This window comes from Amia ocellicauda, chromosome 13 (assembly GCF_036373705.1).
Source record: "Amia ocellicauda isolate fAmiCal2 chromosome 13, fAmiCal2.hap1, whole genome shotgun sequence".
Classification (NCBI taxonomy): domain Eukaryota; kingdom Metazoa; phylum Chordata; class Actinopteri; order Amiiformes; family Amiidae; genus Amia; species Amia ocellicauda.
The window spans coordinates 24,013,268-24,144,127 of NC_089862.1; the positions used below are offsets into that span (position 1 = coordinate 24,013,268).

General features: G+C 37.4%; 2 protein-coding genes across 5 annotated transcripts; one reads left to right on the forward strand and one right to left on the reverse strand.

The window, feature by feature from the left end:
* The first annotated feature begins 62,007 nt into the window (after positions 1–62,007).
* On the forward strand, positions 62,008–101,527 carry gne (glucosamine (UDP-N-acetyl)-2-epimerase/N-acetylmannosamine kinase). 2 transcript variants are annotated; one of them, XM_066720235.1, is made up of 13 exons: positions 62,008–62,312; positions 64,807–64,993; positions 88,327–88,535; positions 88,841–89,295; positions 90,012–90,161; positions 90,721–90,933; positions 91,208–91,295; positions 92,181–92,391; positions 95,259–95,388; positions 95,680–95,901; positions 96,213–96,395; positions 97,158–97,274; positions 98,707–101,527. In XM_066720235.1, exons 3-13 carry the CDS (start codon positions 88,366–88,368, stop codon positions 98,940–98,942), a joined length of 2,175 nt encoding a protein of 724 aa, XP_066576332.1. In that variant the 5' UTR covers positions 62,008–62,312; positions 64,807–64,993; positions 88,327–88,365; the 3' UTR covers positions 98,943–101,527. The 2 variants fall into 2 exon arrangements, with proteins under 2 accessions (XP_066576332.1, XP_066576334.1); XM_066720237.1 differs by lacking the exons at positions 62,008–62,312; positions 64,807–64,993 and adding an exon at positions 86,870–87,027.
* Positions 101,528–103,827: 2,300 nt separating this feature from the next.
* clta (clathrin, light chain A) lies at positions 103,828–120,328 on the reverse strand. 3 transcript variants are annotated; one of them, XM_066720238.1, is made up of 7 exons: positions 119,975–120,328; positions 116,744–116,781; positions 115,628–115,745; positions 112,921–113,032; positions 112,225–112,278; positions 108,385–108,420; positions 103,828–104,417 (listed from the first exon to the last, which is right to left on the reverse strand). In XM_066720238.1, the coding sequence occupies exons 1-7, from the start codon at positions 120,183–120,185 to the stop codon at positions 104,246–104,248; spliced, it is 741 nt and encodes a 246-aa protein (XP_066576335.1). In that variant the 5' UTR covers positions 120,186–120,328; the 3' UTR covers positions 103,828–104,245. The 3 variants fall into 3 exon arrangements, with proteins under 3 accessions (XP_066576335.1, XP_066576336.1, XP_066576337.1); XM_066720239.1 differs by lacking the exon at positions 108,385–108,420; XM_066720240.1 differs by lacking the exons at positions 108,385–108,420; positions 112,225–112,278 and having other exon boundaries at positions 119,975–120,327.
* Between the last annotated feature and the right edge of the window lie 10,532 nt (positions 120,329–130,860).

A 130,860-nucleotide genomic window follows, 5' to 3' on the forward strand; every position in this document is an offset into this window, starting at 1 on the left:
GATTTAAAACAAATGCTGCCCTATGTTTTCCTATGTTTTTGAATGTTTGTACTTCCTTTAAAGCACAGAAGAGCATAGAGGATTGTGAGTGTGTGATTCTTGAGTCAATAAAATCCAGGGTTATCCTACCAGGGCTAGCCTCTTGAGCTCCCAAACAAGAAGAACCTGTGAACGATATTGCATCTGGCCTCCAGGCCTACCAAAAATATTGATTTGGTGGGTAAAAAGCCACGGTAGCACTGGGATTTCATACACGAACTAGTCATACATGAATTTTGTGTTGAAGTCCTCACTTCAACATGCTAAAGTATACAACAAGCTGTTAAATATTCCAAACATACTGCTAGTGTTTCCAAACAGCTACATTTCTGCTGCAGTTGACCACATAACATAATATTATTAATAATATTAATAATAATAATTACATACCGGCATTCATGCCAAAGGCAACTCAAAATGCTTTAAACATGAAGCAATTAATCTTGGCAGTCATTCAGAGGCCAGTTTGCAAATGTCAGCCTTTTTTGGTTACGATGCCATTTCAGGCTTTATTAACAGGTAGGAGATGAATATAATCATCATCCCTTATTCTCAACATACTCCTGTCTATTCCTGATATATATATATATATATATATATTAAAACTCCAAGCTGCTCCTCTGAATACCTTTATTCGTGTATTTCAGATCTCATTTATTCTAATCATTTTATAGCTTTCATATAAAAAATGCCAAACAATTTGTTCAGTTAAATGCTGTGATTAGGATCGATCAAATAATTTTTTAATAGTTTTTTTAATGTATTATTCCTTATGGAAATGCAAAGACTAAAATATATTTTAAAAGGTCAAGGTAAAAATTATGTATTTAATGGATATTCAGTGAAGGGGAATAATAGTAATAATGTCAGGATGTTCATTAGACCAACCTCTGCATTTCATAGTAGAAGAGAGAGTAGCATTAATAGTCTTTGAGTCAAATGTTTTAAAACAGACACATTTATAAAACAACATATAAATATGATTTATGTATGGCACCATATGGACAATAAGCAGGATTATTAGTAATAGTAGTAGTAGTAGTCGTAGTCATAGTAGTATCTGAGTTCTTCTGTTAAACGCATGTATAACAAAGTTAGGGTCACTTTGAGCTAACCATGAATCACAAAGTGCAATTTAATGTATTGTTAGGAACCACTTTCTACAAATGTTATGAGTCAAAAAGCAATAGAATACAACTTTTTAATTTGCAGGTGAGTTAAAGTTTTGATTTGGTCTAGCCCTAGGTTTGGTGTTAGGGCTCATATGGTACATGTGATTTACATTAGAATTCAATTAACGTATATTAGGCATGCATATGTTATTCCTGTGGGATTCATACATGAATTCATGTAGAATGGTGCCCATTATTGTGAAGTGTTACTTAAGAAACAATTATATTTCCTTTAGTGATTAAAACAGATTCTCTGCAGTCTGTCTTTATGCCCATATGCTGCCAATTGTAGTATTCAAATACTATTTATTTTCAGTGTATACCAGCTAAAATCAACTGTTTAAAGGCAGTTTAAGTAAATTATCATAAGCTGCATGAGTTTCCCTTAAAAGATAAATACCGAGACTTCAGTTCCAATCTATCTTAAGTTTAAAAAAATGCAGTCTGAGGAAAGATGAGTCACACCTGCAAAGGTCAAGTCACAATTGTTGCATCCTGACTCCAATTAACATATCCTTTAAAAGCTATGTCTGGTAGTAATTGTTTTTGTTTTGTTTCTTGAGCAAAAGCAAGACCATGTTTTGTGTCAAAGTGTGCCATACAAAAATATATTTTTTTAAATACAGAAGTATACACATTTTGAAATATACATAAAAGTATGCACTAAATAAAGACCTGTTTTAAACATTTAAAATATAATTAGAATTAAAACTTACCTTCTGATCATAGAATCTTAAGCAAAAATCCATTTTTGTTTAACATGCTTTGATTAAAAAAACAAAAACACTTTGTCTTTGAGAAAATGCAAATTCTTATTCTCTTGCAAGTCTTGGGAAAAATAATCCCATACTTTGTTAGGTACATATACAGGTTCAAAAATGTGTTAACAGATATACTTAATGTTTTCTAAAGACATTACACCAGAAATATCCATGTGAAATGATCACCAAGGCAGATCTACCAATTAAGTCGGAAATTAAGTCAACTGCTGCCAGCATTTGTCTTATACATATGACATGTATGACGTGGCTCATTAAGACAGTCAGATGCTTAAGGGTTCGTTTTATGGAAAACCAGTTTTTGCGTCTGCACATTCTTGAACAGACACAATTTGGAAATGTAAATTTTGAAGGCCTCCATAGTCTCAACTGGAGAAAAATGGGCCCTCACACACACCTTCTTCATTCGGACGGTAATGGATTAAGATCTTTGATGTCACCGCCCAGTCTTGCGCATCTTCTTGTCCTTGACTCAAGTGGCAAGGGAACAGATGCTGGTGAGCTTCAGTGCACTTCACTCTTTCAGAGAAGTGGGAAGACACTGTTTCTAGAGAGTATTGTTCCCACTGCCAGCCAGAAGAGGCAAAGAAATGGGCTATAACAAATCTCGACAGATTGACAGCTAGTAATTAGCATCCTCATTTGTTACGGTTGAGGCAACTTCAAGGTGTCAGTGACGGAGGCTTTCCTTTTTTTGTGTTAATGTGTTTTTATCTAATTATACCCAGGAAATACTCTGACTGGAATACTTAACTGTTTCCAATCATGGGTGTCAACATTTTTAAGGCAAGCCACCATGTTGTCATGTATGTTGTTTGTTTAAGGATGCTTCACCAGAAATCTCAATCGATTGTGATAGACAATGCATCTCCATATTTGAATTATATTTCCAAAATGTGAAAGTCCACTATGTCAGCTTACTTTTCCACAAAATGTATAATTACTGTAAGTGTGATTCTGTGTTTTCAGTATGGGAGTTGGAAACTCAATCTAGAATGAATTACCCACACACATTGATAAGATGCCAATCAATTTAGGAATTAGATTTGTGCTTTACATTTTATAGTAAAAACCTATTTTATATCCTAAACTCATAAATACAATTATACTGTCACCTTTAGTCCTACAAAACAGAAATGGAAATCTGAGACATTTTTTTATATGAGCTTTAGTGAAGCCAGGAAATCATGAGAAAAGTGTGTAGCTAGCAAGAAAGTATATTTTGCTAAACCTTCCTTTACATGTTCTACAGCAAATAGGAAGTTCAGCACTTACATAACACACCCATTGTGGTCTCCTTGACAAAACGCTTTCGGGTGTCACTTTGCAGATTCAGCTCATGGTAAATTTCAGAAGATGTCAGTCTGTATTAGATCACTAGTCAGCCTGCAGTCCTTTAAAAAAACCCTGCTTTATGTGAATCCCCAATGTGCCCACAAGACTCATCATGGGTTTGGTTGCAGTGCTTGTCTGGCGTGAGATGCTTCAACTAATTGTACTGGGATGAATATATATTCTGTCTCCCAGAGCCCTCTAGCAATTAAGATTTAAAGAACCAAAAATTGTTAAGGAATCTGGAAAAATATCAAAAGCGTACAAAAGTTGTGATATACATATTTATATGTATTTCTAACTGTCTTGCAACACTGATTCTTCACTATATATATGTTTTATTGCTAGCTCCATCAGTGACATGAAACACTTGTGTAAGATCATGATAAAACAAAGTATTAAAAAATCAGAGTCCAGGCACGAGCCACAGCTTCAGACTGGCTGTATTCAAAATCACATACTACCCTACTACATGCTACATACTGATTTTTACAGTACGCACTATGAAGATGAATGATTCAGTGTACTATTAATGTCATGTGACCAAAGTGAATGGAACATCGGCTGAACGTGACGCATGATGGGATGCAGTATTCCTTGTATTGAGCTCTGGTTTTATACTGCATATTTTGGTGAATGTAGCAAGCCATCCGGGTACATTTACCTTATTACATTACTCACTACAAATTCATATAACACCTGACACTCCTTAAGGTGGATCATGCCATCCTGCTGGACCATCTCAAGTGAGGGGTTGGCATTCAGGGCACTACCCTAAAGTGGTTTACTTCTCACCTAAACGACAAAACATTTTCTGTTGTTTCTTTCTGTTTTTTTTTCTTTTCTTTTCTTTATATGTGCTCCCTCTGGGTTCTGTTTTTCAGAAACATAATTTTTTTTGTCACTGTTACGCTGATGATACACAGTTGTACCTTGTACCGTTGAAACCTGGTGATGATCATTCCTTGAAGTCCATCTTTGATTGCCTTAAATGTTGGATGGCTAAAAAACTTTCTCCAGCTAAATGAGAGTAAGACTAAAGTTATAGTATTTGGCCCTCTAATTATATTAATTTTATCTGTATAATTTTATCACCTGCAGCTAGTCCAAAACACAGCTGCTAGGCTCCTGACTGACACCATGAAGAGGGACAACATTTCCCCTATATTGGCCTCTTAAATATATGCATCTTAAATATTAGCACCACATTATATTTCTGACCTCCTCAGTATCCATTATACCTTTTAGCCTCTTAGATCCTCAAACCAAATGCTTTTGTCTACCCCACAGCCCCGGTTAAATTTTCAATCCCGTCTTAAGACCCATCTTTTCTTCTTGGCCTATGAGTCTGCATAAGTGCAACGGTGTTACAATATCTGTCATGTTGTGTGTTATGTCATGTGTATAGAGTTATGTCTTTTTTGAATGTGTTGCTTTATGTAATTATTTTTTGATTTGATCTATTGTACAGCACTTAACATTTGATGTTTTTAAATGTGCTCTATAAATAAATGTAATTGATTGATATACTATGTCCAATATGCATACTACATACTACTGAAATGTTGGTATGTAGTACGTGTAGTATGGGTAGTAGGCAATTTCGATTACAGACATTGTTAAATTTGAACACGTTGTCACATGATATCCATGGATTCCGTGATGTAAGTGTCTCGAGTACTGTTCTCCACACATGTAAAACCATACTTTCTGTCATTTTCCTGCAAAAACAGCATACGCTTGCCTCGTAATATTAATTATAATTAATTCACTCATTTGCCCTTAATTTGTATAACGTTGGGTAAACAGCAGCTCATCCCAAATGTAAACCCTGAGAGGGAGAGGGTAATTTCATTTTTGAGCATATTGTCTTGAGTAAGGTCAAAACATAGATGTAAACTCCGCCATTGAAAGGGTCTCTGATTTTTTAGGTTTGTGAAGTAGTGTGAATGTGTACAGCTTTCAGCACAATAGTATATACACTTGATAATGTGTATGTCATTGTTTGTATACATAAGGAAATCGCTGTTTACTTATTTGCATAGCGAGTTCCATTCAAGATTTGTGGTTAAAAAACAAAAACAACATAAGAAAAGTAGTAAAAATAAATTAAGTTTTTAATTAACTACACTTACCTGTATGAAGATGGGGTGAACTATTTGCATCTGTTTGTCCCTGGTGGTAAGGAAAAAATATCCCAAGGCAAAATATGAGCTCTTTGAACTTCGTCTCACTCAAGACTAATTTATAAACATGTTATTATTTTGCCTTGGAATATTTTTTCCTTACCACCAGGGACAAACAGACGCTACACAAATAGTGTAGTTCACGATGCTTTTTGTACACTGTACACGCACTCTCATTGCCTATGGCGGGAACCTTATTGCAGTTTTAAGCCACTGGGCAGTAATGGCTGGGATGGTTACAAAATTAGGATCAGAATACAGCAAAACTATACTATGTGAGCATGTTTGTTATTGAACATAGTGGTAGGTAAATAATAGTTTGTTTTCTTTTCTGTTCCATTGATTCAATTGATTCACACAGGGTAGGAGTTAAAAACACTAGGTAAAAACACTATAAAAGCTGTATAGGTCCTCATTCAAGGGAAAGATGACAACATAGCTGAGTATGTTGCCTGCTAGTGGGATGTTAGCTGTGCAATAATGTGTTAAATTCTGGTAATGATTCCAAATTGCAAATGTTTAGGAAAAACAAGTTATTTTGTTCTTACTTTTTTTGTTGCTACATTTTTTGTCACCTTCAACAGAGTCAGCATGTGGGTGCCACAATAAACCTCCACATTTTCACACTTTATCTTGGCTGTGGTGTACCTCCTTCTACACCACTCGCCCACATACCTTTACAGACGTACGTATTGTTTTATTGTGATTTGCAATGTTACACACAGTGTTTTCTCTGAGTGTGTAATTCTTACGAATGGAATATCATGAAATGTCTCTTTTCAGTTTTCGTGCTTTGCAGTTTCTCCCCACTTCTCGTATGCAATCTACACATGGAAAAGATTAGCTTTTAGAGACTTGAAATGGTTGCAACCTTTCATCTGGGAAGAAATTACTGTTTGTAAATCTCTCTCTCTTAAACACCAGCTCATTTCGTCCAGCACTGATATGTGCATGAGTCACAGACTCTGTGAAGATCTCTGATCAGTGGTTATAACAGGGACTAAGTTCCACCTTTTTCTTTTTCTGGAAATGTGTGCTGTGATCCCTGTTGGTGAGAAATTCTGCACTATATCCTGTAGCTTTAGAAGAGATCAATCCTAAACCTTAGACATTAAAATATCTAATAAAATATAAATGTGATGTATATTTAAAGTTAACAATATGAGGTATATTTACTGGTGTTTTTTAACAAAATCAACAAAATGCTTCCTGTTCCATAACTTGTAAGTGTTCAAATAATACTAGTAATATATGTATACAGTAATCCATCACCAACCATGTGGGTTACGTTCTTGAAAACCCACGTAGTTGGCAACCCAGTTGGTACATACTAGAGCTAATGTGGAAATAGGGGGTTAGGTTCTCCACCGGCTGTAGTTACACTTATCAAAGCTTTAAGTTGCATTTTCCTTCACTAAACAATACTGAAAAACACATAAAACAATGCAAATACTATAACATACTGGGTATTGTATAAAGTAATAAGAATAACATTAACATTTTTATTTACTCATCTCACGTTTAGAGGCCATGGTTTATACAATATCATGTTTTTTTATATATATATATATATATATACAACAAACATCACTTATTTCACTGAATACAAAAACAAATGAGCAATTACATTAAACTATCAACTAAGTATAACTACACCATTCCCCAGTAGATAAGACATATCATACTTAATAAAGTGTATTGTTGTAAAGGTCACTTGATTTGAATTGCAACTGTTCATCTGTTGGCTTCATCCACCTCCACAGGATACTCCTTTGGATACACAAACAACACTGGTTGCCTGTCAAAAGCATTGACTTAATTGGCTTAACTAATATGTCAACATTATTTAAGTAGTGTAAGAGAGGTATAAATGTATACATCTTAAATATCAATAAACCCTTACAAATTCTACTGTGTTGTTATCAACTGGATTGCAAATCCTTTTACATCTTGGATAAGACAATCTACCAGTGGCAGTTAAATGGTTAGTAAACAATTTCCATATTTGTATATCTTTATCCTGTTTGATTTATGAGTCCTTAATAATGTCCCAAACAAAGAGTGGTCTCTACTCTTACTGTACAACAGTAAGATTACAGCATACAAATTGTGACAAGAGATTAGTAGAAACGTACCTACACTGAACAATATAAAGGAAACACTGACCAATGGAATGACAGCGAAATATGATTAGTCACCTAATCTGAGAAAACAAATTTGGACTAGATGAGGAGATAGACTCCATATAATAGATGCAGACCAGAGAAGCGTCTCTTTGATCAGTAAGGATCAAGCTAGATAATTACCCAAAGCTGCTAATTTCATCTGTCTAAACTAATCACCATCGACAACCTTGCCTTAAGAGAAAGCATTGTCATACCCCATCTCTGTCTTCTGATGAAATGCATTAATCTCAGTTCGTCCAGTTTAGGTCCTTAGTCTTGCACCCGCTGTTGTGTGTGTCCAATTTGCTGACTGTGCTCCTGACCTGCTGTGACCTTGTTGCGTCACCGAGTCGGCATCCCTGTGGGGCCTGAACATGCTCCAGAAACTCCCCTGCTAGTATGTTCTGCCTGTTACCCATATAGTTGTTAAACACGAGGCAGAAAACATGTAATAAAGCTTGAATAGCTCCAATTTGAAATGATGAGGTCTGCCACGCTGAAAAAAACCTTGACATGCAAGTTCCACTCTGTAACTCTGAGTAGACCTAACCGTAAGTCCAGTCTTGCGTTTGTAATTTGTTGAACTCCCTGATATATCAGCTTTTTGGAGGCATGTATGGCTTTGTAAATGCTCTTGTAAATATTTATGTGATCTAACAATATTTTGAAATAGGGAAATTCTAGCTTCATTTATATAGAGCAAATGTGCTTGGAGATGACAAATTGTATTATGGATACAATTATTATCCATGAATAATCAATCAATTCAATCAATTTTTATTTGTATAGCGCCCTTCACAGGGTAGCCACAGAGCACTTTACAGACTGGTAAACATACAATAAACATACAGCAACATAAAGTAATACATAAATAATAGAATAAAGTAAAGATCAGAAAGTTCTTATTGGTGCTACTGGCTGTGGTCTTCCCTCTGGTGGGGGCCTCTCACCAGCCCTCAGGGGTGGGGGGTTGGACCATCAACAGCTGTTGGGTGGCAATGGCTTGTCAGATCTTGGGGTGTGGCTGCCTCGTTAGCCTTCCGTAGTGGGGTGCCTCATCGGACCGTTAGAGGGGGCTGTTGCTGGACGACAAAAAAGCCAAATGTGCTCAGATACTGGTCATGCAATGCAGGACATTTCCAAAAACAATTGTGCATTGCATGTTCATGGCACACCGGCGGCACTATGGGAGCAACCGAGACTAAACAGATGAGTCTTCAGCCGTGATTTAAAGGCTAAGACAGACGATCTCTTACATCTGCAGTTTTCTTGTGTATTTTAGGGACCACTAAGTAATTTCTGACCTGGAGTGTATTCAATCAAGAGATTTTTTAGTGCTTTAAATGCTAGTGAGAGAACTTTGAAATCTATCCTGTAGTGCACGGGCAGCCAGTGAAGAGAAGCCAATACTGGAGTGATGTGTTCATGTTTTTTTGTTTTAGTTAGAATTCTTGCAGCAGAATTGTGAACTAACTGAAGTGCAGAAATAGCTCTGTTTGTGCTGCCTGACAGAATGGCATTACAGTAATCCAATCTAGATGTAACAAATGTGTGTATGAATTTCTCAGTGTCATGTAACGAGAGGAATTGTCTCAGTCTAGCAATGTTTCTAAGCTGGAAGAAGGAAGATCTCAAAGGATAGATTAAGGTCACAGATGACACCCAGGTGTCGTTCCATCTCGTTAGGGGATAAATTAAAGTTATCATTACTGATTATCATTATCATTTTTTCAGTGTATGATGAACAGGTCGATTTTTGTCCCCTAAAATTAGGACATCCATTTTATCAAAAGAAGGCATAAGAAAATGACTTGTCATCCATGTTTTAATCTCAGACAGACAGCAGATTAGTGTTTCTATGGCTATGGTATTGTTAGGATTTATTGACAAATATAATTGTATGTTGTCTGCGTAACTGTGAAAGTTAATATTATGTTGTTGAATGATATCGCCTAAAGGGAGCATGTACAATGAAAAAAGTATAGGTCCAAGGATTGAACCCTGTGGTACTTCTTAACATATTGGAGTCTGTTTGACAGATCAGGATAGAACATTGTGAGACAGGCCAACAAGGTTTTCTGCGTATCAAGATTTGGTGGTCAATTGTGTCAAAAGCTGCACTAAAGATGATTATCAGTTTAAAATGCTTCAAAATGGTTTGCAACTACTTTTTCTAGAACCTTAGAAAGGAAGGGAAGGTTTGAAATAGGTTGGTAGTGCTTAAGTGAGTTAGGGTCGGCACTGGAAGTGGTTTAATTACAGCTATTTCAAAATGATTCGGGAACAGATCCTGAGGATAAAAAGGCATTAATAATATTGTGTATTAGGTGAATAATTAATGGCAGAGATTATTTTAGTAGTTTAGTGGGTATGGGGTCTAGTGCGCAGGTTGTAGTTTTCATTTTATGAATTAAGGAGACTAATTGCTGATGATTTACTGTGTTAAACAAGTCAAAGGTAGGCCGGGACTGTGAAGGACTACATGCATCGGCTATAGTATTTGTGTATGTTTCCAGTTCTATCTGTTTTCTAATGCTGTTAAGTTGCTATTGAAATGATCCATAAAGTCATTGCAGGTGATATAGGGGGGTGGGGGAACCTCTGAAGGATTTACCTGCTGATTAGTAAGTGTCGCTATTGTGTTAAAAAGAAAACGTGGGTTATTCTTAAGCATCTATTAAATTAGAGTTGTAGGCAGACCTAGCAGAGGACTTGCTTGTATCTTATTATAATGTCATTCCATGCCATGTGAAGACCTCTAATTTTGTTGCTCTCCATTTACGTTCATATCTAGGGCAATCTGTTTTAAGTGAGCGAGTGTGCTCGTTAAACCATGGTGAGCGTTTAGTTTCTGAAGAGTCACGAGTACAATATTTGTACTTTTTTTATATATATTCAATGTCATGATATGTTTTGTAATTTATGTTCTACAAACTAAGAAATCATGTTTTTTTAAAACAATGTTATATACCACAGATTACAGTACCAGTATTTTATATTGGTAGAATCTGCTTTTTACCTTATTCCTTATTCCTTCTACTTCAGAATAGTTTTGCAAACATTTTTTTTGTATTCACTATCACTCTGCTATTCTATTTGTATATCATCATCATAATCAATCTATACCCTCCCCTATTCACATCATGCCTGCAAAATGTATTATCTATCTTCCCACCTTTTATATGGTTGTCTTCTAGGTCTTTTCTCAGCTCTTGTGAGCAATTCGATAGCTTCCTGTGCCCATCTTTGAGCTGTTCTCTTTGCAGTGTGTACATCCCGTTGCCATTTGAACATATTCACTCTTTCAATTATGTCACATATTTTTGTTTGGTCTTGGATCCATGCATTTATTTTTCTATCCCTCATTGATATTCCAAGCATACATCCTTCCATGCTCCTTTGTCTTGTCTTTAGTTTCTAAAACATTTTAGCTTTTAGATATGTGTATATATTCTGACATGGTGTATATATGGCCCCATGTCTGGCGAACACTTGCAACAATAATGTGAGAGTAAAGTGATCTCAAGGTCAGGCTCTGTTCCAGGTCTGGTCTTTCAAGGGAGATTCTCAACAGTCAGGGGTCAAAGCAAGGAAGTCAGAGGTGATTCAGTCAGGATTCGGTTTGTAATTAACACTCAAAATGTTGATACTATCCGTACGGGCTCCACATATTTCCCCTCAGGTACTTTGTGATGTGTTCTTATTGCCAGATATTTAAACAGCCGTGCCAGAAATGAGGCACAGCTATGTACAGCTGATCGTGAGTTCCGTGTGTGGTGCCATTTTTCATGTCATATCAGTGGAGGAAGAGCAACAAAGGGAGACATCCTTGCCCTGATATATTTTCCATTGTGTGTGTGTGTGTGTGTGTGTGTGTCTTCCCCTTCATTAACCATGTGAATTTCCTGCTCCAAGTTGGTAACTGGAACTGGTTATTAAGAGCTCTTCTGCAGATATGACCAGAGGTGCCTGTGGGTTGTTTATAACAGACTGTTGAAGTTAGGTTTTGTCATAAAGAAATGTTGCATTGATTTACCAAAAAGTGAACCAGGTGAGACAGTCTCTGTTGAAAAAGAGGTTCATTTTTCTGAGATCACCAGACTCCATGGCCATTGAAAAGACTGTACCAGTAAACTGCAGCACATACAAGGTTACCCTCCAGGAATCAGATACCAGACACTTTTCTTACAACCTACTTGATGCTGAAAACTAACACTGTGTCATTAAACATAAAAATAAAAAGCATTATAGAATCCGTGTGACTTCCTGTTATGCTGAGTATAAACTAATTTAAATCTCATTCTTGAGTGCCAAAAAGCTATGACTTATACTAAGCTTTCTATTATAAAAACAAAGGTCTATGTATTAGTAGGAAGCATGGGTTGAACGTTTTTATCAGCAGTTTCATATAAAATTATATATAACCTCACTGGACTGCAAGTTTATTAACAACAGTGGAGGCTTTCCTGGTGAATACTTGTTGCAAGGAGGTTTCTGGATTTAGATTAGTCTCTGCTGGTGACTAACTGTGTTGCTCTAAGCAAAGTACCAAACTTACTTTCACTTTGTCATGTAGAAATATATAAGGGCTCATTCTAGGTGACTCATCCTTAGAACTTCTTGATGCATCGTCCCCTAGTCTATGTAAGGAGCTTTGGAAAATAAAAATAAACTATTAAAATTTACAATTACTAATTAAAAGACTAATTAAAATGACTAAGGACAATGTGATTTCCTGGTTAGTGTCTAATCCTACTATCATCATCCAGTCACTTTAATTTAAGAAAAAACAAATCACAGACATTTGGTTTCTAATTTGAATAATTTTGTAGGCTGGAAATTAGAAAAATATGGATTGTACATAGTAGAAATTCAGCAATTAGATTAATGCTTTGGTTTGCTTTCATTAAGCAGCATTTTAGTTAATGAAGCCCTTGGAAGGAAAATAGCAACAATTATTCTAATTAAAGACTCTTTGTTTCTTTATTTAATTTATTTTTGTTGCATTAATTACATCACACAGTTCAACATGTAGATCAATTAGCTCTTTTTTTTTTAATCCACCCAAGAACTTAAGTGAACAGGTGGTAAATAAAGATTGTGTATTTTGGTTGTGTACACCTACTTGGATAATAATGTGAGAAAAGAATGTGAAAAACAAACATTGCTAAATATTTTTATTTTAGAAATGTCATGCCTTGTAAGGTAGGTCTCACTATTTAACATGCCCTCTAAATGTATGACCTACGTTAAGTTTATGGTTGTCTCTGTATGCATCTATATTTAATAATTATATTTAATTTAGTCTCTCTCTCTCTCTCTCTCTCTCTCTCTCTCTCTCTCTCTCTCTCTCTCTCTCCATGCCATTACCCTCCCACAGCACACCTGCCAGATCACTATGTGTTTTCCAGTCTACCAGGCTCTTTCATGGTCCACCATTATGACGCAAATATTTATTCCTGAGGGTTAGCAACATCTGTGCATCGTTACACACAAACACATTCATCTTTCTTTTCTCTTGTGTTCTTCAACAGACCAGATACGATTATTATATATAAGTATAATTCTGCCAATAACATTCAACTCTGAATGGAGATGAGGAAAAAATAATACAAATGTTCTTTGGAATTACCTAGCTTTATCTGTTTTCCTATGTCTCTTGACGGGCATCAGATGCAAGTTCTTGACAAGACAAAACAACTGAAATGCCAATTCGTCTGCTCTGAATCGTTGTGTTCTTCCTGACATTCTGGTTGTACTCTGTAATAGCAAGGCATCTTTGCTCAGTGAGCTAACCCATTTATAGAAGGGTTTTTGTGCTCTAAGGCTTTCAGGAAAATGTCATTCGTTATGTGCTCCTGTGATGAGCTGTGCAAAGTTACACTTCTTGACAATTTTTTTTCTATTCCAGTCACACTAACTTTCACTGGCCCAAATACATTTTTCAGGAGTATAATTTGTTGCTCAAAACTGCCTGTCATATATGTAAATCTTACTAAAACATCTCAGCTTTTTAAGTGGAGAGCAAAAATCTGTCAAATGTCCCAGAGAACACCTCTTTCTTCGAAGTTAATGTCAGTCTCAGCATTACGGTTATCCAAAAAAGACTCTCATCTTGCATAAAATGTTCTTTTGTATGAAAATTAAGATAAAATATTATGGCACAGACTCCAAATAAGACCCTTCTTCCTAACAGATTGGTGTCTCATAAAGCAGTGAGTACTACAGCATTTCTCCTACACACGGACTGCAGGGTTTGATTAATTGCCACAGTAACAAGATAGGTTTGTGTCTCATGTAGCACTTCATTCTTTTCAGCTCTATGGCAATGCACTTTTGCCACTGGGGAGAGTGAGGTGACTTTTAAGTAAAGTCCTACTTCATCTATACACGCTAAGCTCTATTTTGTTGTATATTTATCAATTGATTAAAAAAAAGAATACGCAAATTATATGCTTCAGCCTGTGGACATTTTTAGTAGAGCCACATCTCAGTCACTGAATTTGATGAGCTGCCTACAGACCAACCATAGAGATCTGTCCAAGAAAGGTACCTGGAAAAAACTGAAAGCCTTCCCAGACTTGAAAATATATGACACTTTCTTTAGACAGGGGCAAAATATATACAGCAGCGTAAATCTCTATGTGATTCTTGCAAAATCTAATTTAACTGAGTACTCTGAACCTGGAACAGATAAGTGGTCATGTGGCTTCCACCTGCATGTAACTTTAATTGTATTTTCTTCTAAAAAGCATTTCAGGAAAAGCTTGTTATGTCATGCTTTCAATGACAATATTATGTTAATATATTTCTTAAAAAGTTTCTAACAGTGTTCATGTTTTTTGCATTTAATGGCAGAATTATCTGGTTGTGGCTTGGCAGATATCTTGTAAAATAAACAGACTCAGTGGTAAGTTAAAAGTGGGTGTTCCAAAGCAGATTTGTGTTGCATGCTGAGTCAATTGCAATACATTATTCTCTGCTAATCCAAGTAGTTCAGGCACAGCTGAAAACACAGATATTGACCACATAGTGTTTGATTTCCCTCTGATACTCTGGGCCACTCTTGTCTTTTCAATGTATCTAATGAAAGCCTATTGCAAAGGATATCAATCATTTTGTCCAAGTGTAATGTGCTATGACTGTGTGTATCAAACCAATTTAAGCTGGGGGGTTATTTTTCTTATGCACTGTTTGTGCATTTTGTGCATTCAAGCAGGAATTACTCATTTTTTACAGCCTAGGCCTGCAAGACCAACAAAAACTTTATAATTGTCTTTTAGTTAGACATGAAAACTGCTCTGTGCACCTTTAATATTAGAGTGCTCATTTGAAAATACATCTATATATTAATATTATATTCTCAATCTTTATAATTAGTAGATTTTAAAAGTACAGTTCCAGTTAAAAAGGATGTCAACATCAAATTACAAAAGATTATCCAGCAAATAGTTCTATGGTGTCATACCAGAATAATATTTTTTGGTGCAGGAATTACTGACTATCACTTAAACAGTGTCTATTCTCAAAAATGAATATACTTACATAAAAATGTTTTTAAACACTTACAATTATTATTTAATTCTAACAAAATATCAAGAAACATTCAAATTCAATATATACATGATGAAGCTGGACACTTGTATTTTAAAATAAAGACTAGAAGACCTGCATCTACTGCTGAATTGACTATTACCTTTTCATGATTTGAGATTTTGAATCGACACCAATCTTAAAAACATTGTCTTATAAATAATTGTCTCCAAAACCAGTACATCATTATTGGGTTGAAAACCATGAATTCAATGGGCCGATCATAGGTCCTTTTCAAAACTGTAGGAGTTCTTTTCAGTCAGATGTAGAATATGACGAAAAATAAATTAAATCTGTGAACTCTGTTTTGGTAGATTTAGTAGAGTTGCAAAGAAAAGTCTATTAATCTATAAAACAAAATGTTTTTCATTAAGTTAAGACTTGTTTTCCTTTGTTGTATGGGTTTTGAATTGGGGGCTTTTATGTTATGGTGATATTATGTTAATATGATTCACAAAAGGAATGGAGAAATAAGTTCATTAGCTTCAGAGAATCATGAACAGCTCATCACAAGGTTGCGGACATTATTATCAATCAGTTTTGCTAATTTAAAAGATGTCAGATCTTCCACACACTCAGAATTACCAGACAAGTAATTATTGTAATTGATCTTGACTTCTAGCAACAAAAGATAGGAATGTTGTATTCCTTTTAAAATTATGAGTTCAGGCAATGAAAATCTATCCCCTAAAAAGCCTTCTTGTTTTGCAGAAAAATATACATCATGGGATGGACATTTCAACATTTGCACTGAATTGCACACCACAGAAATAACCTGTGTCAGCTCCTATCACTTTCTTATGCAGACGCTGCATCTGTTGTCCCAGATGTCTAGGGATAACTTAGCCTCTCTGCCTTGGATGCAAATAATATTTTTCCTGCGAGAATAGCACTAATGGGGGATAACTCTTACAGGCATTTTTTTATCTTACATTATCTGAGCTACACATCTGTTCTTGTTTGCTCTCAGAATTTTATGTGAATTTAAATACATTTGAAAAAATAAATAAAAGCATCAGCACATTTCAATACAGTGATATGACTTTAAATATATATCCATTTTGTACATGTTTTATAAGGAGGAATGTTTGGATTGTTTTAAGATTAATGTAATTCTATCTCACTGCTGGTGTTATGACTTGCCTGTCCTACTAAATTAGGCAAATACAATGCCATGGGACCCTGTTTTTAAAATGTGTGGTTCCATACAAATAGCAGATCGTTAATCTGCCATGAAGATGCTCATTCTATTTTGGGAAAATAAAGTAAATAAACATAACTAAAACAAATAATCTATCACGTCTTCCTTTCTGGGTAGCAGGACATAACTGTGAAAATACAGCCCAGAGTCTGAACTGTTTCTTTTCAAAGCCAAACTCCTTCTCAAGTGACAGAAGTGAAAGGTGACAGAGGGGAAATGGACAGCATCTCTTATGTAAAGGAGATTTAAGCAGTCTTAATTCACACAACCTCAACTGACACACACAAACATATGGAGTCAGTTCAGAGAGGTAACCTGGGATGATTTTGATGAGGGCTCGGTAGGAAAGATGGAAGGTCTTGGATGCAATTCCAAACCTGATCTGTATCCAGTGTAGATGGCACAGATGTGGAGTTATGTGCTCATGCCACTTGGCAGCACTTACATTTCTAGCTGCTGCCCTGTGAACCAGCTGGGGCCGGTTGATGGAGCATGGAGGTCAACAAAGCATCACTATAAAATATGACCAGTGTTGTTGTAGATGCCATGCCACCAAATTTGTGAATAAAAGTGTGTGTGTGCTATGGTCACAAAGGTATTTTTCCTTTTTCTTTTTCACAGCACACACATTTATGTTGTTGTGTTACACAGTCCTATCAAGAGGACAAATTGCCTCATCAAAGACGATGATGCTATCTGCTATATTGGTGGATTGTTGTTCTTCCTTTCACTTCATCACTTTTGTGTCCAGCAACTGATAACACTTGCTCAGAGACAAATCACTACACATGAAACTTGTAGCAATGAAAAATACTTCCAATGCTGAAGACTGGTTTGTATGAGCCTTCTGATAGTATAGTAATATATATATATATTTATATACATATATATATATAAATATATATATATATATATATATATATATATATATATATATATATATATATATATATATATATATATAACTTTATACAAGTTTAAATTCACAGTTGCAGTCCCCAGAAGAATGACTGTAGCTTTATGGGTGGACATTTATGACCTTAGAGAGCTCTGCCTTTTACAGCATTCTTTCTTTCAAAAGCTGGAGCTTCAATAACACTGTGATGTCCATCTTGAGAAGAAAGTAGCTCAGTATGCTCTCCAAGTGTAAGCTTTGATATTCTTAATATGTGACCTTCTGCTAGAGTTGTGACATACTTCCAGTCTCATTATACTGCGGCCACTGTGCAAAATGCCTTTGTCTGTCATCATTCAGCAATCCTATAGTTTTCGTAGTGCTCTGGCAATGCTGCACAAATAAATAATCACTATTTACACATGCAGATAAATGTATTTTACCTGAGAGACTTTGGAAAAAGTTTTCTGAGCAGCCCTTCTAAACATATTTAGCCACAATTTGGGCTTAGACTACGTGTTGTTGTTTTAACACTGCCTACACTGGTGTCCGATTTGGCAGTCTGGTGTCAGTCAGTTTAACACGCAAGATGCAAGTTTCTGTGTATTTGGTGTGGTGAACTTGCGACTGCCTTGGTAGGTAAATTAGCTGACTCACAAAGATAAGATGTATATTTTTAATGCTACACTGACTTCTACTAACTGGTTAACTAACTATGTTTCCTGTGAAAGACCAGAACGTTATCTTCAGTTTATCAGAATACTTGTATCTGTCAAGACAGCATTGATTTAATTTGAGACTAAAAATAATAATACATTTCATTGTGTTCTGCTTCTTCTATGTGAAGAAGTCTATTTGCTGGCTTAAATCTCCTCTTTTCACCTGATAATAAAGATAACCTTTTGTCTCAGCTTCTTTCTCCAGTGTCTCCTTTACTGCAAGACTTCCTGTTGTGTGTTTTTTCTTTTAGTGTCTAAATTTTTGGCACCCTTGTTTTCAATACTTTGTACTCTGTCCCCTTGCAAGGAAGCAGCATTGAGCCTTTGACTTTTTCCACATATACAGAATCTTTCCTGATCCTTGATATCGTTTGGTCCTTTGCCCTCTTCAAGTACATATAGGATAATAACTCAAATGTATCAGATAGTCATGTCTGTGAGATACTGATCACGTTCCTGTTTCACAAATTGCTGCAATTCTGCTCAGATGTGCACAGATCACAAGGTCACAAATACTAATGTAAATGACCGTTCTTTACGACTGCCTCTTTATTAGAGAAGGGAGAATGACGTGTGATTAGCCATTTTAAATAAAACAAAGTAAAACAAGTATATTCTGCTGAGTTCTAAAAAAAAAAAAAACATGTAATGTAGATTTACATTACTATTCATAATTGTCTTGTTAGATGCCCTCATCCAGGGTGACTTACATTAAAAAATAAAAGAATACTTATAAAGATTTTATGAACTGATATCATGGTCAATGTTCATCGTTACTCTAATGGCTGCTCAAACTGATCCCAGCCTACTCCAAGTGTCATGATTATGGCTTATCTAAATCCTGGCTCCTCATTATCCTCAGGATTGAGCAGACTCCAGAAAAACCTGATGGAAACATTATGAACTCCTCATTATCAGGATCTCTTTTCTTCTGTATGGTCCAAGGAGTGAATAATAATTCTCATTTAAAATTTAGAAAAATACTAATTTCAAAGGTCAGAAGACCTTTTTTTAAAAAGAACCCAATGACAGCGGAGTCTCTCAACACATAATTTGTCTTATTAGTGCTGTGACTGCTTATGAGCAGGATTGTATTTTTCCTCCCTCTAAAGGTCACAGACTTCCAGACATTTTCATCGGGGAGTCACAACATAGGAAAATGGTATAACAAGTTTCAGTTTGTGACAAGCAACCTTTATTAAAATGCGACGGGTTAGTAAACTATTTACTCTTCACTGGAATGATGAATAATTGTGTCAAAACACCTCTTAAGAGAGCCCAAGGAAAATAAAACAAGTGCTCTTTACTGCGGATTATTGCTCTCGTTGTCCATTAGCAAAAAATAAACTGAATAGTGGGTTGACTATCTGTAACAAGGCTGTTTCCCACCAAGATGTCAAGCCAGGATGGACACCTTGAGAGTGAAACTTCAGAAGCACATGTAACAGCTTTACATGCACTCCCACACATGAAGAACTGTTATGACCTTTTCCACCGCACATCAATAACAACACGATTGTACTGACAGAGAGTACAATATGATCTGCACAGAAATTGTCACATAATATCTGTCAATGCACTAGTGAGTTGTTGCTCATAAAGGTGGAGGAATATATATATATTTTTAATGATCATACATAACTTAAGAAGCTACTGACATACATCCTTGGATACAAGAAATTCACCTGACAACTAAAATAACATCTTCTGATGACCAAGCTAGGCTTAAACATACATAAATGAGGAGATAGAAAGATAGAAAACATGCAAAATTATAATTTCTGATTTTTTCATTGGCAAAATGCAGTACTCTGCTGGGAAAAAAAAATGATGCAGGATGGACATCAGAGATTCGAATGTCAGGAAACAGGATACAAAACTGCTTTAGCCCTGTCAGGACTGACATGAATACGATCAGCTGGGTGGTCCAATGTTCCTGTCTGGATGTCCTGCTGGTTTTAACACTATAGTGGGAGCTGCGTCTGTCTTCCATTTGACACATACATGTTGCAGTTTCCCTTTTGAAGCTACATTGTGTGAAAACAATCATTTGCTCTATCAGTACACCTCTCCAAGGGCATCTGCATCTGTCTACAGACCTTCAAGGTGTGTGCACAGATGCAACAGCAAATTGGGTTTGTTAGAAGGTTAGAATTCCAGCTCTGAATATAAAAAGACCAATCTTAAAATAAGGAATGTGGTGGAATTTCTCGTTTTGTCTGGTCCTGCTACCAAAATAAGACATAGAGGGTGTAATTAACTCACCCTGACAGAATTAGGAAATCTGTCTCTTGGATCAACGATCCTTTCCTCTAATGCATATGCGAACAAAGTATTTGCCTTGGGACCCGATCATCCTGAATCAATAATGTCTCACTCTCTTAAATACAAACTTAAGTGTGTTGTGTCTGCCATTCCAGCAGTTCTTCTCAGTGCAAGGAATAATTACATTGAATTTTACTCTGTAATAACATTTTTCGGCCCTCACCAAGATAAGTGGTTTTGAAAATGGATGGATGGATGGAATAACATTTTTTCTTTCTATTAACACATAACTGGCCTTCAGACGTCATCATTTGCTCCACTTTCATAGACCTATATGGCTCTAAATGATTGAGCAGATGCCTCCACATTCAGAGATTCATAGTTAATTAATTATGTAATGCATAAATATGCACTTTAACTGCTCCCAATGGGCACTTCTTTAAAACTGAATTTATCACAAACAATTTTATGTCAGACTTTTAAAGTCTCAAGTTAGTATTGAATTCATGTAATTCATGGCAGTGTGGTCTGGCTATCTCAATCCCACACCTTATCCTTAAACATCCTGAATACATCCCCAATTATTTATCTTAGGAGACCACTCAACCATACAAAGGATCAAGAAAGGCAGATTAAGCTCACTTGTATCTGTAAGAAAGTAAGAAAAAACCTTCCCAAGGTGACTCAGAGATTATTTTACAGTAATCAGCCCTACTCTTCACACATATTGCTTCACGAAAGGATTGAAAGGACTGTATGATTTAATTTGCTATTTATAGGGTTGCTATTAAATCAATGAGCCTGCTCCTGTTCCTGGATTTGCAGCACTGTGATGTGCACTCTGTGCCCTAACTAAATGCAAATTCACACATAATTGGTAAAGATTTGATTTTTGTTTTGCAGGAGGGCATGATTCAAATGATAAATATGTCAGATATGCCCATCTATCATGTCGGTAATCAATGTTAGTCGTTAGTCAAAGTTCCAAAATACGATTTGCATAATTCATCTGCCCCAAATCATGATCCGTTTTTTTATTTTTTTTTATGAACAAGGATACTGGTTCCACCTCAAGTGAGGTCACAGACAGATAGATTTTAACTCTTCCGTCTATAGAAGCAAACTCTAGTGTTTCACAGTCTATTTCTTGGAAAGCTTCTAATGGAGACCCCTGCTGGTTGTCAAGGCAGTGCCTACAAAGCCGCTAATGGGAAACTTCTTAAGCAGCATTTCTAATTTACAAAAATGCAGTTAGGCGATCAAATCCCCAGTCTGGAAGCCTTGTATTGTAATAATTACAACCAAAACAAAATATTTGACTGCCTTTGAAGCAAAATCATTCTCCCATTAGGGCAACTATTTTAAGCTATGACTGAATTTTCCTATGGGATGAGGCAATTGGATGAGTGTTGCCTGGGTAAGGGTGCACATAGTAGGCCAGGGCTTCCTTGGTGTGCGTCACTGTGGTGACCCCTTTGGCTGACTGGGCACGTGCCAGCCAACAGTGTTATCTGTGAGAGTAATATTCAACTTCCCGGAGATGCTGTACAGCTGAGTGAAAAGAACCAGATGGCTTGATGGCACATGTGTTTGTCCTTATCTCTCCTTTGTGCTATACGTCGTGCTATATAGGTAAATCCAAACTGAGAGGGTATGAACATATACATATTACTATAAATATAACAGTTTTCACAGTTCATACTATAACCACTGTAATTTCAGTAAACGGTGAAACAGCACAGAAATTATCCTACAGTACCTGCTGGCAGTGTTACTTTAATTTCAGATCATTTAAACAGCAACTGTCTGGAAATCACACATTATGAAGGTAATGATTAAGTGATTCTTCTTCTGACTGGCCCATGTCTTCCCAATGTATTCTTTCATTACCATGCTTTAGAACAATATTTAACTTTTTTTACACAATGTTAGTGAGATGATGCCACAAATCTAGAAAAACATTTTTTTTTAAATCCCACCAATGCATACAAGTATGATAGCATTTACTGATACAACACTGATACATGGAGTCATGTTTCCTAACAGTGACACTTTGATTTCTTGTGCATCAGTAAAAAATATATCAATAAACAAAAGATTAAATAAACACAAAAATCACTGCTCTAAGAAAGCTATTCTCCCCTGAACTCAGACAGGGAGCTGTAGATCTATAACTGTCCTGATGTTTGAGAGCAAAGCGGATTGTTATCTTGCTCAGTGTGTGATTCTGCTCAGTGTGACCCTTTTAATTTATTATTCAAATCTGTTTGAATCCACTGCCTATATACTCCATTTTAGAGGATGAATAGAACATACAGTCAAATAGCCAAACAAAAGCCAGGTGATACATTACAGTTCTGCAGATTTATTTCGCTGATCGATTGGTATTGTCTATTTCCCAACAAGAGGTTTGTATCTTTAATTCAATTGATACCCATCCACAGCCAGTCTGAGTTGAAGCAAGCACTAAATTAAATTTACGAGAAAATGTCTGCATTGCATCACTGTTATTTCTGTTGTCATGTTTTTATAATCCAATTCCTTCTGGTTAATAAGAAGAAGACCTGCCTGGGTTTTATTTTAACTGCAGTATCATTACTAGCAGATCTCGTTTTTAAACATCATTGTAATTATCTGGATTTTGTTTCTTGATTTTGTTTTCTTCTGCTTAATTCTCACCAAGTCTTCCATTAAAAATCAAAATCTTCTTAAAAGTAATAACAAAGAAAAGCTTAGGTGCTGAATGAGCTGCAAATCCTATAGCAGTGTTGATATTTAAAAAGTAAAATAAGCACAGAGGATGATTCATCATAATAGTTTTCTAATTTTGTGCATGTTAATTATAGAAAGATTTATTCATAAGCAAATGTCAAGTCTGAGTGGTATACCGTTAGTTATAATTTGGATTTACAGTCAGATATGGAAATGAAAAGATTAATTCCGTAACCTATGGTTAGGATTTAGTTTAGTCTGAGCCAACTAATATGATAGTGGGTGGTATATATGCAGCATGATAATTAGTTAGTCTTTTTTAACTGAATGACTGATTAAGGAGGGATTATTTTAACAAGTTGGAAGTGAAGATGAAGCATTAGGTTAGTCTTGGATATTTATAGGACACTATGAAGTCTTAAGAAACAATGTTATCTACAGGATTCACTGAATTTGTTGAGTAGAGGAGAGAAGAAAGTTTCACCTTATCTATTTTCTATTCCTTTTCTCTACCACGGCCATATTATTGACCTAAAATGGAATTGGCTAGTCATGGATTTGTTTGCTCTTTGACTTTCTCCCTTTTTCAAGCATATTGACAGTTACTAGTAGCCCTGTTGAATAGCTGCCACAGGTCGCCCTGTTTAATCCTCTTTTTTTTGTCTTTTAAAAAGAGCTTTGTGTTTCATTTGCTTTGATTAATCCATAATGGCAAAATACTCTGAATTTTAGTCATCTTTCACAGCATGTTAAAATATCCTCAGCAGGTATGTAGGGTTTAGTTGAAGACTCTCAGATTGGTGCTGGAATCCATTAACAGTCACTATCTTCTCACTTATTAGGTCTGCTAGGAGCTTTCAATACTCAGCCAACATTCATATGTGTCTCTCTATGGCCACTTTCTGCTCTCTCTATGAGCATATATTGCTCTATACTTTCTTCAAAATTCTTGTTCCAAATCTCATCCTTCAAACATGTCCATTAATTACAAGAACTCATCAATATTTTTTTCTCATTTACATGAAGCAGCCTTTATTCTACTGCGCTCCTCGGAGCATGACTTCCTGCCAGATCTCTCTTATTAACTGCTCTATATCTCCACTATTGGTTAAACAGTACAATTACAGATTGAATAGATTGATTCTGATTCCTAGATTGAATCCTTTCAGTTTATTCCTTGTTTTTATGGTTTTTTTTTTTGTAATTTATAATACCTTATTAATTTACCATGGGTCCCAATGAAGCAAAACCAGTGTAAGGTAGTTCTTCTCTACACCCTGGCAATAATTCAATAATCAGCCTTGTGACCCAATGTGACATATATGACACAAATATTGAACAGACTTGAAAAAATATGTTTCCAATTTACAAGGCGTTAAATATAACACTGGATTCTTAAAGCTTAAAGGTGTCCTGTGAAATGCTGGAAATTGTTTTGTCGTTAACTGCACTTTAATTAAGAAATAAAAAAACAGACTACATAAATTATATCTTCAGTGAAAGATCAGTGCTTCAGTCAGAGGTGAACACAAGAAAAGCAGTTCTACCACTATGAGATGCAACCTCTTCAAATACAGTATCTATTGTTGCATGAACCCCTGTAAGCGAAGTTGAAAATCCCTAGAGAGCATATAGGGAAGACTGCCTACATCGTAATTTAAAATTATACAGCTTAGTTTTCCCTTTTTCTTTCTTTTCTTCCCAGCTTCCCTCCTGCCCCCTCTGGCTTACTACCAAATCACTATAGTTTTTCTTTTTTTCAGTCTGGCTAACAGCCAAGTCACGAGACAGTAACCTAGGAAACAGCCGTGGTATCTGTACTAGGATAGTGGGCTACTGCACTCGAAGTTTTACTTCTGCTTTCTCACATTTGCAACACATTTGCATTTCTTTTCTTAATTTATCTAGCAAAGCAGAAGGACCTTTTAACTAACTGTAGTCAAGGTCTAACATCATATTGTAAGACACAAATGTTAATCTTCTATTTAATTTACTCCAGGACCTCTACAGAAAGGTAAGTAGGTATTTGTTCTGCAGTGTCAGCAGAGATGGGTTGTCTTTTGCATTACCTGCTCCTAATTGGACATAAAAACATTCACTTTTGTCAAAATGACTATGATAAAAAAGTATTTCTATTCTATTTTTAGAGTATTTCTGATCTGACCCTTATGGTCTGAAAAGGTTGAAAGAATACAGGATCCTGAAGGTTTGCATCCCAAATTCAGGTAAAACAATTGCCTTGAATATTATTGAATCTGAACAGGCAGACAGCCTTAGTGTGCAAAAAAAACTAATTCTGAATAACAGATCAATTACAAGAATAATTAGTAATATAAAAAACCTGCCCAATTAGAAAAATAGTGTAGCCACTTGGAGATGTGAGGATCTTCAATCAGTCTCCATCCCACCCTTTTTGTTTTTCTCTCTTGGATTTGTTCAAAGCTGTGTTTATTTCTGTAATACAATGTTACTTTTCATACATTTAATTATTATTATTATCTAAATGAAATTGAATTAAACACAAAGCAGTCCAAGTTTCATCCAACAGATCCTTAATCCTCTGATCTGCATTCTGCAGCACTGCAAACCTCGTTCACCTCTTTAATTTCCCTCTCCCTGCTGGTCATGGTGAGCAATTAATCAATATAAATCTCAAAAACAAATTAATTCACAAATGAATGTAATGCGTACAAACTTGTCTATTCCCACGGAGCAGATTGCTTTGTACAACAGTGATGTACCCATATACACATACAGATGTGCCTTTGTTTACTACAATACATTATTCAGCGTCTCTGGGAAAAAAGATAAAGATGACAGGTACACTTTTATTCACAGCAACTTTTAACAGTACCCATTCATTCAGTTGTGCTGTTGTTTAGATTTGTACTTTATGTTTTATGTACAGTGACCTGGGAAAAGACTCAAAGGTACAGCGGTGCCTCAGCTGGGATTTGTGGATGTAGGATGACCTCCACTTACATGCCCAGAGACCCTGTTTCTTCTTCTGACTGCTGCCCCACTCACTCAATGGAACTACAGTGAGGGAAAAAAGTATTTGATCCCCTGCTGACTTTGTACGTTTGCCCACTGACAAAGAAATGATCAGTCTATAATTTTAATGGTAGGTGTATTTTAACAGTGAGAGACAGAATAACAACAAAAAAATCCAGAAAAACACATTTCAAAAAAGTTATAAATTGATTTGCATGTTAATGAGGGAAATAAGTATTTGATCCCCTATCAATCAGCAAGATTTCTGGCTCCCAGGTGTCTTTTATAATCTCAGCTCGTTACCTGTATAAAAGACACCTGTCCACAGAAGCAATCAATCAATCAGATTCCAAACTCTCCACCATGGCCAAGACCAAAGAGCTGTCCAAGGATGTCAGGGACAAGATTGTAGACCTACACAAGGCTGGAATGGGCTACAAGACCATCGCCAAGCAGCTTGGTGAGAAGGTGACAACAGTTGGGGCGATTATTCGCAAATGGAAGAAACACAAAATAACTGTCAGTCTCCCTCGGTCTGGGGCTCCATGCAAGATCTCACCTCGTGGAGTTTCAATGATCATGAGAACGGTGAGGAATCAGCCCAGAACTACACGGGAGGATCTTGTTAATGATCTAAAGGCAGGTGGGACCATAGTCACCAAGAAAACAATTGGTAACACACTACACCGTGAAGGACTGAAATCCTGCAGCGCCCGCAAGGTCCCCCTGCTCAAGAAAGCACATGTACAGGCCTGTCTGAAGTTTGCCAATGAACATCTGAATGATTCAGAGGAGAACTGGGTGAAAGTCTTGTGGTCAGAGGAGGAGGAATGCTGCCTATGACCCCAAGAACACCATCCCCACCGTCAAACATGGAGGTGGAAACATTATGCTTTGGGGGTGTTTTTCTGCTAAGGGGACAGGACAACTGCACCGCATCAAAGGGACGATGGACGGGGCCATGTACCGTCAAATCTTGGGTGAGAACCTTCTTCCCTCAGCCAGGGCATTGAAAATGGGTCGTGGATGTGTATTCCAGCATGACAATAACCCAAAACACACAGCCAAGGCAACAAAGGAGTGGCTCAAGAAGAAGCACATTAAGGTCCTGGAGTGGCCTAGCCAGTCTCCAGACCTTAATCCCATAGAAAATCTGTGGAGGGAGCTGAAGGTTCGAGTTGCCAAACGTCAGCCTCGAAACCTTAATGACTTGGAGAGGATCTGCAAAGAGGAGTGGGACAAAATCCCTCCTGAGATGTGTGCAAACCTGGTGGCCAACTACAAGAAACGTCTGACCTCTGTGATTGCCAACAAGGGTTTTGCCACCAAGTACTAAGTCGAAGGGGTCAAATACTTATTTCCCTCATTAACATGCAAATCAATTTATAACTTTTTTGAAATGCGTTTTTCTGGATCTGTTTGTTGTTATTCTGTCTCTCACTGTTAAAATACACCTACCATTAAAATTATAGACTGATCATTTCTTTGTCAGTGGGCAAACGTACAAAATCAGCAGGGGATCAAATACTTTTTTCCCTCACTGTATATTCAAAAGCAGCTGGGTTTTCAGAATGACAATGCACTTTAATCTGTAAGTTGTGACATAGCAGCCAGCTCCCCAATCCTTAATAAGTTTATTGGTTGGAGTGCTGTCTCCTTTGAGTTGTCTGAGTGAGCAGCTCATGAGTGCGGTGGAATCCCTCTTTCTCTTTGCACAGGCAATCAGCTAATCAGATGCCTGACACAGACGTTTGCTGCAGTTAGTTTAGTGCTTGGTAGAGACTGTTGGGGTCAATTGTAATGGAAACGTGGTCGGAATGCATCCAGTATGCTTAGTTGTGAATTTGATAATGAAGTATAGTCCTAAAGATCGTCCCTAGCTATGAATTCATTTGGTCTCAGTTGCAGTAAACAATAGTTTGGGGTCAGCTGATTATCAGGGTTGGAACTAAAGATCAAGACTTTCTGCAAATTATTCCAGCTTGTTATTATTCAACGATTTATGTGGTTAGGCATGAATACACGATAGCTATACTGTAATCTTATTAGCTGAATATATACTGTAATATTATTAGTCAATAACCTTAGTATGCATCATCATGTTTATGGTCTGAGAGTTCTCCAAATACTGCAGTCATTGGACTCTACCAATGTTGGGCAATGGCTATAAAAGAGTCCGTGCCAGGAAGAGGACACAAGTGTTCTTTGCCAATGGGTCCTGGAGCCCTTGTTAAGATAGATGGAATAATTAACTCCAACACGTACTAGGACATTTTGGCCAAAAATGGACATCCCAGCATGACAATGATCCAAAGCATACATCAAAATCTACAGAGAAAGGGTTAACTGCACACAAAATAAATGTTCTCCACTGGCAATCTCAACCTCCAGACCTCAACCCAATAGAACATTTGTGGTTCAAATTCAAGAAGGCAGTTTACAAACAGAAACCAATGGGTCGGAAAGACCTAGAGCAATTCTGCCTGGAGGAATGGTCATAAATATCCTCTCAGAAGTGTCAGTGTAATCCAGCCAGAGGAAGAGGGCACGGTATGGTAATATATATTTAAATATTCAATACATAACAATACATTTTTGTATTTTAATATAAGTAATATTAAAGCAACATTTTACAAGATCCATTTCATAGTCTCAGACCCAAATATTGTGCATTATATATATGACAGAATGCCGTCATATCAAGTTCTGTTTCATATGGGCAATCGGTTCTCTAAATAAATTAAAATCTAATATGATATTATAAAAAACAGGCCAAAGGTACTTATCATTCATAACCTGTCTGTGAACACATTTGGGGATAAGAATTCTTAGTTCCTTTTCAATAGACGGAAATTAAAAAAGGCTTTATTCATAGACAATTCATTATGCACCATGAACAGTACACAATATGCTTTCTGTATCATCAGATAATTAAGACTGAGCTTTCTTATCTAGAATTTTTTTGTTATTATTGGGAATGGTTCTATTAAAATTCCTTTCATGCTGCAACTATGTTATTTTAGAAAGCTCGTTTATGAGTTCACCTACACCTGTGCACAAAATGAAAGTGGAAGCCTGAGGCAAATTCTTGTTGGAGGTCTGCCAGTGTTCACCGCGATTTTAAACACACTGCACACCTGATCATGGATCCCCCAACATCCAATCCCCCTGTGGCTTTCTGTTCTTAACAAAAGCAATAAGAAACAACAGCACACAAAAGAGCAAATATTGTCTTAGTGCCAGAGAGAGGCATATAATACTCCGCAGTCCAACTTGAGCATTGTGTTTAGAGGCTGGCTGCTATGTTGAATTAATTAATCACAAATTACTTGTAGGGTTTTGATTCCTAAGCTGCCTCTGATCTAAACTAAAAAACAAGAGGCCTGAACACTGTAGCAAAAACAGGCAAACTGTAGATAAGGAAAGTATAGCTCCTTCCTTTTTACATGTCATCCTTAATAATAATGCAGGAAAGGAAAATAAATCTACCTATTTGCCTAAAAATAAACATATCTGATCAATGTATACTACCAGTGCACACTTATGGTTGTGAAACCTGGTCAGTAAATGCAAATACAATGTTAAAGAAACTGCGGATGACATGTAGAAGCATGGAAAGATGTATGCTTGGAATAACAAGAAGAGCTAGAAAAAGAAATGAAAAAGCAATATGTGTGACATCATTGACTATGAAAATTGTGAAATAGCTATGGGTTGGACACATTGCAAGAAGAACAGATCAAAGATGGACAAAGGAAGCTATATAAAGGATTCCTACAGATGAAGAAAGACCTAGAAGACGGTCACATAAAAGATAGGAAGATTAAATAATACACTTTGACATGAAAAAGACAAGCTACAGATTGAAGCAAGTGGAAACATCTTGGAGAGGCCTTCATTCAGCAGTGGATCGATATAGGCTGAGGGTGATGGTGATGACTTACTAAATATCATACTGAAGATAACATGTAAGTTTGGATATTTATGCTAAACAGCCATCAAAATCTTTAATTGTAGTTTATGTTCCCATGTCCCTGAGCATCCATCTCACTGAAAAATGTATATTATGTCAAAGTGTGGGATATCAGATGCCTGTCTCACTGTATATCCTTATCTATGCATTTGCGGGGGCGTATGTTTGTGCCAGTGCCTAAAACACAATTCACCACAAATAAGGCTGAGCTTACCTGAGTCAAGAATACTTCAGAATCACCCAGGCAACTGCAGGGCTTAATATTTAGCCTTCAATCCAGAGGTCAGGGATTTAATATCGGACACTCTTGACCATGCATCATCACTACCCCACTTGAAATCGAAGTTCAGTAATTGGCCCCATTGCAATGATTGTGCGGGAAAGGTTCACCAACAAAAAAAGAAGCGTGTTCAAACACCAAGTACACTCATCTGAGGCTCCTGTCAGACACAGAAGCGCAGAGCATGAAATGCTTCATACACCTAAAATCCCATTGATGTGAACTCATTTCAAAGACCAGAACACTACCGTTTCTGGGGATTCGTATTAATCTGTTTCAGTCTCATCCACAGGTAGGCAGAACTAGATTCATAATGACAGCGAGCTAACTTATTCAAAAGTCTAATCCTAGGCAGCTGCTTTAATATCAAACTGGCAGATACTCGCAGTTCTATTTTGAGATTAAAGCAGATTTGTGCTTTTGAAATGTATCTGGAAACCTTAGTTACATTATAATCCAATTTATGCTTGTATATATCCTGGACTGAGTTAAATAGGAGACTAATTTCCAGCAAAGAAAAATCCATAATTGATCCATAATTCAAACCAGTTTCAACCATATTATTTTAATTAACAAATAAGGTATGTCGGGATTGAATTGTTTGTATTGTTGTAGGTCATGCATTTGGTACTCTCTATGAATTTAAATTGAACACTTGTCAATTAGTGTACTCTTAAGGCAGAACTGATCATTCCTCTCTAATGTTCAGATGATGTCCCCTCTGCCAATTATAAATTGTTTTCTGGGGGACTCTACTGGGTCTTTGACATCTTTGAGAAACAGAAGGCTACCATCAATAAACATGTTTGAAATGTGCTGCATAGATTTACTGGTTGAGTTACAGTAAATATGCAGTCTGACTGGGATCTACAAAAAGTGCCATTTAGATTGAAACCAGTACGTTTTACATACAGTACATGTTTCCATATCAGAACCACTTACTTTAATTGATATTTAGATAGCACTTACAAAGTTCTACATTATGTATTATTCTTAGATACTTAATCATAAGTACGTGGGCATCTACATCAACTATCTCTCTAATACATATTCTGTGACGAACTAATTTGATTACAAGAGCCACAAAATAATAAAATCAAGGCAATAAGACATTGAAACACATCTTTTGTTTTATTTCTATGTCTTGAAATCAGACAGCACATTTTGCTACAGTGTAGTGGATCTATTGTTAGCCCTACACTCCAGAGCAATGTTCCTTTCACCAAAGTGTATTTGTTAATAACAGAAAAAACACTTGACACACTTTTTTAAAACCTCCTTTGTGTAAAAACGTCATATTATGTTGCAAATCAATTACAAGTAAAATGTTTGCCTAAATATTTTACCTTAAAGCGGCAGAATAGTGTGTTCATAAAGAAATCGAAGAATAGTTGTCAGCCTCTTTTAAAAAATAGTCCATATTTTTCTCAAAGATAGAAAAAAGAGCTAACAACAGCTCTGGGAAAATCATTATCTGACAGAAATGGAATTATTTTTTCAAACCACGGGAGTACAGAATTAGCCATCAGTGTAAATTTCCTTCCTGTGGTGACTGGTGATTACTATAGCAACATGGCTATGATTGTCATGGAGTGTGACATTATAGAAGTAAACCCAGAACTTGTTAAGAACTCATTATGCACCTAGTGGGAAAAAAGTTATAATGGAAGGGTAAAATGGAGAAAATCATTCTAGTTATAACAAGACAAGCTATTCCTCCAAATTTCTCAGTATCAAAAGAATTGAGCACTTACTGTTGCTGAATTTGGGAATGCATAGTAATCATTCAAGTCAAGACTAACACCCAAAGGGGACTATGGGATATATTGTGCTTATGTAATGGATTTGGTGAAATCATTTCCTAACAAAGCTGCCAATAGGTTACCCAGACAACCTTCACTTTTGCCTCCTTTATCCACCTCAGTGCACAGAAAAACTGCCTCTTTTTATCTTTCACGGGATTGGTGTGATCACTGGTTTATGAGTAAAAATAACTCTTTTAAAGTTAAAAACTATTCAGCATTAGGTTTTATATAAATACACTCTAATTAATTGCTGAGCTAAAATTGTTAATAATATCCTTATCATTAATATTGTAGTTGTTTTAATGATGCATAGCTCCATGCTTGTTTTCATGTGAGACGTTAAAATAATATATATATAAATTTCTGTTATATATTATTAGAGTGCTGTACTGTTTTGATTTTACTGCTCGGGATTAGGCTTGAGTGAGGTGCAACAAAATGTTTCCAAAGCCCTGGGCTCTAGCAATATCACAGCCGGGTTTTCCTCCTCTGCCTGTCATTTACATTTGTCTATGACTGTGCAAAAATACACGTATTGCTCCCTGGTGCTGTTCTGCACACTCCAGTGAATTTTGAATCCTCCTTCCCTTCTTCCCACATCTCTTCTGCTACACCTTAAGCTCAGCCTGTTTCAACTGGCTTCCTCTGGCATAGTGCCCGGTGCCAGTGCATGCGTGCACTTGACATCATTGTCCCCAGTGCACCTCGACCTGGGAGACCTGCAGTGCCGGTATAAACTGTGGTGTCATTAGATGCTCGGTGCAGACAAGAAGGTGCCATGATGTCATCAGTTGGTGATTGGTGCAGTCTGTAGGTGTCTCAGCTCAGTCTGACACTTTGAGGGTTAATATGTTGGCCATTGTTCCCAGTGCTGCTATTGATTTTGATTTCTGTGGGCTCCTTATTGCGCCTTATTATTATTGTCATTTCCAGTCAACCAGGGCTTTTGTGACTCTTTTTCCCAGCATTGTTATAAAATGTGTGAATACAAATCTTGAGTATGAGCTATGTGGCCCTTATTCTCAATGTTGTTATTGCATGGTTGTGGAGCCCCTACTGGTTCTCACGGCTGTCTATTCATATAATTTCTGGTACAACATTGCCTAGGTGCATGGCCAAAGGATCATTCCTGACATTATTTGATTGTGTACATGGCCCCTATTGGTTCCCTGCTCCTAATTCAGATAAGAAGAAGTAATGCATGAGAAAGACCTTGGAGTTTATGTGGACTCATCACTTTCCTCATAAGTTAATGGCCTATTGCTATTTCATGCTCTTTTTTTATATATATAGCAACATACTCAAGCTTCTCCTTTACAAAATTACAAAAGTGCATAAGAGAAATATACAGTTCATACAAGTCCTACATCCTAGATTAAAACAATAAAACCTTTTTTCTTAATAGTCTCATTCATATGTCTACCTGCAACATTTTTCGTGGTCTAACAGTTTTACTATAAAGCATTTATATTTCAAAATGAGTATCACCTTGAGTATTCTTGAATATGAAAATTGTACCCAAGTAAAAATAAACCGAGGAGAACACCCATCCAAACACAGTATAATGAGATCTGGGCAAGATGTTTTATTTTTTATGTTGTCCATTCAAGCGTATCTCCTAGTCCCCAACCCTGCAGCAGGCATTTGGGATACCGACCTTGACTGTGCAACAAATGAAGACAATAAAGCATGTTGGCATTTCAAAGTTCATGGCCCATTGCTATGTCATGCTCTTTTTTTATATAGTGACGTACTCAAGCTTCTCCCTTCACTGAATAATTGGTTATGTGATCCCAAGCCTAATGTATTGGACTAACTATTGGATGCAAACAACGCAGTGTTAAGGTGGCACACAGCTCATTATTCAAATTATATATTTTAAACAGTTCAAAGAATTTCTAAAATAGCTGTGCTTGATAAGCAGAATGCATTGTGGGATTCCAGAGAGAGGACTGACCTTTGAAAGAGAGGTATTGAAAGGCGCACGTATTTAGGTGCATGCAAGTATGTGAATGCATTGTTAAAATTGGTATTCATCTATCTTATAAATATTAAAATCTGGGTATTTGCCTCATTCAAGCATATTGTTGTTCCTAACAATGACAATATGCTCAGCCTATAATAAAACTCTGACTTACAGTTAGGTCCATAAATATTTGGACAGTGACACAATTGTCATCATTTTGGCTCTGTACACCACCACAATGGATTTGCAAGGAAACAAGCAAGATGACATTCATCTTTAATTTGAGGGTAGTTACGTCCAAATTGGGTGAACAGTGTAGGAATTACACTCATTTTTATATGTGGTCCCCACAATTTTAGGGGCTCAAACGTATTTGGACAAACTAACATAATCATGAATTAAATTGTGTTTCAATACTTGGTTGCAAATCTTTTACAGTAAATGACTGCCTGGAGTCTGGAACCCATAGACATCACCAGATGTTGAGTTTCTTCCCTGGTGATGCTCTGCCAGGCCTGCACTGCAGCTGTCTTTTGTTCCTGCATGTTCTTGGGGCATTTTGATTATTTCATTTCAAATCCATTGTGGTGGCGTACAGAGACAAAATGATGACAATTGTGTCACTGTCCAAATATTTATGGACCTAACTGTATGTCTCAGGATTCGCCAAACAAAATACCATATTACCTAAATCAAACATCATACACACACAGGTCGTTTTTAATTAAAATTTCATACAGTGAAGTCATAGTTCAAGTCAGTAAGAACATTTAGTCATATGCTTAATTGCTTCCAGGGTAACAGATAAAAAGATTAATGATAAAATGTAGCTACAGACTGATTGGCATTACCTTTCTCTGGCAATATATATCAAATCCCTACATGCCAGTGCCATGAAAATTATAACATTCAAAAGTTTAAGCTGGGGGTGATGGGATTGGAGGGCTTAAAACTGTTCATTTGACAGTCCTTCAGTGAGCTGTGAAGATAATATGTTTTTTTTTATGATTTGCTGCACCATTTTGGCTACTGAAATTGCTTTTGCTTTGCTTATTTCCTCTCTGCACTTTACTATTCTTAAAGTTCTATGTTGTATTCAACTAAATTCTTCTGCATCACAAAACAGAGAAATGGTAAAAAGTCTAAGAAATAAAAAAACATGTTTGTTTGGTTCAAAAAAGCTAACAATTTAATTTCTGTCTGCTCCAACATTCAATTAAACATTTCTTCATGTTGCATTCTAGAGTTGCAATCACAACTTTGTAGTAGATTTGGAAGATAGTTTCAGCTGATCAGTGCAATGAGAATATCAAGCATTCATTTTATCTGTGTTGAAATTAATGAGTGCTAAATGTTTGTTTTGTGGAAGCAAGGATGTGTAACTTGAAGGGTAGTGTCTAATGCTTTCATTATCGCAAAAGCAAAATGTGTTATGCTAATTAATGGTGGTCCTTCATATATTAATAGTATGGAAGAGATTATGTGTTTATATACAAAAAAATCATATACAAATAAAGATATACAAATATCTTATCATATTTAATTATTATATATAATCTTATTATATATAAGTAGCACTTCTATTTATTTCTGAATTTGGGCTTTACACATTTTAGAGCAGATTTGTATGTGGTTTCTAGATGTATCAGTCTAATTCTCAACAGCTTGTATTTGGAGTTGAACTGTCTAATCCATTTTTAAATTTAAGACAAAAGACTTAAATGAGTTTCCTGCAGACTACTGACATATCTTCTTGTGGAACAATGCCAAGGTTTTAAGCATACTTCTGTATTGAGATGCTGTATATAAAAGGACAATACATTACAATAGGAACTTATGCTGCATATTTGATTACAGAACAACTAATTATAAAGGTCGTTAACCCATAAATTGAAGTTTGAAGTTTAAATAATAAAAATTATTACTACTACTGCTACTAATAATAATCATAATAATATACATTCCTGAAGTTGAAATGTAAAGTAAATCTATGAATCTCTTCCTATGTGTCAATGGGGTACCTCTGACTCTTTATCTGCATAATACTTTGAAACTGTCATTTTGATGTTGACTAGTTCTTAACAGCATTGATTACAATGTTTAAGTAATACCTACCAGCTAAATGATTTGTCTTATTGCATTATTATTCAGAGTGACGATATGTTTCTGCCTTAAAACAATGCAAAACATTCCACACATCATATGAGAAGAAGCAAGTAACAGTAACATCAGGGATTACATATTCTTGCATTTTAAAAGAGGCTCTTCAGCTGAGAGCAACTATGCCAGGATTTGGTTTTGTTTTGTCCACTCTGCTGCCATTAGTTATCCATTATTTCGTGACTCCATAGTCAAATTGGGGATATCTTTAATGGAAACACACACCTACAGACCCCTCAGCAGAGGATTTTTCACATGCAAATCGAAAATGTAGCATAGTGAAAGATAATTGTCAAAAGTTTTGAGATAAAAGAGTCTTTATTTTATTTTTTTAATCCACATTGTTAAGAGGTAAAAGTTAGCTAATGTATCCTTCAACTACATTAATTGAAAAAGTCAATTCACTTAGACTGTCAAAAGAACCTTTAGTTCTTTTATTTGTTCTCAAAACATATATATGCATTTTAAATAATCAAAATAATAATACACTGCAGAAATGTAACCTTTTAGCACATTTTGTTTGATGTTTTCTGGAAAGAAAGTGAAGTGAACTGTCATAAATGTTAAAAAAGACATCGGGGGCAGTACATGTGTGGGTGTGTGTGGTAGATTATGCAAGCAATGTTTCAAACTGCACACCTACAGGGCCTTTTATTGCATAAGCAGAAGAGACAAACTAATAACTTAGCTGTTTAATTAAAAGGCTTGTAAAACTGTACTTCTACACATCGCAGAGGACATGCCTGTTTTGTGCCCTTCTCGCTTAAAGTACCAAGCTCGATTACAGAGTACATTTTTTTTCTCATTAAACATGGTGTTACGTTATGTACTGGGGAGATGTTTGACTAATGCAGCCATATCCCTCAAAGCAGTAATTAAATCAGTTAATTAGTGGTTTGAAAGTTAGAACTGTGCTTGTTAAATAGTGGTAATGACTGCTTTGAAGGTTAAAGCTATTACTGTCCCGCAAAAGAATCCTCATTGCATTTAACATCCATTTCCTAACTCCCTCTCTGAGAAAGGACCATGAAAGCTGCAAGGTGCAGACATGCCTAAATGAAGAAATATTGGGTCGTTCAAGACCTGAGCCTGACTTAATAAAATTGATTTTGCTTGTGACAGCTTCCCAGAGCTTTAGCACTTGGCTATCTAAGTGAAGCCAATTACTCTCGAAAAATTCGTATAAGTCTAGGTAATAATAATATCCTACTTTCACTGATTATAAAACCCCATTGAGATTGCAGTCTCCTTAACGAGATTGGACTGGACCAGGGCAAGAATCTGAATTAGACATTTTGGTTTCTTTGTTAGGGCCTTTAGCATAAGATCTTCAGAGGTCAACAGCATGCTTTTCTCAGGAGTTTAAGCAGAATTATAATCTGCCTCTTTTCAAATCGCATTTAAATAAAAAAGCTGTAAATAAAACACCATTAAGATTAGTGTCAATATTTGTAACACGTTCATTATATTATATTAGCAGGGAGACCATTCAATGAAACATTTCTAGTTGTGTGTAGAAGGTGCTTGTCATACTGGGAGTAGACATCAATGCTCATTGTGTATAACATTGTGAGCCAGTATGAGTACTGATGAAAGGAGTTGAGGTCTTAGAGAGATGTGGAAATGCCTTGGGGATAATCTGGTCTAATGAGGATTTATTGGTAGAGCACATACCTCTACACTATGTGTGTTATGGGAAAGGGATCTAACTCTGACTGGATTTGTTACAACTATACAACTAAAATAGTTATATGCACCCTCATTTGTGTGGTTTCTTTACCTTCAGTCTGTGATCCACACTGACAGCAGACCACCCATCATTACAGATGACACCCAAACAGATTGAAGGCTTTGTTCAAGTGAATTTTAAGGGTTTTTTTTTGGCATTCTATCTATGCCATATATCTTTCCCTCCTCAGAGGTCAGTTAACTAGTCTTTGCTAATGTTGTACCATTTAAGTACATGTTTCTTCTGACTGGAGGGAAATATAATGAATGCTGTGCAGTGCCAAGCATGTATCTACCACCCCACGAAGAAATACTATTTTAGCATATTAGCATATTAGTTTTGGACATTTTAAACATCACAGTTTGAATAGCTCCTAGCACTCATAGCAGAAACCTAACTGTAGCCCCTGTAGACTGAAGAAAATATGAATTAGCTTTGTGGATTTCTCATATACATTTACCTTGGGTTTCAAGCAAAGAATTGTCATTTTCTAGTGATAAATTAAAATCAAATCTTATTGAAACCTTGCTGCAGGTTGTTATTAACTAGTTCCTTGGTTATCAATTTTTTTTTTCATGTCATCCTTTTTTTCAAAGTAGGGCACACTGCATAAAAAAACATTATGTCATAGACCTTTTTTTCCTGAAGACCACAGGAATCTGGCAATATTATCTCTATGGACAGGAGGCAGGATGTTTAAGAAACAGTGTGATGGCCCTGCTGCTCTCATTATTTATTAAAGCTGTAAAAGTGCAGCCTCCTGGGGGAAATTTTGTTTTCAAGGGAATTCAGAGATGTCAGCTTACTCTATTCAGAGGTTCAGAACAGAGTGCTGGGCTTTCAAGTGAAGAATACATTGTGAGAAAGAAAGATGCCAGACAAAAACATGAGACATAAATTTATCTATTTGTAACAATTTACAAATAAATGACATACATATATGTAAATGTTGACTATATAGCATCTGACACACATACCTGGGGAGATTGTAGGACTGTTGCTTATGAACTGTTTTTAGATAATTCTAGAAAATATTTTATTAGACTAAGAGACTGTGGAGACTTTGTCAACAAATCAGGAAGAGTTATTTTATTCCCCCCTCTAAATGTTATGCAAGGTGTTGCAGTCACACATAATATGGTATTTTACATAAGCCACATTACATAGGAATACATTTGGAGGTTACTATATATGTATCCCACTTTTCTAAAACGTTCATTTGACTTTTCATTATTCACCATTTTCACCAGTTTTTTTTTTTCAGTAACAGTAAATCCTCATGAATTTATATATGAATACGACAAGATTAAAACATCAATAGCTCCTGTACATCATCTGAGTTCTGATGTTGAGCACATGAACCGTAACCCTGTTATACATGTGATTAACATCAGAGCTCATATGCAGGGCATGAGCTATTGATGTTATAATAATGTGGTATTCAGAAATTAATGAATGAGGAATCACACCTTATTTTAAAGTGTGATTATTTTTCTTCTTTAGTGGTTTTAAACACATAAATAAGTCAAAGTCAAAAACAATTTATAAGGTTTCAGTTTATTTCACAGTGTTCACAAGTCATCGGACTCCTGGGAGTTGACATTTTGACTGGTGTTCTCCAAGCAGTGAATTCAATATTTTTCTCATTTTTAAGGTGAGGTGTAGTTTGTAATCATACTTATATCTACAAATGTTTAAACCCTACTTTATTTAAGGTATGCTCTGTAAAATGTTCAACAGTTTTCATGGAGCTATACTGTATTGTTACAGAGTGATGTATCTTATGATGTATCGAATTCCACTTTGTGAATGTATTTAATTATTATTTAAAAATAAAACCAGATCATTTTATATAAACATTTTGGTTGTTAAATGTGAAATACTTTTAAATACCGTGATGATTTATTAATCTTTATTGTTGGGAGACTGTTACTGAAGAAGTTTTCTGCTTAGTAAAACACATTCCTGCAGGGAATCATTTAAAAAAATGTATTTCATGATTGTAATCTATATTACAATAATAATAAGAAGAACCATGTAAATAGCCCCAAAGAGTAATTTAAACATATTTACATTATAATCCATTTAATATGTCAAAATGGGCCCAGGAAGGAAAAGTTGCAAATTTATTTTAATGTACATATAGGTATAAGAGTACAGATGATCTGCTGAGATAACAGTAATTCAGATAGGTAACAGCAAAGTGGAGAGGGAAAATGTATATTATTGGTATTAATTACAGAGCTTTTATGTTAGCTGTGCTTAAATTATTACATAGAGAAAAATCTGTCCAGGTAGCAGTCATTTAGAGAGGAACACAGGTTTAAGGTGTAAGAGCCTTTCTAAATACCAGATCAGTTTCTTTTTTATTTCCATGTTATGCTGTCTTATCTTAATAAAAGTGCCAACTTACTGACTTCACTGCTGTTACAATTCTCATGAAAACATCAATCAAGCAGTATTCCCCCTTCAGTAAAAAGGGAAACAGTTTTGTGGTTTACAGTGCCTATAGGAAGTTTTAAACCCCCTTGGACTTTTTCACATTTTGTTTGTGTTACAATATTACATTTTGATGCATTTAAATGGGATTTAAATAATCTAGTCAATACTTTGAAGCCACAAGAAAATGTGTATTGTTAAACAACAGTTAATGAATAATTAAAAACATTGAAATGCCTTAGCTAAGTGTTCACCCCCCTGAGTCAATACTTGGTAGAACCATCTTTGGAAGTGATTACTGCTCTGAGTCTTTAGGGATAAGTTTTGCACATCTGGATTATGCAATGTTCAACCATTCTTCTTGGCAAAATTGTTCAAGCTGTCATTGGATGGGGATCATTGGACAACAATTTTTAAGTCTTCCCACAGATTTTTAATTTGATTAAAGTCTGGGCTTTGAATGGGCCACTAATGCATTCACTTTCTTGTTTCTAAGCCACACCAGTGCCACTTTGACTCTGTGCTTGGGGTCAGTTTAGGAGGACAGCCTACTCTAAGCAAATTCTGGGTGGTGCCGTATACCTTCCACTTCTTCTTTATTTGACTTGACTGTGCTCCAAGGGATATTCAATGCCTTTGACATCTTTTTATATCCCTCCCCTGAGCTGTGCTTTTCAGGATTACATTTTTAAGGGATTTGTCTTCAGCCCCCCACATTTTTCCCCACATTGAAAGATTTAAAGTACAGATTATGTTGTTGTAACACAAAATGTGAAAAAAATCCAAGGGGGCTGAACACTTCCTATAGGAACAGACCCTGATCAAACTGACGTATTACCTGTATACTGACAAAATTAGCACCTATTATTCTAATAAAGTGGTGTGTTTGTCTCCAATCACATAGTTGATTCTCTTTCCTTCCTTTTGTGGGATTAGCTTGCACTCTTCTCTCAGGGCACTGACCAGCTGTTGAGTGGTTCCATAAGGGATGCAGCATATCTTCCAAGATCATTCCAGACATGTTCAATGGAGCTGAGAGGAGGCATACTGGCAGGACAGTCCATCCTTGTATTCCCATTGTTTCCCAGGAAGACACTGAAGTCAGGGAGTCTTATTGTTCATTAAACCAAAATCTGGAGCAACAGCTGCTACCTCTAATGAGTCATAAACTCCAATGCAGTCATCCACAACCATCTATTTTAATAACCAAGGGTCTCCACCACTGTTGTCTCTTTCAGGGGGCTCCAAGTAAACAGATGCATTATTAATTACTTTTCTTTTTAGGTCTTTACTCATGAAGAGGACAAAGTTCCAGTGTGTCACAGACTAAACTGCATCTATACACCACCCTCAAAATATTTTCCATTGATCTGGTGTGAGATATAAATTAGGCTGATTCATGTTTTTTGAATGTCTATTCATTACGTGTTTGCACATTATTGAGAAAATCAAGGACCATTTTTAAGAAAACTGTTTCAAAACATACTTCCTAAGTTAATATCAAAAAGTTATTCAACTATGTACACATTTAACACAGATAGTGTTTTTGTTTCTTTCATTTGTAATGTCAAGCATCACTATGTACTGACAGACATCTTGAAGTAACATTTTAATTAGAAAGTTTACAAACCACAGGAGGCCATGCGACCCATCATGCTCGTTTGGTGTCCGTTAGTAACTAAGTGATCCAAGGATCCTATCCAGTCTGTTTTTTAATGTTCCCAAATTTTCAGCTTCACCCACATCGCTGGGGAGTTTGTTCCAGATTGTGGAAGTGTCTCCTGTTTTCCATTTGAATGCCTTGAAGCCCAATTTCCATTTGTGTCCCCGGGTGCGTGTGTCCCTGCTGATGTGGTCATGATTTTGAAGACAGGGCCGGCCCGTGGCATAGGCAGAATAGGCAAATGCTAGGGGCACCATCCATCCATAGGGGCGCCCAAATGAGTGAAGATTTTTTATTCTTCCTGTTACTATTTTTTACAAATACTATTTTAATACTATTAATTCGAAATATAACAAAAAAGCGAAAGCCCCCACAACAACATAACTACATAGCTTATTAGGACATATTTTCTGTGTTGCCCGCAACGTCACCCCGGCCCGGCACATCAATCGCCCCCCCCCCCCTCCCAGTCTCATAGTCAGACTGACACTGATCAGAAACATGATCAATTAGTATCAGTAGCCACTTCAAACCATGTCAAAAAGACCAAAGCCCTCTGGTGCCCAGGAAAGAGAAAGAAGAGAAGAGGAGGGAAAATGGGATAAGGACAGAGGTGAGGTGATGTGATGAATGAATAGTTGATCTAATTGCATAGTTACCATTGGAGCAGTGTTACTACTAGCCAGCTTACTTTGGACAATACTAGTTATGTTCGCTAATTAAGAGCTAGCTAGCTAGAGTTAATGTCAGTTACTTTTACCTTAAATTCATTAGGGAATGTTGGAAAGACTATTCAGGTGTTTGGGGGATAACCTAACCTATAACATCATTTTGAGAAATACACTTTTACTTTCAAGTGTGCTGCACGAACCATCCACTTATCTATAATTCGTTTTATGTCATTGTTTACTGCAAGAAAGGCAAGGCTGTAGAACAATGCTACATTATGCATATTACACTAAGGTGTCTGTAATATCGTTTTTTCATGCAATACTCTTATTTATATTGTATTTATAATTCGTTTTATGTCACTTGTTTCTTTAATACTGTTTTTATACTGTTTGTGTGGGTTTTTTGATTCTAAAATAAAGAAAATCTCAAAGACATAAAGCTATGCAGTTTCTGTGTGAGTGTTTGAACACAATGATTGGTGGTGGCTGCGATGCAAGGGGCATCAGCTAAAATCTTGCCTAGGGCACCAAATTGGTCAGGGCCGGCCCTGTTTGAAGACTTGAATCAAGTCCTCACAACTGTGGTTGAAGCTGAAAAATTGGGAATATTTAAAAATAGAATGGATAGGATTCTTGGATTAATGGACACCAAACGAGCAGAATGGGTTGAATGGCCTCCTCTCGTTTGTAAACTGTCTTATGTTTCAAGTTCTATTCCTCCCATAGTGTAATTATAGTGGACATTTGTGTTACCTGCATACCTGCACTTGTGCACATTAAATTTCATCTGCCAGGTGTTGGCCCACAAATGAATATTATCTAAGTCCCTTTGAATAACCTGTGCTTCCGAGATTATATCTGCTGAGCCACCTATTTTACTATCATCTGCAAATTTGACATGTTTGCTAACTATCCCAGAGTCCAGATCATTAATATACATTAGAAAAAGCAAAGGCCCTAATACTGATCCCTGTGGAACTCCACTAACAACCTCTCTTTGCAGTTCAACACATTCTTTGTATTTTGTTTTGTCTATCCCTTTTGTATGCGCTATACAACATTTTCATTCTCTTGATATTTTTTGGCATACCTCTATTAAACCATTTTGGCTAATGTTATTTGGTCCTCAATTTGCTAAGTTTTGGTGCAAATTTCTCCTGAGCCTCAGGTAGTATATTCTTAAAATATAACCATCCATTTTCAGCTGAATCTGTATCCAGTGTACTCCAGTCTACCTGCTGCCTCATACCATCAAGGCTTGCTTTTCTAAAATTGTAGATCATTGTTTTAGACTTGGTCCTTGTTTTTTGAAAGAATGCCTCAAAGCTAACCATGTTGTGATCACAGTTTGCCATTGGTTCTCTAACTAGTGTCCCTCTGACTCTATCTTGGTCAGTCTATGTTTGGGAAATTGAAATCCCCCATTATAACAGCCACATCCTTGCTACATACAGTCCTGATTACATTGTACAATGCAACATCTTTCTGAATATCTGAATTGGCTGGTCCGTAACACACTCCTACCACTAATCTTCTGAATCTTATATTCAAAAGTTTAACCAACAAAGATTCTGTATCATTACTAGATTTTAAATTGAGTTCTTCTGCCTCAATGTCATTTCTGACATATAATGCTACCCCACCACCCTTTTTGATTTTGCCTGTCCCTCCTAAACTGTATGTAGCCTTTCAACTTCTATTCATCCCCATCATTTTCTGTAGGCCATGTTTCTGTCACTCCTACAAACATCATAATCACACACCAGCACTGTGGCTTCTAGGTTTAACATCTTGTTCCTTAGACTCCTGGCATTGAGGTACAAACATTTCAGGAATTTCCTACTAGCAGTTTCCCTTTGTTTTCTTTCCTTAGTGGAACATCTCCCATTGTCAGAGCTCCCTGTTCCCCCTGGTCCCTAGTTTAAAAGATTCTCAATTACTCAGTTTACGTCTTGGTCTCAACATCAGTTTTAAGTACCCTTTTGTCTACCTGCCCCCCATTTAAACCTAACTGGCTCCAACTGGCTCCACCTGGCACAACTCACTTAACTGAAATCATGCTAGTCCTAGCAGTTGTACTGAATTGACTTAAATTAAGGCAAACTACAGACGAGATTAATTTAAATTAAGGCAGTTAAATCAGAAATGCTAAGACTGTCTGAAACTAGGAACACAACAAGATGGCTGCCTCTCACCTGTAATATGTAATATGTCTGTCTTCAAAATAATTACCAACAGAATAAAATAAAAATCCTGCTAACATTCTGGCTACATACACCAGGAAGTATTTTTTATCATTTGTAAAATACTGAATAACAAAGTTATCTGTTAATGATTTAATCCACTGTTTAGGAATACAAGTTGAATATTACAATTTAAACTGCAGTTACACACTGTGAAATCTGTATGTGAAGCCCAGGAGAGTTAAGAAGCGACACCCTGGTGATTTTAAATGACATATTTTTCAGCATTTCATGTTTGCTATCCTTTGACAACTACAAAGCCTACAAACCCTGCATTTCAGGATCAGAAAGTAGGCAGCAATTACTGCAACGAATCACAGACAACCAGGATGTTTTCTGCATGGCAAAGTACAACAGACTACTAGCCTAATAAAGCCATTGCTTGATAAAGATACATCAGAAAATGGGAGAATCCCTCTTAAGGCCAGTGGTTTGTTCATGTGAATTCCAATGTGCTGCAGTCCCATGATATATGCCACCAGTGTTTAGTTGTATGATCAAAACATTTTGCAACAGGTGAGAATGTCTAAAGTGTGCATTAGTCTATTAAAATGCATATTTCATTCAATAATTTTTCAGATTATGCTAGTTTCAATTTCATAGTTCAGTCCAGGTTTCCAATTTGTCCCATTAGTTCCATGTGAAAACAATTAGTATGGGAACTCCTCATACTTTTATTGGAGGTTAAAACAAACATGTAGGGAAGAAGACAACCCCCATCAACTGCATGTCCACCTCAGCATAAACACAAAAGGTCAAAAAGGAGGTGAATACTCCCCTTCCCAGCATCAATTGCATTGCACCTCCTCCATTCCACCCTAACCACCCTTATGGAAGCTCCTTGGCTCATTGCACTTAGTAAAGGGGTTTTGAAAGCCTCGTCCTCCTTGCCAGGTTGTCTCCGCCAAGTGGATTACTGTAAAACAAATTCCAGTTGCCAATCCACTTAAACACGATGGGGTTATCTATTGCTCTTGAATCCTAGGTGCAATTTGTTAAAGATGGAATCACTTATGATTAACTGACTAACTTCCCATTACATCAATGTTTTATTCTACAATATTTTAATTTTCCTCCTCCTCCTTTTTTTTCTAATATTTGTATCCCTCTCTTCAACTTTACATTGGTCTCCTCTGCTGTGGTTCACTTCCTCAAACCCTTTGGTATGTAGTCCCACCTCTTTTCCTATCCTTTGTAGGGAGCCTGAGGGAGCAGCCACTTCCAGGTATGGCCTCACCCCGATTGGAGATGCTTTTCAGCAAGGCATCTTGCACAGCTCCAGCTCCCACTCTATAAAACATCTAGTCAGCATTGCTTTCCCTAAAAGCCTAAATATGTTTACTATGCACTATCTGACTTTTTCATTCTGAGTTCTGGGTTCTCTCTTGGCAAGCATCCACAAAAAGTCGAGAGTCTGTGGAAAGATCCGTTACCCAGGGGGCTCTGAAGCTCACGTGTCATATCTTACAGCATTAAGCGTTCTGTCTGCACTGTGCACTGTGCTGTGGGTATAAGCCAGAGATAATCATTCATGGCACTGTGCTGACATTTAAAGCCCTTCAAAAAATGTGCCTTAAGAACATCTAGAACTGTCTAACCCATCACAATAAAAATCAGCATCTCAGTGATTAATGAAGTGAAATACTACTGAAAAATAGAAATTCACATTACACTACCATGCACACTGCGGCTATATTTCTTGTGGATGTAGTTGTTTATTGTACCCATTGAAATGTATATAATTTAACTAGCCATGCTTTACAAGTTGTATAAAAATAAATAAATGGAATCCTCAGATGAAAAGCTTTCAAATTAAGTGGAAAAACAAATAAATAAAATATATCAATCGAGACAAATTGTCCTAAAATAATGTAATTTGTTGCAACAGGGAAATATTTTTTATCTGTAATTTATTTATTAGTTAAACATACTAATAAATTAAATCATTCAAGTTTCACTGTGTGTAGCTCTTTTGCATATATATTAGTTATGGGAAAATAGTTGAAAAAGTGATGTAAAACTCGCAAACTGTTTGCCTCTCTTTTGCTTATTATATTTGATTACAATCAAATGCAATGTTCCAAAGCTGTAATTCTCAGACACATACATAATTTTTACTCATGTCAGTAACTCATTCAAATGTTGTTTCATCATCTTGAGTTCTAGGAGAATTCAGGCTAACACAAGTCAGCCATCAATGGAAATGATTGATATTTGTCTATGCATTCCGTCATTGCCACTGCAAAATCTTCTCATCAGTCATTTCTCATCCAAAAAAAGTTTTCATGTTACACCTCCTCCATTATACCAGCTTCTAAAAGTGTCTCTTTATGTTTCCTTTTATATGGAGAGGCCTGAGGTGAATCAGAACTCAGCACAAAGTTAAATGCTTGTTAGGAAATTATTATCCTTGGAAAATCATATACAGTAGAGTTCTCGTCTTGTCTTTTTCAAGTTCTGTTTAAAATAACTTGGTAATGAGCTGGTGACTCGTTCTAAATTTCACAGTTCAGGTTATGAACTCTCCCTGCAATCTTCTAACTGAGAAATGATGCATAATATGCTACAATGAGTAATAATTACTTGGGAATAACAGGTAAAATTGTAGTAAAAGATCAAATGACATAGATAGATAGATAACATTTCTGAGATAAGACTTTATATTTTTCTTTACTTACAGTGATCACTATAACTTTTAGTGTGAACTCGCCATATTGCAATGCCTATGCTCTCTTTGTTGCTGTTGGAATCACATACTTTGGAATCACATACTTTTCATTTAAAAATTAAAGTAATTTAACAAAGTAGTATTTTCTTTAGTCAACATATGGTTTCTTTTTGTTTTTTTTCTTTTTGATTAAAATAATACTCTGGAGCTCTGTTGACTTATAAGGACCCAAACTAATCCTTTGAGATGAATGCTACCTCTTTGATACTGCTTAATATATTCCATAGAGCAAACAGTTCTTCCTTCAGTAATTGTGACTGTAATTTATTATGTCAATCAAAATCTATTCTAAGAAATAAGAATTAATGTTTGTAATGCTTTTGGTAAGAGACTTCCATTGTTCTCCTGTCTGCATGGGTTTTTAACGGAGAAACAAATTATCTACACACTGTGATTTTCTGAACATACCAATTAAAGTATCTCTGTATTAGTTCAGCCAGTGCTTAGCACAGCGAGACACCCCCTCTAGGATAAACCTAAAATATAACATTAATGATGTATTAACCACAAATGTATCCGCAGAAGTTGTGTATGTACTACTAAGTTGTGCAAGGCTACAGACAGAGAAGACGTGTAGAAGAAGTGTATAATTAAAACTTAATGTAACTTTGGCTGATAAATAATAAATTAATCTGATATTTTTATACACTTACTTGCAAAGGTATGCAAAGAATATGGAATTAAAAGACATCTTCCATATAGACGATACAGAAATTTTTGGGAGCTGATTGCAAAACATCTCATGATACTTTTTAGACTTTAAGATAAAACATACTTTCAGTTAGAAATGTCTTTTAGCACATTGGGGCAGGAACACTTTTAATTCAAATAAATTAGAAATCCTGTTTATTTATTTGCTTTATTTTTCTTTTGTGTGACTTTTCCAAGAGTCTACAGCACTTATCTGATGGCACACCAATCTATGTCAGCTGGGAAACAGCTCTAGAGAGTAGCTTTACTATCATTCTCTATGTGATCAGGGACAGAAAAAAAGCAGTATCATAAATCTGCAAAAAGCTTCATCCATGGACTTCAATTCCAATTGCTAATGGAAGTGTCCCGGTGACTAATGTTTGGAGCCAGCCCAGAAAATAAAATCTTTACAGTGTGTTGCATGAATTGCAGTGTGCAGTGCTGGAAATTATATGCTTTTGTTCAAACTGATGTTTTTTTATAGAGTTTATTGCTTCACTTCTTGTGTTACCTGATTAAATTCACTTGTTTCTGTTTACATTAGGCTGGCATTCAACGCAGTCAAATGATACATTTAACAAACAATAATAAACATCAATTATTCTGCACAGAATATCTCTGGCTTCCAATGGCAATTCCTTGTGCATCGTTACAATGTATTATCCAGATTATAACACAGATTTTATTTGTCTGTAAACAATGGAGTGAGTCTATCCAAGTCATTGCAGTAGATATTATACTTTTCAGCTGTCCGCTTCAGAGTTACTGTTTCAGTAAAATGTAAAAATGTGTGCAGGCATCATCACATCAACAGTGGGTTATCTACATTGTTTCCAAAAGAGAAATGAAATACTGTGCAGGAATACCTAAAATAACTGCTATAACCAAATGAGAATATATCACATAGGAATTACATTCTCACTGATTGTTACACGGGTCATGACAAACCCTCTTTTAAATTGCTCAACCCTCTTTTTACTACCTGGGTAATTAAAAATAATAAGTGTGAGGCTCTGGAAACATAATAAGGGAATATTGGAGCAGCAATATTTAATTTGTAATCATGTAGATCAACACACTACTGTGGATTAAATATCAGAACAGTTAAAATCTTCCAATGTGTGTGTGTGTGTGTGTGTGTTATATTAAACCTAAGGATGAACCAGGTATGTGTTTATTTGTTGCTCAGGGGAACCAGGTTCCACATATGCTAGTCTACCATCTTCTTTCACACTGTATTATTATTATTGATATTAGTGGTATATTTATTTATTATTGGCATGTATTAGGGAGCTGTATGGCAGGGGTAGGCCTTGAAAAAAATCGTATGCATGTTAGTAAATGGTTGGATGGTTAGATTGCAACATGTTTTAATACCTTTTTGATGGTTTAATTTCATACATCAGTGTACATTTTTAAATGACAATTTACACTACCACATATGTGACAGTCAATAGCTTTAACATTTTGAAAGTGAGAATTTGTCTTGGCTGTTAAATAATTATATATATATTTTAAATGGGTTTATTTTCTTAATGTTTCTGGCTTCCCCCAACAAAGGGACTCCAGTTATTATTCTCTCAGGTTGCCCTTGTCCTGTGCAAATACAGAACTGTTTAACAACTTCACTGACCTTGCAAATAGCTTAGACGCTGATGTAAGGCTCTATTGATTAGCAGCCTTAGATCAATAGTGCATGCCGGGCTCTCGGGGGGTTGATGAATCTTTTGCCTTCTTGTTTTATCTCCAGCATTGCTCTTTTCCTTTACCTCTCATAGTGCACAATTCTGCTGAGCAAGCACACAGACAAATGCAGACAAATGAATCAAGGCAGATGGACGTGCCTTCATTCAGCTGAACATTGCAAATAGTTTTGCTGGTAACACTTAGCTCAAAAGATTAGGTTCACGTTGCCTCTTTGTCAGCTTGAGGCAGGAGTTTTCAAAGGATATGATACACAAGAAATGAATCACCTCATGTGTAAATATATTATCCAAAGACATTTCTTGCTTTTCCACAGGTTTGGGGAGTTAGGCTTTTGAAAGCAGTTGTTATAACTACATTTAGTACAACAATTCTTTCTATTATTGGTTTATTAAAAGGCATAGATCCTGTTATGTTGTCTCCTGTAAGAAGGTGTATATTTCTATAAAAGAGTTACACATATTGTGTACTTCTTCTTAGTTACAATAAAATACACAAAGTATTGTGGGATACACTGCATGGGCATCTTGCTTTTTTATTGTTTTTATTTTAAGTTGCTGAAGAATGATTATTATACCATAAGCGCAATTTTAAAAGAAGTCTACACAAGCACATGCATAGTCACCAGATTTCCAAATCATCAAATACAATTGCAAAACTGACCACACATCAAATGTTATTTACAAATTACGCAATTTACTAATATTTACATAAGTTATCCATATGCTTATGAGGTTGAACCTTTTTAAAATAGAATAAAACTTTAAACTGTTAAAATGCACATTGTCAAAACATTTGCACAGAATGTAAGTCATTCATTTATGTAAAAATGTAAAACTAATACTACTACAGGAACAATTAATGTGTTTTAATCTTGACAGGTGCTCTAGGCTGAGTCATTGACAGTCTTATCAAGAGGCTTGCAAACCCATGATTCACCTGACAGGTCCAGCAGACAAGTGCATTTTATAGCATTCGTGAAATCAGAGTTCTTTAAAACAATATCACTGAACTGAAATATCATACTTGGAAAAATCTCTACCCCGCACCGGAATAAATACTTGATGTAAGCACCTTCAAACTCTGTCAAGTTCGTTGGGGAGCACTGATGGACAGTAATCTTTAAGTCATGTCTAAAACATGTTATTGGATTTAGGTTGGGCCACTCAAGGACATTTATCTTTTTGGTCATCAGCCACTCCAGTGTAGTCTTGGCTGTGTGCTTCAGGTTGTTGTCATGCTGAAAGTTAAACGTCCATCCCAGGTTTAACTTTCTTGCAGAGGGTGGCAGATTTTCCTCAAGGGCTTTTCTATAATTTACTCCATTCATTGTCACTTCTATTCTGACAAGTGCCCCAGATCCTGCCGATGACAAATATCCCAATAACATGATGCTGCCACCACCATGCTTCACAGTAGGGATGGTGTTCAATGCACTGTGTTGTGCAAAACATAATGCTTTGCCTTTAGGCCAAAATGTTCCATTTTAAATGTGTAAGATCACAAAACTTTTTGACACATGGCAGAATCAGAACAAAATCCCCTGAGTGTTTTTTGCATACTTTCAAACATGAATCAAGGTGGGATTTCTTGTGTACCAAATAGGCCAGAGTGCTTGGGATATTATTGTCACATGCACACTTTGACCAGTCTTGACCATGAAAGCCTCTAGCTCTTGCAAAGTCGACAGAGGTCTCTGGGTAGCCTCTCTGATCACTCTCCTTCTTGCTTGATCATCCAGTTTCAAGGGATGCCCTGATCTAGTCAGGGGCTGGTGGTGTCATACACCTTCCACTTCTTAAAAGTTATTAAACATAAACATAAATCCCTATCTATACTCATAACTAAATATGAGCGCACACTAGCAACCAATCCAGACAAGAGCTAAATCCATATTTAAAGTCATAAACATAATCAACTGCTGTTCTCTCACTCACACACTTCTCCCAGGCTCTCCTCCAAGCCTTTCCGCACCAGGAAGCCTGGCACTTCCTGTTTAACAGACAGTCACCTGAGGAACAGCTGTCATATTTCCCCTCCAGGGTCCGAGGAGGTACAGGGCAGTTCAGGGTGGTCTCTCACCACCCCAATTATATATATATATGATTATATTCAATTAGATATAATTGTTTCATAAGCTGATAATGGCAATTCTGAAATGGACAAAAAATATCACTGAGGTTTTCTTTCGCTCTCGCTCTCTCTTTCTCCCAGTCTCATTTTTTATAAAGTTTGTCACCAGAGAAAAAATCTGCATTTCTCCAAAGAATATAAAAATTCAGGTAATTGCAAACTATTTTAATGCATTTTAAATCCAGGCTATAAGGCAACAAAAGGTTAAACATTTGAAAGGGGGTGTATGCTTTCTATAGGCACTGTACATACAGAATAATAAAGTTAAAACCACAGTTTGTGATGGAATAATAAAAAAGAACCATCTATATGGAAATGGTTTGAAATTTACATAAACTCCGTATGGTCTTCTAAAACCACTTGCTGTCAAATAAATGATTTCTTAAATGCATTTATTTTCATGCAAACAACTGCAGATGTAATCCCAGCCTTGCAAATGATCAAATCACTTTCAGTCTCTCTTCATCATTGAGGTAACTGTGTTTAGGAAAAGGGGGAATGAAAATGACCGTGGGAACAACTGACCCAGTGTTCCCTCCGTGACTGGCTCCCCCCTTGATAAAACAGGGAAGCAATCTGCATATTGGTGTGGAGGGGCACGTAGGAGAGCCTAGGAGAGTGTGTGAGCGAGAGAACAGCATTTAATATAACGGATTATGGTAAAGAACTTTGGACTCGACGTTGGCTTTTGCATACGGATTACGGACTTGATTGTTTGTGAGCGTTTGTCTTTATCATTAGTTACATGTGTGGATAGGGCTCTGTGTTTGTTTAGTTTAGGCTCGAGAGGAGCTATGTTTTGATTTTGAGTTTTTGTCTGTCTGTTTTGGTGTTGAGCACCCACGCACTGTTAAATAAAATAAAGCACTTATTTCCCACAACCTCTGTTTATTATTTCCTAAACCCTGCCTGAGAGCCACAGACACTGTGTCCTACCCCCAACAGTGTCACTACTAGATTAACTACTAATATACTTTCCTCATAATATATTTATTTTTATCTGAGGCAATGACTTTTGGCCATCAATGGGAAGCTAAACCTTGTGTCAATTGCTCTCTCACTGCTTCAGTTTAAGAAATGCAGGTTAAAAAGCGGTTGAGAATTTTTATTGTAAACAGCAGACTTGGCTGTTCCCACATTGAGAGATTGCAGTAGTTTTCCTGTCTTTAAATTTTCCGACTTTTACTTTAATGGCTCTTCACTTAATTGTGGCAAATCCACGAATCTGACAATGGAGCACTCAGAACCAACCTAAAGGATGTATTGTAACCTCTGCAATGACTAAGACCCTTAGAAATTCAAGGGTGAATTGAAACAACCACTCCCTCATTCAATAGGTAATGTCAAGATGTCAGTCAAGCCACTTCAGTGATACTGATCTGAATAATGGAAAGTACTCAACACATTAACTACTTGCTAATGATAAAACCTTCCTTTATTAATGAGGGACAATTATTAATAATGATCAGTAGAGTTAGAGTAAGACGTGAAATAGATGTACATACTAACACATGTAACCCTATCATAGTAAGTGCCAATAATTGGTCATCTTTATCTAATCTGCATAATTCTAGACTAAAGTCTATTTCACAGTGTATTTTTTCTCATTAGCAGATTAATCAGTTACTTACGATATAGGTTATCTTTTTGAGTAGTTAATATTTAAAATGTACATCAGGCTAAGTGAGAAAGGGCTTGCTCCTGGTGAAGTGACAAACTGCAATAACGGGAAGTGCAAAGTAAAAATGTGAAAATGAATGGGACATTATAAAGTAATTGTTATATTCCAATTTTAAAAAGATGTAGACACCCTGCATCATATTTTATTTAAGAGGTGTTATTCCACTAAGGTTAGCAGGGGGGACTTTTGGCCAGACTATCATATGTCAGAGCCACCATCTTGAGAAATAGAAAGGAAATCACTTGTGCAGAAAGTTCAATGGGCAGGGAAATATTTTACACCATCATTTACTATTGTTTGCTTCTCCTGCATATAGCCCTGCTCTGTGACTAAATATTACAATAAATCCCAAGATAAAAAGCTTCAGTGCAGCACTCTAGCCCTGGGAAGATGGATTTTGTAATCATCTATGCTCTGCATTGCAATAAGAAAGACTCAATGATGAAATCAATGATTTCTTGGGAAAACTGCAGTGTGTGTTCGGATTACAAATACAAAAAAAAAAAGTAAACATACATGTGTACACACTTACATACATACATACATACATACATACATACATACATACATTATTTAACAAACCGTATATAAAACAATGCTTTCTCTTGAGCATTTGTAAGAGTCAGTGATTGTGTGGTTAAATATTATGTTGTGCACCAAGATATCAGTAGCCCACTTTTTGTTTTACTTACCTCAGTGTCCCTTTAGGGTCCAATGCAAGCCATACAATTTATAAGGAAACAGCTTTTTTCCTTTCTCTGAAAAAACATGAATCCCATAATTTGACAGATGAGCTGCTCTACTGCAACATGTAAAGCATTTCTGTAAGTAATACTACAGGGGTCACAGCTGCAAAGACAGTTATGTACATAGGTTGCCTCCAGACATCAGTCAGTCATACATCACTTATCAGAGTATATCAGTTATCTGGCAGCTTTGGGATACATTTGAATACTGCATTTATGATGAAGAATATGTCCCAGCTCTATGCCAACTTGATCTGATTGTAATGACTTAATGGATTAACTTCCTTAAAATCAAATATAGGGTCCATGTCATATCAAAGTTATAAACAAGTGGTCAAACAGTTTAGTTCTTAAGATGTGCAATTCTATTTTCTATATGTTTTACTAGAGGTGTTAAGCTTCAAGTGGGTATGTTCTGCAATTGTAATTGAAGATTCTGAAATTGCCCTTTGTGTTGGGTGTAACTTGAACTGGTATGTTTCTGCTTTTGTTTCTCCCTGAAACTCGTTATTTTAAATGGAAGAAAGTGTTCTCATAGATCCTGTTATAAACTCACCACAGAGCTTTCAAACGGGAGCCCCCAGTCTAATACACATGATCCCATACTCAATTACAGAAAGCAGAAACTGCTGAGTATCTCTGCAGTGTCCAGATCCGCCAGAAATCTATGAATAGCCGTGTCTAAATTTAGAATTGGCTTACAAATGCTTGACTACAAAGAAGAATCTTAATCGTGGCTTTTGCACCTCGTTTACCTCATCAAATATTTACTCTGTTACAGATTTTTTTAAATACACACTACATACTAACTACATACTACAAAACATTATAGTTTTTTTGTTGGTTAGCAAAGCAGATTCAAATTAATTTGCAAAGCACACCAATAAATAACTGAGAGGGAAGGAAGATCAATCAATGTCTTCCAATCTTTTAATGAAACTACTGAACTAGTGGTGTATATCAGGCATGAGCTCAATTAGTGTTATTCTGCTATGGCAATCATGCACTTAGATTTATGTCTCCAAGTCAGGGGAATACTGTATGAGAACACCATTAAAGACTGGTAACAAGATAGTGTTCGGCCTTCAACAAACAGCCTCACAATACACCTTACAAATAATTCAATTTATTATTACACCTGTGTAGTTTTATAATAAAGAAGCACTTTTATTTGATAAGTGTAACCATAAGACTTCATTTTGAGCCTAATTCAATGCTTTCCTGCAGTGGAGCAGTGCTTTGGTATTTTTCAGTGTTAATGTATTGACCCAATTATAACCAACAAACAAACAAATACATGAATAATAAATTGATCTGTCTTACAGTGCTTTTATTTATACTTTTAATTTCAATGGTAAGCCACAGTGTTTTATTTTATTTGTTTAATTTACAAACCCCCAGTAGAAAGAAAGAAAGAAAAAAGCTTTGGCTTGATTTGTGAAAGATTTGCTGAGAGATCCTTAATTTGAATCACAGCCTAATGAGATTCCAGCCCAGAACTGAAGCCAGCCATCAGAGGGGATTTACTAAAAATGGGAGTGGGACTGCTAATAAAAGTGGTCAATGTTTTCCATCAAGAGCAGCACTCCATCTATTGCCTATAAACTACACTTTGGGGAGACTACTGAATCAATATATATCTTTATTTGACCTTGAAAAATAAATCTCTTCATGTCAGAAGTAAAGGAGAGCAAATTGGGATATTTTCCATAACGTTACTTTATAATCTTACATTATTATTATTATTATTATTATTATTATTATTATTATTATTATTAATAATAATAATAATAATAATAATAATAATAATAATAATAATAATAATAATGATAATTAAGCATACCACTTTTTTTTCAAAACACTGAATTTTGGATAACATAAACTGAATCCATATTCCCTTTGTTGGCATCTCTGCATGTGGGGCATTTTGAAAAATATTAACCTTTTGAATGATTACTTTTTTCGAATAGACCACTGATATAGTCATACTATAGATTCTTGACATTATCTCCGTTATGTTATTCATAAAAAATATCTAATGGAATCCTAAAATCAATATTGCATGTTACAGCACTTCAATAATTGTAATGTAGATGTATAACCTTTAAAAAATATAACAAAAATAAAATTATAATTCAATTGATTGTTGGCCTACAACCATCTGAAATATGATGTTTTGGATACTGATGCAGCATTTTAGATGCTAGTGTCAGCTTTTACTTTACAATGTTTGGTCATTTTAAACAAGAGGGCCTTCCAGGTTGCGTAGTATTCTTTTTTATCTAAATGTTTTAGTAACTCTACATTTAGAGTAGTATTGTATTGTTAGGATATAATATTGAAGTAGAAACAGCCCTACTGTGTACATCCATGGATCCTTAAACAAATTCTCTGTTTTTCTCTATCAGCTATCACACACACTTTTTAAATCTGACCATTCTGTTCTGATTCTGATTCAGGGACACTGCAATACAATACAATATTTCACATCCGGCCAATATGTTGCATTGGGTCATAGCAGTCCTTCTAGCTTGGTTTGACCCTAGATAAAGCAGTCAGTTGGAGACAGCATAAACTGTTATGGCACATCTTATTTAAAGCTATACTTTATAGCTTTATAGACTGCCAGAACTTAAGATCAACCATGGAACTCTTGTAATTATACACAATAAAAATTAATTTAAAATGATATTTCTAATCAGGTGTGTATTTCACATACACTCACCTAAAGGATTATTAGGAACACCATACTAATACTGTGTTTTACCCCCTTTCACCTTCAGAACTGCCTTAATTCTATGTGGCATTGATTCAACAAGGTGCTGAAAGCATTCTTTAGAAATGTTGGCCCATATTGATAGGATAGCATCTTGCAGTTGATGGAGATCTGTGGGATGCACATCCAGGGCACGAAGCTCCCGTTCCACCACATCCCAAAGATGCTCTATTGGGTTGAGATCTGGTGACTGTGGGGGCCAGTTTAGTACAGTGAACTCATTGTCATGTTCAAGAAACCAATTTGAAATGATTGGACCTTTGTGACATGGTGCATTATCCTGCTGGAAGTAGCCATCAGAGGATGGGTACATGGTGGTCATAAAGGGATGGACATGGTCAGAAACAATGCTCAGGTAGGCCATGGCATTTAAACAATGCCCAATTGGCACTAAGGGGCCTAAAGTGTGCCAAGAAAACATCCCCCACACAATTACACCACCACCACCAGCCTGCACAGTGGTAACAAGGCATGATGGATCCATGTTCTCATTCTGTTTACGCCAAATTCTGACTCTACCATCTGAATGTCTCAACAGAAATCGAGACTCATCAGACCAGGCAACATTTTTCCAGTCTTCAACTGTCCAATTTTGGTGAGCTTGTGCAAATTGTAGCCTCTTTTTCCTATTTGTAGTGGAGATGAGTGGTACCCGGTGGGGTCTTCTGCTGTTGTAGCCCATCCGCCTCAAGGTTGTACGTGTTGTGGTTTCACAAATGCTTTGCTGCATACCTCGGTTGTAACGAGTGGTTATTTCAGTCAAAGTTGCTCTTCGATCAGCTTGAATCAGTCGGCCCATTCTCCTCTGACCTCTAGCATCAACAAGGCATTTTCGCCCACAGGACTGCCGCATACTGGATGTTTTTCCCTTTTCACACCATTCTTTGTAAACCCTAGAAATGGTTGTGCGTGAAAATCCCAGTAACTGAGCAGATTGTGAAATACTCAGACCGGCCCGTCTGGCACCAACAACCATGCCAAGCTCAAAATTGCTTAAATCACTTTTCTTTCCCATTCAGACATTCAGTTTGGAGTTCAGGAGATTGTCTTGACCAGGACCACACCCCTAAATGCATTGAAGCAACTGCCATGTGATTGGTTGGTTAGATAATTGCATTAATGAGAAATTGAACAGGTGTTCCTAATAATCCTTAAGGTGAGTGTATATCAGCACAATCTTACAAAATCATGAAGCCTCCATAAAAATGCAGAATGGCATAAACCATAAATCTTATAGCAGCTCCAATTCTGTAGATGCAAAGCCTTTAAAACCCCCTGTTTACCCCTAAAGGAAGAGAAACTAACGCAGACTTATTTTTCTGGTACATTTCAGAATGTCTTACGGCTTTCGTGGTCTCTTTTCTCTACAAGTTCTTTCATGTCTGTACATCGCTAATTACAATTCCATGGCCGTGTCTACATTAGGGAAAGAAGGTTTTAGAATATTAAGAAAGTCCATTCATTGACACTGGTAGTCATGCTTCAGAGAAGTCAGTCTTTCTCTGTGTAGAACGTGAATGTAAATTACATCTCTTCAGTGGATGGTCTGGACAGTTTGTTTTTTGTTTTTTTAATTAGTGAGGTCTAGTGGTAAGTTTCATTCTTAGGACATACTAACATAGACTTAGGATAGTGTGACCTTGGCTTTTAACAACAAATGTTAGAAAACATGGCTACCTGTCAGTATCATTCCAGCTACATACTCATAGGTGGCGCTGTGGCTGCTGTTTCCCCAAAGTACTCCTCTTTGTAAAGTGTGCTGGTAGTGCAGACTGAACAGTTAAACTGTAAAAATAGCCCAAATTCTGGGATAAGGTACATTGTAAATCATTGTGAGTGTTGCTGTAACATATATATTTGCTATCTGTGAATCTTAACCTGCATGTACTTCTCTATCTACCAGTAGTACAGCTGTAAATGGAAATACTGTATGGGCAAAAGATGAGGTAGTGATGGTATTGTCCCATACAACACTTTTGACCCATTTTGTGTGTAGAATTTCTGTGGTTAAGTCTTTGTGCCTAGGATTTTAGTAGACATTTCTCACTTTATTGAGAGATCAGTATATTCACAGTATTGAAATCACTGAAGTCTCAATAAACTGGCATTCGAACATTTCACTTCTGAATATGTAGCTTCCACAACTCTGAAAAACACATTACAGTATAACATCACCAGCATAAACACAATACAATCATGCTCAACTCAATAAAAGTGATAAGGATAATTGTATGTTTTCATCAAGGACTAATAAAGGACTAGTAAGATGTTTATTCTGGTTAAATATGGCCACCAGCCTACAGAAGCAGTACAAAACCGGCCAGCTTGTGAACACAATAAAATAAATTTTAATGTAAGAACAATACTTTTTTCTGTGTACTTATTTTCTATATCTGAAAGTATGATAAACAGACAGACGTTTTACATAGCAAGTTGCAACTTTCACAATTCAGTATTTTGGCAAGCAATTACTGTTGATAAATTGGACATATTATATAAAAATAAAGGCCATCTTTCATAACAGAATCACTATATGGGACACACCTTTACAAAATCTATAGAAAAGACCAAACCTGCACCTCTGAAAATGTCGTACATTTTCAAGAATTGCATGCATAGTTCATATGTGCTCATTTCTCTGAATGGCAGCCCTTGTAAGGAGGGAGTAGTTGCCTATGCTCATAGTGTCTATGAGTGCTTCCGTTTCAGAGCAAAACTGTTACAATACATTGTACCCAAGCTTGCAATCAGATAGCCTTGACAACAACCTTTCATATCAGAGAAGTTCATTTAATTGAATTAAAATCAGTGACTGTGTGTTGATGTTTTCAATTGTGTTCAAGAAGCTAGTTAAATAACGCCTTGTGGCTTCCTTTCTTAATTCCCTTCCTAATACAGACATTTAAGCGTGCGGGTTCTCATTCAGTGTGACAGGAACTTAGGTCACTCGCTTTTAGGCACAATTTAGACAAACTGAACCTGACAACCCCAACTACCAAAGTTAGTTCATCTTAAAATAAGTTTGCTGGATTATGGAAATGTACTGAGAGGAACAGTAAAACTCAGTATAATAAACAGCATCCGGATTGGGATTGCACCCAGTGCTACAATGTACCGAAAATTGGGTGAAATCATAGGTTTTGTCTTTTTCAGTGTTGAATTCTGAAATGTTTGGTAGTAACTAAGAGGCCTTTGTTTTCTGCCAGAACAGAAAGCAAAGTAAGAATACGGTAAGCCTCAGTAACCTGGAATACCTCTTTCTTTAATGAACATAGGCTATACACTTTTATGAAATGGTCTCTGCAGACAAAGTTTTGCCTGCATTATCTGTTCTTCTGTTTCCTGAGGTTTATCACTACAGCCTTTCTTTTTCATTGCTTACTTTACTCCAAATTCACTTCTATAGGGTATGTTGACATATGGAAGTCAGAACATGATTTAATCATGCCATTCAGGCTTCTCTCCCATCCAAGCACTCAACCTTGCAAACCAATGAAGAAAGCAAAGTAAGATGAGTCCACACTGGCCAGAGACAGGGAAGCTTTATCTTTTGAGTATTCTTTCTGATGAAACACCATTAGTTAATTTCAAAAACCTTGATTAGCATTAGTCTTGGACTACCTAAAATAGCATTGGGTATTTCAAGACTTGTGCTAATGTGGATCTTTAAAACCAGCCCCAAATGTATTTCATATAAATATTTGATTAATTATCATCAGAACAGAACATTAGCTATCACAAATATTCAGAAAATAAAAATCTAATTAAAGGCATTCATCTTATTTTATTTTTACGTATAATGGAATTACTAAGTTGAGTTCATGTTTTCGAAGAAAGAACATGTATTGGGGGAAAGGGTGGTTTGAGTTATGTAATGAATACTGATGTGGTCCTATTAACAGAAACATTGGTTTACTGTAGTGATTTTGTCGCAGCTCAATGTTCAATGTGAATGAATGTCCTTGACAGTCCTTCACCGGCAAGCAGGGAATTGTGGACGCAGTCTTATTTCACACATGTACCTCTATTGCCCCCTTTTGACCAAATCACAGAACATCAGTTCAATTCCAAGATGGAGTTAAAAAAATAAATTAAAAAAATGTTTTCTTGGTCTTAAAACAGTTCATTTCCAAAAGAGGCAACTCCTGCAAATGAATGTCAAACTGAATGCGGTGAAAAATGTAATAGATTAGCCATGCTTTATTGTGTAGTATTATTTGTAATAGCATTACACTGGTTGAACATTGATTTAAAAGCCAATTGTGAAGTATCAAACATGTAAAAAAGGAAAAACAGGAATAATCTGAAAAAGTCAGAATTGGGTATACCGCGTTAGTAGCGTTAGCCCGCTACTGTAATAATATTACTTGTCTTAATAACGAGTTAATATAACGAATATAATATAGAGAGTTTTAATTGCAGTGATATTACAGTTACTTTCCGTATATAATAAACGATACGTTTCTCGTTAATGAGGTGGTGTTTAAATTGGAAACAAATAGCAATGCATTCCACAAGACTGACTCATGTGCGCCACATCAAAACGCAGAGCAGTCCGCACAGCACAGTAAAGGCAATGCAGCGGCGCCGGTCTCTGATCTCAAGTCAATTATTAAGTGCTGTTAGTTTTATAATGGTTATAACGAAGCTAGTGAACTGAAATATGCGTTTGATTTTACAGTGTTGTTGAGTGCACAGCGAGCTCTACTGAGCTGCCACTATTTATTGTTTTAATAGTTACCCAGTCAATAGCAGATTGTTTTCTTTTATTGCTGAGCCTTTGTAATGAAGATGCTGATTAATAAAACTCGTGTGGAAGTAAGATAACATGGTGCAGACGGATTTATTCGCTACTGACCAAAGAACTATGGTAATCAACAGTTTTAAGTTTATTTGTTTGGCACACTATGGAGATTAGTCACATTCATTGTTTTGCGGGGCAAAGGGAAGGAATGTAACGTGTAATATAACGATCTACAATTGTAGATCTACAATGAACTAATATGTAATAGTAATATTATAACTTTTTTCTCAAGAAACAAATACCGATTAATATATTATGTTTTTGTCAGTAACGACCCCAATACTGAAAATAGTATAAAAGCAAAATCTAGGGAGAACTTACTTAGTAATCACTCTGTTGATAAATGAGCCGAGCATTAAGTCTTTGGAAGAGGGAGTAAATGTAGATATATATAAATAAAACCAGTAAAAACCCGAAGTTGAGAAACAGTACCGATGCAAGAGTTGGTTTGTACATTAGTTATCAAACCAGTTATTCTGCGCAATGTACTGAAGCATATCAAAGCTGTGACATTTTCTAAAACATGAGCCGAAAAATAATAATATATATGTATGTATATGTATATCCATATACACACACACACCCTTTAGACTAGAGCTTTATTTGGAAAAGAAAAAATCTAAATATCAAACATCTGCATTCATTCATATATGATTTTGATAGATTTTGTATTGTTTAAATAAAGCTCTAGTCTAAAGGGTGTGTGTACACAAGGCTATCAATGTAAATAAGATGACCACTTTTGTTACTCCCTTGTGCATTTCATCATAATGGGACTTTTTTTTTCACTGCTTTTGCAAATTAATGATTTATTTCAGGATTTACTGAATATACACAGAACACCTTTGAATAACACATGGTGGAGTATCAGTCACAGGCTTAACTCATAGAAATACAAGTTCATTATTTTCTCTTTACCCAGTTAATATTAGCTTTGTAGCCATTTCAACTTGTCTTAAATGTTTTAACCTCTTCTGTTGAAGGTTTGGAAGACATGAGGTTAGGCTATTTAAACAAATGCCAGATGCACCTACGTGTATGCTTTCTGTCAATGAACAGTGCCTGCCTTGTATGTAAACTACAAATAAGCAAAGCCAAATGACAGTCATGTGATTGTGCCTAAGAAGACAGCTTAACAGAAATTAGGGGAATTTATGGACTCACAAGCACAAATGCCAGCATATGATACATGAAACACAAGATACTTCAAATAGCTGAGACAAATACTAGTATTCTTGTAGTCTAGAAAACACACAAAATCAGATTAAATTCTTAAATATTTTGAGCATATAATAGCAACATAATTATGTTGAAAAGTGAAAGGTACATGTAAGTACATAACATAAACTGATTAAAGCAAAGCGGAAATGGAAGTCAACAGCCATTGCTCCTGTGAGATCTAATACATGTGATTTAAAAAACCCAAACTCATTACATTGAATATATGCTTTTTTAAATCAGTCCCTAATTATGTTATGTGGTTTAAATTGTTCTATTACAGACCTAAGAGTAAGACAGGCAAACAAATAGATCAAAACTGAACAGCAGCAAAAACAGCACTCAACGATTACTGCAAAATAGTTAGTATTGTGTTACTTTTTCTGCATTTACGTGACTCATTATCAGTGTGCCAAATATGCACTATTATTAAGACATTATTAAGCAGCAAGGTACATTTTCCTCTTTGTGCTGAACATCATCAGCTTGCACAGCCTCAATTTCTTTCTGGTTCAGCATGCTGACATTAATCTTCCATAAATGTGTGACAACCTAGCATTTCTTGGAAACAGATTTGTATAAAGTAATCCCCTGATTTTCATTGCATGAGATCTATTTCCACTGCTGAGACCATAACCCTTACAAAAAAAATTATATGGCATTATGAAATAAGGACTTTCATTATTGCAACATCACATAGGTTTTATTTTTACAGGGATTCTGAACACTTAAGAAAGACTAGTGAGGATAAAACATGACTCAATAGTAACTTCAGAGCCACAAGCTGATAGTGCTCAGTCCTTTCATGCAAGAATAAAGCATTAAAACAGTTATAAAACAATTGAAACAAAGCTGTTCTCACTCACAGTGGGAGGGAATTTGAGTGCATGTGGGAGTTTAATACATGGGTGATACAATTATTAACAATTTATTTACAGTTACATTAACAGTAAAACAAATCATAATAAAAACTTGAATGGATGTTAAAAAGACAAATACAATAACTCCACACCCTACACATAATTTAACCAGTTCTTTAAAATATAGGAAACAAATCTTAATAAAAAAACATAATAATACATAGTAATAATACATACTCGAGGAATAATCAGTGTAAACGTGGTCATTTAATCTAAAAATGAGTTCTAAATTACACTGAATTTAAGTACATGAAAGCAAGGTCATTGCAAAGCTCAAACCTGAGACAGAGATATTAGACTTCACGCGTGCACACACGCACACAATATTGGCAAAGTGACAGTGAGATAGACGGGAAAGAGTGCACTTTTGGTATGTTGTTGTTCTGATCTTTTTTTTTTTTACTTCTTCTTCTTCTTCATAGTTATGTGCCATTTCACAGAGGCAGAACCGGATTATGGTTCAGTCAGTCCCTACTAGGAACTAAAGAGCAGCGCGCCTGGGTCCCCCGGAGGGCCGCATTCGGTGCAGCACCACGGCAGTGTGAAGCGGACTGGAAGGAGGGGAAATAAAGTGAACAAGAACCGTACCGCCTGGCTTTTCCATATCAGGTAGTAAAACCCTCATATCTGGGTAATTGTGTTTGTCTTGATATGACCTGACATGTTCTAGTAAAGTGTCCGCCTTCCCCCCCCAAGCAACTACACTGTGTAAACGGCAATGTTGATATGATATGAGCTTTACACGAAGAGCTGTTGTATTGTAAAAGCTAGCAAGAATCAATAAAAGGAAAACTGGATGGGAAATATGCTTAGTTCAATGACTTCTCTATTTAGTAAGTCGTGACTAACTCCGATTAGTGTTTTGTTGTTGTTTGTTTATTTATGTATACATGATATAGCTTAGCTGATTAATACTACCGTTACTTAATGTATGTATGCGTTTCCTTTTGTCAAGCCCAATCTCACTCGACAACCCGGCGAAAAATGTTTATGATAATAACGATTTTAACACCGACGATTCGTTTATCTAGTATTAGCAGGCTATTGATCTCACATCCTAGTGGATATATACAAATATACACATTCAAATAAATAACCCTCCGAATATAACTGTGAAAAAATCCCTTCAAATAACTGTATACATACAAATGCGGACCATTTAAGATGAGGATGTTTGCCACGTATTCAAAGACAATTAAGTGCCACAGTCTTGTTTTTCAGATTAGTTTCCTGTTTGCTTAATGTTTGCTGTCAATTCGGTCAAAGGAGGTTCACTTCAACAGTGTATGTGAAGCTCTGTGTAATCACTGGATCGGGAAATTGTGAAGCAAATCAATGTCATAGAAATACGTTTTGATTACTTTAGGCATCCCACCACTGACAGGGAAAGTGGCAAATCCCCCAAATCTGTGTTGAATGACTGAATAACAAGTCAGCAGTGTAACGAGGAGCAAACAAAACCGGCAAGCATACATGCAAATAAGCTCAGGGAAATAGGCTGGATTACATGCATGTGGTTATGACAGTACTGCATCCGTGTTTACATGTGAGTTTTATTGAAAGAGTGCCAATTCCAAATACAAATGACCTAATTATATGTTAACACTAAACTATCTGAGTCTTTATTTTAAAACAATCACAGAACAAACTGCAACTAGTTCAAATTCCATACAAAAAGTGCATTCATTGATTAGAAGCGTTTATATTATCATTAATTTCAGTGGAGTAGATCATATTAAGTCGAAATTAAGTACCCATAATTACCAAACTGTGGCATGACTTAATACTTCAGAAGGTTGGCGAAGTGAAATGTAAGTGTAAAGAGTTGAATATATGGGAGTTAATAGAAGTGCAGGCTGCAGTTTTCGTCTTGATGAACATGGATCAGACACATGATTATAGCCTGCAAATTATTAAATACTATTATTTGAAATAGACTACATTTTGAAATATGAATACAAACACACACACACAAACACACACATATATATATATATATATATATATATATATATATATATATATATATATATATACACTCACCTAAAGGATTATTAGGAACACCATACTAATACTGTGTTTGACCCCCTTTCGCCTTCAGAACTGCCTTAATTCTACGTGGCATTGATTCAACAAGGTGCTGAAAGCATTCTTTAGAAATGTTGGCCCATATTGATAGGATAGCATCTTGCAGTTGATGGAGATTTGTGGGATGCACATCCAGGGCACGAAGCTCCCGTTCCACCACATCCCAAAGATGCTCTATTGGGTTGAGATCTGGTGACTGTGGAGGCCAGTTTAGTACAGTGAACTCATTGTCATGTTCAAGAAACCAATTTGAAATGATTCGACCTTTGTGACATGGTGCATTATCCTGCTGGAAGTAGCCATCAGAGGATGGGTACATGGTGGTCATAAAGGGATGGACATGGTCAGAAACAATGCTCAGGTAGGCCGTGGCATTTAAACGATGCCCAATTGGCACTGAGGGGCCTAAAGTGTGCCAAGAAAACATCCCCCACATCATTACACCACCACCACCAGCCTGCACAGTGGTAACAAGGCATGATGGATCCATGTTCTCATTCTGTTTATGCCAAATTCTGACTCTACCATCTGAATGTCTCAACAGAAATCGAGACTCATCAGACCAGGCAACATTTTTCCAGTCTTCAACTGTCCAATTTTGGTGAGCTTGTGCAAATTGTAGCCTCTTTTTCCTATTTGTAGTGGAGATGAGTGGTACCTGGTGGGGTCTTCTGCTGTTGTAGCCCATCCGCCTCAAGGTTGTACTGCATACCTGGGTTGTAACGAGTGGTTATTTCAGTCAAAGTTGCTCTTCTATCAGCTTGAATCAGTCGGCCCATTCTCCTCTGACCTCTAGCATCAACAAGGCATTTTCGCCCACAGGACTGCCGCATACTGGATGTTTTTCCCTTTTCACACCATTCTTTGTAAACCCTAGAAATGGGTGTGCATGAAAATCCCAGTAACTGAGCAGATTGTGAAATACTCAGACCGGCCCGTCTGGCACCAACAACCATGCCACGCTCAAAATTGCTTAAATCACCTTTCGTTCCCATTCAGACATTCAGTTTGGAGTTCAGGAGATTGTCTTGACCAGGACCACAACCCTAAATGCATTGAAGCAACTGCCATGTGATTGGTTGGTTAGATAATTGCATTAATGAGAAATTGAACAGGTGTTCCTAATAATCCTTTAGGTGAGTGTATATATATAATCAGATGAAATGCAAAATAAACGTTTATATTCTGTATATGTTTTCTAAGCATGCCAATTTTTAAACAAACAACATACTAAAATGCATGCAAATTCACTTTTTTGTTTTGCCTGAAAAAGTGTTAAAAGGTAGGTAAAAACACAAATGCAGAACACGATTTGAGTTCAGACAAAGTAGCTTCTTATAAACATGATGAAATTGAATGTGCAATTTCCGAATTATAGCCTAATAGTAAAACAACAACAAAAAGTTATATATAACAAACTTGAAAACAAGTTAATTAGTTGATACATCTGAAATGCACTTTAATGCACAGATTTAATACACTTTAATACACAGGTTTTAAACACATACATCTCATACAAAGTGTATTGCAATTTCCTGTCAATTTAACAGTTACATGGAACACAAAGACACCTTTTGTTTTTTTACTAGTTACAGTTTCAATAGGTAAAATCCTGCTTTTGATATGAAGGTCCTTAGTCATATTTTAAGTCTTGATGGGAGATTGTACTGTGCAACTAGTTCACTAAGCATGCCAAGATAGACAAACAAGTTTCTCAGTGTTCCCTGGCAGTGGTGAATTCTGTGCTGGCCATACTTACTTGCGACTCAGATGATATATAGGGTTTTGATTTTATGTGTTTCTGCCAAACTTTTCCCCTCTTCTTTCTAAATTCAGTTAATTATCATCAACCAATGCATCATGTGCACTGTACACTGTGCTTACCTTTTTGAACATCAAGTACAAGAAAAAATCTTATCAGTACAGTTTTTATGTTTATAGCCCAATGAGAATAGTGTAGACATTGACCTTTGCTATAGTTACACAAGCATGAATGAAATAAATATACAAACAAAGTTTGTTGCTTTGCATCTGTAGAATAATAAGGTAGGTTAATTTATCAAACTTGATCAAAGCCTATAGTCATTATTAATTGATTAAGACCCCTAACAATTAGCATTCAATTTCTTTAACAATAAATGGTTTGGTTATGGTTGTCATCCTGTAATTTTGCATCCCCTTTGCTTTATACCTGCATTACAACCTTTGACCTGGTTATTTTTCATTCTGTAATCTTCCAAACATTCACAGGTTGAAGTGAACCCTTTGTATTAATTTTTAATTATTTTATGTGATCTACATTTGATTACATCAAAGGTCTTGAGTTTTCAAAGGTGGGAAAAATAAAGTGCAGAAAAACTGTTAATCTCATATTTTTCCTGTATTCTGTCAGGAATACATTGATTTACAATTAATTTATGAAATATTGCTTTTATTGTAACTATTAGTAGTTTTACTGGTGGTGGTTGGGGCAGAAGTAGTAGTAGTATTTGACTCCACCCTGTTTAAACAAATAATACACGTATTAAAATTGAGACCAGATACTAGTGAAATAAAACTGCATAATAGAGATGTTTGCAGTGTAGGCATATGACTATAGTAGCCTTCAAAAGATATATTGTACTATGAGTTATTTATACTTTGGCGTATACACAGCAGGGCTGGCAGGTACACAAAACTCAGAAGCAGGAATGTTTACAAAGTTTACATCACCATGGTCACAGTTTCTTTCATTAATAGAATTTATACATTTTTGTTGTTGTCATCTCTTACTTTTATAACTATTACTTATTCGTTGTGTGGTGTCTTGTATGTAGTTGCCGTAAGATGTTAAGTTGACAGGAAATTAAAAGCTTGGATGCTTCTGAATACATATTTTTTTGTGTTTTGCTTTACAGTTCTGGTGTGTCTCAATACTTATAATATTGCTCACTCTGTTTTCTGCCCTTGGTCAGTTGATCTGAAAGAGGTGTAATATAATTAATCTGTTACTCTGGTATGGTGACTATTGTCATGATTCTGTCCTGTCAATACTTTTTTTTGTTCCATTTTACAATCGGTTACCTCAGACTATGTCTCTCCTGTGTTAATAACTGACAGTATCCACCCCTGCTTGCTTACCTTCATAATTCCTGTGTTCTTCAGAATAGTGTCAACTTTAAAAATATCTTCAGAAAAAAGACCGGTCCAAGTGTTGTTCTTTGAAGCTCCAAGTCTTGCTTAAGAGTAGTTGGAATACAAACATATTTGGCATAGCATTATGTACATTTTTGTCAACATATGATGTAAAAAGGAAACAATGTACAGCAATTATCTTTTTTTTTAAATAGCTGGATTTCCAGCAACAAAGACTGGCACTTCTTAGCTTGGGTTTCTGTGCACGTGGCTATGAGGACAAACATTTGCTTTATATTCTGGTTTCCTGCATATTTGATTATGAAGACAAACAGATACTGCTATAGTGATGACGCATGTATTGCAAACTTTTTACATGCACATTACAATAGCTTGAGAAGGTTATGAGCAGGTGACTGCAGCTCACCCGGGGCTGACAGGGATTTCTCCGGTATGAGCGGGGGGGCGGTTGGGGGTTGGGGTGGGGGTGCTGACGGTGATGTCTCCGGTACGAACGGGGGGCGGGTCAAAAGATCCAGGGCTTAAGCCACGGAAGCCCGGGTCTAACGACACGCCGATGTGTGACTGGAGGGCATTTCGTGGAGGTGTATTTTTCTGGTCTATTCTTCATTAATAGTGTTTACACACAGGTACATTCAATTATCACAACATTTATTTGAACAGGATTTTTTTTGTTCAGGTTTTCCCATTAGCTAAATATAAATGCATGTTATGCTAGTTCAGCAGATTAAATTAGCTGTACAACTAAAGATCTATATGCATTTAAACACAAATGCCTCGAAACCATGTTTTTTTTTTTTTCTGTTTCGTGTAATCAAGCCCCATTCCTTTTATCTGCCCTGTTCTTTGTGACTTTTTTGAACATCTCTGTGAATGACAGGTTTTCCTTTTGTATTGAAACAGTCTTAAATTTCAGTATGCTTGTTGCAGCATAAGTATCTTAAAAGCCAATATTTAAACTCAGACAAATGTAGCGTAAGGTACACTTATAAAATTCAATTAAAGAAGTGAATTTATAGTATCACCTTCTCACGAATCCTGGAATCTTGTAGAACTCAATTTCTGTAATAATTGGACGCAGACACCAATTCCAAAGATATAAATTGTCAAGTTTATTCAAAACAAAGACTAAATGTAGCACTACCCTAATTATACAAAAGAGAAAAACTAATTAAAATTCAACTCTAGATCAACAAATCAAAGACAAATCACTTCCGTGACCAAATCAAAGACCATGGGATCGCATATGATAACACAAATCGTTAAACAAAAAAAGGTTATAAACACATTGACTACAATACCGGTTAGTAAGACGAAGGGGAGTCTCTCGTTAGTATTATTAGTCAGACATTAAATAACTACGCAGGTTAGTATTTATGTCAGGTAACTTCTCGTTATATATATATATCAGTCTCATTTACGTTTAGGTGCCGAGAAAGATCCTATCATTACTTGTTACCACAATTTCCCTTAACTGATTATTATTCAATGATTAAGGATAGGCAGGGCCACCAATAATCTAATGTCTATTAACTTGTGTCAATTTCAGACTAAACAGTTAAACAGGAATGAGAAGATATTTCTCGGCGTTGACAGATTTTATTTCTAAAATTATCAACAAAACAGTTTAATGCAACACACATTTATATTTAAGAAAACTAAATGATATTACACATTCTAGAGTTATGAATCACAGATTAACATTTCTAATTGATTTCTCAAATGTCATGAATCATGAACTCCAAACTGTTAAACTTATCTGAACTTCGTCGCAGAGAGGCCTCTCTGTCTTCGGGCTCAGATAACAGCACACGGCATGAGGTCTGTGTGGTTTGGAACAAAGGCAGTCCGGTTCGGCTTTGTCCAAGAACTTCCACTCAGTCGATGCACCTGGAAGTTGCCCTTTCTTGAATGGGACTGAGGTCGACTAGGACGTTATCCCCTTCAAGACAAAATAAGACGTTTAGCATTTATCTCAAAGTTATGTAACAGAATTCAGCAGTGGGCTTCACCATTCATGACTCCGAGAAATCAAAGAAAACAAACTAATAGTTCATTATTTAAGCAGAATGTATGCCAATCAAATTGACAATCCTATACTAGCACATATACAGGTTACATATTATAACACAAGTACATTAAAACAAAAAAACAAAAACAATTGGTATTAGTATTACTCAGGATTGAGTATGGTTACTGACGGTAACCAATAGGTGGAAGTTGATTAACAGAGGGAGGTAACTGGGAATTCAAGTGTTATTCAGGCACCTGACCTTCACTATATCTATAATAGTTGGTAGGGACCTGGGTTCGAATGGTTGGCTTACATGGTAAGCTGGTGCCCCCTTTAGGGACATGCACAAAAATGGTCTCATTGGGAAGTTGTACCTTGGTGGCTGTATCATATCGGTCATTCAATTCCACTTGCTTTGGTGATTGAACTTGAGCCCACAACCTGTTCAATAGATCCTGACCAATGATCAACTTCTCTGTTTCAAATTTGGAAATATAAACTGGATGAACCAACTTAATCTTCCCAAAGGTGAACTCTAACAACGCCTTTCGAGTGAGCTGTGCCTTAGTCTCTATGTAACTTGTAATGTTCACACTACAAGCTTCCACTTTCAGTCGTTGGTCTGAGGTTTCCACAATTTGTTTCAGTTCGCCAAATGTGGTGGCAGACATTAAACAAATTTCAGCCCCAGTGTCCAACAAGGCTTCACACTCCCACACATTCTCAATGGTCACTTCTATGTAAACTTGCTTGGCTCTGCCTCTCTGTGTCAGATCACCCAGTAACATCACCAAAGGTTCAGCTTGCCTGCAGGCAACTTCCCCCACTGGGAGGTCCCAGTGGGCTGATGTGTCAGAGAAACCCCCCTGCTGTTCCTCACATCCAATCAAAAACACGGAGGCAGGGACAGGGGGTGGTTCCAGAGCTAGTCATGCTTCAGGTGGCGAGACCGGCCCTTTACCCTGGCTACTAACTTCTAGTTTGGGAAGAGGGGGCAAAGGGAGCAGAACTAAGCGTAGCAGTAGCTCAGAAACTGCAACATTGCTCAGAGACTGAGTTAACCCAACTGGGTTAGGAGCAGATTTCTTTCCTTTATACTTTTCCTTGTACCTTGTTTTACTTTTACTCCACTTAGGATTTTCTTTCTTTTTTTATTGTAAGCCTGGGTGTCTTGGGTTCCATCCTTGGGAGGTTCTTTCCTTCTTTGAATCTCTGTCCCCTCTAACTCCAGTGGAGAACTAGGTCTCTCAGAGCACCTTGCCAGTACTTGGGTGCTTGAATCTTTATGATCAGAGGCGCTATTGTACTTGCTTTCCCAAGCTTTCTGTGCCATTTTACGAATTTCGGCTATGTTCATATACGTTGCGTCTGCATGTAATATGATCATTTCCTTAATCGTTGGGAACAAATTAGCAACAAACAACCCTTTAAAGCTCACCTCTTCCTCGGCCCCGGGTCCATCTTGACCCGCAAAATAGGTTTTCCTAAGCTTTTCATAGTAATCACGGGGGGACTCATGCTTACCCTGTTTGATCTGGTGTGCGGCAGTCACTGCTGCCACTGGATCAATGAACCTGGAATAGTCCCTAATTAATGCTCTGCACAAGCGTTGAAAACTATCGCAGACCATGGACCCTTGCCTCTCCATCCAAGAATGGACTTGGCGAGAGGTAGCTTTGCGGATTAGGAGAACCTTTTCCTTCTCCATAGCCTCAGGATAGAAACGCAAAGCATACTTAATGTCCTTAATATACGCTTCCACATTTCCTTCCTTGTCTGCTGGGTTAAAGGTTTCACAATCTTTAGCCAGTTCTCTCAACTGGCGCATGTTAACCTTTCGGTCAGGACTCTCGGGAGAGGAATTTCGTCTGTGCGACGAGCTTCTTACCCTGGGTGGAGAAAGACTACAGGGAGGGGTACGATCAGGACGAGGCAACCCGGGGCCTAAATGTGGAGACGGTGTGCGACTCCGTGCATTGGCCGGTTCCGGCTGTTCCTTTATGCTGTCAGGTGTCAGCTTTGCAGCCCACCGAGAGGCAGCTTTCAGGGCCCCTATTTGTTGCTTGAGACGCTCATTTTCAACTTCAGTTGATTTGAGTTCTCCCCTAAGCACCTGATTTACTCTCCTCATTTCTTCACTGTCCCTTTTTAAATGTATGACCTCGCCTTCGAGTATCTCCATTTTTACAGTGCCCAAATCTTTCTCCCTGACTGTTTTGCAAAGACGCATTTCCAAAATATCCCGGTCCTTCAAAACTATCCTTTCATTTTCAACCGCTTTACATCTGTCATTTTGCAGACCTTTTACTTGGATCAGAGTTGTTTCCAATTCAGCTTGACATTGTCTTAAATCATTTCCTAATTGTTCTCTCTGTTCAATTAAGTCCTCTTTTTCAGCATTCAACACAATGACTTGTTTTCCACAAGTATCTAGCTTTCCTTCAAATTCTAAAACCATTCCATGCCGTTTGGCTCTTTCTTCTTTCGCTTTAGCATACTTTTCTCCTAGCTTTTTCAGTTTTTCAAACTTGCTTATGCTCCAGTTCACTAACCTTGAGCTCGCAAGTGCTAAGCTAGCCATAACTTTCACCACCTCTATCGACTCTTTTTCGAGTTGCGTCGTAGTGTTGTTTACCAACTGAGTTCGACGCGACTCTACTTCAAAGTCCAAACTGCCTAGGCATCCCAGGAATTCAGGAATCTCTGTTCCTGGTACCTTAACAATCAATGCTTCACATGGGGACATTTGGGTAATCATTGTTTTGGCTATTCAGTAACAACCCAACAGAACAGTACTAGATTAATCACCTAATGACTCTAACGCCAACGCTTAGGATATCAACAATTTATCACAAGTAACTAAAACAGACTTAACCTTTTGTGACTTTGGAAACCATACACATACCACGTGGGCAATTCTAGAGCGTCCTCTAGAGTACAAACAGTGTATCGTGCCTACAAAAGTTTTCTTGTTTCAAAACTTTGGAATCTGGATTTCTGGACAAGGCTCTCCAATAACTATTACAGAAACTAGTTATTTTCAGTCTAAGATTCCTCACACGGGTCACCAATTATGTAGCGTAAGGTACACTTATAAAATTCAATTAAAGAAGTGAATTTATAGTATCACCTTATCACGAATCCTGGAATCTTGTAGAACTCAATTTTTGTAATAATTGGACGCAGACACCAATTCCAAAGATATAAATTGTCAAATTTATTCAAAACAAAGACTAAATGTAGCACTACCCTAATTATACAAAAGGGAAAAACTAATTAAAATTCAACTCTAGATCAACAAATCAAAGACAAATCACTTCCATGACCAAATCAAAGACCATGGGATCGCATATGATAACACAAATCGTTAAACAAAAAAAGGTTATAAACACATTGACTACAATACCGGTTAGTAAGACGAAGGGGAGTCTCTCGTTAGTATTATTAGTCAGACATTAAATAACTACGCAGGTTAGTATTTATTTCAGGTAACTTCTCGTTATATATATATATATATCAGTCTCATTTACGTTTAGGTGCCGAGAAAGATCCTATCATTACTTGTTACCACAATTTCCCTTAACTGATTATTATTCAATGATTAATGATAGGCAGGGCCACCAATAATCTAATGTCTATTAACTTGTGTCAATTTCAGACTAAACAGTTAAACAGGAATGAGAAGATATTTCTCGGCGTTGACAGATTTTATTTCTAGAATTATCAACAAAACAGTTTAATGCAACACACATTTATATTTAAGAAAACTAAATGATATTACACATTCTAGAGTTATGAATCACAGATTAACATTTCTAATTGATTTCTCAAATGTCATGAATCATGAACTCCAAACTGTTAAACTTATCTGAACTTCGTCGCAGAGAGGCCTCTCTGTCTTCGGGCTCAGATAACAGCACACGGCACGAGGTCCGTGTGGTTGGAACAAAGGCAGTCCGGTTCGGCTTTGTCCAAGAACTTCCACTCAGTCGATGCACCTGGAAGTTGGGGTTTCGCGAAAGTAGAACAGATTTTCCACTGGTTTGAAGGCTCCAAGGTTGTGCACAAAATCTTCTTGGCAAGCAGGGTCTCTCACCGTACTTATTTGAAGACAAAGTCTTTGAGGAAAGCAGGGCCCTGTTTGTTCCAAGGGTCAAGTTTCTTAAGACTAATTAAAGACTAAATAGCTATTTAAATGACTGACACTTTCGTATACAGTCGACTTAGTCAATTGTCCAGCTGTAAAACTCCACTGATCAGGTGGGCACAGGCGGGCAGCGCAGTCTGTAAAGTTCTTTATTAAATAAAGTCCTTTAAAAGAATTCTTCGTACGGCTCAATCTCCTTCTCCCAGTTCTCCAACTCTTCTGTTGCCGGCAAAGACTTGGTTGGTTTCTGGTTCTGGCAACAGAGCTACAGGTTGAGCTGTGGCAGCGAGTTACTGGTTCAGGTGAGAGAGAGAGAGAGAGAGAGACTGACTGTCTGCTGTTCCTTATAGTCTGTCAGATCAATATGTGATTGGTTCCTGAGTTCTTGAGATTGGATTTCGGTTTCAGCCCCCAGTGTCCTATTGGAGGGGGGCTTGATTTATGACTGATGTCAATCCATGCCATCTTTTGGAAATGCCGGTTGGCCCGGGTTCGTAGCTCTATGTCGGGATTTCAGCTCTTGTCCACTTCAAAGAGTTTTTATCGCCTACAGGCCCCTTTCTCCAGACTCTCATAGCAGAATTCCAAAATATTTTGCCTCTTCTTGGTGCCATCCTCCCCAAAACTGTCACTTTGATGCAAACCAGTTCCAAGCTGATGAGCTAAGGGAATCTGATAACTCTGGGGGGGAGAGGTTTTCTTTAGATCAGTGCTTCAGCTCAGAGCCCAAATGCTCTTATCCAAATACACCCAACATAACGCTACACAAATAAGGTTTCATTGTGATACCATGAGACCTTCAGTGCCATTGTGATTTGGGGGTTCTTTTATAGTTTTTTTGTGATATGCCCACTGATGGGTTTAGCCTTGCAGGTGTTAGTTGCTTTGCCCTAGGCTTTTCTTCGATTGTAGTGCCACATTTCGCCTTAATGACAGCAGCAATCCTAGAACAGACATTTTCCATCCTCTTTTGATAGAAGACCAGGGGAGTTCGATTCTCTATCATAGTTCAGAGCTGGCAGAAGTGTGGGATCGGTGCTTAAAGCAAAGTGTTTCCACATTTTAAGATCTGTTAAAGATCTGTTTAAGCCAAGTTGTTGCCATTATCCTATGTTGGGTTTTTTATATTTATTTGGAGAATTATGAGGACGAGAACAAAGGAAATTGCTAGATGTGGCAATTCGGATACACAGAGACTGCCATGTTGAAACTTAACAGGGTAGATAAACTCTTAAGGGACCTATTCCAGAATACTATAACTGGTGTACATTTTTTTTTATTACTTCATGCTGGAGTAAGAAAGTTACTATTTACCTTGCAAACACACACTATAACCAGGGAATTAAATTAACACCCGCCACCTGCCAAATGCGGGTAGATTTAGCCAGTGGCGGGTAAATCTGTCAATTTTATCCACCACTTTGGCGGGTAGCCAACAAGTGTACGGGAACTCAGCTTTAAGTTTCTGATAAGAGTATTTGTCGGTATGTTTCCAAATATTTGTTAATTAATTTGTTTTAATAGTGTTGGATTGTTAGTTGATTTGGCAAACTGCAATATCATTTTTTTGTTTTTAATGGCATCTGAACAGTCTCCGGGTCCAGGAGGATGTATTTCATGGAGAGCAATGAAGCAGAAGTAAGGTGGTTAAGGATATGGAAAAATAATGACTTTTAATTACTTTTCATAGTCATAATTACTGACTTTTTAATTACCTGGATCAAGTGTGTCAGAATTATAATATGACAGAAAAGGAAAGAGGAGCAACAAAGACATCATACACACACAGCAGCTACTGCTGTTTATTCTGTATTCGCTGGAACTCGAACGCACAGTTCTGTTTCCGAATGCAGAGCGGCAGTCTGAGTGTGGTTTGGACAGGAAGAGTCAATCGTTTAGTCAAGTAGATTGTATAAATTAACTAGCTAGATAGGTCTTATACATTTTGTATTTCGCTGTTGTGACCAGAAAACATTGCCACAAGGACGCTAATGTTATGGCATTTTCATTGCAGCTCACATTGCTAAACTGGCAATTGAATGAAAATATATAAAAAAGGATAAAGAAAAACATATTGGTCGGTCAATTACAGCTATAATTGCAAAATATTCTTTTATAAAACAAATACCCACAATCTTTATAGATAATTTGAAATTGTGACAATAAAAAGTCGTGCTAATGTCGGGAAACAATAATACAAGAGTCTGACACGAGGTGCGTGAGAGTTGACAGGTCTGCTGTTATTATGCCATTTCCATATGGCTTCTAATAATGTATTTTTACATAGATACTTATTTAACAAAGTTGTTGTGTTAGACAAGTATTCATCAATTGCATCAATTACAACGTATTAATTTATGTTGATATGATTTGCGGTGAAGATTCTTGTGGTTTGTTCCCATCGCGTCTTTGCTGGCGTGCATGGTATTGCCCAATGGAAAGGACGTCACTGTCTGTCATCATCCCTAGAGATTATATATTTTTTACACAACCACAGACTGTGACTATGAATATCTAGCCATTCCAATGAAATACTTTAATGACATGCAGAAACCCAGAGAAGGGAGTAGCAGTGAAGAGGAAGAGGAGTATGAAGAGCAATAATGTGTCACCATACAACACCCCTTCTCATGTGTCAGTTTAGTGTGTTGATACAGATCCCCATTAGCTGCTATGCTATTGCATATGTGATTGATTAATTTGAAAAAGATGCTCCCGCACACTGTCTCTACTAGCAAGTGTTATGATTTAATAGAATGCAATGTTTTGCTCAAAGACCTTATAAAACCTGCAAGTAGAAACTGTGTGGGAGGATGTTTTTTCTATCCAGATCCAGGTTAAATATCTGGTGCTGGACGCGTCCGTCAGCCCGTGTGTCCACCAAAGCCTTTTTTCCTGAGGTCGGTGTGTTTTCTCAATTATTTGCAATGGGAGCCGCGTTTTTAAAACGCCGGCAGCGGAACGTGGTGCTGAGCGTCTTTTTCACGCTGAGCGCTGCGCGTTTCTTTCTGGTCGTCCGTCCTCTCTCTCTCTCCACGCACTTCAGCTTTCCCTCTGCCTTGTGCCGACATTGTACAGTTGCAGTTTTATTAGCAGCATGGAGTGAAATCCACGCACAGAAACAATGACTGTTACAGTTAATATCCGAGTGCATTAAACACTGTGATTTCACAGACCGGTGCAGTGCCTGACTAGTTAAAATAAACTGAAGGATAATAATCGCATCGTAGCAGCCGATGTTATTAATATTGTATGAACAGCTGGCCGGTGTTCAGGCTGTGTTGTGTGAATGGTGTGCAGGACAATCCGCAGAGACAGTCAGTGTGAAGAAAGCACGATTCAGTTAACGTGCCCATTTACAAGTTAAATTAATGAATAAATAAATACAGCAGATCTGGGTTTCCCTCTTAAACATTAAGGACTGGTTTAATAAATGCATCCATAAATCCATTGTATATTGTATCTGGATGATTAATCGTGAAATGTGTGTATTTTGTTTCAAATGTAACTTACCCTGGTTAAGGACGTCTGGTAAGTAAATTATAAATAATTAGCTGAAGAATCCCCTTTTAATTGCTCTCAGAAAAATCAGACTGTAGAGTAGATTGAATCAAACAGAGTCTTTATTCAAGCTGCTTGGAGAAAAGTAATACACACAGACATGCAGGTCTCTGTCCTTACTTCCCTAAAATCATAGAGCTTACATGATATATTATATACATACTGCGATATCCTGGACAGGGTGAGTTTGAACCAATAAGGGGGAGACAACTCCCTATCTTATGATATCCTCACTATCTTCCTGAATAAGCTTAAACACAATGTTTTCTATTTTATGCCCAAATATGGAGACATATGTAGCCATTTCGTTATTTATATTCCACACGTATCTAACACATGTCTAGATAGGCAAAGGTGGGTTGTGTGCCCACTTCCCCATCTTCTTGTGGTTTTACTAGAACGTACGTTCTGTACTAAATTTGTATTGTGTGTCTGCAGAGGGATGCATCTGATACAGACCGGTAGAAGCTGGTCTCATTATGTGCTCTTTGGTAACCTCATGTACGGGTGAGGTATTTGGGGCCTCTTCAGTCCCTCCTGTCGGCCATACATATATGTATAAGGTGACGAAGAAGGCCGGTGAAAACGATGTGAAATAGGTCTTTCACACTATTCCCACAGCAATAATACAATATACAATACACCATAGTAGCATGTTTCAATGTGTACCCACTCACAGTTACATCGAAACATTACACATAATTTCACATTTCAGTCATTCAGTCATACAATTATTTAAATGCAGTAGTCAATCTATAAAACTATGGAATGGATAGTTAACGCAATGCAAACAGTCCCACCAGACTCTGTATCCGTCAGTTGCGCTTAGATGTAAAAGAAGTTGGAGTTGTTTGAGTATGCATGATTCCTTTCTAATCTATATCCATAATTATTTGTTTGCATACACAGCAAGTCCCTTTTTAATGTGTTATCTTGTCTGGTGAGTTCTTCAGGCCTTTCTCCAATTTTTCTGAAAGATAAAATTGTTAGTTTCATCACCTGCGGAGAAATTAATCGTTAATGCTCAGTCCGCCTATTCCTGGGCATCGCCACCCTCCTGTTGCAATCAGCAGAGGTGTAGCAACCTGTGGGAGATATGCAGTGTCACTGGCTCCTGTGAAGACAGATAATAGTAGTCAATTTCCTATCCATCAGTACCGGCATCAATAGTTTTAGCATTAGTAATGTAACTATTCCTTATGTCCCAGGACACCACAGTGTAAAGACACTGTAGCAACTGTTTGCAGTAGAACACACACAATGTGTAATAAGGCAGCTCCCTGATCCCAGTGCCTTACACTGGTTAATTTATGTATTTCCTCTGAGAGTGCTGTGTGCGCTGAGCAGGGGAAGCCCAGGCCACAGACCGGTTCCACCCCCTCTTGCTGGGGGGGTTCCCCTTCCTAATATCTCATGGATTTATTAATCTCATGCCTTATTTTCCCTAATATTTCATTCAATCACCATCAAAACTCTTGTGGTGGAAGTGTCAGCACATTTCTTTCACTCATATCAAACTCCCTTTCTCCAGCTTCCCAAGCCCCATTAACTCTTAAATCAACTTCCTCAAACCTTCATCGACATCACTCAGACCCTCTTAAAACATCGCTCTGTATCCTAATAGCTGTTCTTCCTCCTTTTCCTGATTTCTTACTAGACAATTCAAGTTATATATGATCGATTGATATTATTACTATTTATTCATTATATTTTGCTCCATTTACTTGAGTAAATTAATTAAGATATTTACCTAATAAAATATATTTTAGAAAATATTTAATCGGATATTGCTTGTGTGCTGGGCGCACTTCACCAGAGACAGAAATAGGTGGTACCTGAACCAAACCGCAATCTTGTTTGTGTCTGGGGAAGTGCAACACAGACAGACAGCTCCACAGCCATCAGCAGGCCACTGTGGGGGGGCATAATGTCAGTGGGAGAAATGGCTGATACTGATACACAGTGTTGCGGTGTGTGTGTTAAGCTGTTGTGCGAGGCCGTAGTGGTTGTCCAATGTATCCGATTATTCCTAGCGTCTACGAATTATTATTATTATTATTATTATTATTATTATTATTTCTTGGCAGACGCCATTATCCAGGGTGACTTACAACATAAGTGTAATATAGTTCCTTCTGGGTTTTTGCACACCCAAGAAGAGACAGGGATCAAGAGATCTCCAATCCCTAAAAGCAGGGGGGTGCTTAAATATGCGACGAAAGCAGCCCCCCCACACCAGAAGGGGATTCTAAATCTAAATCTAGGCATTTCAAAAACTCTTCATTGTGGATCTCATAGCTACCAAATGACCACATTTTAATTTCCTGGAGTATCTGGTTTTCTATGTATTCATATCTTCACCACATTTTCTGAAAGACCATAATATGTCACTAAAGAAGTAACATTCTCCTGCTTGGATTTTACATCAGGCTGTCTGTCTCATGTGTAGCCTTTTGTTTCTTTTAAATTGACTTTAGCGGACTTGTCCATAACATGATGTTTAACAAACAAATTATGGTTCTTCTGTGGGGACACCATGACTATGTATTACTATTATTATTGATCTGTTTATTCATAGTACATTTGGTATTGTTTTAACATTTTTCTTGTAGAATCATATTATTTATTTCTTATTTCCGATGCCTGAGGCACTCTGTATAAAGTTAAAAGTCCTCATGGTGAGATCCTCATGAATCTGATAAATCTGTTGTGACAGTTTTAAATATAATTCTGAAACTACTGGTTATTACAGTTGTTAGCCTTATTCTGGACTATGGACAATATTACAAATATAACACATACAAAACTTAGACATTTACTTTATATCACTTTCAAAATATACAAATATATATAAACACATAAAGTACATACACATTGATATCCAAAGATAATTCAGATATCCGATCTGTGGCATGTTTATTGACCCTGCAGTGTTTCAAGCAGCCCTTTAACCTCTTTATGATGGTATTTGTTTATTTATGAAGCTTCTTGTTATTTAGAATAAAATGTCAAATAATCCCACTTGATTATTTAATTATTTCACTGCCTCAGTTTTCTTGATCCATTGTGATCAAGTTATTCTCTAAATTCGTATTATTCTGACAAAGACTTATGAAAACTTTGTCGGTTTTATCTTGTATTTCCTTGATTTCACCAGTCTCTATGATTCCGGGGGACCAGTCCTATGACCATCCATTATCTAACATTTGTTTCTCTACCTTCTAATGTCTTCCCCTCAAAAATTCAATCTCACTTTCGTCAGACATGATTTGAAATAGTACAGTCCGAATGTCTAAGCCAGTATTCTCCTGCAGAGACTCACCCGGGGCAACCGAGTGTCTGAATTCGGAAAGTCAATACAAATATGTCAATCAATCGTCCAGTATGAAACAGTTATCCCAAACACAAATATCTGCGCCAGCTATTCCAAGCTGCGCAGACCCGCCCGGGGCAACCGAGCCCAAAACACACAAATATCTGCGCCAGCTAATCCAAACTGCACAGACCCGCCCAGGGCAACCAGGGGCGCAAAACACAAAATATCTGCGCCAGACACTCAGGCTGCACAGATCCGCTCAGGGGAATGCCCAAAACCGAGCGCACAAAACACAAAATATCTGCGCCAGACACTCAGGCTGCGCAGATCCGCTCAGGGGAATGCCCAAAACCGAGCGCACAAAACACAAAATATCTCGAGATCACAACCAGTTTTGTATAAAACAATCACTCTAACAGCCTGTCTGATGTTTTGGTTTCGTTTTGATATTGCGTCTGTGCGGCATCCTGGGGCCTCCCCAACTATGTCTCTCTTAATCTATATAGGTGGTAAATTAACCTACTCACCCATATGGAGATGGTCAGTGGGGAACACCCGGTTTTCCAGCGATATCCTGTTCGTGACGCCAACTGAAGAATCCCCTTTTAATTGCTCTCAGAAAAATCAGACTGTAGAGTAGATTGAATCAAACAGAGTCTTTATTCAAGCTGCTTGGAGAAAAGTAATACACACAGACACGCAGGTCTCTGTCCTTACTTCCCTAAAATCATAGAGCTTACATGATATATTATATACATACTGCGATATCCTGGACAGGGTGAGTTTGAACCAATAAGGGGGAGACAACTCCCTATCTTATGATATCCTCACTATCTTCCTGAATAAGCTTAAACACAATGTTTTCTATTTTATGCCCAAATATGGAGACATATGTAGCCATTTCGTTATTTATATTCTACACGTATCTAACGCATGTCTGGATAGGCAAAGGGGGGTTGTGTGCCCACTTCCCCATCTTCTTGTGGTTTTACTAGAACGTACGTTCTGTACTAAATTTGTATTGTGTGTCTGCAGAGGGATGCATCTGATACAGACCGGTAGAAGCTGGTCTCATTATGTGCTCTTTGGTAACCTCATGTACGGGTGAGGTATTTGGGGCCTCTTCATTAGCCAAAAAGTATTGTTTGCAGTTACAAATCTGCAGAAAGAGTAATAAGTTAAGGGAGTCACGCTGTGCCGTTTAAAATGCATATATACTAGCACAAATGATGACGATAATAATAACAATACATATTTGCGATTTAGTATTATTGTTCTTATGATACTTGTGGGGACGTGCTTGTCTGAATATAATGTTGTCTATACACGTTTAGCTCTTCCTAATATCTCGTAACAGAAACGTGTATTTATTACACTGTTTACAATCATGTAAAGCACAAAGAATAAAATAGACACAAAAGTCCTCTCCGTGTCGCTCGTAGTGTTTCCTGTCTCCGTTTTTAACACAAACACAAACCAAACCCACAGTCGCTGTTCCTCCATCAGAGGACGGACTTCACAGTGGCCTGGTTTGACAAAAAGCTCTGGCACGGCAAGATACGGACGCTTAAGCCAGTGGAAACGAGGCATTACTCATAATGCAGTATGATGGAATAATAATTGCAGTAAGTATGCAGTAAGACTCGTATAGACTCATAATAACACACCAATCCTAATGCAGTATAATGTATTATGCATATGGCCTTCATTGAAAGAGTTACCCACATTGGTTGAGCACCCTTATTTCCATCACTTGTTCTGAAATGTTTGGTAAAAATGCACATTACTGTATACATGTTGTAACACTGTAATTACATTAGTAACACTAATCATGTAATTGTAATGACATAATAATGGATACACAACTACACAAGATGAATAGTATGGTATTGTCCATGGATATCATGAAGAGTAATTTGATTTGTTTCCATATTTCTGTAGCTATCAAAAAATAAAGAAAGATGGACTTCTAAAGTATGTGGCAGACTTGACTCCTAAAGAGAAAAGTCAACAACAACATAAATGGAGACAGAATTCCAGAAAGTTCTATGAAAGAAAAAAGCAAACACAGGCAATACTAGACCTTACACTGTCATCAATGATCGATGAACTGGAGAACACTATAGACCAGAAGTAGTGTCAGCCACCTCGTCGAATACTGAGTCCTGTCATCCATAACATGCAACAACCTCAGACACGTCAGGCCTCTACTCTGAAACAAAAAACTAAGACCATGTTCAAACTGAGGGAGAAGATAAGAAATACAGAAAGAAGAGTTGAAGAGAAAGATAAACAGATTGAATGTCTGAAGAAAAAAATTAAGAGAATGCAAATGAACAAAATAAACCAGGAAAGAAGGAGAGAGGCACAGGAAAGAAGACAGGGGCTTACTGTGAGCAAAAGGAGGAAAATGGGTGACATCATAAAAACATTTCTTCACAGAGATGATGTCGCCACTGTTATCAATGGTAAAGCAGGAGAGGTGAGGAGAAGTTGGCAGGTGTTCAGAAAAAGATTTCTGACTGATACAATGGGGAACCTGCACAAGAATTTCCTGAGAGTGAACCCCAACTTAAAAATCTCCCATATGAATTTAAGCTTTGTGTAGTGCTCCGGAGAGGCCAGGTGTAGTAGTTCTGTTTAGCTGATTTTTTAGAAACCATTTTCATCCAAGGCCACTATATGATAGTATGTTCTTTAGAAAAACTTTAGTTGTGTCTTGCCGGCTGACCATCTCCATAGCGCTTCGTTGTAGCTGACTAAACTATTTTGGTATTATTTCAGTTAAATCGGGCACTGAGTATTCCTTGTCCGTGTATTTATTGAGGGAGTAAATTTCTCCCTGTCAGACCCAAGAAGACCTGCCTCGTTTCTGTATTCATGTGTACAACATAGGGCACCAGTTTGATAGGCTGAACACCCTTAAAAAAGAATGGAGAGGGATGACTACAGTGAGAACTATACTTGCAAGTGGCGTGCAGAAGTCAAGGATGCCCACTTTGGAGGATCCCACCAGCAGGTGACACTACACACTGGGGTAATCTATCTCTCTGGAGGGAGATTTTAATATTTTGCCTCCATTTCAGACTGCCTCTGTCATGATGCCGTGAGAAAACAGATTATTTGTACCAGCTATGAAGTTCCCGGGAGATCAGATATGCTATTATGAATTGGACATCAAGGACAGGATTCCAGAACCCCTGCCGGCAACCTCATTGGCCAGACACTTCAGTGTTCTCCCGGAGATTTGTGCCAAACACACTAAGAGAAGGGCCTAAAGAAAGTAACTTACGAGGGAGAGTGGGTGGTTGGAGCTGGTGTAGATCCGTGGATAGGACGGTAGGGACTGCTGGTTGGGATTTGAAACTGAGGTGTACTAGGGGACATGAAGTATTGGGAGGGGGTGGGATGGGGTGGTGGAAAGTTAAAGATGAATTTGTGGCTGTTCATTGTTCTTAGTGCTCATTACCGTAACATGGATCTCATTACCGTAATGCATAATTGATGATAAAATATTCCTAGAATAATATCACAAAATAAAAATTAAAATGTTGTGCATAAAATGTGTATTTTGCTCTTTATATTTGTGTACTGTTTTTTATTAATTAAGTTTAAGACAGAAATAATTTAAACTTTAATGTTATGAGCATGCCATATGTTACAGTAATGAGATAAGTGATTAAAATATCAATATACATAGTATTAAAATTGAATTTGTTTTCATGAAATATTGTTCTAAACCTCTCCTGTATCTCAAGCAATAAAAACCTATTGGAAATATTTCCATGTTCAATGTTTTTTTCTCATAACTAAAATTGTTATGGTAATGAGATTTTTTTAGTGGATGGTCCACAAAAATGTTTAAAAAATAATTAAATCTGAACAATTACAATTATACATTTAACATACACAGTAATTTGAGATGATATTTAATCCATTATGACAGATTTTCAAAATGTATTGACACTGATACCAAGTTTGTGAGAATCACCCGGGTGTGGAAAGTTGATATAGACCTATCCCACAAGATTTACAGCTGTAATTGCTGCCAAAGGTGCTTCCTAGTTCCTAGACATGTCCTAGGGTGGCATAGGAGAAATCACAGTCAACTAACAGGCGTTCTAACAATGTATAAAGAAGCATAGTCATATAATGTGCAAAGTTCAAGAGTTCTGAACAGCTCATGATAAGATGCTAAATTACAAGTAAGTCTTGAGTAATCGCTTGAAGGTGGACAGGGACTGTGCCGTTCTGACTTCAGTGGGAAGGTACCACCAAAGGGTTGAAAAGGAGTGGAGCAGCCTGTCCAAAACTGGGCAGAGAACAGTAGACCAGGCATAAGGGGAGGGGGTCAAGGATACACGTGGTGTGTTTGTAGAGAGGTGAGAGAGAAGAAAAAGTAGATTATTATTATTATTTTTATTTCTTGGCAGACTTACAACATAAGTGCAAAAATTAAGTACAAGATGAGGGGGCGATGAAGAGTTTGCAGATATCTGCAATTTTTAGAGGGCAAAATCATCTGCAGAAATGTAAGGAGGAGCAAGGTGGGGTGGTGTGGCAAAGATGGAGTTGCGGGGGTAATTAAAGAGGATTACAACTTCTTTCTGCTTTACAATGTGGAGTATGGTGTGTAGAGAAAAAAAATACTAATTTAAATGCATGAAACTCTAAGGCAGTGACAACAAAATGTAGAAAATAAGTGAATATGTAGAGATTTCTATAGGCCCTGTAGATATTTGCAATTTTAATAAAAAATACATGTTTAATTCTGCTGTGAATTTGGTTTCTGCCATATTTTAACCTCTTATACCCCCTTGTCCCGCGGGCGGTACATGGTCATGTAATCAAAATGTATTTCAAATATAATTTAAAAAAACAAAAGATCAATTCCAGCTGGGGTTTTAAGGGGTTAAAACTGGATCTAGAGCATTGCATGTTATTTTCAAGAAACTCTGTTGACAACAGATTCTAAGGAGACATCATTGTGTTAATGTTTTATACATTTTTTTTATATTTAAGCAAGTCAGTCAATGTGTTTAAATGGCATTTAAATGACAAATCAATACTGACATCCTTATTTGCATAGTCTATCTAAACACCTCTGTTTATCTATGAGGTGTGCTACAGCTGTTGAAAGTTACTTGACTAAACTGTCCTTCCCACTTGGACAAACAGCAGTAATTATTAGCAGTTTTGCCTCAAGCTCATGTCCACATGTTGATCTCATTTTTGCAAACAGTTTAACTCTTCAATGTTTTATTTGTATGGTAATTGTGAAAAGCATAGTCTGTTTGTGTCATCAAATTAAATGAAGGTCCAATTCCTAATTTCCTTCAGACCTAAACACTGAAATATGGACAAGTAAGGAAACACATCCATATTATTTTTCCTGTTACCAGAGATCATGTAATAAGGGGTTACAATTATATACTACCTCTGTTGGAAATTGTTAGTCAATAAATGGTAATTCTGTGAGTTTGACTGGATTTTTCTTCATACACTTGATATTAAGTAATTATTTGTGAGTACTGTTTTTCTCCTTACAAACTTCATTAAATCTTCAAGGAGGTGGTGCAAGAGCTGAAAGCATACCTGGGTGCTAGATACCAAAGCTAAATATTGTACATGTTTTTTGATTTTGAGATCGCTTGAATCCCAATCTCTCTTCTATGCCACAGGATCTGTATCTTTCAAGAATACAGGCGTGGAAGCCGAAAATGGAGAAAATTGACAAAAACAGGAAAAGGAAGTTGAGGGTCTGCGTTGCCACATGTAACCGAGCCGACTACTCCAAGTTGGCCCCGATTATGTTTGGCATCAAAGGTGATCCAGACAACTTTGAGCTGGAGGTAGTGGTCTTGGGCTCCCATCTTATCGATGATTATGGGTAAGTAGGGGATGTCCAGTGTGATGGATATTTCTCTTTTTTTTTTTTTTTTTTTTTTTTTGGCAAGTTCTTTTTATAGGTCTTGGCGATGAAATGGCAAAATTTACAAAACTGTATTAAATATGGCAGATCAGCACTTTTTAAACAATCATCATTGACAGTATAATGGGGTAACTGAACTATAATATCATGAATGAGCCATGGTTTCATTAATAGTGTACCCAAAGCGAAACAGTTTAAAGTTAAAACCAAGCAAGCTACCAGCAAAATCAAGAATTCAGTTCCTGTCTTTAATTCTCCCTCAGCAACACGTACCGCATGATCGAGCAGGATGACTTTGACATCACTTCCAAGCTCCACACTATCGTGCGAGGTGAGGACGAGGCAGCCATGGTGGAGTCGGTGGGACTGGCTCTGGTGAAGCTCCCCGACGTGCTGCACCGCCTGCGACCAGACGTGCTGATCGTGCACGGTGACCGCTTCGATGCCCTGGCTCTGGCCACGGCCGCCGCGCTCATGAACATCCGCATCCTGCACGTGGAGGGGGGCGAGGTGAGTGGCACCATTGATGACTCCATCCGCCACGCCATCTCCAAGCTGGCGCACTATCACGCCTGCTGTACCCGCAGTGCAGAGCAGCACCTCATCGCCATGTGTGAGGACCACAGCCGCATCCTGCTGGCCGGCTGTCCCTCCTACGACAAGCTGCTGTCAGCCTGCGGCAGAGACGACTACGCAGACGTCATCCGCAACTGGCTAGGTGAGACACCACTCCCTACGTGGAGACATTCATGACATTGTTCACTGGCAGTTTTGGTGATGGATGCCTTTTTGAATGAATGTCTTCTGGTGATGTTAATTTTAAAAGCATTAGCGTCGGAGCTGTCTGGGAGCTTAAGTGTTTCATTGAAGTCAATGTCTAACTTGAATCTTCCTTTTTAATGTGTTTTAAAGTGGGACGTCTGAGTTGAACGGATACATTGTTGTTAATTCATGTTGTTGTTAATTCATTCATCAATAAAAAATATTTTAAGAAAGGGATGTTTTTATACACCTGTTTGTAGTGTAATATTAAAAATGTTTAAAATAATTAAACTCGGACACTTTTTTTTTTTCCAAAAGCAATTTACAGGTTTGATTTTAAAATATTTCACTAGCCCAATCAAACCAATTATAATGACAACTATTAATGAAAATAAGCAGTACATATGACACATGGATGAAATGTTTCAAATATAGTGAAATGTCTACTTAGGAAATGCAAAATTGTCAAACTGCAAGTATGAAGTCCTTCTGTGCCTGCTTATTTCACTGACCTACATGCACGTTTAATATTTTGTATTCTATTCTATTCTGAAATTATTGAGTGTTTGTTTTAATGTCAAGCACTTACATCCCAGTGATTAGTCTCATGGTTTTCTGATATGTGATGTTTCTCTGTGGAGTTAACTTTTTCATTTTGTTTTCAATCTGTAGGAGATGTAAAAGAACAGGACTACATCGTGGCTCTGCAGCACCCGGTTACAACTGACATTAAAAACTCCATCAAGATATATGAGCTGATGCTGGATGCTCTTATATCCTTCAATAAAAGAACACTAATACTCTTCCCTAATATCGATGCAGGTGAGGGTTTTCAGCCAGTAAATTGTCTGCATCTAAAACAGTGATAAAGAAGTTTGTTATTGAATCTGAACTTTGCAACCATTTCCTATATAAGTAACATTTTACATTTATGCTTCATGACCTCGTACATTCTTCAGGATGAGAAATGAATGGTGTGCTTTTCTCATTCTCATGTGCTTTAAGTTTATGAACACTTATGTTATGCTGCTCCTTGCTTTGTGTTGTGCAATTGATTCATTGTAATTCATAATTTCTCTTTGTATTTCTACAAAAGCTCTTGTGTAATATCATGTAATGCTATACATTTATTATTGTGTGTGTTAACTGTATTGTGAACTATATGGATTGTCGCAGCACATTGGGTAATTGGCTTGTCAAATTAATAATCGACAATAATTAATAATAGAAAAATTTTGAGGAATATGTCCCATAGGTTGATAATATGTTTTGCCTTAGAAGGGTTTGCAGTTCCTTTTCTTTGATGTGCAGATTGAAAAGAAGGAAGCTTGTTCTGTATTCACGGAAACCAGTTCTGCTCTCCGACTGTTCTTGTCCACAGGCAGTAAGGAGATGGTGAGAGTAATGAGGAAGAAAGGCATCGAGTGCCACCCCAATTTCCGGGCAGTAAAGCATGTGCCCTTTGATCAGTTCATCCAGCTGGTTGCTCACGCAGGGTGCATGATTGGCAACAGCAGCTGTGGAGTGCGTGAGGCTGGGGCTTTTGGCACTCCTGTCATCAACCTTGGGACCCGGCAGACTGGGAGAGAGACAGGTAGGGCAAGTCATGTCATGGGTTTTGCCAAGGGCGTGTCTTTGCTTATGGAACTTGTAATCCCGTGTTTAATATCTTTTGAAGTTTAAATCTACAAGATAATACATCTCGTTTCTTTCTGGGCATGGTTACATCTTTCATAAACTGCCTTTTTTCCCTCCAGGTAGATATTACTGTCACTTTATTTTTCCAAGTTAAAGCAATATACGAATACAGGCTTACCCTTAATGCTGAAATTATGTTTTGTGGTCAGTCTGTTTGTTTTTGCTTTAAGGTGAAAATGTTCTCCATGTGAGGGATGCAGATACCCAGAAGAAAATCCATCATGCTCTTGAGCTTCAATTTGGAAAGCGGTATCCATGGTAAGTGTTCTGAAAAAGTATATACAACATTCACAGATCAAATAGTGAGAGTGTGGAAATGTTCACACTACGTCATAACTTTATTTGAAAAGCTATTGCCAAGGGTTGGTCTAACAGGTTTTTCATAGCTAAAGATACCAACAGGTGTAATTGTATATACTGTACATGACTGTTGAACTGTAAGCTGTATCTTGATCATCTTTACAATTCGGAAGGTAAGGTCAACAAATGTAAACAAAGGAACTGAGCAACTTCTGTCACGTATCAAAGCTTTTGTCATTTGAAACAAAAAAACAGATGGGCATAAAAGTATTGTAACATAAGTATGTTCAGTAAACATTTATAAAAGTTTTTTATTCAAATGTTTGTGTTTGTTATTTTTTACTTTCAATCAGGGTATTTGCTACAAATATTCAAAGCAATAAAGTTTATCCTCAGTGTCCTTCCTGGCCCTCACCCAACCAAGGGTCCCATGCAAATGCTTCTTTATGGCTTTAAACCAGGGGTTCCCAATGTCTGGTGATGGATGGCCAATTTCCGGAGGTTGCATGGGATGGGGGGGCCACAGTAGAAAATGAACCACCGATGAAAACTAAATATGTCCCAAATCATACCTTTTTTTTCCTATACATTTCTGTTAGGGAACATTTATGAACTTTAATTGTTTTAATTATTTTCCCGCAAATTACATATGCAATCGAAAAATGTAAAAATCTAGAAAAAGTTCAGAAAAGGAGTGGTTTAAGGTTGGCTTTTTGGGGCCGCACCAAACATACTCGAGGGCCGCATTTGTCCCCCGGGCTGTACTTTGGGAACCCCTGCTTTAAACCAAGAATGAAGGAGATATACTTTGCTTATTTAAGTTACTTAAGGGCTTTGTCTTAGTTCAAAGATCTATGGTGATGGCAATGCGGTGAGCCGGATCCTGAAGTTCTTGAACACCATTGACCTGGATGAGCCACTGCAGAAAACCTTCTGCTTCCCCCCAGTGAAGGAATGCATCTCCCAAGACATTGACCACATCCTGGAGACACAGAGTGCTTTATCTGTGGATCTGGGGGGTACCAACCTCAGAGTGGCCATTGTCAGCATGAAGGCAAGGGCTGAGTTTGAACCTTCTGAGAAACGATATGTATAGAATATACAGTATGTATACAGTACATTTTTTTCCTGATTTTGAAATTTTGCATTTCAAAAAGGGAAATTCCTTGATGTCCTTTCTGCATACCATGTACACTACCGTTCAAAAGTTTTGGGTCACTTAGAAATTTCCTTGTTTTCCATGAAAACATACATGAAATTAGTTTGAATAGGAAATATAGCAACATGAATAGGAAATATAGTCATTGACAAGGTTAGAAATAATGATTTTTAATTTAAATAATAACTGCGTCCTTCAAACTTTGCTTTCATCAAAGAATCTTCCATTTGCAGCAATTACAGCCTTGCAGACCTTAATAATCTGTAATCTGAAGAGATTTCACCCCATGCTTCCTGAAGCACCTCCCACAAATTGGATTGACTTGATGGGCACTTCTTACGTACCATACGGTTAAGCTGCTCCCACAATAGCTCAATGGGTTTGAGATCCAGTGACTGTGCTGGTTACTCCATTATAGACAGAATACCAGCTGACTTCTTCTTCCCTAAATAGTTCTTGCATAGTTTGGAGCTGTGCTTTGGGTCATTGTCCTGTTGTAGGAGGAAATTGGCTCCAATCAAGTGCCATCCACAGGGTATGGCATGGCGTTGGAAAATGGAGTGATAGACTTTCTTCTTCAAGATCCCTTTTACCCTGTACAAATCTTCCACTTTACCACCACCAAAGCACCCCCAGACCATCACATTGCCTCTACCATGCTTCAAGCGTTAAGCACTCCTCCAGCATCTTTTCATTTGGTCTGCATCTCACAAATGTTCTTCTTTGTGATCCGAAAAACCTCAAACTTAGATTCGTCTGTCCATAACACTTTTTTCAAATCTTCCTCCGTCCAGTGTCTGTTATTTTGCCCATCTTAATCATTTATTTTTATTAGCCAGTCTGATATGTGGCTTTTTCTTTGCAACTCTGCCTAGAAGGCCAGCATCCCGGAATCGCCTCTTCACTGTTGGCGTTGAGACTGGTGTTTTGCGGGTACTATTTAATAGTGTTGGGCGGTGTACCGGTTCATACCGAATACCGGTGTTTATTTTTGTTATGATATGAATTTTTAATATACCGCAATACCGGTGTATGTCGCTTAACAACGTTCGGAGCGCGGCGCGGGGTCCCTTTTCACTGTTGCACTATGGTGAGGGCACAGGCTGTATGTGTTACTAAGCATGACGGTGAAGATGGATAGGATAGACATTGAAAGTTCAGAAACTGGAGCTGTAGAACAAGTAGAACGTGATGACGGAAGAACTTGTGCCAAAAAGAGGAGCCGTGTCTGTTGTTTGGACGTTCTTTGGTTTAAAAAAATCCTCCGACGACCAAACAACTATTTTCTGCAAATGTTGTCGGGCTAAAGTTGTCGCCAGAGGCGGCAACACGAGCAATTTGCTCCACCACCTAAGCCGCAAACATGTCTTGGAATATAATGAATGCATGAAACTAAAATAAATACCGTCATATACCGTGAAACCGGTATAATTTCAAAAAAATACTGTGATACAAATTTTTGGTCATTCCGCCCAGCACTACTATTTAATGAAGCTGCCAGTTGAGGACCTGTGAGGCATCTGTTTCTCAAACTAGACACTCTAATGTATTTGTCCTCTTGCTCAGTTGTGCACCGCGGCCTCCCACTCCTCTTTCTATTCTGGTTTGCGCTGTTCTGTGAAGGGAGTAGTACACAGTGTTGTACGATCTTCAGTTTCTTGGCAGTCTCTCATATGGAATAGCCTTCATTTCTCAGAACAAGAATAGACTGACGACTTTCAGAAGAAAGTTCTTTGTTTCTGGCCATTTTGAGACTGTAATCGAACCCACAATTGCTGATGCTCCAGTGTAACTAGTGTAAAGAAGGCCAGTTTTATTGCTTTTTTAATCAGCACAAGTTTTCAGTTGTGCTAACATAATTGCAAAAGGGTTTCGTAATGATCAATTAGCCTTTTAAAATGATAAACTTGGATTAGGAAACACAACATGCCATTGGAACACAGTACTGATGGTTGCTGATAATGGGCCTCTGTACGCCTGTGTAGATATTCCATTACAAATCAGCTGTTTCCAGTTACAATAGTCATTTACAACATTGACAATCTCTACGCTGTATTTCTGATCAATTTGATGTTATTTTAATGGACAAAAAATGTGCTATTCTTTCAAATATAAGGAAATTTCTAAGTGACACCAAACTTTTGAACAGTAGTGTAATTTGAGATGTCAAATTTCTTGATGCTTGAGGGTGGAATTTCATTTTCACTTAAATATTTCATAACTACTCTGTAGCACACATTGGCAGTGGAAAGGTTAACCATTTCAACACCATGAGCTACGTACTTCAGTGACACCCCTCACACAGTACCATGCCGTACCTGCTTAAGATTCTTATTCTGTTCTGCTAGTGGCTTCTCAGATTAGCTTTTCAGGTTTTTCAGGTCGGTGCTGATACTGTGGAATGTGTATTGAAAGATGGGGAGGGGGATCATACCACATTTATATGCAATCGCATATTGTTTAGAGCTTCCAATGTACATGTGCATGCTAGAAGTCTTTTACAAGTATATAAATAGAATTGTCTATTATTATTTCTAGTTTTATTGTAAATTGTACATGTTTGCTGTATAAGAATTATTTATTTTACTTTTTGGATATAGTCAATCTTCAAATTAAATTAACTGGTATGGCAATTCAAGATGGTGCCAAATGTATTGTTATATTCTTACTTTACATTGTAGTTCTTGAAATAGTTTTAAAACTGTCACTAAGTATTGTTTGAAATCCACAATCATTTTAAAGCCATGTTTTGTTCATGTAAGGGAGAGATTGTGAAGAAATACACCCAGCCAAACCCCAAAACCTACAAAGCTAGAATTGAATTGATCCTGAAGATGTGTATAGAGGCCGTCTCTGAAGCTGTGCATTATAACTGCAGGATTCTTGGAGTAGGTGAGTTAACATTGTATCACAACAGATGGCTGCCAGCTGAGTGATTGATCAAACAGAAGTGCAAGAAAACACACACTTGTTAGTAGAAGCAAAATTGTCTCTCTCTTTCTCAGAATGCATTGATTAAGACTGGCTTTTGAGCTTTGAAACTAGCGCTGCTTTAGTTGATTGGGTTTTACTGAAATATGCCTTCAAGAGCTTAGTGAAGAGTGATGCAATCACATTGTAAATTATCAATACAATATCCTTTACTGGAATGTAGTATTTATTGAACCCTCTTCTGTGTCGCAGGTGTGTCCACAGGAGGTCGTGTGAACCCACAAGAAGGGGTGGTCCTACACTCCACCAAACTGATCCAGGAGTGGACTTCGGTGGACATCAGGACGCCTATCTCAGACTCACTGCACTTGCCTGTGTGGGTGGACAATGATGGGAACTGCGCTGCCCTAGCAGAAAAAAAATTTGGCCATGGGATAGGGGTGGAGAACTTTGTGACTATCATCACAGGGACAGGTATGAGTTTGTGGCCCTCAAAGTGATATGATTGACAGTTTGTCTTCAGAAGGTTTGGTTTGGCAGTTGTTATAACAAAGTGATCAGTGACAGTTGCTCATTACTGTACAGGGTAACAGAGGAGTTCCTTTTTACTGTTTGTAATTTGTCCTTGACACATGTTTCAAAAGGTTATATTTGCACACACACTGTCACGCATAAAAGAGATAGATAATGCTCAAACTTCACTGCTGGTAAACTGTTTTGCACAGTCATTTTTAAAGCATTGATATGATTGAATCCACCTGACTGGGCTGAATTGTGTTCTCCAGGCATTGGCGGTGGCATCATCCAGCACAATGAGCTCATCCATGGCAGCACCTTCTGTGCCGCAGAGCTGGGCCACATCATAGTGTCTCTGGACGGTCCGGAGTGTATGTGTGGCAGTCGGGGCTGTATGGAGGCCTATGCATCAGGAATGGCACTGCAAAGGGAAGCTAAAAGGCTGCATGATGGTCGGTGCCAGAACCATTTTGAAGTGCAGGCTTTATTATTTTAGTCTTCAAGAGAATGTTTCCCTGGAAAGTTATCCCTCTCTAGCCATGAATATGTTTTCCAAGAAGTGCTGTATATTTCTGACATCTGTTTCTCAGTCGTTTTAGTGAGGGTTTATTACAATAAGTACCAGAATTAACTTCCTTACTCACAATCCCAAAAAATATTCTGATCATTTCCACAAGTCTACAGGCAGCTACATTACTAAAGATTATCCGAAAATAAATCGCATGATCAGTGCTTTTTAGTTATTATTAGCACAGTAACTGTTTAACCTTACAACTAAAATATAATGGTGTGCTATACATCGGTCTAATGCTGTCAATGAAAACCCCACAAACAGAGTGCAATAGTATTATTTTTACTCAGTGGTTACCAGTTGTTTCATTTCTGTGCACATAACTAGGCTTTATCTTTGAACTTCCCCTCATGCTAGTTGAAAGTATCAGTTTGCATTTTTTGGCACTTGTCTAAATTAATGGTTTCTTCAGTTGCTGCATAGCAGATGACAGGGCATTTTTGAACCGACATCTGATATATACAGTGCATAGTCAAAGACTGAAAAAATCTGTTTTTTTTTCAGCAAATGCTGGTAGAAAAATGTAAATTCTACTCATTTACCAACTTGAATCCACATGCATGAACTATTTAATCCATTTATCACAAGATAGAATGCCATGTTTGAGTGATGTATGGCTGCTCTGGCCTTTCGTTGTTTTCAGAGGACCTGCTGGTAATGGAAGGAATGTCACTGAAGAACGAGGAACCTGTCAGCGCTGCCCACCTGATCTCTGCTGCCAGATGGGGAAATTCAAAAGCAGAAGCTATCCTTAGGACAGGTGAGTTTGCAGATATAAAAACTAAATCAATAAAACAAACTTAAACATTTGCTGGGCTTTCGGTTTTATGTTTTTTTGCATGTGTATCTATACTCACCTAAAGGATTATTAGGAACACCTGTTCAATTTCTCATTAATGCAATTATCTAACCAACCAATCACATGGCAGTTGCTTCAATGCATTTAGGGGTGTGGTCCTGGTCAAGACAATCTCCTGAACTCCAAACTGAATGTCTGAATGGGAAAGAAAGGTGATTTAAGCAATTTTGAGCGTGGCATGGTTGTTGGTGCCAGACGGGCCGGTCTGAGTATTTCACAATCTGCTCAGTTACTGGGATTTTCACGCACAACCATTTCTAGGGTTTACAAAGAATGGTGTGAAAAGGGAAAAACATCCAGTATGCGGCAGTCCTGTGGGCGAAAATGCCTTGTTGATGCTAGAGGTCAGAGGAGAATGGGCCGACTGATTCAAGCTGATAGAAGAGCAACTTTGACTGAAATAACCACTCGTTACAACCGAGGTATGCAGCAAAGCATTTGTGAAGCCACAACACGTACAACCTTGAGGCGGATGGGCTACAACAGCAGAAGACCCCACCGGGTACCACTCATCTCCACTACAAATAGGAAAAAGAGGCTACAATTTGCACAAGCTCACCAAAATTGGACAGTTGAAGACTGGAAAAATGTTGCCTGGTCTGATGAGTCTCGATTTCTGTTGAGACATTCAGATGGTAGAGTCAGAATTTGGCGTAAACAGAATGAGAACATGGATCCATCATGCCTTGTAACCACTGTGCAGGCTGATGGTGGTGGTGTAATGGTGTGGGGGATGTTTTCTTGACACACTTTAGGCCCCTTAGTGCCAATTGGGCATCGTTTAAATGCCACGGCCTACCTGAGCATTGTTTCTGACCATGTCCATCCCTTTATGACCACCATGTACCTATCCTCTGATGGCTACTTCCAGCAGGATAATGCACCATGTCACAAAGGTCGAATCATTTCAAATTGGTTTCTTGAACATGACAATGAGTTCACTGTACTAAACTGGCCCCCACAGTCACCAGATCTCAACCCAATAGAGCATCTTTGGGATGTGGTGGAACGGGAGCTTCGTGCCCTGGATGTGCATCCCACAAATCTCCATCAACTGCAAGATGCTATCCTATCAATATGGGCCAACATTTCTAAAGAATGCTTTCAGCACCTTGTTGAATCAATGCCACGTAGAATTAAGGCAGTTCTGAAGGCGAAAGGGGGTCAAACACAGTATTAGTATGGTGTTCCTAATAATCCTTTAGGTGAGTGTATATATATATATATATATATACATACACCTAATGCCCTAATTTTTCTATTTCCATTCCTTTTTTGTGTCTGCAACTGCAATCTTGAATATCTCACTGGCCTTTCTTTGTGGTTTGTGCAGCTGGAGCAGCACTGGGAGTTGGTATTGTGAACATCCTTCACACAGTCAACCCTTCCCTGGTTATCTTGTGTGGAGTTCTGGCTTCATATTATGAGAACCCTGTAAAGCAAATAATCAGCCAACGGGCACTGAGCTCTGTACAGGGCATCAAGGTGCTGACCTCTGACCTGGAAGAACCTGCACTGTTGGGTGCTGCCAGTATGGTACTAGATTATGCCACGCGGAGAACATATTAGGCATGTTGCCAACTGCATGGGGGCTCGGTTGGATACAAAGGTTGGTTGGGATTTTTTTGGTCAATTTTGAAATGTGAAAATTTGAAGTATTCAAAAGAGGGCTAGTGGGTATTAATTTAGTGTACGGATCAGGATAATGGATACTGTGCAAATTTATACATTTTATTTTCTATTCTGCAAAGTTGTCTCACAAAATGAAAAATATTTTGTGCTTCGGAGATCTTTGAGGAACGATTTGTCTTTAATTTAATTGTTTTTAAGCCACTATATCTTTTACATGAGCTCCTTCCCCTTGTGTAAGAAACATTACGTCAATTTCCACCCATCTGCTAGTCACAAATTAGTCCTAGTCCTTGTGTGTTTACATTTAGTGGAAGCGAGATGTTCGAATTGGAATTTGTGATTGGCGGTTCTTGAAGATCCGTATCATTTACATAACAAAACAAATCTTGTTATAAAGTAAATATTCATCTTGCAGTTTAGGTAGGGCTGTGATTATGAATTAGCATCTCATAATCACTATCTCATAATTTACTCATTCTTATTCCTGAGAAGGTAGGTCATTATATTATAAATCATAATTATTAGATGGTAGTAAAAGCAATGGTTATTTATGTGTGTGGTCCTGTATCACATTTCTTTGTTTCTAGGACTACGCATTTACATGACTATATTACATTTCAATTGATTAGAACACAGTTGAGGAGTCACAAGAATGAATATGTTCATGACATTGAGTGTTCAGTACACAAATACACGTACCAGTCACTTCCCACACAGTTCCCACACAGTTCCCACAGAGAGAACACCTCGGGGGGGAAAAAGCAAATATTAGCTGTCAGAATGACATATCCTAAACTTCCAGTGAATTCTTGTGATGTGTTACAAGATACAGCTGAAATTTGGCAATTCATGTTCTTATTTAATTCTGAAGTAAAGTGTGTGGGAGGGTCATGGAAACATTGATGGCCCGAGATAAATATTCACTTTAACTGCAGGCATATCTGAAGTTACACACCCATCACTTCTGGTATCAGCATTATCATTTGGTAAAAATTGAGATCTCCTGAATACAGTTGCCCTTGTGTCCAGAATCGTGGTGAAAATCAAATGAGATTGGCCATTCCAGTCTGTTACCAGCATCAAATGAACAAGATGTTTCTTTGAGTGATGAATTAGGCGATTGGATATTTTTTTATACATTCCAGAAAAAGGAGGGTTATTGTTTCAAAATATAAAGGGCAAGAAAAATGTATTTCAAAAATCAAAATTATTGTTTATTAATGAATACAATATTATTTCACTACCTTTATTTGAAGTGGAAACCTCTTAAAAGTTACATTAATTCCTTACTTGGGAACCATCACTTTAATTTTTGCAGCTATTTTTGTTTTCATTTTATTTTGTCTATTTAATCTTAATATTTATATGTTACAGATACAGTACTGTTGCAAAGTTGAAAGAAAGTAAGAAATGTTGTCTTATGTGTTGCCTTTTGACATTGTCTTGCAGGACATCACTGATGTAGGTTATTGGTCATTGGAAAAAGTTCCCTTTTTAAATTGCATTAATGTTATTTAATGCTAGTACGTTTCATAACTGGCTGAATATATCTTCATTTGTTACTGAGAAAAATGTTGTGCAGTGATTACAGCCTTCTTCATTCCAGTAAGAGTCATCAGTTCTGAAATCATCCTGATTTGATACAGAACCTGTCATGGATGATTTTTTGTTGTTGTTGTTGTGAAATAGCAATCTTACTGAGTGATTGGTTCCTGGGTGTGTAAGACTAATGTAAATAGATCATCTGTTGGAAAAATGATTTTTCTAGGCTTATAAAGTTTCTAAAATCATAGTGAAACCTCTAGAATTTGTTCCTGTCTACATATAAGACTATAATTAGGTTTTTTAATTCATGTCAATTTCTCAGTTAAATCACAGAGATCTAATGATGTATTATGCTTAAGTACTTAAACTGGAATTATGTGGTACAAAACAATTCCCTTTTTAAAGTAATTAGAGTTATTCTTCAAGTAAAAAAGTAAAGATGCCCTAAGAGCACATCTAGTCAGTTTACAGTGTTTTATAATTTAAAATATACAGCAACAACCTAACTAAGGAGAATTGTTCTGAACTTGTCTTTCTTTTCACTTGAATTGCTCAACTGCACATTACAACCCTGCCCACTGGCAATTATCATATCAGATAATCTTTTGTAAGAGCACCAAGGGGAACAACTTTTTCATAGGTGTGCTTCCTCCTCGGATTTAACTGACAATTGGACATGGATTAACACCACCTAATTACAGCCTCCAAAGCCAAGTTTTTTTTTTTTTTTTTTTTTTTTTTTTTTTTTTAACTCTTACATGACCAAGTTCAGAACGTTTATTTCTTCATGAAGGATTTGTCTGTTTATAATTTATTTTTTTCGTTATTTCGTTTTTAACTGTTCAAATGGTCAGCTGTATAGTACAAGCAATTATACTGATTTCTTAAAAAGCATAATTCCTTGTCAAACGTGCCCTTTATTGTTGCCAGGGATTAAGGCAACAGCTAAGTGAATAAATCATTTTCAAACCTGCCAATTCAGCTTTTGTGATTTTGTGACCATTACTTTATGACATTTTTACTTGATGGGTCGCCATACTGTTCTAGTCTGTCACATTTTATTTATTATTTTATTTTATTGGTTTTGCTGGTTTCAGCTAACTTTAAAATCCAAAGCAAATCCAAAGATTACACTAGCTGTCTTGATCAGTCAATAACCTTTTATATTGTTTTATTTATTTTATAAGCTAGAAAAAAATAATTTGGAAAAGCAAAATGACATGCATGGTTTATATTTTATACAAATATTGAGTTAATGTTTGTGCTCATTTACAGTGGAATAGCATTGGCAAATTGCCCATGAGGGTTTAACAGAGGTCAAACTATTTATGCATTAATGATATCAGAACAAGAGATTTAATTAACCAGAAAACAATCCGGCATTTAGGACACAATTGTTACAATAGTTATGAGACATATAACATGTTAATCTGCCAAGTACATCTATATTATTTGTTGAACTCCGAATTTTACACGGACAAAAAACCAATGTAATATTTTCTTCTCATCTCATTTTTAATAAATATCTACAGCCAAAGGACAAAAGTTAAGTGTATAATAAAATAGAAAATTCTGACTATAATTTGATCAGATTAAATCAGATCAGATAGATTAAACTAATAATCATACATACTGAAATAAATGTGTTAAGCATACAATTGAATTCAGAGAATATACACTACTGTGCAAAAGTCTTAGATGTTTTGCTTGTTTGTACTCTGATGCATCAGTAAACTAAAACATTGTTAAATGCAACTACACCTTTATGACAAATAACCAAATGTATGCACAATATACCATGATATAAACTAATAACAAGTATGTCCACACTTTCCTTTCGAATAATTGCTGCCAAAGGTGCTTCCACCAACGTATCCAGTTGTACTATTTGACTTTTGTGTTTTTAATATCTTTTTTCACAATAAACATTATGTTTCATGAGAAATATACAAAGTGTCAAAAAAAAGTCCTGGACAGTTTTCCCTAAGGGAGTGGGAACCCTGTTTATCACATGGCATGTGTTTTCCTGGTACATGTTGCATCAGTTTTTCCCTGCAATGCTGATACATGTAAATAACAAGCAGATTGAGAATGTAAGTACTTTGAAATACAAATATATACTTATGATCTTATTTTTGGTTTCTCCCCGCATTTAATTTGTTTCTGAATGTTTTTCTCTCTGGAATGAAATTTTATCATCTTAATTCCATCTTTGAATTTGAGTTGCATGCCATGTTTCTGTGTTCTTTGCTGCATTGGTGTCCCAACCTCATTTGGTTAGATGACAGATACAACTTTTAAGGAAATGGAATAACCCAATATATTCAACATTAAAATAATCTTTGAAATTATTCAAATGATGCAGTACTGGTAGATTCTATGTTAAGGGCACACAATTTGAAAGAGAATCAAAATATTTAAAATACAAATCTTTACTTTTGTATTTCTCTGGAATGCAATTATTTAACTGTAATTTTATAATCAGAATGGCTTCTATCAATTTGTCTTGGCACTTTACATTGCTTAACAATTCCAGTCATGTTAACTAACAATCTGAAAAAGACTTCTGAGAATTAAAGAACCGGAAAAGATTGTGACTGACACAATTGGCAATTATGCATTTTGTGACTCTTCTTGACATATTTTCTGCATTTACTTGAACTACCCCTATATAGACTCACGCACTGCATTTTGTACTTGTTTAATTTTACTTTAGTTATATATATTGTATTTTATGGATCCTATTGTATGGTTTTGTGAAATGTGTCCCATTTTGATACAACTATGTTTCTCTTGTTAAGGTTGGAAGACGTTATATCACTGAAGTAGTAGGTTTTTCATAAAATGAAAATAAAGATGTATTTGTAACACCAAATTTATTGTTTAACAACAGACTAAATTGAAAGTTGTTTTCTCCATAAATCCAGCAAATGTAAATTCAAAAATATTTATTATTAATCAAAAGCATTTTCGAGATTTAATGTCAAGGACACGGGGACAACAATGTATTAGTATTCTTAAAATACCTATTACCATTTAAGATGTTTCAAATGTTTCAACATTAATTTGGGTAAAGCAGACACCCTGGAAGATGCATTTGATATACGACTTCATTTGTAAAATCTGGGAAAGCTTTATTACTGTAGTTTGGCTGTCCCATGATCTATAAAACACAGCTCACTTCTGACAGGAATAATTCAAGAAATCACATTGACAGTCTGCTAATATGCATGCATTTTAAATGGGGCAAAAGTAGGTATTCACAAGACACACCAAGTAGGGTTTCATACACTTTTAATACCACTTTATAGATACATTGAAGACAAGATACTCTGTAATGCACAAGAAGCAACACTGGGGCTACAGCTCATTATATATTATATATTATATATATATAATATATAATATACCACACCATACATACACTCACACACACTTCAAAACACATATTACTTTATTCCTGGGATGTTCAAAAAGAAATGCATAGATCTTAAATGAAAACACAAATCAGCTCTAAAGGGAACACGCACAATTACTTTTGGTCCTTAAAAGAATAAGAATTAAAAAAAAAAAAAAGATAATTGAAGGGGAATCAATCCATTTACTGCAGTTTCTCTGAGTTTTAATGTTTAAAATATTGCCATACTAACAGTTGTAGTGGTGGTGATAGTGTTGTTCATTTGTGCTTGGGAACATCAGTGTACCAGTGGGGTCTGCTTCATAGAAATGAGAACAGATCGCATGCGAGACACATCTTTGGACTGCTTGCTGGACTTGGGGTTGAAATCACAGAGACGGGCCACACGCTCCCACTCGGTGCCAGGGTTGTTCTCATCCATATCCGTCACGAGCGCCTCTTCAGCCGCTCTGAAAGCAAACGGCAGCATAGTCAGGTGCAATTCGTAAACCGAGACGTTAACGATCCGTTTTCCCTTTCCCCCAAGGCAACGCCACTATTCATGTGCAATTCAGAGGCTTTCCGACTGGTTATCTCTTCCATCTAGCAAGTGTAAGGAGAAACTGCAAGCTGGACTCACACATTAAAAAAATAAATACAAATCTCAATGCTGGATTTTGAAGTTGCATTAGCTGATAATTATTACATTGACCAAAACATATGAATTACAACAGCACTTTCTTGATTTAAAAAAAAAAATACAAAATCACAACATAAATACAGTGCATCCGGAAAGTATTCACAGCGCTTCACTTTTTCCACATTTTGTTATGTTATAGCCTTATTCCAAAATTGATTAAATTCATTATTTTCCTCAAAATTCTACAAACAATACCCCATAATGACAACGTGAAAGAAGTTTGTGTGAAATCTTTGCACATTTATTAAAAATAAAAAACAAAAAAGCACATGTACATAAGTATTCACAGCCTTTGCCATGACACTCAAAATTGAGCTCAGGTGCATCCTGTTTCCACTGATCATCCTTGAGATGTTTCTACAACTTGATTGGAGTCCACCTGTGGTAAATTCAGTTGATTGGACATGATTTGGAAAGTCACACACCTGTCTATATAAGGTCCCACAGTTAACAGTGCATGTCAGAGCACAAACCAAGCCATGAAGTCCAAGGAATTGTCTGTAGACCTCCGAGACAGGATTGTATCGAGGCACAGATCTGAGGAAGGGTACAGAAACATTTCTGCAGCATTGAAGGTCCCAATGAGCAAAGTGGCCTCCATCATCCGTAAATGGAAAAAGTTTGGAACCACCAGGACTCTTCCTAGAGCTGGCCGCCTGGCCAAACTGAGCGATCGGGGGAGAAGGGCCTTTGTCAGGGAGGTGACCAAGAACCCGATGGTCACTCTGACAGAGCTCTAGCATGTCTCTGTGGAGAGAGGAGAACCTTCCAGAAGAACAACCATCTCTGCAGCACTCCACCAATCAGGCCTGTATGGTATGGCTTGAAGCATGGTGGTGGCAGCATCATGCTGTGGGGATGTTTTTCAGCAGCAGGAACTGGGAGACTAGTCAGGATCGAGGGAAAGATGAATGCAGCAATGTACAGAGACATCCTTGATGAAAACCTGCTCCAGAGCGCTCTGGGCCTCAGACTGGGGCGAAGGTTCATCTTCCAACAGGACAATGACCCTAAGCACACAGCCAAGATCACAAAGGAGTGGCTACAGGACAACTCTGTGAATGTCCTTGAGTGGCCCAGCCAGAGCCCAGACTTGAACCCGATTGAACATCTCTAGAGAGATCTGAAAATGGCTGTGCACCGACGCTCCCCATCCAACCTGATGGAGCTTGAGAGGTCCTGCAAAGAAGAATGGGAGAAACTGCCCGAAAATAGGTGTGCCAAGCTTGTAGCATCATACTCAAAAAGACTTGAGGCTGTAATTAGTGCCAAAGGTGTTTCAACAAAGTATTGAGCAAAGGCTGTGAATACTTATGTACATGTGCTTTTTTTGTTTTTCATTATTACTAAATTTGCAAAGATTTCAAACAAACTTCTTTCACGTTGTCATTATGGGGTATTGTTTGTAAAATTTTGAGGAAAATAATGAATTTAATCCATTTTGGAATAAGGCTGTAACATAACAAAATGTGGAAAACGTGAAGCGCTGTGAATACTTTCTGGATGCACTGTAAGTCATATAACATACTGTGTCCTTCACAGCCCTTTTGTCAAATAAAGCGTATCTGCAGGATCACTGAAATTGCACTCTTATCTTAACTTCTGATCGTTAAGGACTATCATGTGCTTGGGTGTCACAAATTGGCAGCTGGAGTCACAGGACACAGGATGAAACAGTTGGATTTTCACATTGTAGGACATGGTCAGGAAGTCTCAATTAATTCAGAACAATACTGGGGCTTACATTTCAAGCTGGCTGTTTTTTCCAGATAGTCAAGAGATCAAAAGAGCTACGGCACTCGGTAATTATTATTATTTTTATTTCTTGGCAGACGCCCTTATGCAGGGCGACTTACAACATAAGTGCAAAATTTGTAAATTTGTGGTAATTTGTACACAACCTCATTGGAACTGGATTTCAAAAGGAAATATGGCTATAAGGTGATAATATCCTTTTTGTTTTCCCAAAACGTTTGCTTAAGGGGAAAAGGTCAGATCAGAGTATAGAAAAAGCAAAATGTTTACATCACATACAAGGAAAAAACAACAACAAACAAAACAAAGCCAATACTGTCCAAGTGATCACATCAATAAGTACAGATGATTGTCCTCTGCTATTTAATACAGCATGTCCCCACCCCAATATACTAGTCCTAAGCTTTTGTTTAAAGAAAGAACAGGCGGGGTGTAAACGTAGCCTGTCTTGAGCATGTTTGAAAGTCAACAGGGAGGAAGGGCAAAAGTGAATCAATACACATATTATGTTATCCTCACTAGCTTTTTAAGGTCAATCTGATTGGTTGAATTGTTTGTAACTCAGTTCACACAGGTTGTAAATTACCTAAAATTGTTATTTTGCAACACATAATACTGCATGTCCCCACACCTACCATTCTACCTCAGATTTCCCCATTCATTTATTTCAGAAAAAGTTCATCAAGCTCATGTTACATGTCTGGGGGACTTTTGAAAGTTGAGAAAAAGGAGGAGGGAATAGAGGCAACGTGTGTCATAAAGCAGTCATCACGATTGTTAAAAATAATTATACGATGAATCACAACAGTTCACATTAGATGAACTGTCATTAACTTGCCTAATTGGCTCTTTCTTTCCATAGAATATTCTCATGACCACCAGGTTCACAGAGTTGCACTGAATAGTCAAGAATCGCATTTGAATATTCTATTATTTGAGTTTTCCAAAAAGAATTAGCGCTCTATGGCAAGTTAGTTTTAACAATCACACTAACTTATCAGCCAAGTTTGCCATGCTCGCTGCAGTGACTGGGAAGCAGGCAGCTTAGACAAAGAGGAAAGAGGACTTCTCTTAAAAGAATAAAGAAATACTTCAGCTTAAAATAAATGGTTTCTTTTTTAGCAGAATAATAGCGACAGCATACTTTTTTTTAAAGCTACATAAAAAAATTCAAGTTAAGTTCAAGTATAACACTGACATTTTGCCAGGGATCTTTTTTTGGGCAAACTTTTTTGACAATATGCAAATTAACTAGTGATTTCTATAACTAGTGAATCAAAAAAAAAAAAAATGATTTTACACAATTAATCTCAGAACTTTGCAGAACTATATATTAGTATGTGGGTTGTACAGGTAAGCACACATCATTATGTCTTGGGTGGATATACCAATGATGCTTTGCATCATTTCAACAGTTCAACCTAGAATAATGCACTCAGCTATTCACTATGTAAGAAAAGCATGGAAATCATTTATCAATTACTGATCCACAAAAAGCGTTGAAAATCATCTTAAACTACTTCCTATCCCAAAAACAAAATACTCCACTGTTACAGGTTTAGTAAAGCTAAAACTATGCTTGACATCTAAGGTTTAAAAGATCACCTGCACTAATAATACACAACACACAAACAGCAAATGGAAATGAAAAGCTGATGAGACTTCACTGTCACATAGTACTACAGATACGCACAAGACAAAGTGAACTACCAACACCGTAATCACAAGAGGACATTCAGCTTAAAATGTAGGCAGTGAAAAAGTTTTCACTAGCAAGTCAGTTCATACGGCATTGAGATTATATACACATGTATATGTATATATATATATATATATATATATATATATATATACACACATATATATATATATATATATATATATACACATACATACATACATACATATACACATACATATATATATATATATATGACACTTTATTTTTACTTTTTTTTTTTTTTTTTTTTTTTTTACTTAACTGGTCTAGGCGGTAGCAAGGATGGTTAATGTGTGTGCTTAAAGGTGCATAGAAAAAGAAACAAGGAGAAACAGATCATAAGTCAGATATAGAGAAATGAAAATAAATGAGCTTTATGCAGATGACATAAGCCAGGCATGCACTTCCAAATAGTCATCTTTGGAGTGTTTTTGCTCAGCTTGCAGCCTTCACAATCTACACTGAGGCATTTCAGATATGCCAACTGTTCATTGAAAAAGACAATTGCAGTTTATATTACTGATGTGGAGAGAGGGAAAACATGAGTCCAGGGATTGGCAAATGTAACCTGATCAGATTATTCAAATTAGACAGAGCAGAGAGGAGGGCTGCAAAATGAAAGCAAGTCACGCAGGAAAACCAGTTGTTACCTACAGCAGACAACAATTGCATTTTCTGGATTCTACAACTTACAGAAGCACTTAGTATTTTCTAAAAGGGAATTAATTTGTTTGAAGCAACTGTATATCCGAGGCCACTGAATGGGCTACAACCTGTGTACTTTAACAACGTACACAGACTGTGTGGAGTGTGTAAAAAAATAAATAAATAAAAAATACTGGTTATTCTTCAAATTACATTGAATAATCATCACCAGTGAGATGGAGGTCCAATCCTGTCATTAAGAACGCATATCATGGAATTGTGAGAAATGTTTAATAATCTTAGGGATCTACGGATATCAAATCACAAGATTAAAGACTCCATGTATGGGGGAACATGCTATTCTATGCATCTATAAATCAATCAGGAAACAGATATTAATACTAGAACCACCAAGCAGGTCAACTGGATCTTTTCCAGTTTTAGACGTGTAGTTTCATGAGTGACTGAGATATATTACAGCCTACCATAATTCTCCAAAACGGTTAGAATTGGCCGATATACAGTTATATACAGTTATTACTGCAGTATATGTTATCAGATTGGTGCTTTCACTCTCAATTTACTTTGTGCTTATATAGGCTATAGCTCTCCATTTGCACCTGTACGGTTTCACAAGATTCGAAAAAGTGTGCTTCTGATATTTTGACCTGTGGTTACATCATTCACTGTAGCAGTCAGGGAAGTTTTCATCTGAGTTGTATATTCAGCCTATTGCAAGAGGCACTTGCTGTCTTGAAGGCTGTCCGCAACTCTGATATGAATCGGATGTAATGCTTGATCACTGTCACATTCTCCTGGGTGAATATAAATGTAATTCCTGACCATTGAGTTTTATGGTGCAGTCATGAACATAATCACTCACTGAGAAGTGTCTGCATCTTTGACGCGTAGGCGTAATTGTATCATTCTTACTACATTCATTCAGGTACTATGTATATCCCAACAATGTAGTAATATCCAACGTATTCACTCACCAAGATCCTTTTACAAGAGAAGAATCTAGACTTGCTGCACAACTGATCATAAGATTTAATGTTTTTAATGCTTTTTTTTTTTAATTGCTGTTTGCAAAACAAATTGCCCTTTCAGGACATTAAAGAATTTTGGATTGATTTGGATTGGAATATAATTTGGGGACAGAAGCTTTCAATAAGCCCCACTTTGAAGACCCCATCCGCCTGTGCCATAGGGCAATGGCATTCTGCAGTGAGGCCACTGCCCACACAGAGGAGCCATGCAAACATAGATTTTAAAATATTTGATAAACTTGATTTTGTACATATATAAATGTACTGTGTAAATATTTAAATTATCTGCCATTTACTTTAATTGTGCAATAAAAAAAAAAATGTACTGTAAAACAAATGCTAATTGGTTATAATGGTCATTTGTTTCTATTTAAATGACACCGATGTTACATATATATTGTAATAAAATAATAATACATTGATAATGTTATATATAAATTGGTGATAAACACCTGTGCGGCACTTCTAGTTTAGTAGAAGTGTTATTAATCTTCATTAAATTGTTAAGGCATGACAGAGGAAAGTGGTGGGACCGCCTCCAACTGAAGCTGGGTAGGAGCTGTAAGGGGTAGTGATGGAGTGAGGAAGAGCAGACAATGCAAAGAAAGGTAAGACCAGTTTTAGATCCAGACAAGACATTAGATGTTGAGGTCATCTTTTAAATGTTCATAAATAGTCTCCTAAAAAGGGTAATTCCATGTAAAAAAAAAAAAAAAAAACATGCCATTTTTAAAATAATGAGAAAATGTCAAACAGAAGGATATACAGTTGCTTTAAAACAGACTAGTTACTCTGGGTCCTTTCTAAAAACAGGTTTAACTGCTAACATTCACTATATGAGGAAGTCAACACATTTGAAATTGATGGCATGTGGAATTTATACTTTCAAACAACTGCTTAGCAGCTGCACGCAGGCCAAGGCCTGACCAAATCAAAACTTTGAACCACTTGGGAATTGCAAATTACAAAGTACAAATATGTACCCTATCACATTTTGATTTATAATTAGTAAAAAGCGGCTTCTAACAATAAATCGAACCACAATACGGACCAGATTTGTACTTTGTGAATTGCGGGGAGGTCAAAGTGTTGATCTGGTCTAGACTAACGTATATTTCACACTTTGCTCGTGCTCATGGGGCATGTGTAACCATTACACATTGCTTTCAATGTTTCTGGATATTATGCTCTGAGCATATAAGCAAAATATGCTTTTTAAATAAAAAATACACTTTCAGAAAACACCATGAAGGGAAACTATGATTAAATTAGTACACTCTAGGACTCATCTAAATCTGTAAATTCAGCATTTTAACATTGGCAGAAATCAAAGATTAAGAAATTAAAAAAAAAATAAAAAATGGATGAGATAAATAAAACTGCAACAACAAAGACAAATGGGCATAACAAAAAAAAAAAAAAAATCTGATTCATGTCACTTTTCGGTTATTGAGAGTTCAACTGTGACAAAACTAACCTTCACAACAGGCTATTTTTAACTTATGCAATTGACACTCCCTGATGTAAATACAGACCACACAATTAATATGTTTAACTGTACTCCTGTGCAGCCCACATTAAAGGTTACACAATGTCTATCATACTTATCAGTACATAAATACAGTATATACAGGCAGGTGGCAAAAGGCAGATGGCATGCTATTGTTATCTTGGTAAATATACATTGTGTGTGCAAGACTTCATAGCACACGCCAAAACAAACACATAAGTTAAATATGTTTTCTTGCTTTTCTGTTTCGTCCTTGGTCTGCATACAGTACTGTTAATGCAATTGTGAGAGTTCTGAAAAGCAACCATGAATGATTGAGAAAAACAAAAATCCATTTATGTCCAGACATATGGTTGGGCCATGTCTATAGAAATACCTAGCACATGGTACAAGTTGCACTCAGGAAACATTGTGAAAATGCACTAACAGCATAGTATGTGAACCAACAAAGAAACAGACCTAAGAACTATTAATACAGGCAGTTGAAACTAACTCCTGTTTTGCATAAATAGGAATATGTATTAGCAATATAAAGACATCCAAATATGATAGCCAAGCATTATGAAATCTTGGTCAATCATTTTCCATTAATAAAAGTGGCACATTTATCTTATTCCTAGTAAGACAAAAGTATTACTGCACATGATTAATATAAAAGTGATCAAATAAGCTATTTTTGTATTGCACTGAGACTAATCATGACATGTCAGATGTTTAAGCTGCTTGTTCACGAAGCTTTAATAATACTCACCATTCTGTGAAACACCTAAAACTAGAATTACATTGGAACGGAAAGTAATCAATGACAAAGCAAACGTGAAAAGCAAAAGACAAACAATGGAAGAATCAAATAAAGCCATGTGAAATAAAGGATAGGATGTTAGTTTTAGCAACATACACATAACCAATCAGGTCAGCGAAGGGTTGTTTGTAGAAACCTTCATCCAGCACCCTAGACAGTAAGAAGTCCCAGAGGAAAGCAGCAAGCAGGAGAGAAGAGAAAACGTGGTAAAAAGGAGAATAAACATACATGTACATAAAAACAGTGGTCGACACAAGCTCATTCCAGGTGTAAGAAGGAAAGGTCATGGGGAGCTCAAGTCAACATACTCACGTTGAGAATTTGGTAGTTATTACTTATGAATCAGAGTGCTTTGGCTGCTTAAACTGAAATGGGGAGCCACTGTGATCCCATTGCAAAACGACCAGTGCAAAACTCCCTGCAAGAAATGGGCTGCAATCCCACACACAAGGTTGCTCTGCAGAAGGCATAGAGCAGCTCTCAAAATATCAACTGCATTCATTTTGGCTCATTACAAATGCCTGCAGAATAAAACAGGCATTCCTTTATCCATAGGTGTGGATTAACTCTGCACAGGTCTCTGTGTATAACACTGCTGTATGTATTCTATCATGCACAGTCATAATTCCACAAAACATGCTAAGATACAAATCATTTGTATAAATATTTAAATGTCACTTTCTGAGAGGATGTTCAAATACAAAACAGTCAGCTAATGAGGTTTATGTACTACAGTATTTCCTCTGAAGTCTTCCACCCCTGGCTGCTTGTATGCCGAGCAGAACATGTTACCTGTTATTGACTTTTGTTTTCTCCAGCTGCTCGTCCTGCCTGGTGTACCATTCTTCAAGCTCTACCTTTGCTTTTTCCTTCCACTCTGTCTCCTGCTTACGGGAATTTGCATCTATAGGGGTAAAGAGGACCATAGGTTATTAGGGTCTGTGAGAGAGTAGGGCTGATTCAACACATCACTGTTCTCTCTTTGGAATCAAGAGTGCAGATCATTAAAGTCAGAAATGAAGAAGCTCAGTGCAACAATCTATCTACCTTAGGGCTTCTGCATATTTAATGTTTTCATACACATTTGACATTATGTTTTGTTAGTATTTCATTATATTTTCTAGGGTCGCAGCTATCAAATATTTAGGTCTTTGAATATTCTGATTGAATGATCAGGAAAAAATAAAAAATAAAAATAAAAAATATTGATTTTATTGACAATGTATTTGTTTTGCAGTCTTGGAATCTAATTAAAGCAATAACACACTTTTTATGCACGTTGGTGCTGAAGCTGCAAACAATAATATAAACCAATCTGGAGATACATATCTTATTATTGGCATTGTTTAAAACATTACCTTCTCCCCACGTAGAATTAAGGCAGTTCTGAAGGCGAAAGGGGGTCAAACACAGTATTAGTATGGTGTTCCTAATAATCCTTTAGGTGAGTGTCACCTAAAGGATTATTAGGAACACCATACTAATACTGTGTTTGACCCCCTTTCGCCTTCAGAACTGCCTTAATTCTACGTGGCATTGATTCAACAAGGTGCTGAAAGCATTCTTTAGAAATGTTGGCCCATATTGATAGCATAGCATCTTGCAGTTGATGGAGATTTGTGGGATGCACATCCAGGGCACGAAGCTCCCGTTCCACCACATCCCAAAGATGCTCTATTGGGTTGAGATCTGGTGACTTTGGGGGCCACTGTTTAGTACAGTGAACTCATTGTCATGTTCAAGAAACCAATTTGAAATGATTCGACCTTTGTGACATGGTGCATTATCCTGCTGGAAGTAGCCATCAGAGGATGGGTACATGGTGGTCATATAGGGATGGACATGGTCAGAAACAATGCTCAGGTAGGCCGTGGCATTTAAACGATGCCCAATTGGCACTAAGGGGCCTAAAGTGTGCCAAGAAAACATCCCCCACACCATTACACCACCACCACCAGCCTGCACAGTGGTAACAAGGCATGATGGATCCATTTTATCATTCTGTTTACGCCAAATTCTGACTCTACCATCTGAAGGTCTCAACAGAAATCGAGACTCATCAGACCAGGCAACATTTTTCCAGTCTTCAACTGTCCAATTTTGGTGAGCTTGTGCAAATTGTAGCCTCTTTTTCCTATTTGTAGTGGAGATGAGTGGTACCCGGTGGGGTCTTCTGCTGTTGTAGCCCATCCGCCTCAAGGTTGTACGTGTTGTGGCTTCACAAATGCTTTGCTGCATACCTCGGTTGTAACGAGTGGTTATTTCAGTCAAAGTTGCTCTTCTATCAGCTTGAGTCAGTCGGCCCATTCTCCTCTGACCTCTAGCATCAACAAGGCATTTTCGCCCACAGGACGGCCGCATACTGGATGTTTTTCCCTTTTCACACCATTCTTTGTAAACCCTAGAAATGGTTGTGCGTGAAAATCCCAGTAACTGAGCAGATTGTGAAATACTCAGACCGGCCCGTCTGGCACCAACAACCATGCCACGCTCAAAATTGCTTAAATCACCTTTCTTTCCCATTCAGACATTCAGTTTGGAGTTCAGGAGATTGTCTTGACCAGGACCACACCCCTAAATGCATTGAAGCAACTGCCATGTGATTGGTTGGTTAGATAATTGCATTAATGAGAAATTGAAAAGGTGTTCCTAATAATCCTTTAGGTGAGTGTATATATATATATATATATATACACACACACATTTCAATTTGTGTCATAAAATTGCTGTGTGCTATACCAGTCGGCAGGCAGAAGCACAATTTAACAACTATGTTATGAAGAAAATAAATACGTTCCAAAAAAAATAAAAAATCATCCTCGGGTGAGCATGTGGGGATGTTTCATTTCAAAATGCACAATCATATGTTGTACTTTTGTGTCACAATCAGATTTGCAGAGAGTGCCGTTGTGGTTTGTTTTTTGGGGGAAAATCCCAAACTTTTGTTCACTACCTGCCATCGTGAAAGATAGATCTTTTTATTTTCTATTTTATCCAAGTATTCTCATAGTTGGAATAATCGTTGTAGCCCTGATATTTTCCTCCCATATAACCCCCTTCTCTCTAAAGTCCTGGAACCCATTCCTATGCTTCCTATGTTTGTTCTCCTTCGGGAAACTAAATCATGGAACACAGACAACTTTGTTACGAAGGTACCACAAAAGGTGGAGGGGAAAAATATACACTGCTCCCATCATTAAAACACAGAAGAAATAAACACTCCCATCTATTTGTTCATCTCAGTCTTGTTTCCTTTTAGCCAATATTACACCAGGATACTGCTGGATAAGGGGGAGGCATTAAATAATATCCTGGCTAGATTTCAATTTACAGAGTATTTTTAATTTTATAATCTTGTTGTTTTCTTAACTTGACACAACAGCACCTTATCAAGCCAGCTTCTGGCAAGGAACCCCACATAGCAGATCTCCGAGAACATGCTAAGAAAAGAAAGTGCGCAAAAACCAGGAGCGTGTAGCTGCAGTCCGACATCACTCACCCAGGACCTCCAGGCGTTCCAGCTGTTCCTCCCTCCATTTGCGGAGACTCTCTGGCTCTGCCTGCAGACGATCCACATGAGATATGGCTGCATACGCGTCCGAGGGCCCATTGCTCTCCTGTGGCACACAACAATTAAAAGCTTATTGTTTTTTCTTCTTTCTACAATTAAAATGTGTGGAAAAGAACCAGCAAATCAATTACTCAAATTCACCCATTTCCCTAGCCATCTGTAAAGTTTAAACTGGTATATTAATCATTGCAGGATATACTTTAATTCATTAAACTATGTTCATTTAACAAATGCACCTTTTGGGGGGGGGAGTTGTTAAATATGGATTCAGTCTACAGAAAACTAATGATTCCAGTTGATTATGTCCATGTCTCACCTCAGTGATGACTTTAAGGATTTTCATACCATTGTGTGCATGTTAAGAAATAGAAGAGTTTACTAATGTTTTCTTTAAAATACAAATCATCCCAGTGAAAAGACCAGCTTTGTATATAATATTGTGACTAAGTTTTAATGTGGGGATAAAATGTAAGAAATAGGCAAAACTTAACTGTAAGCATTGTGTAATTTCTAAGTATTTATCCATGTACTCCAATGGAAACAGGAAGCTGACTTCCAACAACAGTATCATTAAACACATGCCCCTTGAAACAATAACATTTGCTGTACAAATAGGGACTGTGCAACAATGTCAGTTCTACCCAGAGGTGTTAGTAGGACACAGCTGCATGAAAACAGACAGTGTTCAAAAGGGAAATATGATGTTAGGCACCCTGACATGTGACTTTAAAACATACTGTTATCTTGGATTAAACAAGAACAATTGCTTGTTTTACTAATGTGAAATGTAGATTTAAAACATTGTTGGCAATGTAAAGTATTTTCACTGAAAACACCTATCCATTAATTTAAAAGATGAGAGCTCCCTACAATTTCAAATTATGGTACTCACAACTGTATGCACTCTGGGAAATAATACTGTGGCCATACTCAGCAAAAACATGCTTACTTGACACGTCATACAAGTCATGTATTTATTTCCCCATAATGAAATGCTGGCAACTCCTATTACATTGCATTACAGATTGTATTATGGGAGTTTACCTGATAGACCTCTCCATTAAATGCAGCATCAATGGCTTCTAGAGAGAGAGAGAGAGAACAAAACATTTGTAATGGTTATTAATTAATATCAAACATATATCAAAACAAACATATGTATCAGGTATGCAAGTCAGAGTTAAAATGCAGTGTTACTATACATCTGATGGGACAACAGAACAAAGATAACAGCTTACAGTACAGGACCAACCAAGTAACAGCTAACATTGTCTTTGGCAGGCTACAGTATCTATCATCCCCCACCTCCAGCCATCCCCTTGCTGTAAATGTAAGACAAAACTATTATCACAAGGACTGGGCTGCTGTTGCTTTTTCCAAGGATTAGAGCACAATTCTTCACAGCAGGTTTAAGACTTATCTATTTCTGTCAGTTGCTGGTGGAGAGAAGGAAATCCTCCTTTGTGGCCTCTATATAATTAAAATGACTAGTTGTGCAATTACTTTATAAGAAAGGATGAAAAGAAGTGGGGAAAAAAATACTATTTAAAATGTGTTACTCCACAATTAAACAAAAAATAAATAACATCACACTGCTTCTATATGCATTTGTTTCTTCCGTTTACAGCTAAAGAAGGCTAACTAATTAATGATGATACCCAATATCACCGGAACATGTTATGATGAAAAAAGCAACAATAGCATCACTGTACTGTAGTCTGTAATTCATCATGCAAATGTTCCCTGGAGACATACAATAACAGTCACGTTAAACCCAGATCAAATGGAACCAAACTGTATTGCACAGTTACTGATTTTTTCCTGCCTTACCACCTGCTGTGTATGGAACATCTACAGTATTAATTGCATTAAAAATAAGTAATTTCAAAGCTATCCAGAAGTTAATTCTGGAAAACCTTCTAAAGGTTTTAATAAGAATGCCTTTGTCAGCTTCTTTAGCAATATGACATTCAGCACTGAAATTAAACATTTACTTTTTATTGTAAAGGATCTACAATTACTTTCAGACTGGTGCCGAATTCCATCTTGGCATCTTCTCATTCGAACATGGGATAACAGTTCATTATTTATTCAGTCTACAATGATCGGGTAGCAGAAGGATGTTAAGGGAGATTGTTTTCATTAAAGGAGTGTGACTCCCTCAGACTTGATATATTCTCAAATGTCAATTGGCAAAGTAACTTGTGAGGGGTTGTGGTGACTATTTATTTATATACTAATTTACTGAAGTGCCTTAAAGGGTTTACATAATCCTATCAATATAATATGAAACATTTTCTTACTCATCAGAACCCTGAAATTATTTGATATGATTACATTGTTTTCCATTTACCTTCTGGATGATTGATCTAAATAATTATAACGTGCCATTGTGAAGGTGATCGACATTTGTTCTTGTTGAAAATATTGAATATGTCATAGAATGTGACCTCTAGCACCGATGAAACATCCAAATAATACACCTACCTAGGAAAACATACATTTCAATTATTAAACAAATCTAAACCATTGTTTGTTTTGCACTAGAGGTCACAAAGGCAAAGTGCATGTACTATGACTATGCTGTATTTTCAGGAAAAGCAAGATGGTTTTCATACAAAAGGCAAATGTTAACACAATAACAGTAATGGAAAGCAATATAATAATTAAATTATTAACCAAGAAATATTATTCAATATTATGAATGAAATACTTAGATTAACACTTTATTAATATCCTGGCCTCTATAAATGTTATGTATTTTGAAGTGCAACCCAGATCCTGAGAGACCATTTTCCACAGAAGCTGTCTGTAACAAAATGAATTTTGCTTCAGAGGAATAACATTACTGTAGTCAGCAGTTCTTCCAGAGCTGCAGTGAACTTTCCAAGCCAAGGAAACAGTCATTCATTTTAGAAGTCTTTATGTAGGCATAAAGGAGTCATTACAGATGGATGTTTAAATGAACTGTCATACATATTTAAGAGTTGTGCCTATGTACACCGCCAGCCTTGCATGGTTTTACTCATGGTGTCTCTCTTTGCTACCCCCTTTGTCACAGCTACCCTGTTGTTGCCAGTTGCAATGCCTGTCCCAGACTTGGCAGTGCAATGAGAGAGGACTGTCTTTGTGTGTGTTTGTATGCCTTTGTGAATGCGTATGAAAACACACTTGGAATTGATCAGAAGCAGCTAAAAGGTAGGCTACAGGACTTGGTTTTTAAAATTCACAATAAGGCTAGGCCTACGGCAACTACCTGCATTACTCAGACATTACTACATGTGACGTAATCTTAAGTGCCAGTTTTTATCAGATCTTTAAGAACAACCTGAGCGTATCTGCAAAGCATTCAGAAAAGCTAGGGTTAGGAGATAACAATTCCTGACTCAACTAAACTGACTAAACAAATGGCAAAGGTCCTTAAGGAAGAGTATTAAAGGCGTTAAATGGCTGAAATCCCCCTGCATTTGTACATTACCTTTAGTGAGCATTCATCCATAAGCACCTAAAGTGACATTTACATTTAAATGTGTGTTAATATACAAATCCCTTGTATGTTGATTCAGTTTTAAACATTAAGAGTTCAGGATTATTCAAAGAAGGGTTTTAAATACAATATGGCGGAATCTGCTCCACTGTCTCAATTAGTGTAAGCATGTCCACTGTACATCATTATTATACTAATTAAGATTAACAATTCTGTACAACTGACAGGGCTGCACTGCAGGGTCCCGCTGCCTGATCTGTAATACAATATTTGTAAAAGCTTTCCCTACGCAAACACCCTCAGGAAACTGTCATTTCGTGTTATATGCTGCAGTATGAGTGTGCTGAACAGTCACCCCATTACAGCCCATCTTAAAATACAAGTAATTATTTTAACTAGCTTCCCATATCATTGGCAAAGTACAGGTTGTGCTCTAATTATATCAATATTAAAGATGGTGGTTCAAAAACGAACTCAGTGAACGAATGCAAAACATTTGCAACCTTTGCACAGGGTAAACAAAACGCCAACTAAGCGTGCAATTAACCGATTAATCACCAGCGTCTCTCAGTTTACCGCACCGTTACGTCACACATGCGTGCTTTGCACTCTGTCAACAGAACTTTTCTGGAACGTCGACCTTATCTTTCTTTTCTTTTTAAACCGTGTTGCAGCAGTGCACACATTGACCAATCACCCGTGGCCGGGTAATCGTGCAGGAAGCATTCGTTGAAACGAAGAAAATAAACAGATACATGAATTAAAAATTAATCCCAGTGGATCCCAACCGTTTGTTTCCTGGAGCATGTCAGCTGTCAGACTGTTACCCAGCGAAGACGGGACGTCCCCGCTATCCAGGATGCTGAACCCCTCGTCGTTCTCTATCCCCGCTATCTCGCTCTCTTGCTGGGCCAAGAAAGCAGCCGCGGGGTCCTCCTCCGCTGCAACCCCGTTCCCGGCAGGATTTTGCGGGGCGTTAAGTAAATCGAAATCATCCATATCTACCTACAAAGAGAGAAAGACCCCTGCCGAAGGACAAAAAAGGGTGAAAATAAATGAAAATGGACTACAATTACAGTCAGTGAGAGAGGTCAGACCTAGATTAAACAGAGGGCGTTGAAAATGGCTTCAGCGTGCGATAAAGCGGAAACCGTGGGAGCCAATCAGATACAGAAGGCTTTGATCGACATCCATTTCGACCAACCACAGATCACGTAAGACAAGCGCAGGGAGCTGGATGGTCCAATGAGATGATTGAACTGGGCACGCAGAAGTCCCGTGATTTGAAGGTTGCACGGAGCCGAGGCTCAGAGCAACAATAGGGGAGACAGCAGGTCCAGTGATGAGGGATGAGTGACAGTGTTGATCAGAGAGATTCTGCACTATCAATATCTGCTACAACACAGGATTACATTAAAGGGGCTTTAACGCTTTCATTACCATCTGCACAATTTGTATTTACATTAAGATAAAATATTATTACTTCTACTACTACTACTATTATTATTATTATTATTATTATTATTATTATTTTATTATTATTATTATTATTATTATTGTTATTTTAAGTTGTTGTTGTTGTAGTAATTTGGGTCTGTGAAACCAGCTGTATTTACTCAATTTCTTCTCAATACACATGTACAAGTTTGCGTGCAACAAAATAATCACATTTGGACTTGTATAAACCTTATGTTTGAAGAACTGATATCACACATAGGAAGATGTCTATTGAGAACATTTGACCCATTATAATCACAGTACAGGAAGGCATGGCATGCATGACAGGTTAAAACAGTTTAACTGTTTACCAGAAATATTTTAAAGTTTATACAATCTTGAAAGTAATATAAAAAGCATTGGATTTTGTTTAATTTGTCAAAACTGAGAGTGTGTCTGTAGTCCTTACATGTTTATATCTCTGTTATACATACGTAGATGGGAATTTCTATGTTATCCTTTTGACACAGGTTTATTATAGTTCATCTTGTTGCTACAATTATTTATATATACATTACAAAGGGGAAGGTGTCCATATAAATGAAACCCCAAAACGTGCAGGTAAGTTCCCATAAGAGTGTAAGGTCTGATGAAACCAGTGTTCGAATTGAGAGGCTGGGTAAAGGACCCCCCATAAGAGAGAGATCTTTGAACTTGGGGGGTCCTGATATGTCATTGAATATTTTTTTTATTTTTTTTGTCGAAATGAATGCCCAGACACGAGACGACTTTGTCGGCTTTTCCAGTTTTAATTGAATTTTAATTGTTTTTAAAGATTTAATTGTTTTTAAAACACTAATTGTTTAGGGCTTTTTTGGTTTAGTTTTGTTCTATTTTTTTGTCAAATACATTGTCCGTTTTGGATTTAATTTTAAATGCATTGGACCGTTTTTGTTTGTTTTTTATTTTTACCTTTTTAATTGTTTCTTTATTTTGTCCAGTACATTTTCAGTTATTTTCAATGTATTTGACTTTTATGTTGGTTAACAGTTTTGCTTTAATCACGTTTGTTTTGTTGTTTTGTGCACTTGTTTTTTTGAAGTTAAGTTTTTTGTTTTTGTTAAATCACAAAGATTTTAAAAATTTTAAGTGATTTTAAGAATTGATTTTAAAAAAGTTTTTAATCACAAGTATTAAAAATTTGAAATGTTTTTATTTGTAAATGTAAAATACTTTAAACAATAAAACAGTATTTTCCAGTTTCCAGTCAGCCTCCTGTGCACCGACTACAAGATACTGGCCAAAGCACTGACGCTCCGTCTGCAGCGGCCACTCCCTCAAGTCGTGGGTCCCGACTAGGTCTGCGGTGCCCGGGGAAGATCGGTGGCCGACAACGCCATGCTGCTCAGGGATGTCGTGGCCTACTCGAACAAGAGAGGGCTTCCCCTGGTCCTAATCAGCCTGAACCAGGAGAAAGCCTTCAACAGAGTGGGCCACGAATACCTGCAGCTCGTTATGGAGAGGATGGGTCTCGCTCTTGGCCTGAGGAAGTGGGTTAAGATCATGTACAGCGGCCTAAGCAGCAGGGTCCTTGTGAACCGCCACCTGACCGAACCATTTCCGGTCAGGTCGGGGGTCCGACAGGGTTGTCCCCTGTCGGCCCTGCTGTACGTCCTCTGTCTGGAGCCGTTCATGCAGGCGATCCGCCGGGACGTCCGGGTGACAAGTTTCCATCTCCCGGGTTCCGGCGGAGAGCAACTGGAAGCCCTGGACGACGTGGCCGTGGTCTGCACGGACGCGCCGTCCGTGGCCAGGGTTGAGGAACTGCTGGACGGCTTCTGCAGGGCGACGGGGGCCGCTGTCAGTAGGGCCAAGAGCGAGGTCTACCTCTCCAGAGCATGGCCTGTCGGCCGGGGCCCGCCAACCGTGGTCCCTGTGAAGCCGTCCATCAAGGTTCTGGGGATCACGATCGACGGGACCAACACGGGCACCCGGAGCTGGGAGGAGGCTTTATCTAAAGTCCAAAGAAAGATCCACGCCTGGAGCACAAGGACCTTGACGATGGCCGGTAAGGTGCTGGTCGTAAAGGCCATCCTCTTCCCGATCTCCCCCGTGCAAAACTAGTGACCAGGATTATATTTCGGTTTGTCTGGGGGAGCAAAATGGAGAGGCTGAAGAGAGTGCAAATGGTGAAGGGTACCCTGGATGGAGGCAGGGGGGTCCCGGACGTTGTGCGGCTGATAAAGGCGCAGGGGCTGGCCTACGTGGTCAAGAACATCCAGGCTGCTTGCAAGAAAGTGAGTTTTATGAACCGCTTCTACTTTGCCAGCAGCCTGAGACCATTCGGCCTCTGCGCCATGGACAACACCAGGCCGCACTCGTGGGATCCCCCGCCATTCTACAGGGCGGTCCGAGCCTTTGCGCTCGAAGTAGGCCTCCATAAAGTCGTGCTGGCCTCCTGGGATTATAAGACCATCTGTAGCCAGATGAGATCTACCCAGGAGACCAGCTGGATAGAAGATTTCCCTCCCGAAACCTGCCGGTTTATCTGGGCAAACGCTACGCACGTTTGCCTCACAAATACGCAGAAAGATGTCTCCTGGATGGCTGTGAGTCGGTGTCTCCCCACCCGAGTGTTCATGCACAGAAGGGGCCTAGCCTTCCACCCTGAGGTGCTGGTGGCGTGTCGTCTGCGCAGTGAAGCAGGCCCTGTGGGAGGGACGGAATATCTGTCTATTCAATAAGCAGGAGCTGGACCCGATTGTCATCGCGCGGAGGGGCATGGTGCTTGTGAGGGACTACGTCAATCTGGAGGTCCATCAGAGGGGCAAGGAGGAAGCCTTTAGGAACTGGCATATACAAGATCTGGGGGAGCTCAAGATCCCATGATGGGACCCACCTCCGGGGACGGTCAGTTCCCCCTGCTGGAGCCCGAGTCCAAGATCTTTTAACCCTTTAATGAATGATTGCTTTTTAAAATTACTTTAAAAAATGAATTTTAACTGTTTTTAAAGATTTAGTTGATTTTAAAACACTAGTTGTTTGGGGTTTTTTTGGTTTAGTTTTGTTATATTTTTTTGTCAAATACATTGACCGTTTTTGGATTTAATTCTAAATGCATTGGACCGTTTTGTTTTGTTTTTTATTTTTACCTTTTTAATTGTTTTTTTATTTTTTCCAGTGCATTTTCAGTTATTTTCAATGTATTTGACTTTTATGTTGGTAGCAGTTTGCTTTAATCACGTTTGTTTTGTTGTTTTGTGCACTTGTTTATTTGAAGTTTAGTATTTTGTTTTCGTTAAATCACTAAGATTTTAAAAATTTTAGGTGATTTTAAGAATTGATTTAAAAAAAAAATGTAATCACAAGTATTAAAATTTGTTAGAATGTTTTTATTATTGACATGTAAAATACTCACACCAATAAAACAGTATTTTCCAGTTTCCAGTTTGTTTTGTTGGATTGAAATTCAATCTGGACAAGTGCAAGGTATTACATGCAGGTTACAAAAATGTCCACTATAATTACACTATGGGAGGAATAGTACTAGATGAAGTAACAAATCCTGGGTGGGGCAGTGCTGTTGTACCCTTGAGCAAGGTACTTCACTTAGATTGCTCCAGTAAAATGCCCAGCTGTATAAATGGGTACAAATGTAAGTCGCCCTGGATAAGAGTGTCTGCTAAATGACAAATAATGTAATGTAATGTACGTGGACTACTCACTCTGCCCATCCAAATAGTGTGGGGAAGCAATTTAAAAAGAAATGTTACAGTATATTGTTAAAAGAGTAGAATTTAGAACAAGGGCAGTAATGTTAAGACTGTACAATGCACTAGTTAGAGCTCATCTGGAATAGATCTGTTCATCTGTTCAGGGCTCCACACTTCAAATAGCCTCCTTCTCGTTTGTAAACTTTCATCTTATGTACATTAGTTTAAAATTCAAACTTTGGCATCTGGTATTGTTCAATGTGTGTATAGCTTCATTTAACACTTACTACCCAGGAACAAAAAATGTGTTATATAGTGTTATCAAAGACATTATAAAAGTGTTAGTAGTATTTGTATATTTATGTGAGTTTATGTGTGTGTGTGTGTGTGTGTGTGTGTGTGTGTGTGTGTGTGTGTGTGCGTGTCCAGATTTTAACTTAATAGTACTGGGTGACTTGAATATTTCAATTTTAATGCAAATGTTCACCTACACTTTAAATAAAATATTAAAATGTAAAAAACAAAAGAAGCATCTCTAAAGTGCTTCTGTCTATATAATCCTTATAAAATAAAACCTATGCTGGTGTCCCTTGACCCATTGTATATATAAAAATAATTACTTGCAGGTTTAACCCATAGTTTAACCCAATAGGTGTTTGCAGACAGACAAATAAATAAGCAACACATATCAATTATATGGAAAACTAGTGATTGTAATATAGGATAGGGCCCTTATTTTCATACACTCCAGACAGCCTAAACATATGTGCCCATTTTCTTTTTCTTTTTATATCATACTAGTTAATAGTTAACCATTGTTAAAAAAATTTCCTCTAATGAATAGCCTGAGGCCTTGAGCTGCAGAACAATTCTGTGCTCCTGCACATAGAAACTAAAAGTGGATACTCATCAAACAAACTAAAACAAGGTGTTGGCACAATGGAAGAGCATTATTGTTATAATGTTGCCCCAGCAATATCTGGTTTACCAATCATTGGTTTAAGAAAAGGCTGTACACAATTATGTAAATGCAATGTCATTGAAGGGTTTGAAGATCAGCTGATGTTACTGTAGACTCAGGGAGGTCTTATTCTTTATTAAGAAAGATATCCATCAATCCATCCGTTTTCAAAACCCCTTATCCATGTGGGTCGCGGGGGACGCCGGAACCAATCCCAGCAAGCAAAGGGCACAAGGCAGGAACACACCCATGATGGGACACCAGTCCATTGCTGGGCAATTAAGAAAGATATGCACATGTTTCATTTATAATCAATGCAGATGAATTGATCTTGCTCTGCTATAGGTGGCAGTGTATACAGGTCTAGAACTGCAATTAAGTAATATTTTCTATTTTGTATTTATCAATTCAATACTGTTTTATTGGTAAAAGTATTTTACATTACAATAAAAAACATTCAAACAAATTGTAATACTTGTGATTAAATTTTTTAAAAAATCAATTCTTAAAATCACTTTAAAATCTTTGTGATTTAATGCAAACAAAATAAATGAACTTCAAATAAACAAGTGCACAAAACAACAAAACAAACGTGATTAAAGCAAACTGCTACCAACAAAAAAAGTCAAATACATTGAAAATAACTGAAAATGCACCGGACAAATAAAAAAAACAATTAAAATGGTAAAAATAAAAAACAAACCAAAACGGTCCAATGCATTTAAAATTAAATCCAGACTGTCAATGTATTTGACAAAGAAATAAAACAAAACTAACCAAAAAAACCCAAACAACTAGTGCTTTAAAACCAACTAAATCTTTATTCATTTTAAAAAACAATCATTCATAAAATAGTTAAAAGATCTTGGACTCGGGCTCCAGCAGGAGGAGATGACCGTCCCCGGAGGTGGGTCCCATCATGGGATCCTGAGCTCCCCCAGATCTTGTATCTGCCAGTTCTTAAAGGCTTCCTCCTTGCCCCTCTGATGGACCTCCAGATTGACATAGTCCCTTATAAGTACCATGCCCCTCCGCGCGATGACAATTGGGTCCAGCTCCTGCTTATTGAATAGACAGATGTTCCGTCCCTCCCACAGGGCCTGTTTCACTGCGCAGACGACACGCCACCAGCACCTCAGGGTGGAAGATGTTAATCCCCTGGCTGGACCATATAAGATCTGCTGGGCGGTCGCCTGCACAGGAACGGCAAACCTGTGGAGGAACGGAGAAAACAGGAGCCAGACCCTGCAGGCAGAGGGGCAATCCCTAAAGATATGAGCCTCCGTCTCCTTCCCCAGGCAACCCTTGTAGGGGCAGATGTCATAAGGGGCTAGGCCCCTTCTGTGCATGAACACTCAGGTGGGGAGACACCGATTCACAGCCATCCAGGAGACATCTTTCTGCGTATTTGTGAGGCAAACGTGCGTAGCGTTAGCCCAGATAAACCGGCAGGTTTCGGGAGGGAAATCTTCTATCCAGCTGGTCTCCTGGGTAGATCTCATCTGGCTACAGATATAATATAGTATATAATATATATATATATAATATAGTATAATATAGTATAATAATATAGTCTTATAATCCCAGGAGGCCAGCACGACTTTATGGAGGCCTACTTCGAGCGCAAAGGCTCGGAGCGCCCTGTAGAACGGCGGGGGATCCCACAAGTGCGGCCTGGTGTTGTCCATGGTGCAGAGGCCGAATGGTCTCAGGCTGCTGGCAAAATAAAAGCGGTTCATAAAACTCACTTTCTTGCAAGCAGCCTGGATGTTCTTGACCATGTAGGCCAGCCCCTGTGCCTTTATCAGCCGCACAACGTCCGGGACCCCCCTGCCTCCATCCAGGGTACCCTTCACCATTTGCACTCTCTTCAGCCTCACCATTTTGCTCCCCCAGACAAACCGAAATATAATTTTGGTCACTAATTTTGCGACGACCTTGTCTGGGGGGAAGATCATTCCTATGTAGAGGAGTATCGGGAAGAGGATGGCCTTTACGACCAGCACCTTACCGGCCATCGTCAAGGTCCTTGTGCTCCAGCCGTGGATCTTTCTTTGGACCTTGGATAAGGCCTCCTCCCAGCTCCGGGTGCCCGTGTTGGTCCCGTCGATCGTGATCCCCAGAACCTTGATGGACGGCTTCACAGGGAACACGGTCGGCGGGCCCCGGCCGACAGGCCATGCTCTGAAGAGGTAGACCTCGCTCTTGGCCCTATTGACAGCGGCCCCCATCGCCCTGCAGAAGCCGTCCAGCAGTTCCTCAACCCTGGCCACGGACGGCGCGTTATTTATCAATTCAATAATTGTGTCATAACCTTTGGAAAGGGCAATACTTTGGGATTACTACCAACAGATCATTCAGATTATTCTAAAAAATAGTTTCCCACCAACCAAGGGGTGATACAGCTAGCATTGCATCTAACTATATATTGTAGCGATCTGGGACTGGGGGAGTGCATGTTCATGTGTGTGTGTGTTTGGGGGTCTGTCTGTGTGCTGGGTGGTGGGGCAGTTTATGGAGTGAGCGTGTGCTTGGATTTTCACGTGTGTGGTGCATGTTGGTTAGTGTAGCGGGGTAGTTCCGGGGTTAAGGGTTGTAGGAGCCAGTCACGGGGCCAGAGGGCATAAATAGGGGTGCCCCGTTCCTGCGTGGAGGAGTTGTGTGTGGACTAGCTAGATTTCACTCATAGAGAGTGTTGTGTTGCTCCAGCCTGAAGATAAGCCAATGTTCTAAATAAAGTTCCTGTTCGTGTTTAACCCTGCGTCCTCTCCATTATTGCTGCCGTTGGTGGTGAACTCCCACAACGATATGGCAAACAAAAAGCCTGTATCATTACAGTATAATAGATTATGGGAGGATGCCAGCTGATGTAAATAATGAACATAATATGGTAAACGGTTTGAAACCATTTTTGTTCAATAAAAATAATTGTTCAATTGGGTTAGAGTTTATGGGGGGTCCCCTAATCCTGTGTGTGTGGGGGGGTGTTTTAACAAAACAAAACAAAAAGTATCTGCTTTGTAATTACATTATCCTTCAAGAAAAGATTATGGGCATAAATACGTTAATAAATCTCTAATAATCTCTCTTTAAAATAACAACCATTGTGTTACCATTGTCTAAACTCTGCTAGACCTAGCTGAACAAGCTGCGTTTCTTACACACTATAGTGTAATTTTACATTTCCTGAATCTTTGACAGTAATTTTATTTTTTTAATTTGTTTTTAATATTACTACATCTCACAGTGATAAAATAAGGAAGATATGGTTTTGGCGACAATAAAAAAAAGTTGGTAAAACATTTATTTGCAGAGCGCAAACATATCAAATATGTTGACATTAAATTAAAAATTAGTGTCTAAGCATTGTTTTCTCTTCAATCATTATGAGGAGAAATTAATACATTTAATAATTTCATTCAGAACGACGAAGTTTGCTCCATGTAACCGCATTTTTCAGAATAACGTTAGCATAACTACCTACAATTGTATGGAAGCGTATTGCTGCCACCCAAAAAAGAAGAAAGGACATTTTTTTTAAAATTATTTTGGGGGTGTGTTACTGCAAGAAGATTTTTATTTATTTATTTATTAATGTATTAATTTATTTATTTATGTAATCCAAGATCATTTGTAGTTCTTTTGGGTAACCTCGCAATACACAGAACTGTATAGGAACTGAAACTATATTGCTCCTATATTTAATTGTGTTGTGTTGTCATGAAACTAAAACAACATGCTGCCACAAAATATACTAATTAGAAACATGTACCAGACAAAAGGCTAATAGCAAGTAGCCGGAGTTCCCTGCTCGGGATTCAAACCCCGCACTACAGGAACCAAAGCCAGGCCACTCCAGCACAGTAGAGTATTGTTGAACCCGTCTTGGAAATAATCGGAAAAGTTGTTGAGATAAAGCAAATAGAAACTTTATTAACAAGCTAGCTTGGAAGCTCCACATCAGGGAATTCCTTCAGTGAGAACTTAGTTTTTACAAATAGGAGTGAAGCTTTATAAGAAGATGACATAGATTTTTTGACATAAATCAAAAGCTTCAAAAGGTGCAAGCTCTGCAGAGTTTGTAGGACACTCTTCCGGAGGGAGGGGGTCATCATGGAAGAAGATGTCTTCCTGTTATGGGATACAAACTGCCCGATCTCAATGGACAATGATGTAATCAATTACTATAATGTAACATATTCAGCTTTGAGAGATGAACAGGAAATCCACAAAGAATACTAAGCACAATGGCAGAAATCTGTAGGCTAAACAATCCATGGGTTGTTCTCTTATTATAGATAAACAGAAGTGGAAGCAGAGAATATTATTTCAAGAGGATGTATCCATTGGCTTTGCTTGATAAATCCAATATGCTATTGTTTCTAATGCTAACATTAATATAATACACTATACAATTAATATAAAACACTTTCTTCAACTTTCTAATACAGGTTCTTCAAGTATTAAACCCACTACACCAAAAAACTTAGTTTCACAGCATGACTTAACACTGTACTGCCTTTTTTGATGAGTGGTTAAGTCACTTTTAATGTGCTCGTTAATAGTTGACTTAAATTGGAATAACCTTTCAATCTACACTCACCTAAAGGATTATTAGGAACACCATACTAATACTGTGTTTGACCCCCTTTCGCCTTCAGAACTGCCTTAATTCTACGTGGCATTGATTCAACAAGGTGCTGAAAGCATTCTTTAGAAATGTTGGCCCATATTGATAGGATAGCATCTTGCAGTTGATGGAGATTTGTGGGATGCACATCCAGGGCACGAAGCTCCCGTTCCACCACATCCCAAAGATGCTCTATTGGGTTGAGATCTGGTGACTGTGGGGGCCAGTTTAGTACAGTGAACTCATTGTCATGTTCAAGAAACCAATTTGAAATGATTCGACCTTTGTGACATGGTGCATTATCCTGCTGGAAGTAGCCATCAGAGGATGGGTACATGGTGGTCATAAAGGGATGGACATGGTCAGAAACAATGCTCAGGTAGGCCGTGGCATTTAAACGATACCCAATTGGCACTAAGGGGCCTAAAGTGTGCCAAGAAAACATCCCCCACACCATTACACCACCACCACCAGCCTGCACAGTGGTAACAAGGCATGATGGATCCATGTTCTCATTCTGTTTACGCCAAATTCTGACTCTACCATCTGAATGTCTCAACAGAAATCGAGACTCATCAGACCAGGCAACATTTTTCCAGTCTTCAACTGTCCAATTTTGGAGAGCTTGTGCAAATTGTAGCCTCTTTTTCCTATTTGTAGTGGAGATGAGTGGTACCCGGTGGGGTCTTCTGCTGTTGTAGCCCATCCGCCTCAAGGTTGTACGTGTTGTGGCTTCACAAATGCTTTGCTGCATACCTCGGTTGTAACGAGTGGTTATTTCAGTCAAAGTTGCTCTTCTATCAGCTTGAATCAGTCGGCCCATTCTCCTCTGACCTCTAGCATCAACAAGGCATTTTCGCCCACAGGACTGCCGCATACTGGATGTTTTTCCCTTTTCACACCATTCTTTGTAAACCCTAGAAATGGTTGTGC

What these genes read in the sequence shown, in the direction of transcription:
- gne (XM_066720235.1), top strand. Translation starts at nt 88,366, where the DNA reads ATGGAGAAAATTGACAAAAACAGGAAAAGGAAGTTGAGGGTCTGCGTT. An exon ending in TGGCCATTGTCAGCATGAAG is followed by an intron (nt 92,392 to 95,258) that starts GCAAGGGCTGAG and finishes TGTTCATGTAAG; the next exon opens with GGAGAGATTGTGAAGAAATA. An exon ending in GACTATCATCACAGGGACAG is followed by an intron (nt 95,902 to 96,212) that starts GTATGAGTTTGT and finishes TGTGTTCTCCAG; the next exon opens with GCATTGGCGGTGGCATCATC.
- clta (XM_066720238.1), bottom strand. Translation starts at nt 120,185, where the DNA reads ATGGATGATTTCGATTTACTTAACGCCCCGCAAAATCCTGCCGGGAAC. An exon ending in CATGCTCCAGGAAACAAACG is followed by an intron (nt 116,782 to 119,974) that starts GTTGGGATCCAC and finishes CTCTCTCTCTAG; the next exon opens with AAGCCATTGATGCTGCATTT. An exon ending in TTAATGGAGAGGTCTATCAG is followed by an intron (nt 115,746 to 116,743) that starts GTAAACTCCCAT and finishes TGTGTGCCACAG; the next exon opens with GAGAGCAATGGGCCCTCGGA.